Raw genomic sequence first — 144,179 nt, 5'->3', positions numbered from 1 at the left:
TCATGGCAGCAGAGATTCACAGTTCCCTGCAGAGACCCCCATACCCTCTCCCTCATGCAGAATGCGCGGCGCTGGTGCATTCGGCTCTGTGAATACGGCCCCTGCCTAAGGACACTGCAGTGCTCACTGGGTGTGCGGGAACCGACCTGCTCTTACCTGCTGTCATGGGCAGCAGGAGAAGCTACCACTTGGGGAGGCTAGCTCCCCAGCCCACCTCTTCTGCCTGTGGCCCCGCCCAAACTCCACCCCTGCTCCGCTCCACGTCCCGCCCCTACTCTGCCCAGGCCCCGCCCTCTCCCCACTGTCTCCCTCCTCTCTTCTCTCCCCCTCCCTGATCACCCCCTACCAGCCAAATCCCTGAACTCAAACAAAGCAAATGACATTTGAAAAAAACACTCTTCTGCAATTTCTTTCTAAAGAAAATGGAGCATGTTTTCCACTGCCTGCCAGAAGGTGAAGACTGGACATGCAGAAGGTACCTAATTAAAAGCACTAAGCTTGGGAATAAAAAATGTCAGGCATGGGTTTTTTGATATGCCCTGAAGTTTGTCAGAGATTTATTTGCAAAAACTTTGTAGTAAGGGCAAGTCAGCTGCCCTGCTGACTACAACATTAAATGTTATGGAATACATGATGCAGCTCTTCTCTGTTTTACATTTTTTTAATCAGAATTCCTGAGCTGATTTTATATTTTAAATGTACTCTTAAGCCTTCATAAAGTAATCATTCCAGATTACTACATATTTAACTCACTGAAACAAAGACATTATTTTAAATTAATCAGTCACAGCGATTTAGTGTGTTCATAACAATGTTCGCCGCTTTTAGAAACAGGGAACACTAAGATTACTTTGTGTGATCTCCATAACAATAGACATGTTCATGAAACTTCACCAACTTCAAAAAATATGTTTCCAAAGATTTTAGGCATAACAAAGGATGTTATATCTTACTAAGGTACTGATTTTGCTATAGGGTTCTCTTAAAACTCGTTCATCAAATAGTCAGAAGTAAAGAAAGGGAAACTCGTTTGTCCAGCTATCTGGCAGGAAAGGATGTTGTCTCTTTAAGGGCTCTCTTCAACAGGGGTGCGAAGGGAGAAAGGGATGGACAGAAAGGACAGGAAGATTTTGGAAGCAAGTTTTTTGTACTACAGTTATTAAAATTAAAATGTGTATTTTAGATAAGGGTGGTCCTTTGAATGATTTATTTAAAAAACTATATGTCTGAAGATCCAAGCATTTAAGGCTAAAGATCAATACTCAAGACTGTGCATCTAAAAATCTATGCAAGGATTTTTTAGAGATGTGATTTTATCACCTTCAGCAACACACTAGTGAAATATATTTAAAGCAAATTTTAAATTAAGGTCCTGTAGACTAACATGTTCTGAGTAAATATTACAGTAATGCACAACTGTTTTTATCAGTAAATTCAGAAACTGACAGTATATACCTGGGGGTTGGCAAATGCCTGTTAAATGGCTTCATTACCACTTAAATGGCTCTTTAACAGTTTCAGTGTAGTGCTAATAGGTCTGGCAGGCTGGAAGGCTTTTCCGCTTTTAAGATACTAGATCCCCTCCAGAGTAAGAGTCACCAGGCTGCAGCAGCCAGCTGTGGGAGCCTGCAGGAAGGGTCAGAACAGGGATAGGAAGAGGCGGAAGGGTGGACACTAAGACCCAGGGGTGCCCCAAATTTTCGGGTGCCCTTCGCAGCCGCTATGCTGCCTATGCCTAAGGACGGCCCTGATCATAATGTTGCCTTATATAACTATATATGGTGACCAGATGTCCCATTTTTAAAGGGACAGTCCCATTTTGGGGGACTTTTTCTTATATAGGTGCCTATTACCCCCCACCCCCTGTCCCGTTTTTTCACAGTTGCTGTCTCCTCACCCTATAACTATATGTGCTGGAGGCAGGCTGTGAGAGCACATATGTCCCTGTCCTGCATCCATTCTATCTGTGCAGCTGGCAATAGAACAGCTCAGACAAATGTAGCTTTGGCTGGTGAGAAAAGCTGGGCATTCCTTTATTTAAAGGGCCAGGCTAGGGACTCTGCTACTTACATCATATTTAATGTTGAGCGTTATGGGCACCCTGGGAAACTGAGCCACCTCATTCATTGCTGTATCTGCCAAGTGGAAGGCGATGTAGTCCGTTGCTATGATCACCGCTGTCAGCATCAGGACCAAAGTGAGGAGCATCATGCGCACCAGGCACACCATCTTTTCCTCCCGGGACAGCTTCAAGCCTGTGGATCTGATCAGTTTTTTGGGTGAGCATGTCAGCAGATGGGCTGCTTTCTTGTCCACAGCCAAGTCCTCCAGCTTTTTGGTGATGTAAATATTGTCAAATTGGAGGTTGGTGAGATAGCTTTTCAAATACCAAGCGGACTCAAAAAGGAGATAGAACAGGAAGAAGCCAGCAGCCACCCTGTTGGCTACCAGCAATGCCTGTTTGACCAGCAATTCGACAGCAGAGAAATCATCCTTGATCTTCTGACTAGCAATTAGCACTTGGTCCCTCACCAAGGAACTACTGTGATTCACAGCATACTGAAAATGTCCATTCCTGGGCTTCAGAGAGTTATCTGCCATTTTGTCAGTGACTTCTTTGATCTGGTGACCAAACTGCATGGAAGCTTTTCCCAGCAGGGTTGTTGAGTTCAAAAGGCTGTCTGAGGAATCCTTGCAAATGCATTTAATAACCTGCAGTATGGTTTTAATGTTGTCCATGATGTTTGGTAAGATATTAACTGCCACGATCATGAAACAGGTGGACAAGAGCAGCCTCCGGCCTTGTTTAGTGCCCAACGTAGGTATGATTATGGTGAACATGCAGCGGATAGGATGCACCAAGAAGAGGATCAGTAGAAGTAGCAGACTGAAGGAAACCGCAGTTGCAAAGGAGAGGTGAAATGGATACTCTAGTGAGGAGAACATCCAGTTGTAGAGGAGGCCACCTGTCAGCAAGGCAATGCAGCAGCACTGAAGAAACAAAGTCAGGAGCTCACTGCAGCTTGAAGGCACCGGCTTCGAGTAGGCAGACCATGCATCTAACACGACTTCTTGTATCTTTGGAAACAGATTTTCCTGGCAATAGATCTGGACTCTTAACCTATACCAAGAAAAAGCAATGCTGTGTTGAGCAGAGTCAATATAGAAATGCATTGATATGAGCCAAAAGTTTATGCCAAAACAGTGACTGTCAGATGAAGCAGAGTGACCTCCACCAAGCTGTGAAAGCTGCTTCTAATATACCATAAAGTTACTAATAGAAATGGGACATGAAGAAAGGACTGTCCGACTGGTGTAATGTCTTTTCGTTATTTTTCATGGGCATTATAATATATAAGGATGATCTCTGTTGGGGTGGCTACTAGCAGGTGGCTTCTTTCAGGGGTGATGCACTAACAGGTCTTTTTTATGTGCTTCCTTTCCTGAACACATCTTGTCTCTCACTTCTGTTCCTCTGTACTGGCTTTGCTGAACTACATATGTGGGACTGGGTAGAATTTCCTTCAAATAATGAAGAACAGGCAATTTCTAGGTATTTCTTGAAAGTTCTAAATTAATAATCGAAGGTCAGTTGCTCATCCTCAAATGTAATGTTGAATAACATTCAGCTCTTGTGGCATGGATAATCTTTTTGTTCTGAAAAAAGAAAAGGAGTACTCGTGGTACCTTAGAGACTAACCAATTTATTTGAGCATAAGCTTTCGTGAGCTACAGCTCATTTCATCGGATGCATACTGTGGAAAATACAGAAGATGTTCTCATACATACAAACCATGAAAAAATGGGTGTTTACCACTACAAAAGATTTTCTCTCCCTCCACCCCCACTCTCCTGCTGGTAATAGCTTATCTAAAGCGATCACTCTCCTTACAATGTGTATGATAATCAAGTTGGGCCATTTCCAGCACAAATCCAGGGTTTAACAAGAACGTCTGAGGAACGGGGGGGCGGGGGCAGCGGGTAGGAGGGGGTAGGAAAAAACAAGGGGAAATAGGTTACCTTGCATAATGACTTAGCCACTCCCAGTCTCTATTCAAGCCTAAGTTAATTGTATCCAATTTGCAAATGAATTCCAATTCAACAGTCTCTTGCTGGAGTCTGGTTTTGAAGTTTTTCTGTTGTAATATCGCAACTTTCATGTCTGTAATCGCGTGACCAGAAAGATTGAAGTGTTCTCCGACTGGTTTATGAATGTTATAATTCTTGACATCTGATTTGTGTCCATTTATTCTTTTACGTAGAGACTGTTCAGTTTGACCAATGTACATGGCAGAGGGGCATTGCTGGCACATGATGGCATATATCATATTGGTAGATGTGCAGGTGAATGAGCCTCTGATTGTGTGGCTGATGTTATTCAGCCCTGTGATGGTGTCCCCTGAATAGATATGTGGGCACAGTTGGCAACGGGCTTTGTTGCAAGGATAGGTTCCTGGGTTAGTGGTTCTGTTGTGTGGTATGTGGTTGCTGGTGAGTATTCGCTTCAGGTTGGGGGGCTGTCTGTAGGCAAGGACTGGCCTGTTTCCCAAGATTTGTGAGAGTGTTGGGTCATCCTTCAGGATAGGTTGTAGATCCTTAATAATGCATTGGAGGGGTTTTAGTTGGGGGCTGAAGGTGACGGCTAGTGGCGTTTGGTCACCACAAACATGATACAGTTCTGTGGTGACCTAGAATCTTATTTTCGACGTCTCCGACTCAAGGAATATTTCCAACGCACCTCTGAACAACATACTAATCCACAGAGACCTCCCTACCAACACTACAAAAAGAAGGATTCTAGGTGGACTCCTCCTGAAGGTTGAGACAGCAGACTGGATTTCTACATAGAGTGCTTCCACCGACGTTCACGGGCTGAAATTGTGGAAAAGCAGCATCACTTGCCCCACAACCTCAGCCGTGAAGAACACAATGCCATCCACAGTCTCAGAAACAACTCTGATATCATAATCAAAAAGGCTGACAAAGGAGGTGCTGTTGTCATCATGAATAGGTCGGAATATGAACAAGAGGCTGCTCGGCAGCTCTCCAACACCACTTTCTAGAAGCCATTACTCTCTGATCCCACTGAGAGTTACCAAAAGAAACTACAGCATTTGCTCAAGAAACTCCCTGAAAGAGCACAAGATCAAATCCGCACAGACACACCCCTGGAACCCCGACCTGGAATATTCTATCTACTACCCAAGATCCATAAACCTGGAAATCCTGGGCGCCCCATCATCTCAGGCATTGGCACCCTGACAGCAGGATTGTCTGGCTATGTAGACTCCCTCTTCAGGCCCTACGCTACCAGCACTCCCAGCTACCTTCAAAACACCACGGACTTCCTGAGGAAACTACAATCCATCGGTGATCTTCCTGATAACACCGTCCTGGCCACTATGGATGTAGAAGCCCTCTACACCAACATTCCACACAAAGATGGACTACAAGCCATCAAGAACACTATCCCCGATAATGTCACGGCTAACCTGGTGGCTGAACTTTGTGACTTTGTCCTTACCCATAACTATTTTACATTTGGGGACAATGTATACCTTCAAATCAGCGGCACTGCTATGGGTACCCGCATGGCCCCACAGTATGCCAACATTTTTATGGCTGACTTAGAACAATGCTTCCTCAGCTCTCGTCCCCTAACGCCCCTACTCTACTTGCACTATATTGATGACATCTTCATCATATGGACACATGGAAAAGAAGCCCTTGAGGAATTCCATCATGATTTCAACAATTTCCATCCCACCATCAACCTCAGCCTGGTCCATTCCACACAAGAGATCCACTTTCTGGACACTACAGTGCTAATAAACGATGGTCACATAAACACCACCCTATACCGGAAACCTACTGACCACTATTCCTACCTACATGCCTCCAGCTTTCACCCTGACCACACCACACGATCCATTGTCTACAGCCAAGCTCTGCGATACAACCGCATTTGCTCCAACCCCTCAAACAGAGACAAACACCTACAAGATCTCTATCAAGCATTCTTACAATTACAGTACCCACCTGCGGAAGTGAAGAAACAGATTGATAGAGCCAGGAAGAGTTCCCAGAAGTCACCTACTACAGGACAGGCCTAACAAAGAAAATAACAGAACGCCACTAGCCATCACCTTCAGCCCCCAACTAAAACCCCTCCTACGCATTATTAAGGCTCTACAACCTATCCTGAAGCGTTATACCAATACATTAGAAACCAGCAGGATCTTATTAAAGGGAAAAAGGCAAAATACCACATTTATTGTGAATACAGAAAGAATCATAGCAAGCAGTTAGTTACAGCTATAACATTCCATTCAATCTCATATATATTCACACATTCATTCATACAAACACACACACACAGGTTCTGCAAGGTTGTTATCATAGTTACCAGCCTTAGAGTTGCTCATGCCAAGCCACTGGCCAGGTGGCCTGGACATGAGGAGGGAGCAGGGCCTTGTCAGATGCTCATCTGATGCTCCTGGAAGTTGGTTTGCAGAATCAGACCCCAAAGTTTTCACTTTTTAGAGTCTATTTTTATAGGAATTTCTTCCTATGCCAGTCTATGGGAATTGCTTCATCATGCTGTTGCTGAATCAATCAGCAAATAGCACCTTCCTGACGGCTCTGTGCTGCTAGATGTTATCTTGTTCTTCGGTTCTCCCATTCTTGAGGCTGTTGGGTGGATTCCAGTCTGCCCTCCGGGGGTCCTCTGGTTATTTCCACTTGATGCCTTCTTCATCCGATGGGCACTGGATTCTTAGGCTGGCACCTCCCTGATCATTCAGTTATTATCCACACCAAGCATCCATCCACATACATCCTCTATCTCTATTTTAATCACAATTGTTAATACAACAAAAGGGCGGGTAGTCTCTGGGTGCTGTTTCTGTTGTTAGAGTATTGCTTTGAGTCTCTCTGTCTGTGAATTGCTTTGAGAACAGACTCTGTCTTAGAATGTACTAAGACAATTAGCAGCGTGAAAGTTTCACACATAGAGGGAGAGAAACAGTACCAAAAACCAAGAGACCAACTGTGCCCACATATCTATTCAGGGGACACCATCACAGGGCCAAATAACATCAGCCACACTATCAAAGGCTCGTTCACCTGCACATCTACCAATATGATATATGCCATCATGTGCCAGCAATGCCCCTCTGCCATGTACATTGGTCAAACTGGACAGTCTCTACATAAAAGAATAAATGGACACAAATCGGATGTCAAGAATTATAACATTCATAAACCAGTCGGAGAACACTTCAATCTCTCTGGTCACGCGATTACAGACATGAAAGTTGCGATATTACAACAGAAAAACTTCAAAACCAGACTCCAGCGAGAGACTGTTGAATTGGAATTCATTTGCAAATTGGATACAATTAACTTAGGCTTGAACAGAGACTGGGAGTGGCTAAGTCATTATGCAAGGTAACCTATTTCCCCTTGTTTTTTCCTATCCCCCCTCCATTCCTCAGACGTTCTTGTTAAACCCTGGATTTGTGCTGGAAATGGCCCACCTTGATTATCATACACATTGTAAGGAGAGTGATCACTTTAGATAAGCTATTATCAGCAGGAGAGTGGGGTGGTGGGAGAGAAAACCTTTTGTAGTGGTAAACACCCATTTTTTCATGGTTTGTATGTATAAGAACATCTTCTGTATTTTCCACAGTATGCATCCGATGAAGTGAGCTTTAGCTCATCAAAGCTTATGCTCAAATAAATTGGTTAGTCTCTAAGGTACCACGAGTACTCCTTTTCTTTTTGCGAATACAGACTAACACGGCTGTTACTCTGAAACCTGTCTTTTTGTTCTGAATATGTGCAGTACCTTGCACTGTGGGACCTAGGCAGTATGATAATACAAATAATAATAGCTATAATAATATCAACTCTACAGTTATTATGATTAATATAAATAGATTAATCTCCCCCAGTAGTAGATATTTGACCATGGTATAGAGAAGGCGGACTGGGAGCTTCTGTTTTCTCTGTCTCATAATACAAGAACAAGGGGACATTCAATGAAATTAAAAGGGGGGAAATTGCAAACTGATAAAAGGAAATACTGTTTCACACAACATGAACTCCTTGCCACAGGAAGCTATTAAGACTAAGAATTTTAAAAGATTCCTAAAAAGAATGATTGGACATTTCTATGCATACTACGACTATTTTGAGTTATAATAGTTAATGATGATAAACATTTGAGAAGGGATATTAAACCTTCATGCTTGAGGTTTTAAGTCAATCGCTAACCATTAGAAATCAGGATGAGACCTAGTGTCCCATTGTAGGATTCTTACACCTTCCCCTGAAGCATCTGGTGCTGACCACGACTGGAAACAGACATTGCCAGACTGGCTCAGACCCAAGGTCAACCTAGCCCAGTATCCTGTCTTCCCATGACTCAAACCAAACCAGAGCACCCACCATTATTCTTTGGGGAGACGATTGAAAAAAGCAATTCTGGAACAATTGTTCCTTGGATTTTCCACAGATAAAACGTCAATATCATAGGCACAAAGGCGGGGAGAGTGAGATGCAGAGGAAAGTGAATTCTACATACCCAGCTCTGCGAAGAGGCCTTGTGCTCTCTGGTAAATGCTCCATGCTTCAGGAAAGTTTCTTGCCACTTATTCCACTCAGAAAGAAACCTCAAGTATAGCTCCCAAAAGGCACAGACAGATGAACTAGGAGAAGTGACCAGCTGGGACTAGAGGGGTAGATTTCAATGAATGGACATTAAAATGGTTCAGACTAGTGAAGGCTGGTGATGCCAAATGTGGCAAGCCTGGCCCCAAAAAGGTGAGCTCCGTGTTACTAAGAGCCCCAGATAGCGATCACACTATCAGATGCAGAACAAGTTTAGTGCCTCTTTCTTGAGGAACCTCTGCTGGATTCTAGATTGCTTGTCTAAAAGGCACACAGGGGGTTGCACAATTTTGCCCACAGAAAGCAGAAGTGTCCGTTTTCTGAAAAGAACCAAGTAGGTGTCATCAATTACTAGTCTGTGGTAGAGCTGGTCACTCTGAATCATGTTTGTTGCTGAATGCAAACCCTTTGATTCTAGTTAGTGAATTGCTCGTCAGCTGATTGTCATTTCCTTCCAATGTACTTGATATTCAGAAAGGTTTGCAAGAGAGGTTGGGCAGATAATTTTCAGCCTCAGGGATTGCTTGCATTGACAATCTGCTATTTGCATTGTTTCTGTTGCTTGATTGGCTTAATTAAGCTTTTTAAAAAGGAGAACACTGAATAACATGATTTACTTATGGTGGGCATTTTCAGCCAAATAATAATTGATGCTAAAATTTACAACGTTTTCAGGATCTGTGAACATTTTTATAAAGTCCTAGTGACCAACCAAATAATGGCCCTGTGAATCATATGTAGCAAACCGAGCCTCAGTGCTTTTATTCTTGAAAATATTCCCCAGTCAGTATATTACTGTACTGCAACTCTGAAATACCCCCTTACAAGCCTAAAAGTACCATTCTGTTCCATGCCAATGTAACTGCTCTCTTTGGCTCCGTTTCCTCTTGCTAATTATGCTCTGTTCCTGACAACACCTGCTTTGGAGGGATCCCACCGTCTCACGGTAGGCTGTCAGGTGGTTTTGCCTTAGCTAGGATAGGCACTAGCATGCAGAATTCACCCCCTGCCACACAGAATGCTGCCTATCCGTCACTTTCCATCAGCCTCGAACACTTTACAAAGGTGGTTTCATTATGGCCACTGCTGACCTTCATGGCCACAGTATGTCCTTTTATTTCCCTGTACGGCCTTCTCCCTGTATATGTTGTCTTGTCTTGGGTAATTGTACTGTGTTGTTAATTTGGCTGTGTTTTTTAAAAGTTACTCTGCGTTTGTTAAGCAATGTAAAGCACACTCCGGGGGAGTGCAGGGCAGGATGGATCTGTACCACTACAGCAGCAAATGGTGCGGTCTGTTTCCTAATGCACCTCCTGTGCCTCATAACATAGCTGCTAATGCCAATAAGGGGTGTGAGAGGCTCTAAGAAATCAGCGCAGGAGAACAGAGCTTCCTCTGGGGCTGATCTGAGTCTGTGGAATTAACCCCCACAGGAACTGGGAAGCATCACAAATCTTCTCAAGCACAAAGTGCTCGTCTTTGACGTTCCTTCTCCATGAATGATAAACGTGGCGCAGCGTGACCATTTGAAAATGAAAACAAAACCACTCCATTGCACACACCAGTCCCACCCTGGGGAGAGGCTGAGAACCCAGGCACGGCAGATGTGAGCCACGTTGCTCAATGCACTGTTAGAAGGTGCTCACAGAGTGCAGTGATGAGGGCAGTATAAGAATCAGGCCAGAACAGAATAGAATTGAGCTGGTAAATAAAAAGCTACTTTTATTTCTGTGGAAAATGTCAAAAAGGGTTTTTCACTTGAATTTTTTCATGGAAATGGTTCTACATTTTTTTCAATGAAAAAATCCAAAGTGAAACAAAAATGAAAAAATGTCCAATTTTGGATGCTTGGTTTCCCCCCACCCACAACTTCTTTTTTTTTTCTGAGCAGCTCTATTGATGAGCAAAATAAAATCACATTGGTTACCGCTGTTCTCATAAAAGCCCAGAATTTGTCACTTACTGCCTGCTATAGGAAATATTTCAGGAGGACAGGAGGGCTAGCTGTTACAGCATGAGTCTGGGAGTCAACAAGTCCTGATTCTTAGTTCCAGTCATGCCAATGACACACTCTGTGGCCTTGGTTAACTCATTTCTCTGTGTGTCAGGTTCCTGCTCTGTGAAGTGGGGATACTAGTGCTACCCTCCCAAATTCAGAGGGCTGTTGTGAGACTCCACTCATGTTTGTCAGTAACACACACTACATGAGCACTGTGTATGTATTTATCTCTTGCTGTAGTTGCATTAACTTTAGTATAAAAGCTTGTTTTTGTCAGGCATTTTCGCAGATAAGAGACAAAGACAGATGACAAGTAAATACAACACTGAGTAAGATGGAAAATTAGTCACATGGTCATTTTTCCAACCATAATCACAATGTATTAGGAAATCATTAGTTCCCTTCCTAGCCCAGCTGATTTCCTCCTAGCTACACTCACACTCCAGGGAACATTGGTAGGAGGTCCCAGAGAGGTAAAGCTGAATGTTTACTTTATCGCCCCAGAAAGGATGAGACTTTAAGAGCATAGGAACAGCCATACTGGGTCAGACCAATGGTCCATCTAGCCCAGTATCCTGTCTTCCAACAGTGTCCAATGACAATGCTTCAGAGGGAAACTTTCCAGTTTCTTTATTACTTGTCACCTCGTTTCTTATCTTTCTGTTTTAGCTCTCATCAGAGTATGAGAGTAATACTCCAGCTGTGGGGAGAAGATGAAGCACTAGGTGGATTCTTCTGTTACTCGTGCTCTCAACTTCCACATCTAGTCACTCCCTGGAGCACACGGCTACTCCCTTGGAAATGACGCTGTTGAGTCTTTTGCTCTTTACACCATTGTATTATGAAGACGGTACGTGGAGTCCAAATAACTGTGTTTACTAATGATATACAACAGGGAAGACCTAGGTACATATATATGCTGCCGCTCTGGCAGGTTTCTGGGTGAAGAGCTTCTGAAATATGGAAGACAGCGTTCCACAAGGGGTCTTATAAGCTATTTAACAGGATATGACCCAATACATTACAGGTCCTTAATAGGCTGACCAATTCCTTAGTTGCAGTCTGATTAGCTGACTCCATCTAATTTGAAAAGAAGACACTCATAAAACCTGATTTGAACTTTCCTTGGGCAGCAATTCAGTGCTGAGATACTGCAGTGATTGCTGTCACTAAAAAACTGGCCAGAAATAAATAGCTCCCACACAACCTTCTGTATCTGCGCTCCTGCAGAAGTTTAAGGTATCAACAATTTTTAAGGAAATGGTTATAGCTAGATTCCACTGTCATCTGCTTCTTTAGAGCTGCAATCACCATCCATGCCAAAAAAAACAACCCAGAAAACCTACTGATGACTCCAAATAACAACAGGCCTTATGCATCCCCTTCCTCCAAACAGGTCTGGAGGAAAAGTGGAATGATGGGAGGCACAGCCTCACAGCCACGTTTGGGAAGAAGACATCTGCAAGAGGGTCCCACCTCTGCTGAACTCAAGCTTAGGCACAAAGTCCTTGCCCCAGCAGCACAGCTGTATTAGTAACTCATAATTCTGCAACTCCACGTTCTTACCCCTTCAAGGGGGGTTAGAATTTGCACAATAGAAGGAGCAGCATTCACTTCTACAGGGATTTCTGCCACACAGCAACATCATCCATCTCTCTCTGCCCTCGGCCTTGCTGGACACCCACACTGTACACCTAGCCCAAGGACGGCCTCCTAAAACCAGGGGAGGGTGAAGAGCAGTGATCCCTTGAAGTGCCATGGGATCTTACAGTGCAGATGTAATTTAGAATAGAATCATAGAATATCAGGGTTGGAAGGGACCTCAGGAGGTCATCTAGTCCAACCCCCTGCTCAAAGCAGGACCCATCCCCAACTAAATCATCCCAGCCAGGGCTTTGTCAAGCCTGACCTTAAAAACCTCTAAGGAAGGAGATTCCACCACCTCTCGAGGTAACCCATTCCAGTGCTTCACCACCCTCCGAGTGAAAAAGTTTTTCCTAATATCCAACCTAATACCTGTAAAGCATTTAGGTGAATAGATTTTAAGGCCAGGATGGCCCAGTGTGATCATCTAGTCCATTTTTCAAACCATGGGTCGTGATCCACTACTGGGTGGTGGCATGTAAGGCACTGGGTTGCCTTGCTCTGGTCAGCACCACTGACCGGGACGTTAAAAGTCCCGTCGGCAGTGCTGCCCAGCTAAGGCAGGCTAGTGCCCACTTTTTCTGACACCGTGCTGCACCCCAGAAGCGGCCAGCAGTGGGTCCAGCTTCTAGGCAGGGGGGCCATGGGGCTCTGTGCACTACCCCTTCCCCAAGCACCGGCTCCGCACTCCCAGTTCCTGACCAATGGGAACTGGTGGGGGAGCGATGCCTGCGGGTGAGAGTCGCGCAGAGCCACTTGCATGCCTCCACCTAGGAGCTAGACCTTCTGCTGGCCACTTCTGGGGCACAGCGCAGTCCACGGTGCACCCCCACTGTGCTGCTGACCGGGAGCCGCCAGAGGTAAGCCTGCACCCCAACCCCCTCTCCCAGCCCTGAGCCCCCCCCAAAACTGGAACCCCTTCCTGCACCCCAAACCCCTCATCCCTGGCCCCAGCCCAAAGTCCTGACCCCCTTCCCGCACCCCAATCCCCTGCCCCAGCCCAGAGCCCCTCCCACACCCAAAACCCCTCATCCCTAGCTCCATTGGGTTGCAGGCATCAACAATTTTCTTCAACTGGTTCCCCAGGAAAAAAAGTTTGAAAACCACTGATCTAGTCTGACCTCCCACAGAACACAGGTCATAGAATTTCACCCAGTGATTTCTACATCAAGTCCAATAATTTATGGTTGAGCTAAAGAGGACTTTTTAGAAAGACATCCAGGCTTGACTGAAAGATTTCAAGGGACAGAGAATTCCCACAGGTGCTACGGTGACGTTTCTATAGCAAACCCTAGTCAGTTGGTAGAGTAGATACAGGCCAATGCACAAACTCTGTGAAATTTCTCTGTGGTTCTTGACACACCTGAACTGATTGTCACCAGGCTTGATACAGCGCTTGTATGTTTGATGGAGCCATTTCTGTTTCCTGGCAAACATACATCACAGCTGGATAGTTTCACATTAAAATGCTGCTGCTGTGTGAAGTGATTTGGGCTAATTACAGATCGCTCACCGAACTGGTAAATCTCATTAAAAATGTTTTTAATAGTGAATTGCTGTTTAATTTGCACATGCTCTCTGCCCTGCTGCGCCAGGCTAAGTTAAACTCTTTCCGTTTGATGTGTGCTCTCCTGTACCACCTGCTCCCCGGCTGTTTTCAGAGGGCACTGGTGTAAACGGAATTCAGCCTCCTAGAGCCCGCAGCGGCCGATGCCATAGAGATATCAAGGAAAGCAAGATCTGGAATAAATTCACAGTGACTGCCAGGAGCTATTAACAGCTCCGATTCAGAGACTCCAATCTATCTGTGTTGTGCTTAGTGCCGAAATACAAGGAGGAGTGCAATGGTGGCTAAAATCACTCTTCATGCTTCCACGGTCAGAAGGGAACCAACCCAGTCCCCAGTATAATTTAGAGCAGCCTAAAGCTATTGTATTTTATAACAGCTGCCATCAGTTGTCTGGCAGCTGGAGATGAGCTAGTTGTAATGGCCTCCAGACCAAGCCTCCTTCTCTCTGGGCATGGCCCCCTGTGCTAGGACCCTGGGGTGTGGCAGGTGGAGTAGAGTTATTGAGGCTTTATGCCATTCAGAGGATTCTCCCATGCAGGGGGACTTGTCCATAGCCCACATCTTCCAGGTCTGCAGCCACTTGGGCCAGCAGACTAGCCCTAAGAAGCTCCGGTGTGGCTGTGATTATAGATTTGTGCAGAACTTGAGACAAAATCATCTTTACTGTCACCATGCAGAGAGAACTAAAGTAATGCTAGCTTCAAGTGGCTGCACATTAGACCTCTCTCAAGACAGGCCCACCCACAACCTCTATAAAGCACAAGCAAATGTTACAAAGCATAATGAAGCCAATGAGCCCTTGCTGGGGATCACAAATTGGGCGTTTTCGGCTTTAGTAGCTACACCCCAGCGGTTCTGCACTGTAGTTATAGTAATTATGCTCCCCAGTCGGCTGGTAACACAAAGGTTTCCTAGCAATGCTTCAGACATTATGTGAACAGCATAAACCAGCCAGCAAATGCAGCATACAGAATTAATACAGCTGTTCTGTCTGTGAAGGGAAGACCATCAGGGCAGAACAAAAGAAGCTGTTATTTATTTTGCGCTTCCTTCAGAATTGCTTGCATGAGGATCTGAATTCAATTTCCAGAACATAAAAGGATTGAACAAAGATCCAACAGTTGTCTCCTGTAGAATCAATTAAGGTCTCATTATGAACTATTTTAAAATTACCTACTTTCTCTCTTTATTTGAATACTAACTAATATTAGCATTAGGCCACTATACTGACCTGGGCTAAACCTGTCTTACAAGCTGGACAGGCAGTTTTCTGGAGCAGAAAATTATTCAGCAACTTTGTGTGTGGCAGATGCCTGTGGACCGGGGAAGGTGAATACTTGCTGGATTGTGGAAGGCAGCAGAAATTCTATAACCTGGTCCCAATGGTAACAAAGGAACTAATCCTGCAGCCTGCACTCACATGAGCAGTCCCAAAATAGGTAGATAGTTTCTGTGCACTTTCTGTATTTGTCTCCTGGAAAATTAAAGCACTAATGACAAATTTTACTCATTAGCTGCACAGAGTAACTGAGTAACAGAGGCAGGCTCAGGCCCAGAATAAACCAGGAGTTACATTACCGGACCCAAGAGATTCTGTCAAACAGGGACCATAAGCAAAATAAATTAATAGTCTGTGATACCAAATTGTGATAACTCCCTTCTGTAAATATGACGCTTCTCTCACTTAACTGATTCTTTGTGCTCCCAGTGTGTGTCTGATCTAAAGTTGGTATATGGATTGTCTCTTCTCCTACTGTTGTATAACTGGATCTCTTAATGCACATGCAAAAATTCATGGATAAATCTAGACATACATCTAAGTTCCAGCAGGGATAACTGTAGGAAGGCTAAGGGGCAGATTTTAAACCTGAGATTTCCTTCCTCTTCTATATACGCCTGTTCTATATTCTCTGAAAAATGAGCCTGAAACATGACTGTCAGACTTTTCCTAACCTTTCCCAATGCATAATTCAAGAGCTTCCTTCATGGCAATGAATTTTAGTACTAGTTGTGGGGTCTTTCTCATCTATCTGAAGCAACTGTGACCTCTTGTGGTCAGATGCTGCCATGTCACTTCAGGGTTCAAATGTGTTTGATCTCCCAGGCTAATCAGGTCTGTGTCTGGATGGAAGAGGAAAAGCTAAGTAGTGCAGGAAGTATCAAGCATGGTGATTCAGTAAATGTTGCTCTGCTCTCTGGGGGCTGGTCTACACTACGAGTTTATGTCGGACTTAGCAGCGTTAAATCCAAATTAACCCTGCACCCGTCCACACAACGAAGCCATTTTTTTGACATAAAGGGCTCTTAAAACCGATTTCTGTACTCCTCCCCAACAAGGGGATCAGCGCTGAAATCGACATCGCCATTTCGAATTAGGGTTAGTGTGGACGCCATTCGAAGGTATTGGCCTCTGGGAGCTATCCCACAGTGCACCATTGTGATCGCTCTGGACAGCACTCTGAACTTGGATGCACTGGCCAGGTGTATAGGAAAAGCCCTGGGAACTTTTGAATCTCATTTCCTGTTTGGCCAGGCGAGCTCATCAGCACAGGTGACCATGCAGAGCTCATCAGCACAGGTGACCATGCAGTCCCAGAGTCGAAAAAGAGCCCCAGCATGGACCGAACGGGAGGTACTGGATCTGATCGCTGTATGGGGAGAGGAATCCATGCTATCAGAACTACGTTCCAAAAGACTAAATGCCAAAACATTTCAAAAAATCTCAGAGGCCAAGAGGGACAGAGGCTACATCAGGGACTCAACACAGCACCGCGTGAAACTTAAGGAGCTCAGACAAGCGTACCAGAAAACCAAAGAATCAAACAAACACTCTGGGACAGAGCCCTAGACATGCAGCTTCTACGCTGAGCTGTATGCAATTCTAGGGAGGGCCTCCACCACTACCCACCCCTGTCCGTGGACTCCGATGATGGGGTACTCTCCGCCATGCCTGAGGATTTTGCAAATGGGGAAGATGAGGAGGAGGAGGAGGATGAGCTTGAGGAAAGCACACAGCACACCGGTCTCCCCGACAGCCAGGATCTTTTTATCACCCTGACTGAAATACCCTCCCAACCCAACGAAGCCGGAGAAGGGACCTCTGGTGAGTGTACCTTTTTAAATATAATACATGTTATAAAAGCAAGCATTTTTTAATGATTAAGTAGCCCTGAGGACTTGGGATGCATTCATGGCCAGTACTGCTACTGGAAAAGTCTGTTAACATGTCTGGGATGGAGCGGAAATCCTTCAGGGACATCTCCATGAAGCTCTCCTGGAGGTACTCTAAAAGCCTTTACAGAAGGTTTCTGGGGAGAGCAGCCTTATTCCATCCTCCATGGTGGGACACTTTATCACACCATGCTAGTAGCAAGTAATCTGGTATCATTGCATGACAAAGCCTGGCAGCGTATGGTCCCGGTGTTTGCTGGCATTCAAGCAACATCCATTCTTTATCTCCCTGTGTTATCCTCAGGAGAGTGATATTGTTCATGGTAACCTGCTTGAAATAGGGGAATTTGATTAAGGGGACATTCAGAGGTGCCTGTTCCTACTGGGCTGTTTGCCTGTGGCTGAAAAGAAATCCTCCCCACAGTTAGCCACGCGGTGGGAGGGGGGCCACTGGTGCTGAGCTGTTCGCGTTTGGCTAGCAGGGATCTTCCCTGATACCAGGCAGGTGGTGGGGGGAGGGGAAAAGCGACATCCCAGAGAATTGGATGGTGGGGAGGGGGTTAGTTTGGTTTCTGCAGCTGCACGTTAACGGGAAAACTGCAGCAGTAAATGGCCAACTCAACGGGCTTTGCTTGGTATGGGAAAGGAGGGGGCTGCTGTTATGAAGGTTGCAGAAGCCGAAAGACTATGGCTTACCATGGCAGCCTGCAAGCCGAATTCTGTTGCCCAGCCCTGCGCGTGTGATCTCTAACACTAACACAGGCACTCAATATAAGATGCAAAATGCGACCTTGCACCAAAATCACACGTGCCATGTAATGTGAATAGCGTTGTTCACCGTGAAAGAGTATAGCCATTGTTCTGTAAAATGTATCTTTTTAAAATACTTCACTCCCTTTTTTTCCTCCAACAACTGCAAATGTTTCAAGCCTCCCTCCTCCGTCCCAAAGGCTATCTCAGATAAGGCAGTGAAAAAAACACATGCGCGATGAAATGTTCTCTGAGCTCATGCAGTCGTCTGGCACTGACAGAGCTGTGTGGAGGGACACAATAGCAGAGTACAGGACCGTGGCCGATGAACGTGAGGAGAGGTGGTGGCAGGAAGATCAGAGGAGGCATGAGGACATGCTGGGGCTACTGTGGGATCAAACGGACATGCTCCGGCGTCTGGTGGAGGTTCATGGACGGCAGCAGGATCACAGACTGCCGCTGCAGCCCCTGCTTAACCGCCCTCCATCCTCCCCAAGTTCCATAGCCTCCCCACCCAGACGCCCCAAGAACGCGGGGTGGGAGGCTCCAGGCACCCAACCACTCCACCCCAGGGGACAGCCCAAGCAACAGAAGGTTGGCATTCAACAAGTTTTGAAGTGGCCTTTTCCTTCCCTCCTACCCTCCTCCCACACCTCACCCGGGCTACCTTGTGAGTTATCTCCCTATTTTTATAATCAATTAATAAAGAATACATGTTTTTTAAATGATGGTGACTTTATTTCCTTTGCAAGCAAGCTGTGAGTGAAGGTGGGAGGGCGGCTGGCTTACAGGGAATTTAGAGGCAACCAAGGGGGTGGATTTTCATCAAGGAGAAACAAACAGAAGTGTCACACAGTACCCTGGCCAGTCATGAAACTGGTTTTCAAAGCTTCTCTGATGCGCATCGCTTCCTGCTGTGCTCTTCTAACTGCCCTGGTGTCTGGCTGAGCGTATTCAGCAGCCAGGTGATTTGCATCAACCTCCCACCCCTCCATAAACGTCTCCCCCTTACTCTCACAGAGATTGTGGCGCACACAGCAAGCAGCAATAACAATGGGAATATTGGTTTCGCTGAGGTCTGAGCGAGTCAGTAAACTGCGCCAGCGACCCTTTAAACGTCCAAATGCACGCTCTACTGCCAGTCTGCACTTGCCCAGCCTATAGCTGAACAGCTCCTGACTACTGTCCAGGATGCCTGTATATGGGCATTAAGGGCATTAAGGGGTAGGCTGGTTCCCCAAGGATAACTATCGGCATTTCAACATCCCCAACAGTTATTTTCTGGTCTGGGAAGTAAATCCCTTCCTGCAGCCATTTAAACAGACCAGAGTTCGTGAAGAAGGGAGCATCATGAACCTTTCCCAGCCATCCCACGTTGGTGTTGGTGAAACGTCCCTTGTGATCCACCAGTGCTTGTAGCACCATTGAAAAGTACCCCTTGCGGTTTATATACTGGCTGCCCTGACGGTCTGGTCCCAAGATAGGGCTATGCGTTCCGTCTCTAGCCCCACCACAGTTAGGGAATCCCATTGCAGCAAAGCCATCTAGTATGACCTGCACATTTCTCAGAGTCACAACCTTTGATAGCAGCAGCTCAATGATTGCGCTGGCTACTTGCATCACAGCAACCCTCACAGTAGATTTGCCCACTCCAAATTGATTACTGACTGACCAGTAGCTGTCTGGAATTGCAAGCTTCCACAGGGCTATTGCCCTCGCTTGTGAACTGTGAGGGCTGCTCGCATCTTGGTATTCTTGCGCTTCAGGGCAGGGGAAAGCAAGTCACAAAGTTCCATGAAATGCATGCAAAAGTTTCGGAGCCACTGGGAATCATCCCAGACCTGCAACACTATGCGGTCCCACCACTCTATGCTTGTTTCCTGGGCCCAGAATTGGCGTTCCACAGCATGAGCCTGCCCCATTAACACCATGAGTTCCAAATTGCGGGGGAAAGCGGTTTTAGAGAAAAGTGTGTTCATGTCCTCATCACCGCGCTGCTGTCGCCTCCTCACCTAGTTTTTCAGGTGTTTGTTCTGCATACACTGCACGATAATGCACGAAGTGTTTACAATGGTCATAACTACTGCGGTGAGCTCCATGCTCCATGCTTGCTGTGCTATGGCATCTGCTTCTGCTCAGGCAATCCAGGGAAAAGGGCACAAAACGATTGTTTGCTGTTGCTCTGATGGAGGGAGGGGCGACTGACAACATGCCTTACAGGGTTGGCTTACAGGGAATTAAAATCAACAAAGGGAGTGGCTTTGTGAGAAACAGAATGGTCCCCTCAAGGAGAGAACTCAAAACCTCAAGAATAGAACTCAAAACTGGGTTTAGCAGGCTGTTGATTTCACGGAGGGAGGGAGGAGAAAATGAATACAAAATAAATCTGGTCTATTTCTTGTTTTGATCCACTACATCTATCTTTATAAATCTTGCTGGAGGCAGACTGTGCAGTACAACCGCTGGCCATTGTCATCTCCTGGGTGCTCAGCAGAAGATGGTGCAGTATGACTGCTGGCCACCGTCTTCTCCTGGCTGCTGATTAAAAGACAGCGCACTGCTGATAGGACTGAATAGCCATGAGATGAAACTTAAAAGGGAAATGACCTGGCTGAGTCACTCCCATGTTTGCCCAGGCGCCCCTGACCTCATCGAGGTCAGTTAAAAGAGGACCCTGGACTATGTCAACCATGGCTACCAGTCATACTGCACTATCTGCTGCCAAAAGGCAATAAACTGCTGCTGTGTAGCAATATAGTACCGCGTCTGCCAGCACCCAGGAGAGATACGGTGACGGTTAGCTGAGCGGGCTCCATGCTTGCCGTGGTATGGCGTCTGCACAGGTAACTCAGGAAAAAAGGCGCAAAACGATTGTCTGCCCTTACTTTCACGGAGGGAGGGAGGGAAAGGGGGGGGGCTGACGATATGTACCCAGAACCACCCGTGACAATGTTTTAACCCCATCAGGTACTGGGATTTCTACCCAGAATTCCAATGGGTGGCAGAGACTGCGGGAACTGTGGGCTAGCTACCCACAGTGCAACACTCCGGAAGTCAACAGTTGCCTCGGTACTGTGGACACACTCCGCCGACTATATGCACTTAGAGCATTTGTGTGGGGACAAACACAATCAACTGTATAAAAAGCTTTCTACAAAACCGACTTCTATAAATTCAACCTAATTTCATAGTGTAGACAAGGCCTGAGTCATTGCTGAACCAATGCTCCATGATGACATTAAGGAGCCACCATGCTGCCAAAGGTACTGTCTTTTGGCTGAGGCTTTTACCAGGTTGTGTACTTAAAGAGCCCATGGCATAGAATTGGAACATCTTAAACCTGCTGTCCTGACAAATTCCAGCTCAGGAATCTGTACACTGACTCCCCAAAATTTTCCCTGTTGTTTACAGGATTCTTCTTCAATTTCTGTTCTAAGCGCCATGTAGTGTTACTATGAGCTGGTAGACCAGTGGTTCCCAAATTGGGGTTCTTGAACCCTTGGGGGTTTGTGAAATGTATCAGGGGGTTCTCAGAAAAAATTCTGTAATGGCAGACAGAGCCATCCCTAAGGACCCCCGGTGTGGCGGGGGGGCAGCAGCGGAGACCCAGGAGTGCGGGGCTGCAGCCAGGAAGTTGGACGGCATGAGGGGCAGAGTGGGATGGGCAGCCACGCTGTACCTGGTGGGGCCGTCCAGGCTAATTTGTCCCTAGCCCTGCATCCCCCAGATGGTGAAAGAAAAAGTGTTTGCGCGTCAAATGGAACCAAGGTCATTGTAGCCAATTGGTGGTAACGACCCACAGTTAGTCCCTACTCAGTCATTCTCTGTAGCATGCCGTTTTGCTCCAATGAGAGATGAGTGAATCGTCTCATTTACTCATTGGTTCATTTGTTCCCGTTCTTAGTGTGTTATTTTTATTTGCACTGTTGTACACTCAATATGGACAAGTGGCTGAAAATTGAAAGTGTAAAGAACCGAGAAAACAAATGTTCGACACCCGCTAGTGTTTCATCAAGTCCAATATGTGGACCATCTACGTCAACTGATCATGATGGTCCTGGAAAATCGCTTACGAAGAAAAGAAAATATGATGACAATTCAGTCACATAACATAACAGGAGCCTTGAGAACTACAAGGGACTTAACTGCCAGTGGCCTGATCAGCCTTAGAAAGTGATGAACATGAAGGCTTAAGAGCTAAAATTCAGGATGGATGATATACAAATGTGATAAGGTAGGCCTCAGTCTTTTAGCAGCTAACAAGGCAGTGATGCAGCCTGCAGGGTTTGGGAAGAGGCAAGTTGGTGCATACAATTGTATAATGCAGTGTCATTGTGATTTTTGGTGCTAGCAACAAGTGTAAGTAAGAGAGGGTTGCATGGTAAGTGATACTCTTAAAACCATGAAATAAGACTTTAGGAGAGAGCAATTACTCTAGGATCAGTGCACACATGGATACAAAGGAGCAGAGTTATCTAATCCTATATTCCCAAGAGTGCTTTGAACCAGGATGCACGCATTTTGGGGCTCTGAAAGCAGTATCCTGATTATAGCGATACAGAGAGAAGGGAGCATGGTCTGTGGCTAAAGTACAGGACTCGGAGGCAGGACATCTACTTTTGGTTTCCAGTTCTGCCACAAACCCACTGAGTGACCTTGGATACGTCACTTAGCCTGTCTGTGCTTCAGTTTCCCCATCTGTAACATGGGGTTAATAATACTTCCCAACCACCCCAGGTGGGATGCATTTGTGAAGCACTTTGAGATCCTCAAATGGAAAGCGCTATAAAAGTGCCCAAATTCTGTGAGTTGCTCTCATGAGATGTTTAGCAGCTTGCGCTACCTCCAAGTTAAGTCTAGAAACAAGGCCTCATCCAATTTTGAAGACAACTAGAACCAAAGGGGGAGAGTTTGGATCCAGGAATCTAAATCTGAACACCCTTCCTCAATCCCCAAATTCATGGTGGCGCTAGGTTTTTTTGCTCCAGTTTCAGCCCAGCAAGAGATTTGCTAACTGATTTGATTCCCCCGGGTTGCAGGCTATAGAGAGAGAGACCGGAATTGTGCCCCTGTGATCAGCCTTGCCATTCTGCATTGATGGGATGTTAATGCCATTTCTGAATATTGCAGCTACTATTGTGGCAGTCAGTACTGTCTGTGCCATGCAGGCTGGGCTCCTGCCGTAGGGATAAACTACATTCACTGTAATCACTTCCTCTACTGTGGGATCAACACTCCATAGGATGATGGGCAGAACTGTAAGAAGGGAGCTATTTTCACTTTGCAGTTCATCCCACATACTTACAGGCCCCAGGATGACCATATCAGCAGCATAACGGCTCCAAAGCCAGAGCCCTTGGATTAATTTTTGAAGCCTAGTTGCTGAGCTCAGAGACGCTGAGTCACCAGCTCAGCCAGCATCAGGCCTCTTAAACTTGGTCAGGAACACGGTACAGTATAAGTGTTGAGCCATAGGCCAAGCGACGCAGACAATCCAGACCTGTACGAAGCAGTTTGCTAGGACTCTAGGCTCCTGCTGAGGTGAATGTGGCCAAGCCTACAGGAAGTGACACTTTAGTGACTAGTGGCTGCATTGGGCTTCCTCCAGGGCGGGTGCAATGGCAGCTGGGAGGCAGCCACAGTGCGGTTGACAGCTCTCCCTGAACACAAGCAAGGCCCAGCTAGCACCGTATGCCCCCAAAAGGCCAGGGCCAGGCAACCTGGAAGCGTGGCACCTGCCGCCAGCCCTGAGGGCAGCATATGGGGCACCCCGTTACGTGCCCAGGTGGTGTCGTGCCTGCGACACAAAAGGCATCGCCCCACCGCTGCCCAGGCAGACTGGCTCCCGCCTCTGCTGCTCTGGGCCCCCACTGCCACCATCGACCTCAGGCTGGGAGAGCCAGGAACTGGCCCAACAAGCTCATGCCTCACTTTAATCACACTCTTAAATGGATGACATTGCCGTTGAGGCTGCAGGGTCCCTGGCCTGACTAGAATGAAGGCAACACAGGCAGAGCATCAGCGAACCAGACTCTTTTCTCACTCACCCCAGCGTACGTGAGGAGCAGCTCCATTGAAGCCAATGGAGTGAGACTGGTGCAAGCGAGAAGAGCCTCAGACCCTACCTTTCTCCCCTGGCTTCACAGATAAAACATAACACAGTGGCATGCTAATGAATGCATTTTATTGTACAAGTTCCCTAATCGCGAGGATTTTGTCTCAACATCAGCTGACTTCCACAGTCGGGCAGTTTGGTTTCAGCTTGACCTCTTTGGAAACGTTCATACTGTGATGTAATCAATATAGGGTTCACAGCAGCAGCAGCAGCAGCAGCTGAGATTACAGAGAGAATTGGGTCTGATGGATAAATTACCCTGTCTGCTCTCGAAGCTGACACTGAATCTTTTGAGTAACTCAAGGGAAAACTGAGCCAGACCATCAGCTGGTGTAAATCAGTTTACTTCCGTCGACACCACTGGCATTATGCCACCTTACACCAGCTGGGAATCTGGTCCAGTTGAGTCCAACATCTGTATCAGTGCAAGGATTCCCTCGCTAACCCTCCCCAAAGCACTGTATCAGACGCCTCATCTTTCAACTTGTCTGTTTCAAACACTGATCTTTAATTAAATAGTCAGAGTCTTACACAAACAAAATGCATGTGTTTAGATAAAATGGTGATGAAAATCATGCTCAATTTGCAAATCCTTTCATTGCAAGGACCCAAGCAATCAGATAAAAGACTCAAACTCTGTTTCGAAAAAAAGGTCAACATTCCTCTGCGAACAGTCTACTGACTTGTGACTGAGCTGCACTGTCATGAGTAGGTCAACCTCAAACCTCAGTTAAAGGACGTTCACCAACTTAAGACTAGCCACATAAACCACTGGTGTCATGCCCCTGATAGACACAGAGTTACACCAGGAGTGAATATGGCCACAAATCTCTACCTTTCCAGTCAGTACAAAAATGTGGGTGAAAATTATTGTCTTGAGTTTTAAAATAATTCCCAAGCTAATGAATGTGTTTGGAAACCTACTGTTACCAAACTCCCACTGTGGAGCAATACGTCAAATTCTGGCTAGACTCAGTCATAGTCTCCTGAATTATCCTTTCATAAGAAGCTAAAGAAATAGTCTTCATACTACATGACACAATTACTTGTGAAATCTTGACCCCCCTAACAAGTGTTCTAGAATCACAGGGCTCAAGCATGGCCCCCACACTGGGCCTGGTTCTGATACCCTGACTCAAGTTGAGTAGCACCTGAAATGGTCCCATTGACTTCACTCATGGGAATAAGGATACCAGCCAGCATGAGTTAGGGTATCCGAAATTAGCACATTGAAGTTAACAGGAAAACTCCCATAGATTTCACCAGGAGTGGCATTTACCCTGGAAATGTTAGAGACTTACTTGGTCACCATTTAATACCCTCTACTAATGAAGAACAAAGTTTTCTAAAACTGTTTGATAGGTATCTGTGGGGGGGCGGAGATAAATCTTCCAAGATCCCCACCCCAAAAATTATGTAGTGACAATGAATAATATTTATAAAAATAAAATAAAATGAATGGAAAGTCCTGTGCAACATGAGCAGCAATCCAGCCTTTGTCCTGTGAGTACACTCTGGCGATTCCTCTGCCCCAGTCCTAAGCGAGTGAGTCCCACCTATGACCTGGCTTTGTTCATATTTTATTTAGCGAGCTTAAAGTAACATTCTTCACATCCGGCAAGAGGGATGTGATGTTCTCTCCATGGATGTTGGCCCACTCAGGGAAGGTGCCCAGCTGGAAGATGCTCTTGGCCCATGTGTTTATAGCCAAGCTAAGGAGCAGAACACCCATAAGATTCATGAGCAGCCCAGTTCTTGCCTGTGAAAGAAATGCAGATACATTATACTAGGGTTTAGCCTGGAAATCCTGGGCATGTGACACAAGGAACCAAGCTGGCCAGCCCTGAGGACTGACTGCACATGAACGAACATTACAACAAAGAGGGGTTTAATTAACATTTCAGCAGGATTTTCTCAAGTCAGGGACCCCCCCACTCCCAAATGCTGAGTTAGGTCCTCAGCCAGGATCAGACTTTAGAAAAGCATCTCTAACATCCCAGTGAATGGAGTATGTATGTGTTTGTTTTAAGATTCATTTCTGCAGAAGGAAAGGATTCTCTTACAAGTCAGCTGAGCATCAGGGAACTGAGAATCCAACTTAAAGAGTCTGTGGATTAAAAAGCACTTTCTGTCTTTAAGCTCCTGTTTTATTTTCCTCCTAGAAAAACACCCCTCTCTGTAATACAATCAGTGTCCATGTTCAGGGAATGAATGAAACCACAGACATTTTTAACCAATTAATATGAACAAGCAGTTCTGTAAAGCTACAGCAATATGGAGGCAAAGAGTAAAAGCTGAGTAAAATTAATAATCAAAGGCTAGGTGTGCGATTCTTACCTAATGTAACAGAAAGAAAACCACCAGAGCCCCTTACCAATATGTAAAGCCAACAGGAATTTGAGCTGATAAACAGCTGAATTTCAAAAGGAGTTGTGCTTTCTCCCAAAGCCTTTGCTCAGTTTTCACTCAGGCAAAAGTCCCATTGGCTTGAGCCTGAGTAAAACTGAAAAGGAATATCAGGACTTGGCTCACTGTTTCCAAAGCAACTGACTCTCACTTCCCTCAATGCAAAGGCACAAATTCATACAACCATGGCAACTGGTAAACTTCAGTCTAAACCAGGACAACCGGTGGGTGTACAAAGGGAGAGAGAGAACAGGCTTGAATGGCTGAATGCTATTGTAGCAGCTCCAGAAGAAGGCATGTCATCACACTTTTAACTGTAAGGTGTCTGGGGTAGAGTGGGGGTGAAAGGAAATTAGAGGATGTGAAGGAATGCTGAACTCCATTGGGCTAAGCACGTTGAAGTTATGGGGTAAGCCTGTGCCACTGAAAGGGACTTTCACAAATTACACTTTCATTCCATAGTCACAGAACATCACAGCAAAGTCATGAAACTTGCTTCTTCCTGGGGCCAGCCAAGGGCAGAACACAAGCTTGGGAAACAAGCTGACATCCAGGCCAGCTGACCTGTCAACAAGAATGGAACCAAACTGGGTTTTCTATCATTTCACATTAAGTTAAAGGGGATGTGATTAAGGGTGACAGTCTCTAAACTGAGCCAACCCTAAAAATAACTATCAGCCCCTCCCATAGATAAAATCCCAGCTTCTCAGCTGAGCCATAGACCTGGGTGCATGCACATAACCTTGGCTTCCTCTTATTCCAACTGCCCGCTGTTTGGTGTGTAAGCAGCATATTTAAACATAGTGTGAGATCAGATCCCTGCTCATCAACATGAATCTTTTGATCTCTGAAGTTCCTCTTCTTTAACCACTTTGGCACTAGCCCTTCACCCTCTGGCTCCCTTGCGAAAGGCTAATCCAGGCGGCTAGATTCCCATGGTTTCCAATAGAAAAAATGAACCTTATCTCATTGCATGCAGCAGCCACTGTTGCAGAGCCTTAAAGATTGATCCTTTACAGAACAGAGTGTGGCACATATAACCACAAGGTAAAATTTGCTGACCAAGATGTGGGGGACACAGAGGACCCAACCCTGTATTAATGAGTGCTGCTGTCTGAGCACCAAGGCCAGAGAAGAGACTGAGTTGCTGAAGTACTAAACCCCATAGTGTCTGGATTTCACTCACTCAGGGCAGGATTCCTGGCAATGCTTGGGCTTCCAACTTGGCAAACTGGGTTCCGGTCCCAGTCTCCGATTCTCACTTCTCAGGCTGGCAAAGGCTGTAAAGCTCAGCCTGTAGGAGAGGGAATGCCTCGGGTCACTCTCCAGCAAGCCCCTCCGGCTGATGCACAAAATGCAGATGGGCTTTGGAAGTAGCTGTGTCTAGCCCTCTTCCTGGAGGGGAGTAACTGCAACTCTGGGGTAAGATGTAAGGAGAGGAAAATTGGGAGGAATCTTGAGAGAAGCCTACCCAATTCCTCATCACCTCCTTGCTTTTCACTGAGTGTTCTCCTTGCCCTTCCGCACACCAAGGTGTTTTGTAATATTCAATCCCCTTCCTATGCGTTTCCAGGCACCCTTCTCTTCTAAAGGAAACTGAAAACAGGCCTGCTCTTTTCTCCCCAGTTCTCACTTCCTCATTTACTGGGTGTTTGTGCAAATGCTGAGAAGCACCGGGTTGTGGGCTGAGGCACTAGGTAACCAAACCAACTTAGCAGCTAGTACCAGCGATCTCCTAACCAACCTACTATACTATGGAACCACATAAGACTAGGTTCCTACCGAACAGATCTAGTGATTTCTGCTCATGTTCACCGGCCTTGAGGATAAGAGTGTGAGAACAGTATGAAAATGGTCTGAAAGTCACTTTCACAACGTAAACGCTACAGCCTGGGGGAGAACATCTGAGCCATCTTCATGTGAATTCTAACCAGCTCTGAATGGTTGCACTTATAAGAAGGAGATCCTTTCCCCTATGTGACCATCTCCACTCCTCAGCCATTGCTTCTAAAAATGTTTTATTCTGCAAGTCACCAAAAAGGGCTTGGTTCACCATTAGGGGGCCACAGACACAGGTGAGGTGTTATATAAGGGGACAAATACTCTGTCTGGAGTACAGAGATGTACTAAGTTGACCGCCATGGACATTCATAGGAGTTTTGTGATCAATCTCTTCTGCCCAGTGAATTGAAAATGTTGCTTTTGTGCTCTTTAATGTAAGGATCTACATTAAAAAACTAATAGTAATGTATAGTGTCGAATGTAAACACTTTATTATAACTTTGCCTTAATAAGAAGTCTTTTTTTAAAAAATGCTGACAAGAATATATCAGACAGGAAAACAAAACAAACTTAATAGTAAAATCAAAAGGAGAAGTAGCTCTTCTTTTCTTAGTGACTCTTTGTTTAGGAAATAGCATGTCTGTTCATTAGCGAGGGTAATTGTTACACAGACTGTAAATGTAATCTCTACAGAGAACTTGACAGCACATTTGAGAATTCATATATGTGTTTCCTGTTGAGTTTTGAGAGACGTTAATTTTGCTGCTCACTTAGAGAGCTTCATATTGTAGCATTCTGGCTTTCCTAAACTAGTCTGTCTTTCCTTTCTCTGTTTCCCTTTATCATCTTCCTGAATGGGAATTGCCTGGGTGATTGCTCCAAGCATATTATGTCAAATAATTCCTTCCAGAGCAGAAAAGACTGAAATATTCTAGTGCAGCTGATTCAGACAGCATCTACATCAGATACCACTGGCAGTATATCCACTTAACCAATCCAAAGGAAAGTAGTAACATGCACTTCACATAGAGATGGTGACTTGACCAAGGTCTACTGGGAAATTTAGTTGGGATGCTCAGTAACTTCATGGCTTGATATTTTATTCATGATCTAAAAGATAAATCAGTGCAAAGAACCCTAGGTCACAAACAACTGCAGAACTAGTTATGACCAAGAGATGCCAAAGGTTATTTTTCACTGGAACCTGTGAATGCCATGTAAACTTAGTTAGCAAAGGGGAAGCACAGTAATAGAATGTGAAGAAGAAAAGGTCAAAGACACTTCCGCAAGAGTCATTTAAAGGACTCGTGTTCACTCTCCCAAAGTGGAGAGCAGAGATCCTTGTGACAGGTCTGAGCTCAAACTCAGCAAAATGGACAGCAGGGAGATAAGCATCCCCTTGTTACAATATATTAGTTTAATATCTAAAGGGGGAGACAGAAAATGGATTATTTTTCTAGTTCCTGGATCCACTTTTCAATTAGTTAAAGGTCAGACTCAGCTCTCAGAAGAAATTTGGGAGTAACTCCACTGAAGGCAGTTGAATTACTATGGATTTACATGGGTTTAATCAGGGGCAGAATCTGGCCCATTTTTACCTAAATAACACTTTCTAAGGCAGCTAGATATGACCAATCATGAATGAAGTACTTTGCATTCAAACACTGCTCATAACAGAAACTGACCTTTGTGATTTTATTTTACAAAACGCTGATTTGGTAGCATATCTCAAAATGATTGTCTTAAAAACTCTTCATCTAGATGATTGTGTCTTCAGTGATTTTTGTACATAAAACAACTTACCATATCCTTGACCATCAAGTGTCCAGAAGAAAACGCAATTGAGTTAGGGGGCGTGGAGACTGGCAGCATGAAAGCATATGAGCATCCTATAGTTCCTGGTATCATTAAATACAGGGGATTTACTTTCAGACGAATTGCCTTGAAAGAACAAAATTTAAAAAAAAAACACTATACATTAGGGGTTCTGAGCTACAATGGAAATACATCCAAGAATGCAAATAATTACAGCACTGTGCCTAGCAGAACTCAGTGATCTATGATTTATAATAGCATATCCTGCTGTTCTATTGCTAATAACATTTTTAAAAATTATTATTATGCATGTTGTGCAGCATGTACTTATGCTCCTTAGCATCTTGTTTCCAAACACTCCAATATATTAAGCAGGCCATATAAGCTCCCTTTGAAATGCGCAGGTGTTGTTATCCCCATTTCATAGATAGGGAAACTGAGGCACAGAGAGGGGAAGTGACTTGCCCAGGGTCATACAGCAGGTCAGTGGCAGAGCTAGAAATGGACACCAAGAATTCTGGCTCCTGGTTGCCTGTTCTAACCACTTAAATACACCATACCCAGTCCTGCCATCACACCATCAGCAAAACTACTGGTTGACTAAATCCTGAGGTCTCTTTACATGGCCTCAGGGGGAATGTAGACCCCTGTGAGGCTGAGCCAGTGAGGGTTAAGCAACCAGCAGGCAGAGTGACCCAAAACCAACCCTTAAGGACATATTAGAAGAGTATTGAAATTGTATACAGGTCCATTCCTTACAGATTGTTAGCACAGGCATGTTAAATAGACTACAGTCCTTGAAATGGAGGCCTGTATTGTTAGAGAATCAAGAATAGATCCCAGTTGTATTTTTCTGTGTTTACCTTGTTAGAAGTTTAACAACGTGATCTAATTAGCTTGTAGATGCCAAAATTCTGTTCCTCTCTTTAATGATTCATTATGGTATTCTATTGATTCAGAGGTCAAAAGGGGATATTCCCATTTACATGGGACTTGCGGTGCAATAATATTATTGTTTCATTTATCTTTGAAATTTGTAGTAAACTACCTGTAAGCTCTTTGATGGTTAATTTCCCTATACTAATGAATGCAACTAGCTACCAGGGTATGCCTAGGAATGAGGGATTAGCTTCGAAGCAACAATATACATTACCTATTCTTCAACCAAGCAAGCCCTGCTGTGAACACAGCTTGCTTCAAGCTATAAAGGAAGTTTCACGTCTGATGCTTGCTATCTCAGATCTGCTTAAACTTTGACAGGGAAAGTCTAAGCTTGTGAAACTGAGGTCTCCAGGTCTACTCTGGATTAACCTTGTACTTTTCATGGAAGAACTTGAACAAACTCTGCACAAGAACTGCCTATTGGACTATAGCCTTTTAAATTGATTACAGAAGGCTTTTTACAAAGCAAGCTCACCATCTCTGCTATTAAAAGTGACCTAAGAACTTTATTCATATCTGTACATCAAATGATCTTTTAACCACGGCAACTCTCTGTCTTTTCTTTTTATTGATAAATCTTAATTAATAAGGATTGGCCATAAGTATGTATTTGGGTGAGATCTGAAATATTCATTGACCTGGTGGTTAATGTGTCTGATTTCTTGGTAGAACTTTATATACGGTGAATAAGATTTTTAGTAACCCTCACTATATTAGAGTAGGCTGTCTGCGTGGGAGCCAAAGGCTGGAGTGCTTAAAGGGAAATGTATTTTGGCTTCTTGGTAATCAGTAAGGTATTACAGGAGCTGTTTGGTTACTGGCTTGGTGAAATCTAATTATAGAATAAACCACCAGTTTGGGGGATCGTCTGACCTATTCTTTGCGATTTGCCTTGAATGAGCAATCTCAGTATAGCCCCTCCAGTGACCATGGTCACAACCCCATACAGCTGGATGGGCCAGCTGAGATCCTGGAGACTATTGGGCCTCGTATGCAGAAGAGTGAGGTGACCCATGGCTGCCCAGATGATTAGTGCGTCTTCTGCAGCTGATGGAGGCCAGGCTGCTCCAATAGAGAGAAATGTTTTCACAGGGTACCTAAACTGTGAAGGACATGGGGCTGACTGTAATAATTTGTAAATACTGTATGTGATGTGGTTATTGGGATAGTTACAGCATGGCTGTATTGGGTTATTGGTTAATAGCAGGGTTGTTAGGAAACTAATAGGAAGACAACACTATGGCTCTAGATACATAACACAGAGGGATCATTAAGAGACGATGCCTGGGGCTATTTAACTGTGAAGATGCTACATCCACGCTCCAGACAAATTCAGCCCAAATAAATGTGTTAGTCTCTCAGGAGCCACAAGTACTCCTCGTTTTTTTTTTTTTTGCTCCAATCAAAGTTACCAGACTTGTTTTGCCAAGGCTGGGCACCTAAACACTAAAAGGACACTAAGCAGTTAAAAAGTCACTCTCTGGAGAGAGGGGATAGGCAACTGGAGGGAGCTGTTGGTGGGGAACAGAGTGACACAGAGAGAGACTCCAGCTAGGGGGTCAGATGAAGCAAAACCTGCCTGGCCCACACCCACAGGCTGGTAGGGCTTAGGGTAAGATAGACATGCAGAAGATCTTTTGTCATGTTCAAATCCTTGTTCTCTTATGTTATGCTTTGTTCCTACTATTCAGACAAGGCTGTCTGTCACTGTGGCCACCACAGGGCACAAGCCCCCACAAGGAAGAACTGCAGGGGCTGAACCTAGTCAGGCCTGCTGAGCCATCACACGGGTACACAGGGTTCTGTAGTGCAGGGCCTGGTCTGATAATGGGAGAATTCTGGGATTCTATCCCAGACAAGGTAAAGACACGAGGCGTAACACCTAAGGGGGTGCACTGAGAGAGACCACAGAGGGGTCAGAGCTGGCCCCGTCATGGTAACGTATCTTACCAGTTCTGCCAGGATAGGCAGGAAGATTATAATTGTGGCAGTGTTGCTGGCAAACTCTGTGAATAAGGCGATCACTATTGTGATAAGCACGACAGCCACTGCCGGTGGCACGCTCTCCAGGGGATGCAGGTGGCCTCCGATCCAGACAGACAAGCCTGACTCCTGCAGCAGGAGAGAAAATGCAGCAGGTTTTATATTTGAGTTCCTGCATTTCCACGCAAGACTCAGATCATTTCACAGAATTGCAAACTACATATAAATAGGGATCACTTCGCCCACCCACTTCTGAAACGCAGCCACCTTGGGGCAGGGGTGCATGTTATAGCCCTTAGATGTCAGATCCAGTCACTCAATGTCTTAACTGCCATACACTGCAGGTGCAAAATCGCAGGAGCAAAATCGCAGGAGCAAACCAAACTGATACCCTTTTAAAAACCAGGGGCATAGGGCTGAATGACAGTAAGGTAACATCAATGATGGGCAGCACTCCAAATACTACCTCACATCCTTTTGCCATGGCAAATCCGCCACCGAGCAGCAAGATAATGTTCCAGGGTACAGTCTCTTGGGCCCTTCTCCAAGACAGCAAAGGCACATTCTCAGTGTTTGATGCTAGACAAAGAGATCCCCACCAAACACACACACACAGATTAACAAATAACTTGTTATCTGATAAAATATCTACATTACTCACTTGTGTCAAAGTTAGCTGATAATCACTTAATAACAAACACATGGATATTTCAATTTCAATTAAACAGGCAGCAAAAAGTTCTAGCAGTCACGGTTTTCTTGGGCTTTTTCTCAGCTTGTTTTTTTATTAACATAAAGGACAATTTCCTTGGTGTAATAGACTTAGATATTCTTCTCTCTGACATCTGGCAGATTCTGGCAGGAGGAAGTTTTCTGACATTTGTAATTTTTGTGGGCAAGTTCATCACCGTATTAATTTTCTACTTGCAGCTCAAAGTGGTAGGAGCTTTCTAGCAAGGAAATTGCTGTGTCTCCCCCCAGAAGGTCACTTCTGAATGAGAACTCAATTGTTGTGTCATATGGAAAGGTAAACTAGTAGGGCTTTCATGTTCTGTGAACTAAGGACACCCACATTACATCCAGTGGGGGTCATAGGAGCAACCTCCGGGAGCCTGAAAGCAACCCCTAATCTGCATGAAATGACGTCATGGCAGTGGCTTTCGTTTGGTGACATTAGGCCAGAGCAAGTGCTGCTTTGCTGTGAGCTGAGCCCATGGGCTGCACAGGCTGCATCTCCAATTAAAGATGAAGGTGGCCAGAGCCATATGGGTAAAATTTTCATAAGTGACTCAGGCACTTAGGTGCTGAAGTCTCATTGAAAGTCAATGGGACATAGGTGCTTTTCAAAATGTTACCCCAGACCTGCTGACCGAGTACCCTGCCTTACTATTATGTGCTGAGCTCCTGCAGTGTGCTCACCCTATAGAGAACACAGAAGAAGGGGACAGAGTCCCTACCCCGAGGGCTTACAACCTACCTTTTAAGTCAAACCACCATTTACAGGATGGTCTTTGTGAAGGGAAGAAGAACAGTATGGTCACTATGGCGACTCCAGTAACCGCATCTGAGACAAACCTGACCAGAGGAGCAGAAACACTTGTAAGCAGCAAAAGTCTTGAGATTTGTAAAGTTTATAAAACTTGGGATTTACCAAAGAGGATTAGGATTTTACATCAACAACACTCATTGGTCATGATTCTTTTTTTTTTTTTTTTAATTCCCCTCTGAGCTACATTTCTAAGATTGGCTGTGACTCCTTTAGAAAACTGATCAGAGACACTGAAAACACAAAAACCTAGTTTTAAAAAGAATAGGGAGGGGTTGGCAGTGCTGGCTGCTCGAATGACTGAATCACTTTCAGTCTGTTAGAGAGTGTAAGAAGAATACTGATTATGGAGGTCTGGGGAGATTGCCTAAGCTGGTTGCAGGGAAGTAGGAAAATCAGACCACTGGCCTGTTTTGGTTATGATCTCTGTAAAATGCTCAGCTTCTAAAGTGAAGAGCATGATATAAAAACTCTAGGCCCCAATTCAGCAAAGCATTTAAACTTTAACTTTAAGTAACTGTTAACTATTGAGAACAAAATTAATCTGTGAAGCATGTACTTGATTCCCATTAAAGCCAAGCATGTAGTGAACTCCTTTTCTGAATATGAATAGTCTGTTGAACTGTGTCCCTAGAGAAATAGAGCGGGTCTCTTTTCTGTGCAGAAACAACTTGCTCTCACTCTGTGAGCATTATTATTATTGCCTTCATTGTTCTTAATCTTTGTCTTCACATAAGAAAGGTCTGGATGTCACAACAGAGAAAAGGTTGCAAACCAAAGAGAAAAAGCACTAAGGGGTGAACTCCTGCAGCTTTGATTCAGTCCAAACCCACACTGAAATCAATGGCCTGCTCAAAGGGTTCAGGACTTGGCCCTAAATGTATCAATAGACAACATTCCCAGAGCTCAGGCCGTAGGGCTGTCAGGAAATAGGTGTGAGCATTTTCAATACTAACATCCCACAAGGCTTCCACTACCTCCTCTTAGAAACATAAACAATTAAAATGGTTCTAGAGAGATACATAAGGCTCAGTTCCATTTATTCCATGAAACCTGGACAACAGTATAAACAAGGACAATAGAAAACACAGGGATCTCAAAAGCCTGGAAATACTATTGAAAAATGTTACAACAGATTGAAAATAGAATCTTACCCAGGAGTGAAGAAACTTGCCCAACCTGGGATGAATTTTGGGTCCCTGGAGAACAGCAGGATTGCAAACAAGCAGAAGAGGAAGAGAACTGCCTGTTCTGCAAACCTAAGGTTTAAGGAGATGCAATTAAAAACCAGTCATGCTAATGAAGTGAACACAAGTTACCTTTCCCAGGTCACCTTTAACTGCTAGTGATGATTTCACTGCATTTCAAGCCTTAGTTTAGAAAGGTGAATAACACTAAACTTCACACATGACACATGGGGACTTTCCATCTCTGAGAGCAGAATGTAGACTGCATTCCCTACTGACGGTGTGAATAACTGAGAGCTGATAAGGGAGGAGATTCATAGATACTAAGGTCAGAAGGGACCATTATGATCATCTAGTCTGACCTCCTGCACAACGCAGGCCACAGAATCTCACCCATCCACTCCTGAGAAAAACCTCTCACCTATGTCTGAGCTATTGAAGTCCTCAAATCGTGGTTTAAAGACTTCAAGGAGCAGAGAATCCTCCAGCAAGTGACCCGTGCCCCATGCTACAGAGGAAGGTGAAAAACCTCCAGGGCCTCTTCCAATCTGCCCTGGAAGAAAATTCCTTCCTGACCCCAAATATGGCGATCAGCTAAACCTTGAGCATATGGGTAAGATTCACCAGCCAGATACTACAGAAAATTCTTTCCGGGGTAACTCAGATCCCACTCCATCTAACATCCCATCACAGGCCATTAGGCCTATTTACCATGAATATTTACAGATCAATTCATTACCAAAATCATGTTATCCCATCATACCATCTCCTCCATAAACTTATCGAGTTTAATCTTAAAGCTAGATAGATCTTTTTCCCCCCACTGCTTCCCTTAGAAGGCTATTCCAAAACTTCACTCCTCTGATGGTTAGAAACCTTCGTCTAATTTCAAGTCTAAACTTCTCGGTGGCCAGTTTATATCCATTTGTTCTTGTGTCCACATTGGTACTGAGCTTAAATAATTCCTCTCCCTCTCCGGTATTTATCTCTCTGATATATTTATAGAGAGCAATCATATCTCCCCTCAACCTTCTTTTAGTTAGGCTAAACAAGCCAAGCTCCTTGAGTCTCCTTTCATAAGACAAGTTTTCCATTCCTCGGATCATCCTAGTAGCCCTTCTCTGTACCTGTTCCAGTTTGAATTCATCCTTCTTAAACATGGGAGACCAGAACTGCACACAGTATTCCAGGTGAGGTCTTACAATTGCAGTAACATCTGCTAGTGTTAATATTTCTAGTAAGGACCAGGGGGTAAAATCCTGACCTGAATGAAGTCAGTGACATAACTCCCATTGACGTCAGTGGAGCTAGGATTTGACCAAGACACATCCAAAATATTGCCTTAAAACCTCTCAAAGACACAAGGAAGGAGGGATACTTAAACCACTGAAAAGAAATCACTTGGGTTGAATTTAAGCTAATCAAATTTGTAGCACATGGCTTAATGGGCTTTCTCTGCTCCTAAAACTCAAAGTGGGACTTTGATTCTTACAATGACATTTTGCAGGCTGGTCCATAATGTACTGAAGGGAAAAAAATAAACCAATTTCTTTCATTTAGAGCACACAAGAATAATAATTAGAATGTTTGTTTGTACTGCGCTACCTACATCAGTGAACCCTTGCAATATCTCTGTGAGTAAAGCTGGGCGATTTATTTATTTTTGGCAAACAGTAAATTCATTTTTAAAAATGCATTTTGGGGGACACTGAAACTATTAGTTAATTCAGGTCAAATTCAGCCCATACTTTTGGCAGAAAAAATGGATTTTCCCCCCATCCCACCCCTCCAAGAGTCAAAATGGTTCTTTTTGACTATTTTGAAACAAATCATTGAGGGCTTGTCTAGACCAAGAGTTACTGTGCAGCAAGCTGGTGTGGAAATCTACAGTGCGCTGGCCTGCCACACTGGAACTATCCACACGCACTCTGCTGCCACTCACTAAAAGTGCCGTAGTTTGCTTGCATCTACACCTGCGTCAAGGTGGTGTAGGTAAAAGAGCGCTAGCGAACCTTTAGTGAGCTGCAGCAGGGTCAACACAGAAAGTGCATTTATACCCCAGCTGGCTGCTTGCCAGCTGTTTGTCTAGACAAGCCCTTAGACTTTTTGTTTCAAAATATAGCTATATTTATCTTCTTTTATAAGGGTGAGAACCACCAAAAATTCAACAACAAAACCAAAAATAATCCATTTCAGGTCAAAAAGCAACTCGAACGCATCTTGTTTTCTCTTCACATGACTGATTAATAGATCTCAGAGAATAATTCACAATCAATAATATATTCCACAAAAATTCATCTGATTTTCTGTTCACAAATTGCCCACAAACAGATCATAAAATAATTGAATTATATTCTTTATATTCATCATGAATCTCTTCAGCAAATAATACGTGCTCTGCAGACCATTCATAAACAGCTTTCTGTGAATATTAAAAATTCACACTGTATTGGCTAGTTACATAAGTCACATGATATTGTTTCTGTTTCCTGATTAAAAGACTTACAATGTGTAATTAACACAGCATGAATTGTCATCTACAATTGAAAATTGGCATTTGTGGAATATTGGAGCTACATGTTTGTTATCTGCAATTATCTGCATTAGCAAAGACAGAGCAACTGAATGTTTGAGGAAAACAAACTCAAAATGGTCACAAATACTAACAAATGGAAATTCACTGACAAATTCTGACAAATATCCTCAGTTTCCCTCCCCAGAAATGTTGTTTCCAGCCTGGTTGATTTCTGTGTCATTTTTGTTCTCTTTTCGCGACTCACTTCATTGGCCCCAGTTTCTGATAATCTTCCTTTATGACTGCTCGGGCTCGGTCTTCTGCATCCACTCTTATTTCTGACTTTTTCTTTCTGCAATGCCTACCAACACAGAAATAACAAACACCACTCATTTTTGCAGGTTCATAATGGAACTCAAACACTGATGTTCATGTTTACTATTCCTGCACACACCCATACAGGGCATGCACAGGGTGGCTACAGGGAAGGTTTAGGAGAATAAAGGGTACAGCATGGACCAGTGATTTCAGAAAACCAGTATCATATGGATCCATTTCATAGTATAGTAAATACTTCCAATCTCTTAAATAGACTTCCCATCTCTCAGACAAGTTATGCATAATGCCACAAATAATGTTCATGGCACCCTTACTCATACTGAGTCGTACCTCACCTGGCCTATAGTCTTGTAAACATCAGTGGGACTACTCATGTAGTAATATGGCACTCAGTGTGAGTAAAGGGGGCAAAATCTAGCCATTAATGTGTTGGACAGTGGATATTATAGCTCGATAGTCCCACCCGCTCATGACAAGACACAAATGTGCTTGCAGAATCTATGAGCACATTCATTTATGTGCACAAACAGACATTAATGCATCCAATTGTCCATGTGGCAAGCACAGATGGGCTGAGGCACATGCAAAGAGACAAGCACTTGCAAGTTCTGAGCAGGCGCTTTTTGATGCCTGCCAGAAACGTGGCTCTAGTTACCAACAGAAAAGCTCTGGTGCTGCCTAGAAACCCTTGGGCTGAATTCTCCCTGGGTTATGAGTATGTAAATTTCATTAGTACTCAGGGTGGGGAGCAAGATGTGTCCCTTGAGGTAGACTAGACAGGTCCTGCTCAGGGCAGGTTTCATTGATGCAGTGGTAAAAACAGAGGAAGCCACAGGAGCCTTATCTACACTACGGCTCTCACTGGTGGTAATATTCTCTACTGTAAACAAGACCAATATTTATCCTACTTTGTGTTGCCTTTCTCCCCAGGATTATGCAAAGGAGACTTTGGCCCCTGCATTAAAGAAGCTTATTTGTGGTAATCACAGCCTGTGTTCACAGAGACTGTTCAGAATGTAAATGAGAGTGAAGTTGTCAGATTTGCAGATTTCATCACTTTTAGCAGATGACTGCATCAGCCACTTGATCGAAAAGAAAGCAAGGTGGGAAATAAGGATCTCCCCTCCCCTCCCCCACCTTCTCAAGTCACCAACAACTTTCTGGGCAATCTCTAATTTATGCAAAGCACTCGCTGATGATGAACAAATATGTGAGGAATTTTTAACAACAGGGACTGGCATTTTAATATGCTTCTCTTCATTAGCCAGGCTAAGCCTTTTAAGCAGGGAACCCTGGACTAGTACACAGCCTACTCTTAGACAGTACGTGTGCATATGAATGATATATTCATCACCAGCTGCTTCGTGTCCCATCAGCGTCATGTGGTTAAAATACATTTCTAATACTTCCTGGGACCTTGATTACATTTGAAAAGCCAGACTTACACCATTAGATATCCGATTCTGTGATACTAAGACTGATTAATTCATTTGTTGTTTTAAATGGATGTCCAATGGTTAGATCCTTTATAAAGATGCATGTTTGACCATCCAAAAATTCCTGATTCTCAAATAGATATTGGGGATGTCCATAAATTGCATAACACATTTATTGGTGATGTTAAAGACCCACCCACCCTTTGTAACACTAACACTGAAACAAACACAAGATTAAGAACCCACTTACCCCCTAATGCATTACGTAATTTATGGACAGCCCCTTACACAGTACTCTGATTCTTTTAGTAGCTGCAGTTTTACCCAAGGACATCAAGACAACCCCTTGTTATCTAAAATGCTTTTGAATAAATGCTTTTGCTGCACCTCCCTGAGTGATGGTACTAGGTCAACAGAAACATTCTTCTGGCGACCTATAAAAAACAGGGCTTTGGAGCTGTGCTCCGGCTCCGCTCCAGCTCCAAACAAAAACCTGCAGCTCCATTGCTCCGGAGCTGCTCCGCGCTCCAGCTCCGGGCTCCGCTCCAAAGCCGTGATAAAAACTGTGTCTACACTGGAGATTTAGGTTCGCATAGCTGCAGCATTCAGGAGTTAGATTTTTCAAATCCTTGCATGCCATACCTATGTTGGCCTAAGTTTTAAGTGTAGACCAGGTCAAAATCTGGATTCTTTAATAGGCTGCACAATTTCTGTTTGTGTTTCTTTAGCTTGATTTTTCTAGGCCCTGACCCTGCCAACACTTAAGACTTGTCTACACTAGAAAGTTTAATTGTACTGGTATAGTTAGAGCAGCAAAATAATCCTAGTGTTGACACAAACAAGTGTCTATACTGGTATAATTTATTCCAGTTCCAGGTGGTGTGTAAGGCATTGTTATACTGGTATAACTACCTCCGCACTAGGGTTTAGATCAGTATAATTATATAGGTTAAAAAAAACACCACACCCCTAACCAACATAGTTACACTAGTATAACTTTTTTAGTACAGAGAATCCTTAAATACATGACTTCAGTGGGATTACTTAAAGCCCCAGTTCAGCAAGGCAATTATTAACTCTTATTGAAATCAATGGGATTTGAACACAGACTCAAAATTAAGCACATGCTTAAGTGCATTGCTGAATCAGACGAACAATGCTTTCATGTTTGAAGGATCAGGGACTTACACTGGTTATTTCCTATTGCATTGAAAAAGTTCCCTAGTAATTTCTGTTTTCTGTGTCACTGGTATAATTATATACTTGGGTAACGTGCACCTGGTTTTTTTTTTCCTTTTCTTTTTTTCTCCTGAAGTTAAAAACCAATAAACATTTTAACAAAAAACAAATTCAAAAGCATCTCTTAGAAACTGTATATGCTTCTGCACTGAAGTAAATAGGAGCTTTGCCACTAACTTCCCTGGGCACAGGATCAGGCAGTAAATAGAGCCTGCAAACTCTATGTTCACTGACTGCACATGCAGATCACATTACTGTGCATGTCAGTTGGATGGCCAACTACCTAACTGCCAGATCTGTGCACACAAATGCCCATGTGCACCTCCAAACGACTGTGTGCCCAACATTTGCAGGATCAGATGTGCAGGCTAGTTAAAGCGAGCTGTAAACTGAGAGCCTTGGGTGAGATTTTCAAAAGTGCATAAAGTTTTTCTCCAAAAATGTGCTTCATCAATTTTTTCTGACCAGGTCTACCCTTCGAAATCTCTCCCATGAACTTTCTGATCAGAATACAAAATAATATTATAATTATGGGCTCTGCATTCATCACTTATAGGACACTTTCATTATTCATCACACTGAATTTACTCAAATAGGAGCTTTTAGCTGAACATGAATGATATACATCTAACTTCGTGCAGAACAAATTTGGACTGAGTTATTACAACATGTACAGATGAAATGTTTAAGGGCCTGAACCAAGATTCCCATTGATTTCACTGGGCTTTGGAACAGGACCAGATAAACTGCTTATTTACACTGTAGTCATAATGAGATTAAAGCATACAAATAGATTAGATATAAAAGTACCTTAGGTTAATTCCCCCATACAGGAAACTGATCCATAGCCATCCCAGGAAAAGGAAAAGCAGCATTAAAGGAAATGCAAATACAAACCAGGATCCAAAGTTCACCACATCACACTCTGGAAAAAAACTTCAAAAATGGGGAAAGCTAATTAATCTGAGGAGTGGAACACCCCTTTCACATGAAATGAAGGGGAACAAACATCTGAAATCAAGATCAAAATGTCATGCAAACTTTCCAGCTGCACAGGTTTTAAAAAGGTGATTATTTATATCTCAATAGTGCCAACCAGCACCAACTGAGATTGGGACCCTATTGTGCTAGGAGTTGTACAAGTATGTAGTAAGAAAGAGTCCCTGCTTCAAAGAATTTAAATGGACAATTTGAAATGGCATTTTGGAACAGACATCTTGAAAATGTAGCTCTCTAAATTTGCAGGAATTCCCAAATAACAACACCACGCAATATTTAGCACTTTATAGAAATTAACTAACTAATCCTAATTCATGGTAGAACCCACCGTAAGAGTGCCTGAACGTGAACCTTACAGAAGAGCTCTACACAAACAGAACCACTTTCATCCATGTCTAGGAAGAACCTTCTATGTAGATCACTGCATGGTTGAGACATAACTGCAGGTTTACATTGGCAACACTATGTCTACTTTTTCAGATAGGGGAGCCTCTTAGTGTTTAATAATAATCAAAGCACTTTACAAAAGATGTCAGTATCATCTGTATTTGATAGATGGAGAAACTGAGGCACAAAGAACTTGTCCACATTCACCCAGCGGCAGAGTCTACTGGGTTCCAGTCTAGTGATCTAGCCACTAGGCAACACTGCCATCCAGGACAGAAATAGTGTGTGCCTTGTTTTCCTTTTTCACCACATAATGGACAACTTATAAAGTGCTCACTGTTGCCCTGGTTCACCAAAACATTTAACCATGGGAAGCAAGTCTAAAGGGAAAAACAGTTCAAAAGAGCGGGCAGTTTTTCAAAGAGGCATTATTAAGGGCACACGAGCAAACTATCCCACTGCATAGGAAAAACAGGAAGTATGGCAAGAGACCACCCTGGCTTACCCAGGAGATCTTCAGTGATCTGAAACTCAAAAAAAAGAGTCCTAACAAAAGTAGAAACTTGGTCACATTATGACGCATGAATATAAATAAAACAACATAAGCATGTAGGGACAAAATTAGAAAGGCCAAGGCACAAAATGAGATTAACTAGCTAGAGACATAAAGGGTACCAAGAAAAAATACCTTAGAAGCAAGGGGAAGACCAAGGAGAGGGTGTGCTCATTACTCAATGAGGGGGGAAAAGACAATCACAGAACTTGTGGAAATAGCAGAAGTGTTAAATGCCTTTTTTGTTTCAGTTTTCACCCAAAAGGTTATTAGTGATTGGACGTCTAACATAGTGAACGTCAGTGAAAATGACATAGGATCTGGGGCTAAAATGGGGAAAGAACAAGTTAAAAATTACTTAGACAAGCTAGATGTTTTCACGTCCCCTGGGGGAGGGATAGCTTAGTGGTTTGAGCATTGGCCTGCTAAACCCAGGGTTATAAATTTAATCCTTGAGGGAGCCATTTCGGGCAAAAATTGGGGATTGGTCCTGCTTTGAGCAGGGGGTTGGACTAGATGACCTCCTGAGGTCCCTTCCAACCATGGTATTCTATGATTCTAAGTCATTAAGGCCTGATGCAATATATTCAAGGAGCTGACTGAGGAAATATCTGAGCCACTAGCGATTATCTTTGAAAACTCATAGAAGACAGGAGAGATTCCAGAGGACTGGAAGAGGGCAAATATAGTGCCAATCTATAAAAAGGGGAATAAGGAGAATCCGGGAAATTACAGACCAGTCTGCCAGCTTGTCATATGCTTCAGTACCCGGAAAGATAATGGAGCAAATAATCAAGCAATCAATTTGCAAACACAGAGAAGATAACATCATCAGTAACAGTCAACATGGCAGGTTTCAGAGTAACAGCCGTGTTAGTCTGTATTCGCAAAAAGAAAAGGAGTACTTGTGGCACCTTAGAGACTAACCAATTTATTTGAGCATAAGCTTTCATGAGCTACAGCTCACTTCGGATTGGTTAAGAACAAATCATGTCAAACCAACCTAATAGCTTTCTTTGACGTGGTAACAAGCCTTGTGGATGGGGGGAAGTGGTAGATATGGTATATCTGACTTTAGTAAGGCTTTTGATACTGTCTCACATGACCTGTTCATAAACTAACTAGAGAAATATAGCCTAGATGGAGCTATTATAAGGTGGTTGCATAACTTCCGGGAAAACCATTCCCGGAGAGTAGTTATCCATGGTTCACAGTGAAGCTGGAAGGGCACATCAAGAGGGGTCCTGCAGGAACTGGTTCTGGATCCAGTTCTGTTCAATAGCTTCATAAATTACTTAGATAATGGCATAGAGAGTACACTTATAAAGTTTGTGGATGATACCAAGTTGGAAGAGGTTGCAAGTGCTTTGGAGGATAGGATTGAAATTCAAAATGATCCGAATAAACTGGAGAAATGGTCTGAAATAAATAGGATGAAATTCAGTAAGGACAAATGCAAAGTACTCCACTTAGGAAGGAACAATTAGTGAACACATACAAAATGGGAAATGACTGCCTAGGAAGGAGTAATGTGGAAAGAGATTTAGGGATAATAATGGATCACAAGCTAAATATGAGTCAACAGTGTAACACTGTTGCCAAAAAAGCAAACATCATGCTGAGATGTATCAACATGAGTATTATAAGCAGGACATGAGAAGTAATTCTTCCCCTGTAGTCAGCACTGATAAAGCCTCAACTGGAGTATTGTGTCTAGTTCTTGTTGCCACATTTCAGAAAAGATGTGGATAAATTATAGAAAGTACAGAGGAGAGCAACAAAAATTATTAAAGGTGTAGAAAACATGACCTATGAGGAAAGATTGAAGAAACTGGGTTTGTTTAGTCTGAAAAAGAGAAGACTGAGAGTGGACATGATAACCGTTTTCAAGTACATAAAAGGCTTTTAAAAGGAGAAGAAAAATTCTTCTTCTTAACCTCTAAGGATAGGACAAGAAGCAATGGGCTTAAATTGCTGGAAGGGAGGTTTAGGTTGGACATTAAGGACAACATCCTAACTGTCAGGGTGGGTAAGAACTGGAACAAATTGCCTAGAGAGGTTGTGTCATTGGAGGTTTTTAAGAACAGGTGAGATAAATACCAGTCAGGAATGGTCTAGTTATTACATAGTCCTGCCTTGAATGCAAGGGACTGGATTATGGGTCCATAAGACTGAGGTGCCTTCCAGTCCTACACTTCTGTGATTCTAAGTGCTTGATTTTAAGCATATGGTTAAGTCCCAAGAACATATGTATAGTGTTTTGCAGATCAGGACCAATAGCATTAGGGTGACAACCCACGTATTGTAACTAAGATTGAAGGAGCCATTTCCTTTTGAATCCCTACTGCCACTTGCTTTTTCCAAAACTTGCTTCTGAGGGCAGGAACTTCACATACCTGGCCTCTGCCCAAAGGTGAATTTCCTATAGCAAACATGTGATGTCTTAATTTTGTAGAATTCCCCCTAATAGAAAGTGCAGATCAGCAGAAATTTCATAAACCGATTGTACTCCTAGGGACCTGGCTTCCTAAGGATTTCCTCCCATACCTCTTTAGCTGTCCTAGAAGGATGAGATTTGGTGCCGTTCCTGTCAGCGTTGCTGTACCTCCAATGCTGGCTGCATAAGGGATTGAAATGAGGAAACCTTTCCATACGTTTGCCCTGTATTCGTCCTCTTTCTTTAAATCCATGGGAACTTCAATGGCAACTTCCTTCTCCTCCATCAGATCTTTGCTTTAAAACATTCCAAAAGAGACTCCATTGAAAGCCCTGGTTTAAATACAGGTGTAACCAATTCAGAACCTAGACAAAAGGAAAACTCTCATCTTTTAGCAACGAGATTAGCAATATCCCAAGGGACGTCTATGCAGAATATTGCAACACATGGGGCCTGCTTAACATCCTCATTATTCAGCTGATGATTGAGAATCACTCTGTACTGGACTGGTCCCACGAAACTCTGAGCACCCTTGACTGCCCTCAAGAGGAGTTAAAGGTGCTCACACCTCCCAGGAGCCACTCAGCACTTTGTAAGATCAGGCCGTCAAAAAAAACTTAACAAAAAGTCAATACTCTTCATGTTAAAATGTGAAAAGGCCTTTGATGATCTCAAGCTACGGAGTGGCAAGAAGAGTCTATTCCTGGGGAAGATATTTATTTCTACATCATTTACATATCAAACCTGGACCATCAGAGAGATGTAAATCTTGGTGATTTAAACCTGCCGCCTGACACATTAATTGTTCTCAAAAAAGCAATGCAGACACTTCCCCAGCAGCAGACACCTCCCATCACATTTTCAAAATGGCCTGAAAATTTGGCCCTGTGCTGTCTTGTTGAATATACTGGAGAGGGATTTCTCTGGTCAGGCTGTTGGTAGTTGGGAAATGGAGTAACAGGTAGAATCAAAAGAGTTTCATTGATTGAATTTCACACTCCTAAGGCTGTTTCTATCTGAGGGGATAATTTCCTCACTCAACTCTCCAATACATACTTTATAGTTAACTTACTCCTCCGTACTTGCCAGAAACTGCAGCTCAGTTGATACAGTGTAAAGTTTATTCTGCTGTAAAGAGGCTGAAAAAGAAAGATTAGGACTTTAAAACAGTTTAAATCATCTAGAAAAACTCTCCCTGACCCAGACAATGGAACGGAAAGGGCAGCCATTTTCAGAGCGGAAAATTCCCTCCACACACAGAGAGTTCTCTGCGGATGAAGCGCAAGGAGGCGGAAGAAGTAAAATACATTCCTGCTGATCTGAGGCCAGGGCACAGGCAGCAGTACGGCCCACTCCCCACGGCCACCACGGTGCACTGTAGGACACTGTGTATAGCATTGCTCCAACAATCTCTGGAAGCCTCTCCCGCACCTTGACAAACTCAGCTCCTCCTGTGCGACCAGGCCAGGCTACATCTGATCCAGAGTTTTTTTACATCTCTAGTGACATGGATATTCTAATGCAGACTGTATTTCCACTTCGTAATTTAACCTCTTGGGTATTTGGTGTTTATTTTTCGGTAAACTGTGGTTTGTTTTTAGGACTCCAAATAATTTTATCGGAATTTTTAAAAATTGTTCGGCCTTGAATGACATCAAGATTGTCCCTGTCCCAAAATCACTTTCCCCCAAAGGATAAGCTCTAAGAGGGTGAAATTTCAGCCCCATGCAGAAAACCAGTCCAAAGCCCACGCACCACTTCGCTCCCACCTCCAATCCCATTTTGAAGGCTAGAGTAGGACATAGTGGTGATGAGGCATTATCCCAGGTCATCTTCACATGGGTTAATTTCACCCAGAGAGCACAGGCAATTTTCAGAGCCTATCAGCCCTCTGAAAGCCACACATTCCAAAGGCTGAACACTCCCAAAGTAGAGCATAATCCTCTGAAGGCCAACCCCAGGGCATAAGTCCTAAGAAAGCATGGGGGGACTTTGGATCTGACAAGCCGCTTCTGCATGCAGTTCTGAGCAAAATGGCACATTTGGGCAATACATTTTTATAAAACCCCATTCCCCAGATTTTTACCTTGGTCTTAGGGAGTTAGTGAATTTTATTAGATTTAAGCCAGAAGCACAGTCCTTCATTACACTTGATGTTTGCTGTGTTGCTGAACCTTGCTACCCTTGCCATGTTGTTGTACGTTTTAGGATTCAGAGGCCTAGGGTTAGGGTTACTAACAATCAAAATGCCCTGCTGATCATCATGGGCATGGACTCAGTGCTATTTTCCTCCCAGCTTTCCCTGCACATACTTCATCCACAAACATTGCCTTCTCTTACCTTCAAGAAAATGTAGTGAACTATGGGGAGAGGACACAATGGTCAAAGTCTTTGGACCTGTTTACTCGTACACTGAAGAGATCAAGCTCAGTGAACCAGGGAACTTTGCAATGTCATGTTTTACACATTGCTAATGTGTGGAATCAGAGTTAATTCTCTTGGAAAGCTGAGCTTTGATTCCAAGGAAGCTATAATAAAGGGATGTAATTGGAAGGAAGAAAATTAACCCATTGGTGAATGAGAACTTTCTCTCTCTCTAGGGGTAAATGTCAACTTTGGAATAGAGGGCCAAACCAAAGCCTATGCACCATTTAAATCCCACTTAAGCCTTGTGCTGGCCTTTTAAACTAGAGTGTAAATTTCATTTTGTCTATTTTAGATGTTCTCAATGTCTTTCATACTGGGCCCAAACCCTCTCCCATATAGCAATATGGGAAGGATCCACCCCTTGACACCTGTTCACAGGCCTCCTGGGGCATTGCACTCCCAAGGCTGAGAACTCTTTTTTTTTTTTTTTTAAGCAGAGAGAGAGAAAAAAAGACACTGCATGATGGCCACATTCCCAGTGCGGCAAAGCGTCCTGTGGCACCTTATACACTAACAGACGTATTGGAGCATGAGCTTTCGTGGGTGAATACCCACTTCGTCGGATGTATGTAGTGGAAGTTTCCAGAGGCAGGTATAAATATGCAAGCAAGAATCAGGCTCGGGATAACGAGGTTAGTTCAATCAGGGAGGATGAGGCCCTCGTCGAGCAGTTGAGGTGTGGACACCAAGGGAGGAGAAACTGCTTTTGTAGCTGGCGAGCCAGTCACAGTCTTTGTTTAATCCTGAGCTGATAGTGTCAAATTTGCAAAAAACTGATGCTCAGCAGTGTCTCTTTGAAGTCTGGTCCTGAATTTTTTTTGCTGCAGGATGGCTACCTTTAAATCTGCTAGTGTGTGTCCAGCGAGATTGAAGTGTTCTCCTACATAAATGGACACAAATCAGACATTAGGAATGGCAATATACAAAAACCTACAGGAGAACACTTCAATCTCGCTGGACTAACCTCATTATCCCTTGCCTGATTCTTGCTTGCATATTTATACCTGCCTCTGGAAACTTCCACTACATACATCCGACGAAGTGGGTATTCACCCATGAAAGCTCATGCTCCAATACATCTGTTAGTCTATAAGGTGCCACAGGACTCTTTGCCGCTTTTACAGATCCAGACTAACACGGCTACACCTCTGAAGCTTGACATTCCCAGTGATTGATGAAGTCGTGAGTTATGCAGGTTATCCCAAACGTGTGCCAATAAACCCATCATCCAGTGCTGTATTATCATACAATCTGTAGGCTACATACTTTACAGGAAGACTGCTTTAGATAAAGTTTAGGTTTAACACTATTGTACTCTTATTAGACTCCCTTGGCCAGTAAAGACAAGGTGACTTAATAACATGAACCCAACTCTTCAGGCATGGTGGAAGAAGATCATCACTATGAACTTTTAGAGGTTTCTAAAATATATTAAAAATAACTTTTCCATCCCTAAAAATGTAACATGCTGAGAGCTGATATCTCGCAACCTGCCAAGAAGATTACAAAAGGAGGGGCGGAGCTATGAATTCATAACTTTCTAACGATATGAAGCTTCTGTTCCTAGCCTTGTTGGACTGCAGGACATGCCCCATGTGATTCTGCAGAAGAAAATCTACATTCAGGAGGAAAAATTTTTAAATAGCTGTTTAAAGCTGCTCAGAGGAATGAAATATTGGCAGAGATGGATTAGCGGGCAGAGAGATGAGGTGGTCAAAGGTGCAGGATACATTTGTTATCACTTGGCTCTGCAGTTGATCATGTGGATGTCATGGGGTATATATGTGGAAGTGTCAGAATATAAGGCAAATTAATTAAGGTTGTGCCTAAGGAATTTATAGCCAGCCTCAAAATAGAAAATTCCGGAAGTCACATGAAACCCTGTTCTCAGCGGGTTTCTATCCCAACTCTGAAAATCAAGGACAGTTGGATATTTCATGGAAGGACAATTATCCAAACACTGTTAAACCCAAGTGAGTCATTCAAACTTCAACTATCATTTACGATTTACCTAGTTTCTTATAAAGGTACCCATAAATGTGGTATCTTCTGTGGGTGAACACTAGTCAATGCCCTCAGCAATCTATGACCTCGATTCCACAAACACTTACTTACATATCTGTATTAGTTCATTCACATGAGCAAAGATTAAGTGTTTCCAGGCTCAAGGCTTTTCTCATCAATTTTTGCAGACCATTATATATATACATATATATATGATCAGTTTGTCAGTGATATACAGTAATTTAAATTATTTAGCTAATTATTCAGGTAATTTCTTAGCCTTTGAGGTTCATTCTGAAAGACAAATGCACTCGAACGGTACAAATTCTTTAATATATTTTCCCAGCTAAAATGTTTTTTCCAACAACTAGACTAATTTTCTAGCCTCCTAATTGTTTTTAAATGTACCCATGCAGATTTGCACATGCACATCATCAGATGTCATTCTTAAAAGCAGCTCAAAATGGAGCCCATTTTGCAATATTCTTGCTCATCTAATTTTTTGTAATGTATATGATTATATCTTGGACGTTTAAAATGAATGTAGCTCTTTCCAAAGGTAGCAAGTAAATTGTTCGTTTCATGCAAGCTGTGCAAAAGTTGGGCAACAAAACCTAAACCTAGTTGTGACACCAATCCTGGTGTTAAGCCAAGTTTTGATAACAGATAAAACCTTAAGGAAAAACCTGGTTCACAGTTCTCATCATCTTTCTAGACACAAACCAAATTCATTGTTCTTGACTGAGAAATTGCTTCAAGATTTGGGGTTCATTCAAGAAATTCAGCTTGCATTGTCCAGATCACAGCTGAAGCTCCCATTCTAATTTCTAAATACAATGAGGATAAGAGAAAAGGGCAAGTGTGTCTTGGCATTCATATTAGAGCCAAAGTAGGCTCCACTGTTACTGATGTCAACCTTTCTCCCAGACAAAGAGATACTAGGATATCTGCATTTTGACACCCTATATTTCAGTTGTGAATTTCTCTTTCACTTCTACTTACTGTACTGGCAAATCTCAACTTCCAAATAAATAACAAAAATGACAATGATGCAGCTAACATATCTGCACACCATCACTCTGTTGATTCTGTTTGTATGTTATAGCCCTTTCCACTGACCTGACTGTCTTGCTTGTTTAGATTGTAAGTTCCTTGGGACAGGGACAGTATGTACAGTACCTAGCACAATGGGCTACCATCGGGCCCCAGTATTAGTTGTTCCTCAGGCACTAACATAATAAACATTGTAAATAAATAATAAAATCAGCTCATAGGACAGGGTTAAAGAAAGTTAAAGATCAAATTCACTAAATGCTCTAATTCTGAAAGATCACAAAAAAGAGTGACCATTTGTAGTAGACTAAAAATGTGCATGATTAAAAATTCGTAGAAAGAAAGCAACAAAATGGCTTGGATCAAAAGTATCTCATGATTGTCCTGCACTGATTGTGACTGATTAATTACAACTCTGTAAGAACATGTGTATGCTTGAATTCAGTTTTCTACATTTCAGGAATCAGCAGCAACCAAAAAGCCATTACTTAGTAAGTGCTACTTCCATTTCTGCAGTTCACAAAGGCAATTAGGAGACGTAAGAGAGAGAAACTACTACTACCCTAACCATCATTAATAGCTTCAGCGGGGATTTCATTTCTATTTTGCTGTTTTTCATCACTGTCTGCCAGAAAAGCAACCTCCCTGGAAATTATTTTGTGAACAATCAAGCTACTGGGGAAGATTTTTTTCCCAATTACTAAGCTCCCTGATTGAACCTTGTGCAATAGCTGTTTATTAATAATCCTTAGCATTTCTACAGCACTACTCCTGAAGATATCTCAATGGTTTATAAGCCTCATTTAACCCTCTAACCCCCCTCCCCCACCTTGTTATCTCCATTTTACAGTTGGGAAAAGAGAGGAACAGAGAGGAGAAATGACTTTCCCAGGATCACACAGCAAGTCAGTGACAGCAAATCCTGACTCCAATCCCTTGCTCCAATCACACCCCCACTGAAAAAGGTTGTGTGCTGTAAAGGCTTGATCCTAAACCCACGGTAGACAATGGCATAGCTCTCATCCACTTTAGTGGTGCAGGATCAGGGCCTAAAGAGCAGTGACTGTCTTACCCGGAGCCTGCAGATAGGGCCACTAACTGCAAAAAGTTATTGTTTAAAAGAGGTATTGGCTGTGTCTCTCTACCTGTCTAGGTATCAATATGAGTCTACAGCTACAGACTAGGGACCGAATGGCTAGGCAGCAGTTCTGCAGAAAAGGACCTAGGGGTGACAGTGGACGAGAAGCTGGATATGAGTCAGCAGTGTGCCCTTGTTGCCAAGAAGGCCAATGGCATTTTGGGATGTATAAGTAGGGGCATAGCGAGCAGATCGAGGGACGTGATCGTTCCCCTCTATTCGACATTGGTGAGGCCTCATCTGGAGTACTGTGTCCAGTTTTGGGCCCCACACTACAAGAAGGATGTGGATAAATTGGAGAGAGTCCAGCGAAGGACAACAAAAATGATTAGGGGTCTGGAACACATGACTTATGAGGAGAGGCTGAGGGAGCTGGGATTGTTTAGCCTGCAGAAGAGAAGAATGAGGGGGGATTTGATAGCTGCTTTCAACTACCTGAAAGGGGGTTCCAAAGAGGATGGCTCTAGACTGTTCTCAATGGTAGCAGATGACAGAACGAGGAGTAATGGTCTCAAGTTGCAGTGGGGGAGGTTTAGATTGGATATTAGGAAAAACTTTTTCACTAAGAGGGTGGTGAAACACTGGAATGCGTTACCTAGGGAGGTGGTAGAATCTCCTTCCTTAGAGGTTTTTAAGGTCAGGCTTGACAAAGCCCTGGCTGGGATGATTTAACTGGGAATTGGTCCTGCTTTGAGCAGGGGGTTGGACTAGATGACCTTCTGGGGTCCCTTCCAACCCTGATATTCTATGATTCTATGAGTCTCATCACCATTGCATCTGGATGTGTTTTATTTGCGCCATTACTTTGCTATGTATCACCCACCCTTTCCCTTTTTGCCCCAGGACATATTTGCAAATCAAATGCTCCACCTCACCAGGTTTGTCCGGTGAAATGTCTTATTCAATAGCTCACGGCTCCCAACCGGTATCGAGGTTAACCGTGGCTCACAGGAATCTATTCTGATCCGCATGGCAGGCGGAGGAGCCAGGATGAAGGGGAGTGTTGAGAGAGGGTAACATTCCAATGCCCTTTCACCTCCATAATGAAACATATTCTATTAAAAAGGGCATTCCAATATATATTAAACTCCAGCTAACAGGCCTGCTTTTGTCCCCATCGAAGTCAATGGAAATTTAGTCACAGAGCTCACTGGGAACAGGACTGTCCCCAGATTGTGCAATCTATTGCACTATGTGAGCTACCTGGATTTTCTTCATTTTCTCTGTTGAGAGCTTTAGATGCTTCTTTCTCTCCAAAGAGGCTCTTCAGAATCGCATTTGCGATTGGAAGCATCATAGCGGTGGAGGCTGTATTGCTTAACCACATGGACAGGAAAGAAGTTGTCAACATCATTCCTAAGATCAGCCTGGAAGGCAGAAAAATTAAGTTTAACAATCTGTGTTTTGCAAGGTCAATTTTAGATTCCAGCAGAGAAAATCCCATGCCACAGTCTCATAACATTAACAAGAACAAAGCTGGCTATGGTTATCCTATAATATGCCAGAGCATGTATTACAGGGTTAAGTGCTAATAGGACAAGGCTGAAGTAGTTACAGTTCTCCTCTGCTTCATTACAAGCCAACAAAGGAATGAAAACAACCTGAGCTTAATGAAATCAGCAAGCTCTGAAAAAGGTGTGTGTGTGTGTGTGAAGACAACAGGGGTGTGTGCAATGCTCTTACTAGTGTGCACTATTCACTATTTGTGGTACTGTTTTCTTGGCCAATCTGCAGCTCAGCTCACGTGTTGAAATCACCAGAGCGTGAGCCTGGGGAATTAGGGCACGAAGCAATCACCATTGGTCTGTAGGTTACCTTGCAGGCTTGACTCCCACTAGCATGAGAACCTTCAGGGCAATCCTGCGGTGCAGGTTCCACTCTTCGATGGCCGACGCCATGATTAAACCACTGAGAAAGAGGAAGTTGGTGTCTAAAAAATACTGTGGGCAAACTTTGTTCGAAGGGAGAATCCCCAGAAATGGAAACAAGGTGATTGGCAGCAGAGCAGTCACAGCCAGAGGCAGGGCTTCTGTGCACCAGTACACGGCCATCACGAGGATCACATAGAGGCATTTTCCCTCCTGAAAAGGCAAAAGGAAATGGAGAGAGAGAAGCTGACGGCTCTGGAGTTACAAACAAGCCTTCGCACATTGGTACACTTACCATGAACAAGTAAAATGCAGCCACTTACCACCAGTGTGCAGGGGTAGGGAGAGCATAGGAGGGTCTCACCCCTCATCTATGTAGAATTTTCCCCAGATCATTCCATTGGGGCAGGATTAAAATCATAGAAATGCAGGGCTGGAAGGGACCTCAAAATGTCATCTAGTCCAGGGCTGATCATACCTAAAACATCCCTGACACATGCTGCTTCAACCTGTTCTTAAAACTTTCAATAACAGGGATTCCACAACCACCCTTGGAAGTCTAGTCCAGTATGTCACTATCCTTATAATTAGAGAGTTTTTCCTAATGTCTACCCTAAATCTCCCTTGCTGCAGATTAAGCCCATTACTTCCTGTCCTACCTCCAGTGGAGAGCAATTGCTCTCCATCCTCATTATAACAGCCATTAATATATCTGAAGACTATTATCAGGTCCACCTCAGTCTTCTGTTCTCAAGACTAAGCAAGCCCAGTGTTTTTTTTAACCTTTTCTCATAAGTCAAGTTTTCTAAACCTTTTAGCATTTTTGTTGCTCTTCTCTGGACTCTGTCCAAATTGTCTAGATCTTTCTTAAAATGCAGCACCCAAAAACGGACACAGTACTCCAGCTGAGGCCTCACCAGTGCCAAGCGAGCAAAACAATTACCTCCTTTGCCTGGCATACAACATTTCTACACATACATGCAGGAATATTTGCCTTTTCACAACTACATCACATTGTTGGCTCATGTTCAATTTGTGATCCACTGTATCCCCCAAATCCTTTTCTAAAGTACTACGACGTAGCCAGTTATTTCCCATTTTGTAGTTGTGCTTTGATTTTTCCTTCCCAAGTGCACTTTGCACATCTTTACTGAATTTCATTTTGTAGATTTCAGACCAATTCTCCAATTTATCAAGGTAATTTTTAATTCTAATTCTGTCCTCCAAAAGTGTGCAACCCCTCCCAGTTTGGTGTCATCTGCAAATTTTATAAGCATGCCCTCCACTTCATTATCCAAGTCATTAATGAAAATATTGAACAACACTTGATCCAGCACTGACCCTTGTATAACCCCACTAGATAAATCCTCCAAGTTTGACAGTGAATCCTTGATACCTGCTTTTTGAGTATGGTCTTTCAACAAGTTGTGCACACACCTTACAGTAATTTCATCTAGATCACATTTCCCTAGTTTTCCTTCTGTGGAATGAAGGGAGGGTTCAGGACCTAGAACCTAAGGACTCCTTAATATCCATGCACATCTCAGGGGCTTTGCCATGGGCATTGGGATATGTGTATGGAGGCTCTGTGCCTCCACATTAGGGGTGGGTACATCTCCCTTGTCACCGAGAGGAAAGTCAGTTGTCTTCATGCACTATTTTTTCCTCCCATTCCTTACGCCTACGGATCTGCACAGGGATGGGAGCAGGAGGAGCAAAACCTGGCTGGAATGGGAAGGGAAATGTGCATTGATCCTTCCAGACACCAGCAACAATAAATCCTCCAGGGACTGCATTAACTTTTGCACTGAGACCCCTCTATGCCCTTGAGAGTGATTGTGGGGAGAGCCGGCAATAAAGGAAACAGAGAAATGATCCACTTGACTAATTATGTTGTTAATCTTCTGCCTACAATGCTGCTCAGATGAGATGAAGGTTGCTAACACCCTGGGTTTTCCAACAGAGTTTACAGACTGTAATGCAAATATTTTTTTGCCCTCAGTCCAAGTTCCAGAAACTTTGCAAGATCAAATGACCTTTTTTCCCTATTGCCCAATCCTCTTCAGCTTCCAGAAAGGAAAGTTTCACCAAAATGAATTTCAACTCAGGTGTCATGTTCTGTCTCTTGTACCAGTGATTTAAGCTGTTTGTCAGCATCCCAGTGCAAGAGCTCCATCAACGAAGCTCTCAACTGATCAGGTTAGATAAAAGCACAATTCAGAGGGCTAGTTGTAAAGACAAGAGTTTTTATTTTCCAAAAAGAACACTGACAATTTCTACATATGAATTAAGCAATTCAACTCAATGGGATACAACTTGTAGTCTAATAATTTACTTGCAGTGCAGAATCAAAAGCCAAGGTTTACAGACACAACCAGGCGTGAAGAATTGTACCATCATTCTGAAGTGTCTCGTTGCAATTTTGTGGTGTCATCTATTAATCAATAACAAAAATAGCCAATGTGGTATTTTTGACAGAACTGTCATTTTCTTGATGTAACTTAGTTCAGAACAAAAAGTGGTTGGACCCCAACCAAAGAAAAGTTTTCATTTAAAACAAGGAGTGTATCTTCAACAGCACCCACCCAAATTTTGATTAGGAGTAAGGATCCCCAAGAACAACACCCACAGCCTCTAAAAGTCCTTAATGAAACTGAACATTTTGAATGATCAAAGCACTCTGCAAATGTTAATGAACTAGTGCTCCCAGCCCCTGGGAGGTTGGTTAGTAAGCATTAAGGGAGTTAGGTGTCTACATTCAACTGATGTTTGCCTGCCATCGTAGCCAGTGTTCTTTGGCCAGGGTAACTGCTTTGCTAGTTGGTGGGGTGGTCAGGTCCCCCACATCCAATGCATATACTGTCTGTGCAGCATGCATCACCCAGGGAATATGTAGCAATGTGTTCCTTCTGCCCATCATACTATATCCCACTCTGCAGAGCCGTTGCATACCAGCACCACTCTGCTTCCCCCCGCCCTCCCATGCAGCGTAGGGATTTGGGGAATAAATAAGTCTCTAGCTCAATTAAAGTTCAGATAATTTTTGGTAGCAAATGCAAACTTTCAAGTGGGTCTTGTGATTGGGTTAATTTTTAACCATTTAATGATTGCTAGGGAAGTCTTGGGCAACCCTGCACTGCCCCGGAGCTGCTTCCAGTTTTACCAGAGACAAAACTGGCTCGTTAGAGAATGGCCTCTGCTCCACTGTGCCCAAGAAATACCTTTGTTCCACTGACGAATCCGGGATTTTTCATACTATGGTACCTACTGCGAACTCTGCAATGGCAGAGGAAGCCAAGCCTCACCTAGCAAGTGTTACTGCAGAAGACAGACTTCCACTGCCTGGCAGCTTGAAGGAGGGGACAGGAACAACCCATCAGAAGGCATGAGCTGACATCTTGGAGGGACTTCAGGGACTTGGAGGGACAGTGTTATGGGAGCTATTGGAAGACTTTCTTGGTCAGACAAAATTTGCTGGGCAATGCACATTCATCAGCCCATTGGCTGCTTAAGCCCTCCCTGCCATTTGTCACAGGCTAGGGAGAAGAATCAGTAAGGCTAACAGTTTGCAACCACTTCTATACACACATATTGATACCTTAAGCTCTTGTACCTGCTACTGGTACTCAGAACTCCCTTTCTCTGCCTCCACAATGAGGAACCATGCTGCGGCTTGGTGATAGTCACAGTCCCCTGGCAGAATTTGGATAGCATCAAAGGGCCTCTCCAAATTACAACAGCCTCCTTGGGCTGCCATGCTGTGTACTACAGCCCCACAACCAATACACCCCTGAGGCCCTCAGCCACACACACCTATGCCAGGAAAGCCAAGGTGGGAGAGGACCTTACTCAGTTCTTGTGACAGGGGATTCCTCCCCGGGCCAGAACCTTTAGATCGCCATTCAACACTCTGGCCCTTCTGCCCAGTGTAAAGGGGTCATAGCAGAGGTGAGGATTTCACCTTTGATCACCATTATCTGGCACACAAATACCTATCAACCTCCAGGTTGCTTGCAAACTGTTCACAATTTGACATTCATATTGTTTTGATTGGTCACATGGTCTAATCACGGAGTGGGTGACCACAAGCAGGTTTCCACTCAGAATACTCGCTTCTTGCAATTATTCTGTAAATCATCATGTAAAACATGCCTTGTCTGCAAACATTCTGGCTAGCAAACAGAGGTTAAATGACTTACCCAAGGTCACGCTGCAAATCAATGGCAGAGCTTGGATCCCAATTCTGTGTTCTCACCGGCTAGACTACACTCCCTTCCCAGAAGCAGAGATAGAACCCAGAAGCCCTAACTCCCAGGCCCCCACTCTAAGCAATAGATATCACTGCTTTTCATTCTGCACATGCCTTCTCACCAGTGCACCATACCCCATTCTTGCAATCACTTCCTCTCGCAACCTTGATGCTGCTAGCCCACTGGGCTCTATGGACACCACCCATCATCTCCAGTCAGCCTCAGACACCCACTATTACTACATAGTTTGAAAGTAGTTCCTGCTCATTGCTTTTAAATGTGAGAGCTGTAACCTTTTCCTGGGAGCCGTTAAGTTTCCTTACTCCAGGCAGGAGATATCCATTGCTTCCAAGCCTGCCAGCTCCTATATCTTGCTTCTGAGTTAGTTCTAAGTTGACCTGTGTTCATTAAGGGATTGAACCTGTGTTTTTAGACAGCATTGGGCATTAAACACTTGATTAGAGCCCCTGGTAGCAGGCCTGGCTACAGCAGATGCTGCCAAGCCAGGGGACTGTAGACCCTGAGTTCATTAGAAGCAGTTGTAACAAGCACTTTGCACAGCTCATTAAAAGTGCCCCCTATGCCCAAAGTTCACAACTCCCCCTCCAGTTCTTGGGTTAGATATTCAAGAATTTCAGCAGCAGCCAGAGAGGTGGGGGTGACCCGAGGGGCCTTGGTGCAAAGTGTGGTAAGGGAGATGCAGTTCCTCAGGAAACCTTGCATTGTGGCTGACAAGGTTCCTTCCCCACTCTGAACTCTAGGATACAGATGTGGGGACCCACATGAAAGACCTCCTAAGCTTATTCTTACCAGCTTAGGTTAAAAACTTCCCCAAGGTACAAACTTTGCCTTGTCCTTGAACAGTATGCTGCCACCAAGAAGCGTTTTAAACAAAGAACAGGGAAAGAGACCACTTGGAGAAGACTTCCCCCAAAATATCTCCCTCACCCCTACACACCCCCTTTCTGGAGGAGGCTTGAGAATAATATCCTAACCAATTTGTTACAAAATCATCAAAGACCCAAACCCCTGGATCTTGGAACAATGGAAAAAATCAGTCAGGTTCTTAAAAGAAGGATTTTATTAAAAAAAAGAAAGGTAAAAATCATCTCTGTAAAATCAGGACGGAAAATACTTTACAGGGTATTCAGACTTAAAACACAGAGGATCCCACTCTGGGCAAAACCTTAAAGTTACAGAAAACAGGAATAAACCTCCCTCTTAACACAGGGAAAATTCAGATAAAACAAAAGATAAACTAATCTGCCTTGCCTGGCTTACCTATACTGGTTGCAATATTGACTTGGATTAGGATGGGTTGGAGGAGATGGATTTCTGTCTGGCCTCTCTCAGTCCCAAGAGAGAACCACCACATAAACAAAGAGCACAACAAAAGCCTCCCCCAAGACTTGAAAGTATGTTGTCCCCTTATTGGTCCTTTGGGTCAGGTGCCAGCTGGGTTAGCTGAGCTTCTTAACTCTTTACAGGTAACAGGATGTTGCCTCTGGCCAGGAGAGATTTTATAGCACTGTATACAGAAAGGTGGTCGCTCTTCCCTTTATATTTATGACAGTGGCACTTAATGCATAGTCTGACACATTGCCCTTTCATTGTTTCAGCTCCCACTGAGGGAGCACGTGCTGGAATCCAGCCAAACCTGCCTCTGAGGTAGGACTTTCTCTGTCCCACCTGTGAGAGAGGCAGGTGGAAGTACAGATGATGCCAGTTTCCCCAGGGACTCCTCCGTCAAGGATGTGACTCCCTCAGAGAGCATTGACAAATGCAGGAGGTGCCATTCAAATGTCAGCATGCCAGGATCCTGCAGTCTGTCTGCCAATGTATGTACTCGCACAGCCCTCTTTATGTGGTATCTCTGCTTACAACCGGAGCTGTCGCTGCACTGCAGGGGGCTAATGGTGAAGTTTTCTTAACAGCGTCCCCTCAGTATGGATGGAGGGGTGGGAGATGAGCAGCAATGGAAGGGCCCCAACTTGACTGGTGGACTTTCAATCCTCTGACACCCAAAGCTATCAAAAATCGGAGAAACACCCTGTGCCACTGTTCATAAGGAAACTCCTAGCCAGGTGAATGTCACCTGGGTGCACACTCGGATCATGTCCACTGAAAGGTTCACTGAGGAGTTCAAATCTTTTCAGGGAGCCTTGGCCCACTTAGGATTTTCCTCGTGTTAAGTTTGTGGTTTCTTGCAGTTCCAGTGCAAGTCCGGATGAATCTTTGCCCTTTGACCCACAATGCAGAGGGGGTCATCCATCCCTTGTGAATGGAAATTGGGTCAGCTGGTTTGGCTTTCCAGGGGATCTGTCATTTACATTAATTGGCCTTCACAATTCCAGTGGAGCTTTTACGGAGTAGAGTTAAAAAACCCTGAAGACCTTGAATAACTCAACCCCACCTCCCACACCCAGCCCCCATAGTGCTCATAGTGCTCAGTGCTTAGGCCAAACTGAGACCTAAGATAACGGTTCTGTTTAAATGCTGTACATTAGGCCCCACATCTCCAGTCCCCTTTAAAAGATATTAAGAAGTGTATTGTGTTATGGCCAAAATCCAGCCTCTCCTTCATGGCTGTGGAGGGCCCTTTGGCAGCAGAACTGGTGTGGTTCCAGTACATAAGGTAGGGGTGGATGTGGGGGCCACCTGTGACATTAGGATCTGGGCCTTTAAGGGCTGAGCTTCCAAGGCAGAGAGTCTGTGAGGGGTGCTGTGAAGCTGCTTAGCTAGTTGGAACAGGACACAGAATAAAGCACATTAAGCACCGAGTGATCACTGAACACTACAATGCACAGCTGGACCAATACCCACCAGATCTAACTTCCACTGACTGTTAATACCCCCCTCGAGGCAATTACACTGGCATAGCTCACCAGAGCACAGTGAACTCTGCCCTCCACCCAACTCTGTCGTGCTCCCTCCTGCCTAAGGGTGTGGGGAATGGGCTGCATAGAGCTAGCTACTGTGGCTTCTTATTACCAAGGGATTCCTCTACAATCAGGGCTTGCCTTAGGGCAACTTTCCAACTGCTTTATGCTGCTCAAAGCTTCCAGGACGGGGGGCTGAGGTACTGGCCCAGGGTGTTCATCATATATATTTATCAGGGTTTAGCTACTATGCCAACAGATAGATTATATATTAAATCAATGCATGGACTTGCACCTGATCTAGCTTTATTACCTTCACTGAGGGCCTGGATCATAAGAAGCTGGTTTGAGAGACCCCCAAATCAATGAGGTTTCTAGCAGCTGTCCGTTCTAAGTCAGCCATTTAACTTCAGCCAGGCAGTTAATGGCATATGTTCCACAGCCATCACACGTTCCTTTTACAAGCCACTATGCCATCTGCTACGCCACCACATGGGCTCCCCTCACCTGCTGAGACTGCCTGTTCAAGCCTCTTGGTGAACATTGTTATATATGTAACCGGTGTCCTTCATTTCCCAGCCTGCTGCTGAGGCTGTGCAGGACAGGTTAAACACAGTTCCAGACCTCAGAATTTAATCCCACGTGGATACCTAAGTAAGGTTCTTTGCTTGCTCAAGAAAAAGGAGTCAATTTATATTTTGACACCCGAGGTTTTACCTCGAATGTGAACAAATGACACTCTGCAAGAGTGACTTCCAGCTGTAGACTCATCCATACTCTAAACTTAAGGAGGACGGCATGGTTCAGATAGTGAAATTGCCGCTCAGATTTGTTTTAAACATGCAGGGCCAAATTCTGCCCTGATTTATAGTCACTACACCAGGAATTTGGCTTTAAAGTAATACAGATAGTAATGGCAGTGAAGCAGCAATTTTTAAAATTGAGACTGAATTTAGAGCTCATGAAAATTAAAGATTAATTGCTAACATAGCTCAGTCAGACACGGTGAAAGTTTGCCACATGCAACTCTGCCAACGCCTCTGTAACCTGACCTGCAGCCGCTACTGCTATTCCAGTCCTTGGCTCTCCGCACTGTACCCCACAATGTGCCGAAACACTGATCTGCAGCACCCCCCGCACACAATGCCCAGTTCTGAGCTGCAATCCCCTCCACTCTTCTAAATATTGGGTCTTTCTAGAGCAAAAAAGTGCAAATCATGCTGAACTGTGTGGACGTGCACATGAGGAGTGAGCTACCAGTATATTAGAACTGCTGAGTCTGGGCTTCCAAGGGCTGGTCTATACTACAAAGTTAGGTCGACATAAGGCAGCTTATGACAAGAAAGCCCTGCTCCCTCAGAGAGCTGGGCAGGTGGACCCTGCTCCCAGCTGGGAACCAGGGTGAGAAGCCCAGGGGACTTTGGACTCGGATCCCAGCTGGGAGCCAGGACAAGAAGCTGGGGTGACTTCCTCCCCACACCTGGCAGGGAAGGGGCAGGCAGGAAGCCCTGGGCAACTTCCCCTCTCCCGGTGGGGAACAGGGAGCAGAATGGGAGGTAGCCCACCAGGACCCCAGGAGCCTGTGGGGCAGCCAGGGTCCTGGCAGGGAGCTGCCAGTAGAGCTGAGAGACCAGGCTCTCAGCTCCCCACACTGTCCCTCTTAGGTCAATGGAAGTGCTCCTGGTGAGGACATGCACTACCGACTCAAGGAGAGTAGTGTAGACAGGCACTACTGCAGTAATTACTGTGGTGGCTGCAAGGTGACCTAAGTTTGTAGTGTAGACATACCCCAAGACAAGAGTCTGCATTTAACACACAGCATGCTTCTTCTACCACAGATTGTATGCCTGGACCTACATCAGTGTCAGCTTCAAAAGGGAAACCATTAAAAGTTTTAGTCACTTGTTCAGCCACAGAAAATGAATGCACAAGCTAATATAATGAGCTATTTACAAGTCTGCAGAAGGAATTAGATACCTGTTATGTAATCTTATTTCTGCCCTTTGAAACAATCAAAAGATTTCATGTGCACTTAGTAAGACATCATCCAAAACAACAGTTATGCAAAATGGAAACTATGGATTTTAATTCCATAAAGGAATTCTCACTGCTACTGTGTGGTGACATCAACTAAAACAATGTTCCTGCCTCTTCTTCTTCTTTCTTTTTTATTTCAGGGATTCATGTTGTGACTTTGGATGTGTAGGTTTTATCTGACTAGAGCCATGCACAAAGTCAGTAGACTACACAGGTGTCCCCAACACAGCTCTGCGAATGCACGTGAATCATGACCTGCTATAGCCATGGTTGTTCCAGTCCAGAGCTTCTCTTGAGAAGAGACTGCCAAACATACTGAACTGTGCCCAATTTTTGCTGACAGGAACAAATTCATTTTCAAGTGGATCTGAGTCATGATGTGAATTCAAGGGTGAAATCCTGGCCCCATTTAAGTCAGTGGCAAAAAACTTCCCAATCATTGGGGTGAAATACCCCAAGTCTCCTGAGAGGAAATACAAGTCATTCTAGACATCTAGCCAAACTCTGTGTGATTTGTAAAAATCCTGTATTTCCCCAAGAAGGTTTTCAGCATTCACTGTAAAGACATGTCACTTGCTCTGCTGTCTAACACACAGTCCCCAAGCCCAAATCCTAAACTAAAAACAGCTTGTACAAAATAATCCAAATATTCACTCAAGAAGCTTCGTCAGTCATGATAACAAAGGTTGCCTGTTTACAAGCACATCCCACACCTGCAAAATGCCATATTTCGCAACACTGCTTGTAAGAGGGAATGATAACAAGCCATTGAAACCATGTAATACTCACTGGGCATATTGTGGTCCATGCATCACTTTATTGAGAATCCAGCCACAATGCTAACACCAAACCTGCAACTTTTGGCTCTCCTGAGAAAGCTGTTCTTGGGTGTAGATCTTGGGATTGCCTTACAGTTGGGGAGGCAGTGTACCTAGTAGATAGAACACTATGCTGGGACTCTGGAATCCTGGGTTAGTAGCTCTACTGGCCTGCTGGGTAACCTTGGCCATGTCACTTCATCTCTCTGTACCTAAGTTTCCCTTTGAGATCTACTGATGAAAAACATTCTAAGTACTCAGTATCCTAGGAAGGTTGAAAGAGTAGAATCCCATACTAGTTAGTGCCAGATCTTAGCATATTCCACTTAATTGTAGCCAGTTCTGAGACCCTTCTTGCTTAGTTCTGCATTAGTCAATATTCCCACCACCCTGGGTTGGATTGGTTTGTTTGGAGCTATCGCTGCCCTCTCCCCGCCCCACCAAATCTCTAGGCACTTTCACAAATATATAAATACACATCACAGTTAACATCACTGTATCTGCATCCTACAACAAAGCAGCTTTTCACCAAGACATCAAAAGAGTTAAACTAAGCACAGGCCCTGCCCCTGAACTCACTTCCACCCCAAGTCCCCCAGAGTAAAAAATGATGGACTTCCAGTGTCCCGACAGGGACCGCTCCTCAGAAAACGCCTTCCTGGCAGTTAAACCAAGCAGGAATCTAGCTCAAGAAACTACGCTATCCACAGCTGTGGTAGCACAACAGGGGAAGAGAGCCAGAGTAGCCACGGCCCAAACCAGTTAGGGATAAAACCACGCAGGGTAATGGCTAAGCAGCCAGCGCAGCTCACAGTCATAGGCTCACAGTCATCCGGCCTTATTTTCACCCTCAGGCCAGACTCTGCTCACCGTGCCAGGGGCTTAATGCCATGCTGTAGAGTCTGACCCGTAGTGTACTCTGGCGGGTATGGACCATAGATCTAATTCCCTCTGCCTTCTCTCTTTCCCCCTGTGAGATGTGTGGCCCCATCTGTGCAGGGGGCCCTGTGCAGTGCAGTTTTCCCAGGCTCAGGAATCCAATGCCATTCTACCCTCTATGGAGCTGGAGGCACCGTTTCCATCAGGTATTTATCATTTATCAAGCAAACACTGAGGATCGGGTGGGGAAAGCTGGGGTGGGAAGGTTCATGAGGTCTCCTGACTTGAAATGCTCCTTCAGGGCATAGTGTGGCTGGTTCCCTTGTCTTCTTCTGGTGGGTGAGGGAAAGCTCTCCCCAGGCAGTCAGCAGGGAGGGCAGGCTGTCCGGGGAGGGGATTCAGACCCGCATGGAAGCCAGCCCCAGTGTCGCCAATGACTTGACTGGAAAGGGTCTGGAAAACACGCTCATGTACCAGGTGCGGCGAGTGCCGACGGGCTGGAGGGGGGCACTTGGAGCCGGGCACGGGCGCAGCCTTTCCGCAGTGCCCTGGCCGGGCGCAGAGCGGGGAAGGGAGCGCAGGAGCGGGGCACACATCGCACGTGGAGCCGGGGCTGGCTGTGGGTCCCCGCTGCCGGGCGCCCCGTGCCAGCGAAACGCGGCTCTGAGAAGCCGGCGCTTGGCGCCGAGAGACCCGGCGGAAAGTTCTAAGAGTTGGACACCAGCTCGCTGGCTGCGGTCCCTGCTGCATCCAAAGGCGCCAAGGCCGGGCTCCGCCGGGACCGCGAGACAGCCCCGGCCCGAGGGAGGCCCCAGGGGCAGACGAGGCGCTGGGCCGGTGGCGGATCGGTTCCAGCTGGGGCGCTCCAGGGCGGGAGCACCTGGCCCAGAGCAGGCAGGGCAGCGGGGAGTGGCTAGGGGGCAGGTAGGTGACTTGCCCTGCGAAAGGGGACAGAAGAGATGTGGGGAGGGAGCATGGCAGGCAGGGCAGGGGCTCCCCTCGGGGCAGCGAGCACGGCGGGCGGGGCTCCCTGGGATGGAGGGAGGGGGGTTGCTAGGGGGCCAGGTCTGGAGGTGTCTCTTGGAGACAAGCAGGGGAATCGGGATTCCCTGGGGGCAGGCGGGAGGGATCCCCTGTGGGGCTCCAAGGGCGGGGGGGCAAGAGAAGGGGTTACCTTGGGGGGCAGGCTGATGATGATGGGCAGCAGCACCAGCGGGGTGCAGAGTAACACCAGGAACCGGCGGATACTCCACACTTTCTTCACTAGGGCTCCGATCGCTGCCATAGCCCGACAGACACCCAGCTGGACCCGAGTGCGCCCGGGCGCAGGGGCCGCCGCTTTATCCCGGGGGGAGGAGAGTTACTCCGGGGGGAGGAAGGGAGGGCTCTTACCTGGGGGCGGCACAGAGCACGGGGCCACTGCTGCTGGCCTTCAGCCCCCTCCCTCGGACACCCCGCCCCTCTACCCGGGGCACACACACACCCCGGCTCCGGACACCCCTCCCCTGCCCCCCACGTCCGGACATACACACACACACACGCACCCGCATGACAACCCCATTCCTTCCACCCCCGGTCCCGCATCCAGCCCCATCCCGCCTTGTCCAGGCTCCGGCCACCCCACCCGCAGGCCCCCCGCACGCTGCCCCGGGAGCTGGAGTCCAGAGGCCGGCGCGGGTCCCCGGCAGAGGACACCTGTCTGTTGCCTGGAGGAGAGGGAGCTGTTTGATACAGAGAACAGCTTCCCCTCCCCAAGCTGAAGGGCGCATGAAGTGCAAAGCAACCCCACGGAGCTGGTGAGCGGTGAACTCCGGCGAACTAGGCTGCGCGATCTTGTCCAGTCTGGCTAGATACCACCGTGATGGGCGCCTTAGAAATCCCTAACCGCCCCAAGGCTGGGGACAGGGCGGGGGCAAGGAAGAGGGGTTTTGCACCCAGGTCTCTCAGAAGCCATCGCTCAGTATCCTGGGGGCACGACCCATCCCTTGTGGGTCCCACAGCCAGCTCCCACGGGTTGCTGGCACGCCAGTCTTGGAGCGCTCCCTAAGCTGGCCAGCCAGAGTTGGCGGAAGAAGAGCTGGCCTGCTAGCGGAGGGTGCAGAAATAGGGTCCCTACCAGCTCTCCCTAGCCTCCACCCTTCTGCAGGAAGCGCGGTCCTTGCTGCTGCCCATGCCTCATGGGACTCGCTGCTGCTCATCATTCCCCCCCCCCCCCCCTTTGGCTTGAATGTCAGGGAAGTGCAACCCCCTCTCTTGAGCCTGCTCGGATGATGCTGCTTCCTGCCGTCATGGCGGCTTCCCCCCTTCATGGGTCTCCGCCCAGCAGATGGTAGGTCATGCGGGAATGTGCTGCCTGGAGTCAGAAGCACGAGGGGCCATTGGCTGCATGTGTTCTGGGTATGAATTAGGCTCCCTGAGTGCCATAGGGGTGGAGACAGCTCCGCATTAATCACTGGTGCCACCAACTCCTTTCTACAGCCAACAGGGAGCTATCCTGAAGTGTTTTCTCAGTTATCAAACACCAGATCCCTCTCTTCAAAGCCTCATCACTGAAAAGCGCCTGATTGCATCTATGACAGGGCTACTCAGAGTGAATCCAGCTGTAAACTAATCACACTTGCTTCACAAGTAGTACACTAGCCATGATGATGTAGGGCCTGGGCCTGCCTTTCTGCAGCCACTTCCCTCGTTTTACAACGTGGAGCTGGCAGTCCCAAGTTATTCTGCCAGTTGGCATTGCTGTAAGTGAGGAGAAATAGGGACAGTTGCTGTATTGGGGGGCTTATATGCAACATCCAAGTTAAACAGTTCAGAGTTTAATAATAATAAATAATATAGTAATATGAGCTCAAGGCCAAGTCATTTAAACATTACAGAGAAGCTGGCAGCCCCTGCCATAGTGTTTCCTTTCAGTCATTTTAGAAGTGTGTTGTCCTTGGAGCAAATTTACTCCTGGTTCAACAGGACTGAAACCAGTAGTTACACCAGGGATGATTCTGGGCTGGCCCTAGTGTTTAGTGAGCACAAGCAGTGTATGTTTTGTTATCCTTGGGTATCTAATATGAAGAAACACTGTGTTTGTGATGCTGCAGTTGGTCGCCTTTAGAAGGACGGTAATGGCAGATTCTCCCCTAAATGTAATGTAAGCCTTTTACAGGGAATACCAAGGCCCAGTATGAGAATGAGTTTCAACAAATGGTCCAGAGACCATGAAGTACAGGGCCAAATTAACCTTTTGTGGTCCTGGCCCCAAACATATTTGTGGGCCCCCATGGGGACAATGGGGCATGGCATGGCAGGGGCGGCCCCGCTTCACCCAGCCCACGGCGAGGGCACTATTTACAAACCAGCAGTTGCCCCACGCATAATGGCCCGCCCAGCTCTGTGCTGCCTGCCTGCCAGCCAGCCAGCCCCTTCCCTCGGGGGTGGACCCATGCCATGTCACACAGCCCCCCTGCCCAACACCAGAACACCCCCACGATTCCCTATGGCCAGAGCCCGCTCCCTCCCCTCCCCTGACCCACTATGCCCAGCACCTCCCCAGACCCTGCCACAAATGCACAACACAACACCACCCCTGCCCAGCACCCCACACAGAACCCCGTTCCCTAGTGCCCCAACACACAGAGATCTACCCTGCCCCCTCACAGCCCAGCACCCCCCACTGGCCCTCCAGAGACCCACTGCCCCACACCCTGCCACCCAGCCCACTCACCGGCCCTGCTGGGATATGACTGTGTCTGCCAGGATGAGCTACCAGGGCAGGTACCAGGGTGGGGAATCGCTCCAGCCCTTTGAGAGTGGTGAGATCAGCCAGGCCAGGGCCTGCCCCACCCAGGCTCCGTCAGGACCCACTTGCCTGGAGGGACCCAGCCAAGCACCCCACACTGTCTTCCACCACAACTGGCCAGGCTTCTGCATCAGTCCCAGGTGGATCAGCTCTAGGAAGACAGGCAGGGCCCCACAGGTGGTGGGAAGGAGAGACTGCCTGGAGCCGGAGGTGCACTGGGGTCTGGCCAGGGGGCAGAGAGAAGCAGGCGGGTTGAGGCCACGGGGTGGAGAGGAGCCATCGGCTGACCGGCAGGTTAGCTGAGAGAGCAAGTGGTGGGTGGGGTTGGGGGAAGCCAGCGGGCTGGCGGGGTCTCAGGGCATAATGCAAGCAGAGCAGGCCAGGGCCCCTTCTGAGCATGGGCCCGGCTCCATGGCACCACTGTAAACCTAGCACAAATGAAGTAGTGGGATACACAGTGCACCCGAGACTCCAAGGCTCTCATTTTCATTTTGTGATAGTTTAGTCTAGTCTCGATTCTCAATTGCCTTGCACCTTATATCATCATTGACGCTTGTGCAAAAATGATAAGCATTCCCATAGGTGTGTGTGGAGTAATCTGATTTGGGAGATCTCACCTGCTTACATAGTTGCAAGGGAGAAGGCATTGGAAAATAAGGCCCTTATTTTTAAAAGATAGAGGTTTTGCCAGACTAAGAAATCTAAAGCAAAGCTTCAGTATAGAAATCAATTCAAAAAATGTCATGTAACTTTAAATTTTGCACAGTTAAGCTACAAAAGGCAGGAAATGTAAAGTTAAGATTCCATCAGAAACATTAACTGTGTAACCTTCATTATTATTTAACATTTATATTACAGTAACACCCAGAGAGGCTTCAGCTGGGATCAAGGCCTAATTGCACAAGCAAATGCATTCTCTGCCGTGAAGTCTTAGAATTAGGTTTTTGCAGTTAATGTCTAGAGCTTTTTAAAGAAAAAGTGGGAGAGGAAGGGGAAGGGTAGAGGGAAATAAAAAATCCAGGGCTCCTCAGTTTGCGATGTTTACAAGATGTGGGAGGGCTGCATTTCAAAGGGCATCTGCAAAAGCTCTCGTTGGCCGCAGGTGTGGTAGGTATGATTGTATAGTTATAGGTGTAGCCATTGCACTATGCTTTGAAAATCTGGCCCCATGAATGAAATTTACATTTCAATCCAGATATCTATGGAATAAAATTCCAGACCTAGGGTCATAACCACCTCATCTTTCCCACACTGCTAAATAGGAGGAGATCCCCAGCTAGATGGAATAGGAGACCCCGTGTGAAAAGGGTTGAGACCCACTGGTCTATAGGATTACAATCCAGAAGTGAATATATAGGCAAAGTTCTCACTGAGATCAGTGGAGTTTTGCCTGAGAAAGGATGTCAGGATATGGTCCAATAGCGGAAGGTAATGCTGCAGATCTGCTTAGCTTAGATTCTTGCTTTCTTTGTGCTCCCCATTCCCCGTTACATCTTCCTCCATAATTTAGAGCATATTTTATTTAGATATTGTTCAGACACATACATGGGACAAAAGTGAAAAATTCTACGTTCTGGATTGCAGAATCACAGAATACAACTCAGCGTAATGACAGCCAACAGCTCCAAATCTATTGTCCCCAGAACTCAGACACCAGCCAGCACAGCTGTGAAATAGCTGTCAGTGGAAGGAGCATGTTTCCAGAGATGACTTCTCCAGTAACAAGGTAACTAAAAGGTTCTTATAAATAACTAGAAGTTATTCCTTCTCACAGTAGAATGCAGGTCAAACCTGACTCAGATAAAACAAATGGAATGGGCAGACTGGGCTGGTTGAGAGAGGTAAGGCTTTTCCCACTACATGTTCCCGTCTCCACTAGAAGGGCACTGAGATTAGGAAGAGCCCAGACAAAGGAAAGAAGATGGAAGAGAGCCACACACATCATGTTGATTGATCTCCTTTCACAGTAACTAAGAATTAAAGAAACCAATTGACGACTTTGTTAGCGAGTTACACTTAATCAGCTGATTAAGGGATACAGAGTGACCTGCAAACAAATCAACCCAATCTATGGGGTTGAACAGACATTGTTCATATGAGCAGTGTCACTGTCTCGTTAAGATTACTTGGTTAATTAACATTTATTTACTTTTGTCTATTTATTTAAAGTGTAAAATGTGCTTAACGCTCCAGGTGCTAGTACAAGGCAGTTTAAAAATACACACACACAAAGTAAAAACTTATTTTCCACTGAACGCATCCAATGAAGTGAGCTGTAGCTCACGAAAGCTTATGCTCAAATAAATTGGTTAGTCTCTAAGGTGCCACAAGTACTCCTTTTCTTTTTACAAATACAGACTAACACAGCTGCTACTCTGAAACCTGTCAAAGTAAAAACTGACTCGCTGTCAACATATAACAATCACTGAACTCCCTTCCCCAGCAACACAAGCCCATCTTCCTGCCATCGCCACTCAGCCCTAGTCACTCCCCCCTCAGAAAAAGCCTAGGAGAATAGAGATTTCTTGCAACATGCTTTAAAGACCAGCACATCTGGGTTTCTTCAGACCACAGGGGCCAATTTATTCCAGAGCTGAATGGCCTCCGCTGAAAAAACCCTATCCCAAGCCCCATACAAACATATCTGGTGACGATAGGCTTCTGAATCCTAATTGGTATCAAGTGTAGAGCTGTCTCCAAAGTAAGGAAAAGACCAAAATCATACCAATACCCTACAGCATCTTCAGCTGCAACAGACTCCAAAGCAATTTGCAGATGGGGAGCCCACCTTTCAAACTTGGGCACCCAGTTGTCAATCTGAGCACCCGAATGCACAGTTAGTGCCCTCACTTAGGTGACAAGTATGAAAACTGGACCCTGTGTGTATGGGGATCATTTAGCCCACCACTGAAAAGCAGCTGCCTCTGGGATGGAAATGCAGCACTCATGCTGCACCAGTAACACACTGCCATCATATTTATAGAAGTTGAAGAGTAACTAATGCAATTGAAAGTCCAGGGGCAAGTGTAGTAAAGAAGGTAAAGCTGGAATTTGGTCAGGATACCCCAGTTAATACCCCTACTCTTGTGGGAACCTTTCATGACTACAGTTGGCACATCTTATCCAAAAGACGGTGTATCCAGCAAAAGAGCAAGCACCTTGCTGAGGCATTGGTTCAGTAATGACAGAGGAAAGAGTAACTATTGAATCACCAGCACTCTCTGCAGTACAGCACCTCCTAGCACCATGCTGAGGCAGCGGCAGAGTATTAAGTAATAAGGGTGCCAACCAGGCCTGAGTTAACTAACATGCACTCAGGGCGTTTGCACAGGGCGCCCATCTCACGAGCAAGCTCGACCACCAGATTTGGGTGGGTAGCATTGTGACGACGGGCCAAACCTGAGAGGTGCGGCGACCAGACACATGAGATGACAACGCCACTCACTCTAATTTAGCCTGGCTGTCCCCACCACGGGCCAAATTTGAATGAGTGGCGTTGTGACCTGGCAATACCACCCACGCAAATTTGGTCCTTGCAGTGAGAGTGCAGGGCAGGTGAGGGGAGCAACAAGAGCCACAGCCGGGATCGTGAGGAGCTGCCCTTGCCCCGAACTGGAGCAAGCACGGAGCCAGGTGGTGCGGTGGGCAGGAAGGTTCATGGGGTGGTGGTGGATGAGGGGCGGGGACCTCAGTTGTTGGTGGACTAAGGGTTGGTGGGGAGTGTTGCAGGGTGAGGGGTTGGGGGCACTGGGGGATGTTAGGAGGTGGTGGGGTGAGTTGTGGGGGGAATGGAGGATTTTGGACGGTGGTGCGGCTGGGGGCTGGGATGTTGAGGTGAGTGGGGCATGTTGGGGGCTCTGCCAGTGGGGCTGAGATGCCGGGGGCTGAGGTGAGCAGGATGTATGTCAGGGCTTCTGGGATGTGTAGGGGATGTCAGGATAAGTGGGGGCAGGCAGAGGGCTGTGGGGGTATATGTGGGAGGGGCATTCAGGGGTCTGTGGGGGGGGGGTGGGCTGGGGTGCTGTGCAGCTCCTGTTCATGCTCTGCAGGGCTGGTAGCAGCTGGAGTGCAGCGAGAGTGGGGTTGTAATGCCACTCAGGTTTGGCCCAGCTGCCCTGCCGTGGTAACGAGGAAGGTGGGGGCAGCCCAATTTGCACAGGACACCAACGTTCTTTCACCCAGCGCTAGTATCAGTCGGTTCGCCATTATCACTTCCTGGGATTTCCTAGCAGAACTAACCCAACTCTTTTTAACTTGAGGGCCAGCAGTATCATATCTAACAAGACGTGTATTAGTTGTATACAACTCTATTGCAAATCTAGCAACAACAAAAAACAGTGGTTGCCCATATCTTTTTAAATGCAGCCAAATCTAAAGTGTCCTTTTTCACAGCATACCAGCTTTAGTGGTCTTTTTAAAATCACAGGACTACGCTGCTATTTGCCTGAAGTGGGTATGTGCTTGTTTGTGTTGGTTTCTGTTTTGTTTTCCAGGGGACCACTGTGTTATTCTAATTTTACACTAGTGCAGCTCTGCTGCTAATGGCATTACACCAAGACAGTAAAATGGGTGTAAGGCGGGGTGACCCTACTTCTTTTCCATCTCTATTCTCAGAAAAGGGACACAGGCATCTTCTCTCTCCTCAAGATCTTCCACACTGCAGAGTACCTTGCTTCATGCCATTTGTTATCAGAGGGAGTTAGCAGGTCATGCATTTCAAAATAAAATCTTAAATGTTAAGGCCAGAAGGGACAACTAGATTATCTTGTCTGGCCTCCTGCATAACACAGAGAATTTCAGCCTGTTACCCCTGTACTGAGTCCAACAACTACATTAAATACATCTCAAATACAAAGGGGGAAAAGGTGCTTACATCTGACGTGCTAAAAAACACTGAAAATCCACATGCTTAAATATTTGTTCAAATGCTCAGTCTGGAATCCAGTATCATATTTCTTCCCCGTACACAGAAATCAAACACAAACACACATTATGGAGAAGCCAAAAATGACAACGCAGGGAGTTGCTTTTCCAACTCCACTTGACAACAACACAGGGTTTTTTAAAAGAATTTTGACAAGTTCTCTACACTGCTAGGAGGAAACCAATGTAAAGGTAAGAGCTAATCACAGCAGACCCAAGACAAAGGACAACCGTCAGTTCCAGACTTTCTCAAAGTTTGCAGGTGCTCAGCTCAAGAGTTTTGGTCCAGGCCCTCTGCAATATTCTGCTTTGTATCATTCTAATTTTAGCAAGACTAAAGACATTTCCCCACTTTGCACACAGATGCTGAGCAAGCAAAAACTAACACGTGAATGTGGCCCAGATACATTAATCCAAGCAAAGGCTAAGCCTGTTAGGAAAAGATGCTTTATAAACAGGTCATAGAGGAAGTACAGAAAATGCCCACACCAGAATTATAACTCCAAATGACTGGCTTTTCACACCTGACCTCAAAAACCCCTGCAAAATAAATTCCCGATCAGCACAGGCAGGATAGCTCTTTTCCTCTTTATCAAACAGCAAAAAAAGACAGGATAAAGGGCAAGGAGAGGATTATTTTATTGAACGAACAAAGTAAAATCCAACATGGACATTCAAAAAATTGATGATAAACTACAGTCCTTCAAATTTTAATGTAGGGTGACCAGACAGCAAATGTGAAAAATTGGGACGGGGGTAGGGGGGACGGTAATAGGAGCCTATATAAGAAAAAGACCCAAAAATTGGGACTGTCCTTATAAAATCAGGACATCTGGTCACCCTATTATAATGTTACAGAAGAATTCTGAAAATATCCTGGATAGACCGCATAACCAACCAAAAAAGTATTAGAGATGATTGGAACTCAGCCACTGGAACTGGGGGGAGGGCCAAGGAACCATGCCTCCCCACTTTTTAACAAAAGAAATGTATACACTGTGCAAAAAAAAAATGACTGTACTCCTAGAGACCAAGAAGCACTAGGAGATCAGATGCATTCCTAGATATCCACTGCAATCCTAGATAATCGTGTGAGCAACACTGCATTAAGTATACAGTTTTTGCTTAATAGATCCTGTATTGCTTCTATCTGCTACAACCTGTTCATGGTGCTTGTTAGGTTTTCTAAAAATATAAAAGATATTTTTATTTTATTTTATTTTTTATAAAACATAGAAAAAAATCATGTTATATGGTACCTCTTCTATGGGGACATGTTCACCTTCCTTCAAAGTTGTTTGTTGTTATTATTATTAATTTTGCTGATGCCTTATTCTAAGGAGATTTACAATGGAGTGTTATAATTGTTAAAATATACATTATATATAAAGAAGGACAATTTGATTGTCATGTTACAGAATTGCAAGTTACAGTTCAATAGTAAAAAAACAATAATAATGAAGTATTAACAGTGGAGTATATGCAATAAAATGATAAATGCAAGTGAAGTACAATACACGAAGTGCAAAAATAAAATGCAATCCTGATGTTTAGAATTAAAGTTGTCTTATTTTTGTTTGTTTGTTCATACTATAATTATGCCTTAAACATTATAATCTGGCTACATTTTGTATTCTGGGTATTTCTATTACCGTTGTACTCTGTGGGATATTTAAGCAGCACTTTAATTCCCCCGCCACTCTGGCCTTGTCCTCCCCGCAACCTTCTACAAAGGTTCCGATGCCCTTGAACTCAGTCAATGCAGTGTAGTATCCTGGGTGGACCAAAAGGACTGTTCATCCACAAAGAGATAAGCAGAGGATCGTACAGAATGGGCTACCATAAGTGCAAACCTTCAGGAATGGAAATGCCACATAAGAAGAAAAAAGTAAAATCGGCCACAGCCTCAGAGAATCCCAGGGGCAGAAGATACAGACGACAGTTCAAACTTTATAATCAAATTGAGGAACAGATCAAAGGGGGAAAAGATGGGAGGATAAAGTCAAGTGCGGGCTGGACTTTCTCTCTGTTTTGTTGCTGTGTCTGGAGTACAGCGAATGGAACAACCAGTCTGAATAAAACCAGAGAGTGAGCAGAAAAGACAAGCAGCATAATAACCTGATCTCACTTTGCACTTCTACAGCACCTCTGACTGACTAGCTCAAAGTGCATTATGGATGTTGATGAATTCAGCCCCACAATGTACTAGGAGATATAGAATTATTATTAGGCAAACAAGCCCTTTCCCCTTCACAGCCAATTAGCCATCAGGGGAATTAGCGATACTAGATAGGTCATTCCCAATGTGTCAGGAAAGTCATAGTTTCTAACAGAGTCAAATGAGTAGCAAGAAAGTACAAAACAGATTCCAAAGAAGAAAACCATCCCCTGGCTAATAAGAACCATAAATCACTGGCCTGGTGGAAAAGAGGTGGAGTATATAGCGACAGAGCTTGTTGGTACAGTACGTTTTAGAGACTGGTTTGCATCTTTTCTGAGCAGATCCTGGTCCATGTGATATAGTTTCTCCCTCCTCTCCAATAGCACTTTATAGCTTCAGAATACTATGCAAATAATAACAAATCAATTAATCACCCTATCAACCCTTTGAGGTGGATAAATGGATATTATTATTATCATCATCATCCCCAGTTTTCAAATGGGGAAACTGATATAAGTTAAATGACTTGCTCAAGGCCACCCAAAGAACCAGTGGCAGAGCTAGAATTCAGGATGTTCCTAGCTCCCAGCCCCCTGCTCAGTCCATGCTGGCATACATAACTCCTTTCCTGCTTATTTCCTCCTAGTGATACTGTGTGGTTCTCCATTTAAGTAAAGAATTGGTTGGAAGAGAAAAAGGCATGTGTATGTTTCAGCCCTTTCTGCAAGTTTCATATTTTGCCATTGAGAGACATGAATAAAAAGTTATCGCATGAAAAAAGATGCGGAATAACTCTCGAGCACTGCATAAGCTTTAATCCTTTACAAACAAAGCAGCCACCGAGACCTTATTCAATCAGACTAATTGCATTTCTCTCTCCACACACAACCTGCAGATCCAAACCCAGAAGGGGCAAAGTCAAACTTCAAAACCAACGACAGGCAACTGTGCAGCCTTCCAATGCCTTCTTATGCCAGCCTGATACACTGAAAAGAATCTGTTTTCAGTGAGCGTAAACAGCATTTAAGATGTTAATTACAGAGCAACTGCGGAGCTAAAGGAAAATGAGCGCTTCATGCCTACACCAAAAATGACCAAATAAGACAGAAACTAAATGATCTGTGGCAATTAGGGAATGAAGCTCTAGCCAGAACAAACAAACAAACCCCAATGAAAAGATGAAACATCCTGGAAGCAAAGGACTGAAACACAACCAAGACCATAATATTGTTGGGTGAGCCCCACCAAACCCAGTGCTATTCATTGTTCCAGGATTTTCCAATACCAGAGTTCTCTAAAGCAGCAGAGACGCACATGGCTAAAGCAGGTTGCATTTTAGTTGGGCTCCTTTTGTTAGCCTGATCCTGTTTCAATTTCCCATCCTTTGATAGGGCAGCTTTGATTTGAACTGATTTTCTAGGCTCCAGGGTTACCAGGGATCATTTTGACACAGGTAGAAATCAGGAAACAATGGGGTGGATTTCACATTTTCAGACCACGAATACAAGGCCTGAATCTGCTGCCCTTACTCCTGTGACTAGTCCCAGGAGAACTGTCCTGGGTCTGCTCCTGCTCCCATTGAAGCCAATGGCTACACACGTACGTGAGTTAGCCATAAGGGTAAGGATTGCAGTATCAGGCCCATAATTAACAGCAAGAAGGAAAGAGAAAGAAAAGGGAGCTTGCGCATCACCCGTGAACATGACTCAAATGGTGGGGGGTTTGTAACCCCCACAACCTGATCACTTAGGTAACATTCCATGTGTGATGACAAAGGATGAGCAGATAAAGAAGCTGAGGACCCAACAGTAAACTTCTCAAGTCATAAAACACTACAATTACTTAAAAGGAGCCCAAGTCACCAGACAATATACTCTGCTTCTATGCTGTAGCCACAGAAGCCCCACAAACCCCTCTCTTAAAAATCAACTATACAAGAACACCACGAGATCTTAGAAGAGAAAGAGTGTTTATCTGGTGGCCAGTGCAGAAATCTGCCATTTCTCTTATAGTGATACAGGTTTCTAACATGACTGAATGCATCCGATGAAGTGAGCTGTAGCTCACGAAAGCTTATGCTCAAATAAATTTGTTAGTCTCTTAGGTGCCACAAGTCCTCCTTTTCTTTTAGGTTTCTAACAGTGAGAAACAAAGGGAAGGCATTTCCTTACTCGATTCACATTTGTGCCTGTTTAATTCTATTCAATTCTCTTAATGCAGCCCCTATCAGTTCAGTATCATAAACATACTGCTCAGCACTCATAGGACAGGGGCCTGTCTCTTACTGAGGTTTACTGTGCTAGTGGTGACATACTGATTTGCTTAGAGTTCCAGTATTTTGAATGTGATTAAGATTTAAACCCTAACCTCTTTGCATCTTCTTAATTATGTAAATGCCCATAAACACTGGAACTAGAGGTGCTGGCTTGAAGTGGTTTCAATTACATATAGGGTTCAGTTTGGTTCAATGGCTCTCAGCACCCCCACTATACAAATTGTTCCAGCACCCCTGTAAACACCTACAATCAACACTTCCTGCACCAGCATTAGCAAAGGACCATATGCTTCTTTCCTTCATTTTTTCCCCATATTAATTATTTCCTGCTGTAACTAGATTTTTATCTCTCTGTTAATGGGCATGGAAGGAAGGATGGTTGATGCCAACCCAACACTTTCTGTATCACCGGTTCCACTACATTTAAATCCACTCACTGTTCATGCAAAAGGGAGAGCTGGTAGATATGGCACTAAGGGACAGCCTGAGACTCTGGGCTTGTGTTCTGACTGGGGAGAGGCTGTATTTATCATTAGTGACCCTCACATACTGACCTTTGTTTTACCAATGAGCTTTTATTGTACTGTTTGACTTATTTTCCTATCAGCACCCATACGGTGTTTGCAGGAGGTTAGTAATGCTCTGCATTTTGCAAAGCAGGCAGATTCCAAATTCCTGCAGCTACTGAGGCCTAGAGTTTCAAAAATTCCCACTCAAAAGTGCACATGCACAATTTGTACACACAGTTTTCATGCAGAATCACAGTAACTGAACATGCAAAGGGACAGTGAGACTCTGGTCCTTTTCACATGCAGTCATGGTAACTGAGCACAAGCTACAGATTATACATGTGTATTCTTGCTCACACACTTGTACCAGCAGCCATGTTTATTGGTTTTTAAACATATATATTAGATTTCACATTTATTTGTATCTTTGTGTTCCTTGTTGGCCAAGCAACCACACTTTCCTCCTTCATTTCCTCTTACAGAGGGGCTGGATTCTACTCCCAATCAACTCAATGGCCAAAGCGGTCCTTAATATTATTACTTCTAGTAATCTACACCTAGGCACTTGCTGCTCTTTGCCCCCTGCTTATGATAGAAGTCCCTTACAACAGTGGTTCATGTACCCTTGGGGGTACGCAGAGGTCTTCCAGGAGTTACATCAACTCATCTAGATATTTGCCTAGTTTTATAACAGGTTACATAAAAACCACTAGCGAAGTCAGTGCAAACTAAAATATCATACGGACAATGACTTATTTATACTGCTCTATATATTGAAATGTTAACATATTAATATTAATAATTCCATATTAATATTATTTCAATATTAATATTCCAATTGATTTATTTAATTATATGATAAAAAGGAGAAAGTCAGCAATTTTTCAGTAATAGTGTGCTATGACCCTTTTGTATTTTTATCTCTGATTTGTAAGCAAGTAGTTTTTAAGTGAGGTGAAACTTGGAGGTATGCAAGACAAATCAGATTCCTGAAAGGGAAGTCTGGAAAGCTTGAGAGCCACTGAGTTACAACAATAAAAAAAAGAATGTAACAAATTAAGACAATTCAGTTGATAACCAACATCCCTCTCCAAAAGAAGCTATCCCAAAGCTATCCTAAAATAACTTCTCTCTCTCCCCTTGTTTTATCATTCCCTAATTCCTTATATCCCCTTTCCCCATGGTTTGATGTCATTGCACACTGAACTTAATTCAAACCTGTTGTAAGCAGGTACATCGCCACTGAAATCACTGGAATGGCATCCATTTACAGCAGATCTAAGTTGGCCCGCTGAGAAAGGGAATTTATTCCTCAAAGCAGCTGGAGTCAATCCATTGTGTAAAAAGTGTAGGAGGAGTGTCAATTTTCTGTTTAATAAATGAATTTGCAAATACTTGATTGTGAAAAGAATTAAGAAAAGAAAGGCAAAGCTTTCTCTCCATTCACACTGGGCTAGGTAACACACTCTGGTCACCACAGGCCAGACTGCAGAGTTGTCTTTACATTTTTCATTTCTACCTCCAGTGATGAGGTAAAGAGAGACACCCAGTGGTAAAATACAGGATAGGTCCTCTCTTTTCTTCGTGACCTTGCCCATTTCTATGTAGGAGTCAGGTAGGATCATTTCAATGTACCTGAAAGCCAATGAACCCCTTAGTAGCTGTGAAAATAATTCCACAGCTCCCTACGTAACCTTGGGTAAATAATTTTCACTACTTTGTGTCTCCGTTTCTCCCTCTGTTAAACAAGTTAATAACTATGCCCTAGCTACCCTAGCCCCAGTACTTAGTTAATGCCCTTGGGAGATAAATCCTAGGTGTTAATAATACTAAGAAAAAGTATTTTATTAATAATACTGATTCTATAGTGTTGCTCACGTGACATTTAGCAATTCTGTACAACCCAACAAATGCAGGAAGCTAGACCATCCTTTAACCAAAGGTGAAGCTAAAGAACAAAAAATTCTCTCTGCTCTACAAACCAGCTGATGAACTGGTGCTTCTCATTCAGAAAGGCAGCGAGCAGCTGCCACGAGTGTGGCGTATAACCAGACACAGTCCTTACACTGTAGGATGGGAAGGAACAGTTAGGATCCCTTTACAAGGAGAATGTGAAAGCCAGGAGATGAAGTGGGAGAGATGTAGAATCAACTCTTCAGTGTTTAGTAAGTTTCATTTCCAGAGAACTTTCACGGTGCTGGAAGTGTACCTTCTGCTCTTTCTTTCCCACCCTGGACAGTCTGTTAAGCCTTCACCAAGTCAATCTATAAAGAAAAAGTCAGAATTGTCAGCTCAGCCAGCAGTAACTGCTGATGTGTGCTTTGTTACACCGACATAAACAAAAAAAAAAAAAAAAAATCACGTGCCAAATGGTGGGGGGGGAAGTTAATCAGTTTGCAACAGAGTAAAACATTTTGGGTTCTCACTACCCATAGTCTGCAGGGTTTTGTTTGTTTTTTTTTAATGTCTCAATAAAAATGACATATTTCCATATGGAGCAAATTCATAAACAAAATTCACCTTATTTATCCTGGGTGAAATGTTGCCATTTGTGATGCAGAAAGTTGCATTCTCTGACCACAGCGAGGTCTTTGGGCAGGGCTTGGAAAAATGTAATAGACATCGACTAGCCAAAGGACTAAATCTGGTAGCCAGAGACCAATACAAAAGAGGAGGCGGGATGGGGGGGGGCACCCCTGGTGCAGTGCTCACCTCTAGCTGTTGGGATGCAGGAGGGGCTAGGATGACTTTAGAGCCTACTCAGAGGCTCTGTGTTTCATAACATTTCACCAGCCCTAAAAACCCGCAGTTGATCAGCTTTGTTCCTGTCCTACGATGACATGCAGAGAGCAGCCACAGGCTGCATTTTAATAACATAACAATCATTAGAAATGAGGCGCTTTACAAACACAGCCATCCTCGCTCCACCCTTACGTAAGTGAGTGTTTGTACAGATGGGGGCTCTTAGGCGGAGAGATTAAGCATGCTGGGAGTCCATGTCAGAGCTGAGACCAGGTCTCATTAAGTTCCTAGCTCACAGCCATCGGCTCACAACATCACTTTAGGCCTCCCTCTGGCACTCTACAGGCCTCATTTGGCCCCTTGACCACACTTTGCTTTCAGCTAATCTCCATTGCTCAGGCAGTGTATTAACTATGCAATCAAACACACAGTACAGGACGTACCAGGCAGCTGCAGAGTGTATGATCTTTCTACAGAGTCCCTTAAAGCAGCATGTGTCACCCGACATGTAAACACTGCTCCTTCCTCTTCCCTTCCAGGCGTGACTCTCAAAACACTCCAGATGGAGTGCAAACCATTGGCTCCCATTATGGAGACTGAATGGCAGACTCCCGCTTGCAGGAGGTGCCCATCTCGGAACCAGTTCACAGTGATCACGTTAGGGGAGAAGTTATTGATCCTGCAGTTCAGCCTCAGCTCCTCTCCCAGCACAGGAACAGAAGGGTCTGTGGTGATCCAGAGAACTTCAGGGGGTGTCCCTGTTCAAACGGAAAGAACACACAGCAGGACAGATGGTCAGATGAGTCGCCTCCAATGTCAAGAAGAGAGCAAATGGCCAAGACGCATAACAGTACCAATGGGAGTGGTGAATTATTTATGACAGTCATGAGAATGTGGGAGCTTACAGCTCGCACAGTGAGAGAGCTGCTGCAAATTGTTCCTGGTTTGATTGTATATGGCATGTTGTGGGTCTGGCAATAGGAATTTTTGGGTGTGACTATAGCTTTGACCTTGGCCCAACATTATGTGTGCCACATTCTTTCCCCTGTACTGATAGCTCATGGCCCCCATCGCATCCCCAGGCTCTCCCAGTGCACTGTGCTGAATAAGGTCTCTCTCTACTCAGCCACAGCTACCACAGCTCTTCTTCCTCATCCCAGACCTTGGGCATTACCTGGGCCGGTTCCACTTAGCGCCATCGCTAAAGATCGGTGAGTGAAATGGGGCTAAGACAAGAAAACAGAAGGCCCATTCAGCAATCACTCTACTAGGCTGGGTTAGGAGGAACTCAGCTGCTCCTTAGCTTCCTCCACACTCTTTAACCCAAAGGCCTCATTCAGATTCCAGGTGATCAAACCGGTCTCACCTAGAAATACTTAATACTTCCATAGCACTTTATATTAACGAATTGATGTTCACTATACCCCTATACTCTACATTTTATAGATGAAAAACAGGGGCTGACTCGCCCCAAGCCACATACCAAGTCAGCAGTAGAGCCAGGATTAGATCTCAGGACTTCCTAGCACTATACCCTGTGCACAGGCCAATAGACCACCCTGCCTTTCAAGCTCTGAAACTCAACCCCACAAATCTTTTGCACCTCTTGGTGTAAATCCGCTGAACCTCTCAAAGGCAGCTTCACTGCTAGCATCATTTGCAGCTGTTGACTCACAGCATGCATCTTACCTTGCAAGTTAACTTCATAGAAGAGTTCTTCTATATTTCCAAAGCTGCTGTGTTTTATCTGACAGATATAAACTGCCCCTTCCTCCTCATTGGTCAGCATAAACTCTGTCTGGCTCCAGACACTGAAATAGTCAATTTCACAAGGGAAAGGTCCAAACTGAGTCACATCGCTAACAAGTTGTCCATTTCGAAACCAAGTCAAAGTGATATTCTTCGGGTAAAATTTCTCTACTACGCAACTCAGAATGAGCTTCTCTCCTACCGTGGGAGCCTGAGGCCAGCTAGTGATGTAGAGACTTGCCGGCCGAGCTGAAAGGGAGACAGAGACAGAGAGAGTGTGTTTAGGGAAATCTTGTAAAAAGTTACTGTTCAGGGCAACGAGTTAGTAAGAAAAGAAGATCTGCTGGGGTCGGGTGGAGGGGGAGAAAGGGGCTTTTACCGGTGACACTCAGCGTGGTGCTCATCCATATGGCACTTTTCAGTGCACTGTGCTCAATGCTGCATTCAAACACTGCCCCATCATCCCAGATGGTGGGTATGTAGGTCAGACAGGATGGAACACTGAAGAACTTGCCATTGGTTTCCAAAGGCTGCCTTGCCTTGTCTGTAATATCTTCTCTTGGACCCAGAAGAAAAGAGGCTTCTCCAGGAGCTTCACTTGATGCCATTTGGGGGGTTCTCCGGTACCATTTCACACTAATTACTTTTGGTCTAAACCCATTTATGTTGCACATCAGCTTCAGCTTCTCATTAATCGGGATCACATCTGGTTTGTTAATCAAGGAAACCTGAGGTGGCACTGAAAAGAAGATAAATTTGGGATGTAGAAGTCTCTGTGAGATGCTGGCATAGCAGAACCGGGGGTTCCTGGGTATATAAAGTAGTGACATTCACAGTAGGAGTGAAATACTGGCCCCAGTGAAATCAACACATTGGGTCTTTTCTAGGCATGTACCCAAAGTGTAGCTGCAGAGAGCCCTGGACCTTTGACGGGAGCCCTGCTTTGTCATCACTCTTGCTCAGACACAACCAGGACCTCCTCCACCCCATGGCCTTTTGCAATACGATGAGTTGAGGGGGCCCACCCCTCTTTCAGTTGCTGAAACCCACCCTTTCTAGCTGATTAAACCCTTCTGATCCCTCCAGTACTGACAAGTGCTATGACTGCTAAAATCTAGTGCCCCTATCTCTACTGTTGGTCTCCCATAGTTGCTAAAACCCTCTTGCATCCCTGTAATGACTGGATTAGATTAGACTAAATTAATCCATGACAGATGATTTAGGGACATGAAATCAATCCTGCCACGATGCAGGCAAATAAACCAGATTACCTACTATTGGTGCCTCCCAAGGGTCTGTGCATGGGCCGTACAGCTGATTGAGGTGCCCTAACATACAAAATATCCTGAAGGAAATCAGATAGAAGTACAGAAGCTAGCAACTCCCTTCTATGGGGCTCAGAATCAAATACGATATTTGTTAACACTCTGGGTTAGAGAAAGCTGTAGCTCTGATTTTTAGGCCAACTTTCCTTTAACATGAACTAAGAAGCACATTGTTTTGCAGAGCGTACCCTTAGCTAAGTTATTATTAGTTATTAATTATTATTATCATCATTAGTACATAAATGGGAGGCCTACCACAGCTAGAAGGATGCTGAAGGGTAGGAATGTTTAAAAAAAAATAATTACCTTTCATAAATTGTTCCCGATAGAATATGGTCAAAAATATACTACACACTCCAGTTATCACAATACAAGCAGCAGCCACTCCAACAATGACCCCCATGTCCCGCTGATACTGCCTTGGGGCTGAAAACAAATGTATTCATTAGAAACAATTTAAAATAATCCAATTCCACCCAAGGATCTCAAAGCATTTTACAAACAACTAATGAAGCTTCCCATCAGCCCTGGAAAGTGAAGCACTTCTGTATTATTGTTATTATCCCCCTTTTACATGATGGTAAACTGAGTCATGAAGAGGTCAAGCTACGATCAGTTCTCTGTAGGCAAGACAAGGGATTATAGGCCTTTTGGACAGCATGTGCACGAAGAACACACTTGAAAGAGGAGCGGATTGAGCCATGGAGTAACTTTGTTATTTTGGGTACAGGGTTATGTTCATGAGGGTATTGAAGCAGGGATAGGGCTAACAGGAGTTTGCTAGAGAAGGCTGATACACAGTATATTTGAGTATTTTTTGATTTCCTGCCTTCAGCTACAACCTGAGAAAATGGGGTTGTGAGCTGGGAAGATTTGTGGGAACTGCAAGGGTGAAAAAACAGATCTCCCATACAGGCTGCCGAGCTCAGGAGCAGCTATTGAAGCCTCTAGGCTGCAAAAGTCTCTGGGAATGCTGCATTCCTCTTCTGTGAATGGTGGCTCTGCAACAGCCCCGCCCTACTTGCAATCTCTTCCGCGTGCTGTTGCACTGAGCCAACACAGAGCACAGCCTGAAGAGAATGCAGAACCCCTGTGCAGCCTCCTGGAGTCCTGAGCCCCTGGGCACTGGTTTTACTGCACTCAGGACTTTCTGGAGTTAAGGCAGGATTTTGCCTCTATTAAAATCATTCCTCCCATCAATCACTTCTTAGGATTTCCCGAATGCCTAAAGTAAAATTTCCATTTGCTGGGAAATCCCAACATTTTAAAATTTGTTTTTGTTCCAGATCAACCTGAAAAGCTGAAAGTCTGAAATTTTCTGCAAAATGAAAATTTGGAAGAAGTTTGATATGGAACAATTGAAACATTTAATTTCAGTAATGTCAAAACATTGTTCTATAAAATATTAACTGTGGCATATATTCTATCATGTTAAATCTATACATACAATATATTAAAACTAATATTTTAGTATAATATAAAAGTTTAAACAAAAATTAATCAACATGATAAGGTAAAAATGATTGATTTTGACTTTATCAAAATTAAAAAGAAAGTAAAAAATGATTCATTTAAACTTTCCTGTTGAAAACGTCATCAAACCAACATGTTTCCATGAAACAGTTTGATTTCAGCAAAATTCCATTTTCGGAAAGAAAATTGAGCCATTACAAAATTTTCAACCAGATCTATTCAGAGTCTGTTCTTGGGCCACTTACTCGTGACAAATATGGTTGTATTTCCTCTCAGCGGCTTTTCCAAGGATTCATGTCGGACTTCACAGATGTACAAGGATCCATCATCCTCTTCAGACACCTCTCGGGTCACCCGGCTCAGCACAGTGAACATGCCCTTTTTATCGTGAGCCAATGGGACTCCCGTGCAGATATCCTGCGTTAAAGGCCTCTCGTGTTTACTGCCATACTTCCTAACCAGCCACGAGATGTCAATTTCTTGAGGGTAAAATTGATGAACATCACAGGAAAAGGTTTTCTCTCCCCCTGCTGTAATTTCGGGGTTTTGGGGTGACAGCAACACTGTAGGCTGAGCTGGGAAGACAAATCACAGTCATGCACAGACAAGATCCTATTGCTCATGATTCCCCATAAAAGATTCCTAATTAGCACCAGACACTAATTTTGCTTCTGGGTAGATAGTTAAAATTGGGAATAGAGAGTTACATGGCAGTAAGTGAATAAGACTAGATCCAAAATACTGACTGAGCGCTAATGGACACTAGCAAAAATTTAGTTCAAAATAAAAAGGAGACTGTAAATACACAAATGAGTGATAGATACACACCAGTGAAGCATAGCAAGAATTGCTCGGGAGAGTTTCTTTTCTACAAAAGTTTTACTTTTATAACGTTAACATGTAAACAAGCCAGACCGTGGCTAAATCATTGCATCAAAGATAAAGTAAAGGAGCTAACTTTAAACTGACCACAAGGACCTGGCAAGCACCTGATGATCCTCTAAGAAACATTTGCTACAGTTATCCTCAAACAAGTACCTAAAAATAATTCAAAACAGTCACTGGAGAATGATCAGCTGGCTGTAGGCAGTGGCAAGAGAAATTATAGGGGTTTGCTTAATATTCAGTGCTCCTATTCCAAAAAAGTCACTTCCTATCCATATGTGGTTTAGTGGTTACTGCAGTCCAGGGATAGGGAATCAGACCTCTTGGTTCTAGGCCCAGTTCTATCATGAACTCACTGTGTGATTCTGGGCAGGTCAGTTATTCTCTAAACCTCAATTTCCCCCATCTGTAAAATGAGTTTATTAATACAGGATACTCCCATTTATCTGACACCCTATTGGCCCAATTCTGTAGTTTATGAAGCAATTAGGCATTCCTGAAAATGAAAATCTCTAAGGCTAAAATAAGGCTACCGTTACATCACATCACAGCATCATGTCTTAACTCAACCCTTGGAGTGGCCTCAAAGTTACACATTGGTCGCAAGTTGTTTCTGTTTTATAGCGAATAGTGCTGAGTACCTCTGACTTGGAGGCGGATTGTCCCACTTCCATATTGCGGGGTTATTAAAACAGTGCATGTGTAGATCCCTTCGTCATCTAATGTCACATTATGCAGGTTCAGTGATGCGCTGCCCTGGGTTAGTAATTCAGGATTCACCAAGGCCCCATTCCGGTGATATAATGTATGCTTTCCATCAAACTGGTATACTGTCTTCTCTCCAAATTCATTGTTTATGGTCCATTTCACGGCCACATCCTCCAATTTAACACTCTTCCAGATTGTAAAATTACAATGCAACTCAATATGTGTGTCCACCAGACAGAATACTGGGGAAGGGCTTGTCTTGATTTCCAATGTAGCTAAAAATAAAACAAATGAACATGCAATTGGCACTATCACTATCAGTCTCAGCAACAGGAAAAGGAGTGAAAGGGCTATAGAGACTGAATTCTCCCTCTCAGCACTAATTAGGGGCCTGTCTAGGATCAGGATGGAGTCACATTACTGTGCTGGGGTGGGGATATTTGTGCTTCTGTGGTTGTACCGGTCCTGTGGATAAATCAAAGCCATCAGACACATATCCGAGGGGATTAATATTTTTAGGAACTGAGCCCTTCAAGAACATAGAACATAAGAACAGCCATACTGAGTCAGACCAGTGGTTCATCTAGCCCAGTAGCCTCTTTTTTGACAGAGGCCAGAGCCAGATGTTTCAGAGGGAATGAACAGAACAGGGCAATTTCAAGTGATCCATCCCTTGTCATCCAGTTCCAGCTTCTAGCGGTTGGAGGTTTAGGTACACTTGGAGCATGGGCTTGCATCCCTGAGCATCTCAGCTAATAGCCATCTTGGCTAATCACTATAGTTCATAAACATGAACTTATGTAATTCTTTTTCCAACCCAGTTATTTTTTTGGCCTTCACAACATCCCCTGCGACGAGTTCCATACGTTTTCTGTGCATTGTGTGAAGTACTTCCTTTTTTTGTTTCAAACCTGCTGCCTATCAATTTCACCGGGTGACCCCTGGTTCTTGTGCTATGTGAAGGGGTAAATAACACTTCCCCGTTCACTTTCTCCGCACCAGTCACGATTTTACAGACTGCTTTATATCTCACACACACACACACACACACCCATGCTGAACTGTCCCAGTCTTTTTAATCTCTCCCAGTACGGAAGCTGTTCCAGACCCCCAGTAATTCTTGTTGCCCTTCTCTGGACCTTTTCCAATTCTAATATATCTTTTTTGAGATGGGGCGACCAATATATTGATGGTTTTGAGCACCAAACATTTAATCATTTACTCAATGGGACACAGTCAACATAAAAATCACACATCTGTCTCAAATTTATTTCCTTACCCTTGTTACAAGTAACACCTGAAAAGGCTTAGAGGGGGGAATTGGATTCATTTTTTGTTTGTTTATTGCATGCCTTTTACAGCACACTATGCCAAACACAGGTCCCAAACCTGCAATCAGATCTGCTAGCAAGGATGTCTGGACGCTTGCACAGCCCCATTGAAGCCAGTGGGGTCCTGCACAGGTGTAGGATTCACACCAACTGAAACAAATGGTGGATCGTGATCTTATTCAGTTTCCTCTTTCGATTGTGTGAGTCCAGAAAACGTAATTGTAAAAATCACAATCAAGACTCAAGAGATCAAGATAAGACCTGAAACAACTTTTCATTCATTTTTTTTTTAATTGACTAGATTTCAAGCTGATGGTCCTGTTTGCTTTTCTAAGTCATTGTCATACATTTCTGCCTGTGGAACATCTCTTCCCAATTTGTAAAAGGTCTGCTATGGAAATTGTTCCACGTGTTCGTTCCAGATTCCTGTCTGAAATAAACCTAGCCACGTTAGGGAGACAACGGCACTCTTTGGTGTCAGAGATTTCAGAAATTAATCAGACTTCTTTTTTTGTAACTATACCACTGTATTCAAACATATCTTTAATAAAACTATCCTTATTTATTACTGAACAAGTCAGGAGAGGACTTGTGGAATTTGGACAGTCCCTTAATGGACATAATGTTTCCTTTTCTTCCCCCCACCCCAGCTCCACTTCAACCCTCCCAAATGGCAAATGTTCAGAATAGTTTTCATGTTATCTCCTTTGAATTCAGATTTATTTTATTTAATTTATTTATTTATTGTTACAACGCAGCTCTTCGGGCCACATTCTGTTCTTGATGCACTTGAAAACGGGAATCTCCAGTGAAATTAACAGGAGCCGTGTAGGTGCATCCAAGAGCAGAATTTGGCCCTTAAAACTGAAACCCTCAAACTTGGACACTGAAGACACTTTGGGCCAAATTTGCCTTCATTTTAGATGTAAGTTGTTACACATTCCAAACAATTAGTGTAAAATACTATACTTTTCTAGCCCTGTTCTGTGAAGCATTCCAAATATTAGTTACCCTGATACTCTATGTTTGCTCTGTATTGTATTGCAACATAGCCACTCATATCTCTGCAAGGTAAACTCTTTTGAGGAGGGACCTATTATTTAGCTGGCATACATTTATCTAGCATATAACGCCATGTGTTACAGATATGGCAATGTCGCAATATCCCTGAAAGACCTTATTGTATTAAGTTCATGTAATCTCTCTAGGGGCAAGATATGACCAATATAGGATCTGGGAGGTCAAAAGACTGTATTGAAAATGCCAGACAGGTATAGACTTTTGGGACAATAAGCATTAACTGCAGTTCCTGGGGATACCTAGGGTTAACGCACATTAACCAACTCTGGTTATGCAAAAACCCAGCCTTTTGAAGCTACATTCAGAGGAGAGGGTCTTTGCTGATTACCCATTGTAGAAGATCAAAGGCCTAAGATGTATAAAGAAACTAATGCTCTTCCCAGCCTTTGTTCTGGTTCTGGAGCTAAGATGGATATGAACTTTCAACCACAGGGAAAATCCAATGGTGGGTTTTGAAAGACTGAAAGCTACCAGTGCGCTAGGTTGGTGTTTGGGGTGACCTGTAGTAACCATTCTAGCATGTGTGTAGATTCTCTTATTGTTTTCTCTGTCCTGCTTTTACCTTAAGAATAAATGTATTTGCTTAGAAGGAGCTATGTGGTAACTTCTAACTGTGGGCAATACATGGGCTATAGCCTTCAGGGAGAAAACAGCATGCAGATGCTGGCCTGTTTAGGCAGTCTGGCTTGCTGAGGATATCACAGTGTTATCCAAGTAGCTGTGCAGTCTTAAAATCCCCTGTGAGGAGGGTGAGAGAGATGCAGGTCTCTGCTCAAGTGGGTGTGCTAGAGGAACCATGGAGGGGGAATACAGGTGTAGTTACCAGAAACTATTATATATATATATATATATATATATATATATATAAACCAATTTCTGTCAAGCCTAACTCATAGTTTCCGGTAACTGCACCTGTATTCCCCCTCCATGGTTCCTCTAGCATGCCCACTTAAAGTTTCTGGTAACTGTGTGTGTGTATATATATATATATATATACACACACACACACACAGCATGGAACAAATTGATAAAAATATTTTAAAATTCTTAAAAATAAAACCGATATTTAAATTTGAACAGCTGCAGGAGAAAATGGGGCTTAAAGCTTTTTTCTATTTTTATCTATTTAAATTTTTACAGTTGTAGGAAATTAGGGGGGGCAGACAATTATTGAATGGCAATAGATATTGAAATTCAAACAGTTAAAGCTTTATAACCATTCAAACACAAACTGTCAATATCACATGTCAAAATATCCAAAGTAAATATCCTCATATCAACCAATCCGACCTGTTCTTACCACTCAGTCACTTAAGTCCACTTCTGACAACCCTGATTCAAAGTCTAAATCACTGGATTTAGACTCTAAGCCCTGGTCTACACTAGGACTTTAGGTCGAATTTAGCAGCGTTAAATCGATGTAAACCTGCACCCGTCCACACAATGAAGCCCTTTATTTCGACTTAAAGGGCTCTTAAAATCGATTTCCTTACTCCACCCCTGACAAGTGGATTAGCGCTTAAATCGACGTTGCCGGCTCGAATTTGGGGTACTGTGGACACAATTCGATGGTATTGGCCTCCGGGAGCTATCCCAGAGTGCTCCATTATGACCGCTCTGGACAGCACTCTCAACTCAGATGCACTGGCCAGGTAGACAGGAAAAGAACCGCGAACTTTTGAATCTCATTTCCTGTTTGGCCAGCGTGGCAAGCTGCAGGTGACCATGCAAAGCTCATCAGCACAGGTGACCATGATGGAGTCCCAGAATCGCAAAAGAGCTCCAGCATGGACCGAACGGGAGGTACGGGATCTGATCGCTGTTTGGGGAGAGGAATCCGTGCTATCAGAACTCCGTTCCAGTTTTCGAAATGCCAAAACCTTTGTCAAAATCTCCCAGGGCATGAAGGACAGAGGCCATAACAGGGACCCGAAGCAGTGCCGCGTGAAACTGAAGGAGCTGAGGCAAGCCTACCAGAAAACCAGAGAGGCGAACAGCCGCTCTGGGTCAGAGCCCCAAACATGCCGCTTCTATGATGAGCTGCATGCCATTTTAGGGGGTTCAGCCACCACTACCCAGCCGTGTTGTTTGACTCCTTCAATGGAGATGGAGGCAATATGGAAGCAGGTTTTGGGGACGAAGAAGATGATGATGAGGAGGAGGTTGTAGATAGCTCACAGCAAGCAAGCGGAGAAACCGGTTTTCCCGACAGCCAGGAACTGTTTCTCACCCTAGACCTGAAGCCAGTACCCCCCGAACCCACCCAAGGCTGCCTCCTGGACCCAGCAGGCGGAGAAGGGACCTCTGGTGAGTGTACCTTTTAAAATACTATACAGGGTTTAAAAGCAAGCATGTGAAAGGATTACTTTGCCCTGGCATTTGCGGTTCTCCTAGATGTAGTCCTAAAGCCTTTGCAAAAGGTTTCTGGGGAGGGCAGCCTTATTGCGTCCTTCATGGTAGGACACTTTACCACTCCAGGCCAGTAACACGTACTCGGGAATCATTGTAGAACAAAGCATTGCAGTGTATGTTTGCTGGCATTCAAACAACATCCGTTCTTTATCTCTCTGTGTTATCCTCAGGAGAGTGAGATCTAATTCATGGTCACCTGGTTGAAATAGAGTGCTTTTCTTCAGGGGACACTCAGAGGAGCCCATTCCTGCTGGGCTGTTTGCCTGTGGCTAAACAGAAATGTTCCCCGCTGTTAGCCACAGGGAGGGGGGAAGGTTGAGGGGGTAGTCACGCGGTGGGAGGAGGCAAAATGCGACCTTGTAACGAAAGCACATGTGCTATGTATGTAATGTTAACAGCAAGGTTTACCCTGAAAGAGTGTAGCCACTGTTTTATAAAATGTGTCTTTTTAAATACCGCTGTCCCTTTTTTTTTCTCCACCAGCTGCATGTGTTTCAATGATCACAGGATCTTCTCCTTCCCAGAGGCTAGTGAAGCTTAGAAAGAAAAAAAAACGCACTCGCGATGAAATGTTCTCTGAGCTCATGCTGTCCTCCCACACTGACAGAGCACAGACGAATGCGTGGAGGCAAATAATGTCAGAGTGCAGGAAAGCACAAAATGACCGGGAGGAGAGGTGGCGGGCTGAAGAGAGTAAGTGGCGGGCTGAAGAGAGTAAATGGCGGGCTGAAGACAGGGCTGAAGCTCAAATGTGGCGGCAGCGTGATGAGAGGAGGCAGGATTCAATGCTGAGGCTGCTGGAGGACCAAACCAGTATGCTCCAGTGTATGGTTGAGCTGCAGCAAAGGCAGCTGGAGCACAGACTGCCACTGCAGCCCCTTTGTAACCAACCGTCCTCCTCCCCAAGTTCCATAGCCTCCACACTCAGACGCCCAAGAACGCGGTGGGGGGACCTCCGGCCAACCAGCCACTCCACCACAGAGGATTGCCCAAAAAAAAGAAGGCTGTCATTCAATAAATTTTAAAGTTGTAAACTTTTAAAGTGCTGTGCTTAAAGTGCTGTGTGGCATTTTCCTTCCCTCCTCCACCACCCTTCCTGGGCTACCTTGGTAGTCATCCCCCTATTTGTGTGATGAATGAATAAAGAATGCATGAATGTGAAGCAACAATGACTTTATTGCCTCTGCAAGCGGTGATTGAAGGGAGGAGGGGCGGGTGGTTAGCTTACAGGGAAGTAGAGTGAACCAAGGGGCGGGGGGCTTCATCAAGGAGAAACAAACAGAACTTTCACACCGTAGCCTGGCCAGTCATGAAACTGGTTTTCAAAGCTTCTCTGATGTGTACCGCGCCCTCCTGTGCTCTTCTAACCGCCCTGGTGTCTGGCTGCACGTAACCAGCAGCCAGGCGATTTGCCTCAACCTCCCACCCCGCCATAAACGTCCCCCCCTTACTCTCACAGATATTGTGGAGCACACAGCAAGCAGTAATAACAGTGGGAATATTGGTTTCGCTGAGGTCTAAGCGAGTCAATAAACTGCGCCAGCACGCCTTTGACCGGTCTGCCAGCACCCAGGGGACATAGGGTGACGGTTACCTGAGCGGGCTCCATGCTTGCCGTGGTATGGCGTCTGCACAGGTAACTCAGGAAAAAAGGCGCAAAATGATTGTCTGCCCTTGCTTTCACGGAGGGAGGGAGGGAGGGAATGGGGGCCTGACGATACGTACCCAGAACCACCCGCGACAATGTTTTAGCCCCATCAGGCATTGGGATCTCAACCCAGAATTCCAATGGGCAGCGGAGACTGCGGGAACTGTGGGATAGCTACCCACAGTGCAACGCTCCGGAAGTCGACGCTAGCCTCGGTACTGTGGAAGCGCTCCGCCGAGTTAATGCACTTAATGCACTTAGAGCATTTTCTGTGGGGACACGCACACTCGAATATATAAAACCGATTTCTAAAAAACCGACTTCTATAAATTCGACCTTATTCCGTAGTGTAGACATACCCTAAGAAGTTATCAGGCAGCCTTTCTCTCACTTTGCCGAGCTGTAACTTTCGGTGACTATTGATGGAAATGTTTTGCCAGATCCTGTGTGTACCATGAAACTGACATTTACTGGGGGGAAAAAAATCTAATCCTTCCAAGCCTACTTCGCCTGCTGCTTCAATAAACCACAAGACCACCACCAACTTCGGTACTTGCCTCCTTCTCCTTGCGGTGACACGCGGGGTTTGTGTCCACCCTCAAGGCCAACTGCTTTAATTTAGAAGAAACCCCCCGCCCCATCCCCCATCCCCCAAGGCCCAACACTGCCGCCTTCGCTGCCGGTGACCAGGATCTTCCTTCGGGAATAATCCCAGCTGGACAGCCCCACTCCAGGAGCAAGGTCCTGTGCAGAGGCTGGCAGCGACGGGCCGCGGATTGGCAACACACCGGGCGGCGAAGGCGGCGGGCGAGGCGGGACGGGCAGCAAGGGGGAGCCGCCTGTGTCACGCGCCGCCTCCCACCAGGCACAGCCCGCGGGGAGCGTCCATACCTGCAGCCACAAGGAGCGCCAGCGCCGTGAGCAGCGCTTCCATCGTCCGGCGTGGCCAGGGCAGGGCGCCGGGAAGCAGCCGCGGCCGCAGCAGGTGCGCTTTGAACTGCCGTCAGGAGTAGCCTCGGCCGCGCCCCCCCCAGGCGCGCCGGGAAAGCTAGGACCGGTGCCCCCGTGCAGCCAAGCGCTGGGCCCAGGCACCCGGCACCTCCTTCCCTGTAGGGCGCCTGGCGCTGCGGGGCAAAGGGGCGGCTGGCGTTAGGGACATGGGGCGGCTGGCGTCGCTCTCCTCGCCGGCAGCGCCGGGGCTCCTCAGAGCAGAGGAGGCCGCCCGGTAAAATTGTCCCCTGGCCGGTGGAACCCGGCTCCCACGGCGGGGGGAACCGGGCACTTGACCCGGGCAAACTTTTCTGGCAAGGAAGTGAATACGCGCCGGGCACGGGCAGCCCGAAGCGCTAGGACGCTTGCACGGGGCGGGGAGTAGCAGCCCCGAACTCGGCTCCTCCCCGTTCTCAAGCTGCGGCGCTAAAGCTGAGCCACCGAGCTGCTTGGTACGCGCCTTGTTCCGATTGCCGGCATAGCAGTGGCTTCTATAGAGCCAGACGGGAGTTCCGTCTCCTTCACCACCGCGCGAGGCGGGCTCTTGTGCGCCCTTTCTCTCCCCCGGGACAAAGACACTCACCATGCTCCCTCCCACTAGCCCTGGGGGCTGCCAGAGACCAAGGCGCCTGCCTCCAATCTCAGGGCTGGCTCCCTAAGATATAATACAACCACCCATCTTCCCCAAAGCGTGCAGGTGAGACATGGTTACAAAACGGTCACAGGAAAAATAAAACGACAGTAGTTATTAGTTCACAGCAGTGGTTATTACAAAATAAGGAGAGATTCAGAGAAGGGTGACAAGAATGATTAGGGCTTGTCGACACTACTTGTCCATGGAAAAAATTCATAGGAAGAGACATTGAAAAGATGCAGATTCTACAAGGAATAAAAGTATAAAATAATGTCTGGTATAGAGATGGTAGATCAGGAGTTTCTTTTCTCCCCATTTCATATCACAGGACAAGGGAACAAAGGTGGCAGGTTCCAAACTGATAACAGGAAATAAATACATAATTAGACTGTAGAACTGATTGCCACCAAAAGTCAGAGGCTAAGAACTTAACAACATTCAAGAAGGAATTGGACATTTATACAGACAACAAGAATATCCAGATTTCAGAGTAGCAGCCGTGTTAGTCTGTATCTGCAGAAAGAAAAGGAGTACTGGTGGCACCTTAGAGACTAACAAATTTATTTGAGCATAAGCTTTCGTGAGCTACAGCTTATGCTCAAATAAATTTGTTAGTCTCTAAGGTGCCACCAGTACTCCTTTTCTTTTTAAGAATATCCAGAGTTATAGTAGTTAGTGCTAAGAACATATTCCCAATTAATGTTCAAATGTGTGCTTCAGGGCTTAGATGTGAGTGATCACGATGCGGGGGGCTGATTAGCCCACATCTGCCTACTGCAGAATTCTTACATTTTGGCTCTTGGGGGAATTCTGCACCATTGCACAACACAGAGTTTGCACAGAATTAATGTTCTGCACAGAATTTAATTCGCCCCCGCAGAATTGGCACTGCCAAACTGCTGCCCACTGCTAAGGTCTGGCAGAGCCCAGCTCCCCAAGAGGCTTGAGCAGGCCACAGTTCCAAGGTTTGCTGGCCCCGCCCAGTCACATGCTGCTGCCAGGCCCCAGCCCAGTACAGCAGCTGCCAGAAGAGGCAGAAGCAATAGCTGGGAGCTGCAGGAAGGGGCTGCTGCTTTCCGGGAGGGGAGACTTTGGTAAGGAGGAGGTGAGACCAGCCAGGGGGGAACATGACTCAAGCTGTACCAGGGGCAGCCAAACCTTTAAATTGTGTCCCCCTGCACCTCTTCCCCACCCCACTATCAGCACATATGAGTCATCTCTGCCTGGCAGATAGTAATGAAACTTCGGAGCAGAGCCTGCGGCTGGACTCTGGGGATGTGGACATATGTGACACACCAAGAGTGAGGCACCCAACAAAAGCATAACAGAGAGACAGGAACTGGGTTGTCCTAGGGGTTTCTTTAACTCCCTACTACTGAGGGGAATCCTTTTTGTCATCTGTATCATTACAGACATACTTGATGACAGGTATTTTGAAATCAATTGCCAACATAATTGAAAATTACATGATTATATTGTGTTTTGACAAATAAAATATGCAGAATTTTAATTTTTTGGTGCAAAATTCCCCCAGGAATACATTTTTCTCTGAAGTATCTGATATTGACCAGAGTTGGAAACAGGATATCAGAGTACATGGACCTCACCTCTGATCCACTATGGCATTCTGCTGTTGCTATACTCTGATAAAAAATTGATTAATTTTAGAGCGCCTAAACAGTCAGAGTGGAAGCACTCCTTCTTACAGAAATTCTGCATGGAAAGTTGCAACATTTTCAGCAAAGGAACTGGTCATTTTCATTACAGGTGTAACTGACTATTGGCTTAAGGAAACAAAGTTGATTTGAAAACTGAGAGCCAGCCAAAATTTACACTTTCCCAAATTTACTGCAATAAGCATATAACATTTTTAATGATCAAACAATACAAGCTCTATGTTTGCACAGCAAAAACACACTACAAATATTGGATTTTGTTTTAAAAAAGGGATATCTGATAGTTAGGAGACAAGAAAAGCAACTGTTCCCCCCTCAGCTGTTACTTTCCCACCTGCACTCCCATCACCTGTCTTTAACTTGGTTACTCTGAACCACTTGTCAGATGGTTGTACAAGGATGACCACCATGCTGGATTAAACTGATTTACTGTACACTTGTAAGACAATGAAAGCTACCAATATGGTGAATTATTAAATAAGACCAAACAATTAATAAACATAAGCACATTTGCACATCATAGGAAGATCATAGGTCTGATTTCATGGGTGGTTTGTTTGGTTCCCTCTCAGGTTTTATTTTGTCATGGATACTTGTAGGTAAGACTGGAAGGAAGCAGCACCTCTGCTGAGCACAGAATCAATGCAGAGGTCGGGACACCCCTATAAATGCTTTTGTTTGTTTTTTCATTTTAATGCCAAGGGTGATCCCAACCACTTCCAGGCAAGGAACTTATTACACAAGAGCAGCTACCTGGAGGTAACAGCATCCGGATCCAGTTATATAAATAATAATGTTTCTGTAACATCTGCTCTCTCCTTCCTTTCTTCAAAAAGGAATGTACCCATCTCTTAATTTTCTAAGATATTTTACACTTTATCACTGCAATGCAGCCACCTCTGGGGTAGAGTGATAAGCAAGTAGTAAATAGAAACAGCGTGGGAAGAGAGAATTTTGAACACCACTAGCCAAACCCCCATCCTGACAGTGGCAGGGGACCTTTACTGGTCCACAGATCAGAGAAGACTTAAAACCCACACCACAAAGCAACTCAAGTTTGTTTGAAAGACAGTCAAGTATACATTTCCAGGTTTTAGACCAGAGATGGGCAAACTACAGCCCACAGGCCACATCCGGCCCACATGACCATCCTACCCAACCCTTGAGCTCCCGGCCGGGAAGACTAGCCCCCGGCCCCTCCCCTGCTCTGGGCGGCAGGGCAGGCTCCGGCCAGGTGGCTGCAAGCTCCTGCCGCTCTGACTAGCATGGTAAGGGGGTGGGGGTGGTTGGATAAGGGGCAGGGGGTCCGGGGGGGGCAGTCAGGGGGGTTGGATAGGCATGGGAGTCCCAGGGGGCCTGTCAGGGGCAGGGGTGTGGATAGGGGCCGGGGCAGTCAGGGAACAGGGAGCAGGTGGGGTCCGGGGGGGAGGTTAGGGGCAGGGGGTCCCAGGAGGGGGCAGGCAGGGGACAAGGGGTGGGGTTGGATGGTTCAGTGGTTCTGCAGGGGGCAGTCAGGGGACAGGAAGTAGGAGTGGGCAGATAGGGGGCAGCAGCCTTCCCTACCCGACCCTCCATAGAGTTTTGCAACCCCAATATGGCCCTCGGGACAAAAAGTGTGCCCACCCCTGCTTTAGATCGATCTTGAGCTGATCCAGAGGTTTCAACATAATATGGAATTGGATCATTCAGCTATCTCTCCAAAATTCTTCCTGCTGTCCCTTATGATCAAGAGCGTGCACCAGTACTGTCAGGTATTTAAAAGTCAACAGAATGAGAACACCAAAGAACATTCTCTTGCTATTATATGCAAAGGACCACTTAACTATTGGAGAGGTGGCTTCACCTATGCTCATATTTTTCTTCACATTTCCTACCACTGCACATGTAACTTCTGTCTTCATCCTCAGTAATGATGGGAGTACTGTAGGATACAGTGGCTGCCGGCATTTCTAGGTGACAGAACGGTTAAAAGAACATTGGTTTGTCTATGCCAGTGGTTCTCAACCAGGGTTACGTGTACCCCGGTGGTACACAGAGGTCTTCCAGGGGGTACATCAACTCATCTAGATATTTACCTAGTTTTACAACAGGCTACATAAAAAGCACTAGCGAAATCAGCACAAACTAATATTTTATACAATGACTTATTTATACTGCTCTTATTTATACTGTATTTATAAATACTTATTTATATTGCAATTTTTCAGTAATAGTCTGCTGTGACACTTGTGCATTTTTAAGTCTGATTTTGTAAGCATGTAGTTTTTGAGTGAAGTGAAACTAGGGGTATGCAAGGCAGACCCCTAAAAGGAGTACAGTAGTCTGAAAAGGTTGAGAGCCACAGTCTATGCTACCTACACACCCCACTGTTGCTAGCACTGATGATAGGGTAACCATAGGATACTTGAAGGGAAAAAAGCTAATAGAAAAGTCTCTCTCTTGATCTAAGTGTCCTGCCCAGGAGGCTTGGGTAGGCTGCAGTTCCCAGGTTTGCTGGCCCCGCTTAGTCACATGGCGCAGCCAAACCTCCTCCCTGCACAGCAGCTGCCAGAAGAGGCAGAAGCAAAAGCTGGGAGCTGCAGGGAGGAGCTGCTGCTTTGCAGGAAGGGAGACTTAAGTAAGGAGGGGGTGAGGCCTGCTAGGGTGGAGTACGACTCCAGTTGTTCTGGGACAGCCAAACTTTTAAATTGTGCCCCCCCACACACACACACACTATCAGCAGGTATAAGTCATCTCTGCCTGGCAGGATAGTAATGAAACTGCAGAGTAGAGCCTGCAGCTGGACTCCGGGGATGTGGACATTTGGGCCGGGAGGTGCCCCACGGTTGGACTCAGTAGGGGAGGGGATGTGGGAGTCTGGCTCCACGGCTCCCTCTTCCTGCCAGCATCCTCTACTTAGGAACTTGAAATATGGTAACTATATGGGGGGAGGGCAAAAAAACAAGAATCAACTAAAAGACTGGAGGGGCTGAGTTTTCCCCTGGCATGTGTGAGGCACCCAACAAAAGCATCACAGAGAAACTGGAACTAGGTTGTCCTAGGGTTTCTTTAACTCCCTACTACTGAGGGGAATCCTTTTTGTCATCTGTATCATTACAGACATACGTGATGACAGGTATTTTGAAATCAATTATCAAAATAACTGAAAATGGCATGATATTGTGTTTTGACAAATAAAATATGCAGAATTTTAATTTTTTGGTGCAAAATTCCCCCAGGAATACATTTTCCTCTGAAGTGTCTGATATTGACCAGAGTTAGAAACAGGATACCAGAGTACATGGACCTCACCTCTGATCCACTATGGCATTCTGCTGTTGCTATACTCTGATAAAAAACTGATTAATTTTAGAGGGCTTAAACAGTCAGAATGGAAGCACTCCTTCTAACAGAAACCCTACATGGAAAGTTGCAACGTTTTTGTTTAACCGAAAGATCGTCAGCAGAGGAACTGGTCATTTTTATTACGGATGTAACTGACTATTGGCTTAAGGAAACAAAGTTGATTTGAAAACTGAGAGCCAGCCAAAATTTACACTTTCCCAAATTTACTGCAATAAGCATATAACGTTTTTAATGATCAAACAATACAAGCTCTATGTTTGCACAGCAAAAACACACTACAAATATTGGATTTTTCTTTTTAAAAAGCGATATCTAATAGTTAGGAGACAAGAAAAGCAACTGTTCCCACCTCAGCTGTTACTTTCCCTCCTGCACTCTCATCACCTATCTTTAACTTGGTTACTCTGAGCCACTTGTCAGATGGCTGTACAAGGATGACCACCATGTTGGATTAAACTGGTTTATTGTACACTTGTAAGACAATGAAGGCTACCAAAATGGTGAATTATTAAATAAGACCAAACAATTAATAAACATAAGCACACTTGCACACCATAGGAAGTTACATTTCCCCTACCCTCCCACAAACTCTGCTTTCTTCTATCCAACCATGGATCTCTTTCTTCCTCTTAGTCGTACTTCATCCAGCTTTTTGATCACAGGGCTTGATTTTTTAGATGTAGTCGAGTACTTCTTCAGCAGGACTTCAAACAGAGTGTCTGTGTTTGGATGAGTACTCAGAAAAGCTTTCTCCAAAACATACAAATCGACTCCTTTATCCTCAGGAAGACCAGAAATAAAACTCAGTCCAAAATCTATCAGCACCAGGTCCAGCTCTTCTACTGGTGGTCGCAAAAGCATGTTGGAAGTTGTAAGATCTCCATGGATAAGATCATCATCATGCATTCGTGCCAAAACCTCACCTATCTTTTCTGCTAAGAGAAAGAGGTTGCTGGTATCATTTCCACTTTGCTGTACAGAAGTTATATAATCCCGAACTGTAGTTGATCCTGCGATATCTTCAAGATATATACAGTTGGAGACATAATCCACAAAGTAAACCACTGGTGCAGAAATCCCTATTAAAAAAGAGTTGATGAAATGCTAGCCTTTAGCTTATAAGAATGTTCAGCTTGCTTTATGATATTCAAAATTTATAATTACATAAATCAAATGCACCCTTAAAAGTTTACAACACTATCCTGGAATTGGGACAGAACCTCAAAATCCTGACCCCTAGTGGGCACTGACAAGCCCAAGTTTAGCCGTGTTGAGCTTTACTGCCCTGCCTAGCGCCTGGTTTACATTTAGGGCTTGTCTACATTACCCGCTGGATCGACCGGCAGCGACCGTCAATTTATTTCAGTGGTTCAGTGGTTATATTCAGGGGTCAATTTATTGCATCTAGTCTAGACACAATAAATCAACTGCCGAGCGCTCTCCCTTCAACTCTGGTATTCCACCAGGGCGAGAGGTGCAGGCAGAGCCGATGGGAGAGCGTCAGCTGTCGATTTACCGCAGTGAAGACACCACAGTAAGTAGATCTAAGTACATCAACTTCAGCTACATTATTCACATAGCTGAAGTTGTGTACCTTAGATAAATCCCTCCCCCCAGTGTAGACCAGGCTTTAGAATATAACTCTGTCGACCTATGATGCTCAGATGTGTGAAAAATCCACACCTGACAACCATAGCTATGCCAGCCTAACCCACTGCATAAAACACAGCTAGGTTGACAGAAAAATGCTTCCATCCACCTACCTACCACCACTCAGGGAGGTGGTTTTCCAATAGCCACACACACAAAAAAACCCACACAACCCTTCCATCACTTTAGAATGGGATTGCACCACAGGATTATGGCAACATGGCTACGGCACTGTAGCTATGCCATTGGATCCCCCATAATGTAGACAAACTCTAAATTTCAACTGCTGAAATTTCATTATCTATCCTTAAATCCCCCCTGCACTTCCAGTGGAATACAGAATTAAGCACTCTTCCTCTCCTACCAAAACACATTTGTCTGGCAGATGCAAAATATATGCTAGGATTTTGTCCTAGGCATGGCAGCATTTTGAGCAGATCCTGAGCAAGTACAATAAATCAGAAAGATGACAAAGACACACACACCAGTTATTTGCTCTTTGTGAGAAGAAAAAATTACCACACAAGCATCTTGAAATTGCAGATGAAGATAAATATCACACTGTTTTAATGGGGTCACCAGAGCTATCTTAGACTTGCTGGGGCCCGGGGCCAAAGCTGAAAGCTCAAGCCAGAGGGCTTCAGCCCTGGGCAGTGAGGGTCAGGCTTTAGCTTCACCCCTGTGCAGCAGGGCTCAGGTTACAGGCACCCTGCCTGGGGCTGAAGCCCTCAGGCTTCGGCTTTATGTCCCCTGTCTGGGGTGGTGGGGCTCGGGCTCTGGCCCCTCCAGCCCGGGCAGTGGGCTCGAGCAGGCTCAGGCTTCAGCCCCGCATCCTGGGGTTGTGTAGTAATTTTTGTTGTCAGAAGGGCTGTTGGATCATATTAAAGAAGTTCTGTATTAAAATCACAAATGAGTTTGATTCCCCATAGCTTAAATTCCAGGGTATTACTAATTAAGAGGTCTCTTGGTTTTTGGTACTGTTTCTCTCCCTCTACGTGTGAAACTTCCAAGCTGCTAATTGTCTTAGTACATTCTAAGACAGAGTCTGTTCTCAAAGCAATTCACACAGAGAGAGACTCAAAGCAATACTCTAACAACAAAAACAGCACCCAGAGACTCCCCGCCCTTTTGTTGTATTAACAATTGTGATTAAAATAGAGATAGAGGATGTATGTGGATGGATGCTTGGTGTGGATAATAACTGAATGATCAGGGAGGTGCCAGCCTTAGAATCCAGTGTCCATCGGCTGAAGAAGACGTCAAGTGGAAATAACCAGAGGACCCCCGGAGGGCAGACTGGAATCCACCCAACAGCCTCAAGAATGGGAGAACCAAAGAACAAGATAACATCTAGCAGCCCGGAGCAGTCAGGAATGTGCTATCTGCTGATTGATTCAGCAGCAGCATGATGAAGCAATTCCCATAGACTGGCATAGGAAGAAATTCCTATAAAAATAGACTCTTAAAAAGTGAGAACTTTGGGGTCTGATTCTGCAAACCAACTTCCAGGAGCATCAGATGAGCATCTGACAAGGCCCTGCTCCCTCCTCGTGTCCAGGCCACCTGGCCAGTGGCTTGGCATGAGCAACTCTAAGGCTAGTAACTATGATAACAACCTTGCAGAACCTGTGTGTGTGTGTGTTTATATGAATGAATGTATGAATAAATATGAGATTGAATGGAATGTTATAGCTATAACTAACTACTTACTATGATTCTTTCTGTATTCACAATAAATGTGGTATTTTGCCTTTTTCCCTTTAATAAGATCCTGCTGGTTTTTATTTTATTGGTATAACACGGGGTGGTAGTGCAATGAAGTTTGAGAACCCCTGCATTAGTGAATGGTGCTCTGAAGGTCAAGGGTTTATCTCCCTGCTTCACTTTTGCCCCACTATAATTTAGGCTGTCCCTATTATCTATCCAAGAGCTTGTCTACACTTAAAGTTATTTCAGAGTAAGATAAAGTGTGAATTTAGGGCACAATAGCTTCCAGAATAGCTTCTTGTGTTGACACTACTTCAGAATATGGGCATGTTTACACTACAGCAACACAACTACAGTGCTGTAGCGCTATACACTAGAGGCTTCCAACGGTAACAGAAGGGATTTTTCTATCACTGTAGGTAAGCCACCTCCCAGCCCAGGTAGCTAGGTCAAGGGAAGCATTCTTCTGTCAGCCTAGCCACATTTACACTGGAGGTCAGGTTGGAATAGCTACTACACTCAGAGGTGTGAACTTCTTCCTACTTCTGGGCAACAAAGATATGTCACTCTACATTTTAACTGGTTTCAGAGAAGCAGCCGTGTTAGTCTTTAAGGTGCCAGACGTACTTCTTTTCTTTTTGCGGATACAGACTAACAAATTTATTTGACATTAAGCTTTCGTGAGCTACAGCTTCATCCGATGAAGTGAGCTGTAGTTCACGAAAGCTTATGCTCAAATAAATTTGTTAGTCTCTAAGGTGCCACAAGTACTCCTTTTCTTTTTACACTCTAACTGTAGACCAGATCGCAGAATAATCATGCAGGGACCTACTGGAAAACACCTATTTCCATTACTTCCCCAACACAGAAAAAGCTCAAAGCCTCTTTCTAAATACTATCAAGTCCTTGACCTCCGTGAATACATTAATATTGTGAAATGTTCGGATACTACAGTAAAGACCACAGAAATGCCTACAACAGGGAAAACAATATCCTGTGGCAGCCCGTCACTCAGGACAATTGTGTGCTGGGTTTTAAACAGGTCCTTTTGTGTAGGTTTTTGTTGTCTTTCAATTTCATTAAAAGCCCTATTACCTGGGGTTATGAAAAAGGGTAAAAAGGCGCTGACGGCTCCATTCATGGTACAAACCCCTCCCCAAACAGTGCCAAGACCCTGCCATACAAGCAGCTCCTATCTCTCCCTAGACTCAGTCCTCTACCCCCCCTCAGCTCAGCCCCACCACAGAGCCCCCACCTCCTCCTAGGCTCCCCCACCCCGCCCTACAAGCAACCCCCATCTCACCATAGACTCACACCCACCCCAGAGCCCCCCTCCACCCCTGAGCTAAGACCCCCCCGACCCACCCCTAGAGCCCCCCTCTGCCCCTAGGCTGAGCCCGCCCTCCCGTCCATTTTCAGAGAGTCCCCCAGACCCACCCTGCAGAGCCCCCTTCTAGCCCCCCATCTCTCAGCCCCACCTGCCCGGCGGCAGCGCAGCAAGGAGCGGGCCTCCTGCGCCGTCCGCCGCCGGCTCAGCCGCTCCTCCAGCGCCGGGTGCCGGTAGCGCTTGGGGAAGCGGAGCTTGACCACAGCCGGCCGGCCCAGGAACTGTCCCCGGTAGAGCCGCGCCTCGGCCCCCTGCTGCACCAGCTGCAGCCCCTGCAGCGGCGGGGGGGACACCGCGCTCGCTCCCGCCTCTCCTCCCCCGTCGGCCATGATGGATGGAGCCCGTACGCTACCGGCGTACGTCAGCTGCGCGGCCGGCGTCACCTGCGTGAGAGGGAAGGAGCACGACACCGCCCCCTCCGTAACACGTGACTTACCGCGGCCCTCGGGAAGCTTCGGGTTCGGCTCCCGGAAACAGCCGAACCGCCCAGGAGAGCGTTCAAGGGCGGAGACTGTAGCCCCGCCAGTCAGCCCGCGGCTCCTGCGCGTTACACCGGCCTACGGGGCACCCCGCAAACCCAGACCGGCACCGCCCCGCCCCTGTACCCCCCACCCCGTGTATCGCCTTCGTCGCATATCGCCCTGCCCCTCTATAACGCCCTCACTGTGTATCGCCCCGCCCCTCTACCGCTCTTCCCGTGTATTGCCCCGCCCCTCTACCCCGCCCTCCCCGTGTATCTCGCCACCCCCATACCTCCCTCCTCGTGTATCGCCCTTGCCGTGTATTGACCCGCCCCCTACCTCCCTCCTCATGTTCACCCCACCCCGCGATAACGCCCTCACTGTGTATCACCCCGCCCCTCTATGCCACCCCTCCCCTCTACAGGCCCTCCAGGCAGCACTCTCCAATCCTGTCACTCCACCCCCTCTATACTGCCCTCCCTCTATGAATCACCCCGCCCCTCTATATTACTGCTTCTCCCGTCTATAGGTCCCTCCTGCCCTCTCAGATCTAGGCATGCCAGGCGTATAGTTTTTGACTGGAACGCCCAGTTGAAAACGGACCCTGGCGGCTCCGGTCGGCGGCTCAGCGGGGGCCCAGGGCTAACGCAGGCTCCCTGCTTGCCCTAGTTCCGTGCAGCTCCTGGAAGCGGCTGCCAGGTCCTTGCGGCCCCTCGCATGTGGGTGGCCACAGAGGCTCCGCACGCTGCCCCCACCTCACTGCCAGCTCCGCAGATCCCATTGGCCGGAAACCGCAACCATTGGGAGCTGCGGGCATGAGGGCAGCACGCCGAGCCTCCCTAGCTGCCCGTGTGTCTAGGGGCTGCACAGACCTGGCGGTCACTTCTGAGAGCCATGGTAAGCACCACTGGGACCCCGCATCCCAAATTCCTCCTGGCCCCCAACCTCCTGCCTCCTGAGGGTGGGGGAGAGCAAGCAACAGAGGGAGCAGGGATGGAGCGAGCAGGGTGGGGCCTCAGAGAAGGGGCAGGGCAGGGATTGTTTGGTTTTGTGTGATTAGAAAGTTGGCAACCCTACTCAGGTCTATCACTCCACCCCTCTATACCACCCTCTCACCACAGATCACACCATCCCCTGTATAATGCCCTCCGGCTATGTATCACTCAGCCCCTCTATACTACCCTCCTAGCATGTATTACTCTATCCTGTCTATACCACCTTCTCACACTCTGTACTGCCTTCTGTCTGTGTGCCCTCTCTATATTTCCTCCTTCCACTATATACCTCCTCGTTCCCCACTACACCCTGCTTCCCCCCTCTCTATGCTGCACTCAGTAAATAGTATATAACTAATATGTGATAGATCATCACTCCGGTTGCCTCCCCTTGTAAGAAGCTCCCCTTTGGCCTTATCCCCCTGAGAACGAAACTTCCTTTAACTTCTGCTGCTGCCACTGCAGGAATGGGATTCAGGAACTCAGAGCACTCTGCAGCTGCTGAGGTGCCTGCAAAGCTGGGGCACTGCCTGCATCTCTGCTGTCCCATCCCATCAGGGATAAAAGCGTGGTGCCCACACCTTCCCCCATGCTCCCTGCCAGGACCCTGACCCCCAGCACCTCACTGAAGTCACCATGAGCAGGAGAGCTCTTGGATGCGATATGCAGAAGAGCACGCCAGGAAGTGTGTGCACAAAGGAATGAATTATTCTGTACAGAACGGAGAGCCTTGCTACGAGGTGCTGATTGGGACCCGCAATAGAGGGTAAATGGGCGCTAGGATTAGTCATTCCAAGTGCTGGCAGCATGCTCCATGCTTCACAAGGCACAGACAAGAAGCCGGTTCCTACCCCTAGAGCTTACAGTTCTTCAAGGCACAGTCCTGCTGCACTACCCCAGCAGGGAACTCCAGGAGGCAGAATGCCACCCAGAGGTCTCCAACCTGTAGTAGGGGAAGTAGCCCTGCTGCTATACTGTTTTCTGAGGTGCACAAATTCCTGTGTGTGCAGAGTTATTGCCCTGGCTCCTTCCCACACACTTGGAGCTCTTCTGTGCCCACAGGAGAGCACGGTGGTCCCTGCACTCCCCAGAGCACAGGGAAAACAGCTGTGCTAGGCTCTCCTATGGGCTATGCAAAGAGGAAGGAAGGCTCCTGCTCACCCTGAGCCTTCCAACTGCTCACCAGCATGAAGGCCAGGCTCTATCCAGCCTTACATTAATAGAATGTGACCGGGGCGGCAGGTTTGGAGAATTTTTGGTGGTGCCCAGAATGGTTCCAAGTCATCTCCCTCACCCCCCATGCACACACACACACACCTGCCTAAGGCTCTGGGAGGGAGGTTGGGTGCAGGAGGGTGCGGGCTCTGGGAAGGAGTTTGTATGCTAGGTGCAGACTCTGAGCTGGGGTAGGGGCTTGGGGTCCAGGAGGGGGTGCAGACTCTGGGAGGGTGTTTGGGTTCAGGAGGGGGTTTGGGGTGCAGGCTCTAGGAGAGAGTTTGGGTGCTGGGTGCAGGCTCTGAGCTGAGACAGGGTGGTGGGGTGCAGGAGGTGGTTTGGGTGCTGGGTATGGGCTCTGGGCTGGGACAGAGGGTGCACGGTGTGGGGCTGGGCTAGGGATGAGGAGTTTGGGGTGCAGCAGGCAGGCTACCCTGGGGCTGGGGCAGCGGGCCAGAGAGGACAACTCCCCCCAGCCCTCTCCCCACCAGCAGCAGTGAGCTCCAGGGGAGGGGAGCCCCTCCCTCCCTGGCCTGACACTCACCCAAGCCACCCCAGCTGCTGCTGCTCAGGAGGTCCAGCCAGGATAAGCCCCTGCTCCCACAGAGTTGACTTGGAGTCAGCTGCCAAGGTGTGGGGGCTGCCTTGCGCTCCTCCCCTCCTCCAGTGCAGCAGCTGCCTCAGCCTGCTCCCAGCGCTGCTACCGTGGAGCTGGACGTAGCAGTGGCCAGTGAGAGAAGCAGTGTGGAGCTGCGGGGGCCAGCCACCCGCTGCCCAGGGCAGGCAGGGACACTTGGGTGTGGTGTGTGGAGGCAGCAGGTGGGGCCAGAGGATGCATGTGACGGTGGCAGAGCTGGGGGAGAGACCCAGCCCTGAACATCGGTGGAGCCTGGCCCCCTGGGCCCTGAATTTGCTGGAGCCCAGGTACCACAGGCCCATATAACGTATAATTCACTGCCCTTGAATGTGACATTTGCGTATAGTACCATAGGCATCCCCGGAGAATGAAGGCACAGCGTCTGTCACAAGGAGCTTACAATCTGGGACCCTGATCCTGCAATCCATATTGCAGAGGCATTCTGCTGTGCGCACACAGAGCTTCACTGAAGTCAATGGAGATCTCAGCAGGCCGATCAGTGTGCCTGTGCTTTATCCTTCACAGGATCAGGGCCTCAGTTAGCTAGGACCACACTTGATGCTGGGAGGTATGACACAGAGGAAGTGGATGGGGAGAGATGTCAGCTAAGGTTAAGTAAGGTGCTTGTTTTCCACCCTATCAGCTTAGTTCCAGCTCCCCCTCCCCAATAAGTAAGAGTCAATCATTCACGGTGCTGACAGTTAATGGTTACTTTACAGAAAAGTTAATCATCAATAGTGAAGTGCCATCAATTCTCTGGAATCCTGCCATCCTTGTAAGCTGATTCAGCTCAACAGTGCTCACATGACATCTTCAGTTGGCCACCCCCACATAGCTCCTGGCTGAGGAGGGCCTTGTGTGTTAGTAGAAGAAAGAGAGAGAGAGCGTAGAACAGGGGTTCTCAGACTTCATTGTGCCATGACTCCCTTCCAACAACAAACATTACTACATGACCTCAGAAGGAGGGAGAGAGATCTGAGACCGCCAGTGCCTGCCGCCCCAGGCGGGGGGGGGGGGGGGGGGGGAATGCCAAAGCCTGAGCCCCACTACCCCAAGTAGGTTGTGGGCTCAGGCTTCAGCCCCAGTTGCTGAGGCTCAGGCTTCAGCTGTGGCCCTGAGCAGTGGGGCTTGGGTTTTGGCTTCAGTCCCAGGCCCCGGGGTGCAAATCTGAAATTGTATTGTCTTGTGCTGCACAGAAAACAGTATAGCGTAAGCTCATGAAATTCGCTCCCTCCTTCAATGTGTTGCCAGTACCCAGTGCTGAGAGGCAAAACAACAGCAGGGGTTCGTTACCCTGTGTGTTTCACTCAATAATCACAACGGGGTGGAGAAGCAGAAAAGTTTATTTGCAGCTGCAAACAAGATACAGGGAGTATAGAATCTCAAATCCTGCACCCCAGAGCAGGTCATTACACACACTTTTATATTCCTTAATGCTACTGCACTACACATCAGCCAATTAAAACTTTGCACAAATACTCTGCCTTCCTTTTATGGGTTACAACAATGTTTATTTCCTGCAACCTCTAACAAGCATTCCTAGCAACTTAAACAACCAGCACATCCTGCCTGGCCTTGTAACTATCTCCTATTATTTTTAACTTGGCGTCAGCAAACCTTACACTAAAGCATTATCTGCGGCTGCAACATTGTTTTAAGAGCAAAAGAGCTTACTCAAACCAGCCAGGCCTGAATTCTATTAAGGGGGGTTAAGAAGAAGCCCTTAGGCTTTCAGCAGGGTGACTTCCTCAACCCTTATGGCCTTCCATCCCCTTGACTTAACTAGTGGCCATGCCCTGGGGTCTCCAACAAATGTGGCAGAAGATATGCACAGCTTTTTGCCTGCCTTCCCCCCCCCCCCCGTTATGAATTCCACAAGCTATGTTTTAGAAAAAACAAAAACAAGTTTATTGACTACAAAAAGGTAGGTTAAGTGTTTATAAGAGATAGCAAACAGACTAAAGCAGATTACTGAGCAAATAAAAACATGCAAAGTAAGTTTAATACATTAAAGAAACTGGTTACAAGTAGTAATTTCCTCACCCTAAATGTTGTTTAGGCATTTCTTTCACAGGCCAGACACCTTTTCTGGCCCAGGCTCAGCTCTTCTTCTCCCCCCTCCTCCCCCACCGCCCTTGTTTCTTAGATGTTCTCAGCAGTCATCCTGGGCCAAGATGGGGTCCAGTACCCAGTGACATGATAACATGACTCTGCAGTGTCAAAGCAGCATCCCAGGAAGCTTCTCAGGAAAGTGGGAGATTAGCATCTTCAGAGTCCTATTGTTCTTCATAATGGCCTATCCAGGCTGATTGCCTACTGTCTGGTGGGTGTTCCCCAGGTGTAAACACAGTAATTGTTACATAGTCAATATTCCTAACATCAGATACAGAAATGATACATGCATACAAATAGATAATCATATTCAGCAAATCATAACCTTTCCTATGATACCTGACATGACCCATCTTGCATAGAACACATTATTTATGCCATATTCATATCATAGCAATATCTATGAAGAATATGAGGTGTTGGGTCACAGAGGCATGAACAAGACTCATTAATCTTTCACAGATGTTTTAAATACATTGGAGGCATCTAGCCAACTACTTAGTTTGTAACAGCTCCTGGTCTCAACACCACAACTGAATTTTAATGGCACACAATGCAACCCACTACTCCCTTGGGCTATTCGCCCATACTGGGGTATTCTTTAGGTTCTTCAGGAAATACAGGCTGTACAAGAGATTTTTCCAGTCCATATAAATAGTTATTAGATTGTTACATTTGGAAATGTTTCAAGTCCATTTTGTCCTTGTTTTCCCTACCACATTATTTGTTTGTTTCAGATGTTTATTTTATTAACACATTCCACATAGCTTACTTCAGCTTCATGTGGTGGGGTCATGCTGGGGAAATATTTACATTTACAAATATTTACAAGCTTTCAGTAACAGCTTTGGATGATAAAAGAAATCTACCCCATGGTACTTCCCTCTCTTATTATGTCCCAAGTCCATTGGTCTTAGGCCGTTTATACAGGATGCTCTAGCATTTAGCCAGGAAATATCTGCATTCCTGTTTTGCATGGTCCCAATTTGCAAATACTATTTTAAAAAGCTCTGATATTTCATAGTGCTCTGGGCAGAGTTTACACACACATAAGCCCATGCATGTGTTGGGATTCCCTCCAAGATCTCTTCCAATTGACTAATCCAGACCCCCTCATCCAGTTCTGGGAGAACACTTCATCCAGTTCCTTGGGATCCAAAAGCTCAGTTCAGCTCCACCTCATCACTCAGGTTACTTTGTTAGGCATATAATAGTGCTGTGCCCGTGCAAACCAGGGGCTCAGACTCAAGGGGTTTAGGTACAGGGTGATACCATAATTTTAAATAATTTGTATCAAACTATACAGTTTATATACTTTTTCCAGGCTACTAAAACATCTATTCTTGAATCTAATTGGTTTGGACAAGGTACAGATCATATAAGGACCAATTGCTTTGCAGATCGTGTAAGGACCAATTGCTTGTATCCTCACCTTATGTACATTTCAAGCCGATCAGCTCAGGGTGTTCAGTTATCTCAACTAGCCCCAAAACAGTCTCACACTTTTTTTTTTTAAACCACACACACACACTTTAACTTTGCACTCAAATCAAGCTCTATGCACATTTATTCATGTCCAGCAAGATCTATGCCTACAGTGAGCACTCTAACACACATAGCCCTGCATGCCCATATGCATGCAGGGCTAGTTTACAGTTAGTACACTATATATAGCTCTGCTGCTATCGCACCTCAACACAGATAGTGTTTACACTGAAAGGAGGGATTCACCTGCTGACGTAAGTACCCACCTCCACAAGAGACGCTAGCTAGTTCAATGGACGAATTCTTCATCCACCCAGCACAGTCCACACAAGGACTTGGTCATGTTAACCATGACGCTTCAGGTGTAGATTTTTTTTTACATCCCAGAGCAACGTAGTTATTCTGTCCTAATTCTATAGCCTAGGCCAGGCCATACCCACACACAAACAGCATGTAACCCTTTCATTAAATCATTATAGTAAACTAAGCCATTTATCCCATGCTGACCAACATCATCCTCTGGAGTTTCCAAAATGTTCAAGAGGAAACATTTTCTCCATTTTATTTTACTCTTCTCATTAACAAAATAAACGGTTGTGCAGCCTTTGGAAATAATCTGGAGCCGTTTATAGTATCACCCAATATTTTATTGGAACAAAACACACTTTGTATCACTCTGGAGAATTGCACTGAGGCATGGACTTTGTGATGTCTTACTTGTGTAACTTTGTTCCCCTTGACATAGTTATGTGCAACCCTCCTTTTATAAATGATCAAATTGAATTAAGAATTACTGGAGGCCAAGCTAATAGAAATAGAGCCTGATCTTGTAAGGGGCTGAAACCTCTTAATTCCCATTGACTTTGAGAGCACTCGGCATCTAGCAGGATGGAGTTCATACAGACAACTCTTTTTCCAGGATTTATTTAGAAGAATGGGGTGAGGTCTACACTACAGACCTCTGCTAGCACAATTATGTTGGTCAGGGGTGTAATGAGGTGTGATTTATGACTGACATCTGTGCCAGCAAAAGCCTCTACTGTAGACTTAGTTATACTGGCAAAACTGTGCTTTTACTGATTTTATTTGTAGGGCTGTCGATTAATTGCAGTTAACTCAAAATTAATAGTGATTGTAATTCATTTTTTAATTAATTGCAGATTTAATCACACTGTTAAACAATAGAATACTAATTGAAATTTATTTCCATATATATTGTATTCTGTGTTGTAATTGAAATTAAAATGTATTTATTACAAATATTTTTACTGTAAAAAGGATAAACCAAAGAAATTGGAAAATATTATTCACCTCATACAAGTACTGTAGTACAATCTTTGTCAAAGTGCACTCAAAAACAAAACAATGTAAAACTTCAGAGCCTGCAAGTCCATTCAGTCCTACTTCTTGTTCAGCCAATCGCTAAGACAAACAAGTTGGTTTACATTTACAGGAAATAATGCTGCCCTCTTCTTATTTACAAGATCACCAAAAAGTGAGAACAGGCATTTGCATGGCACTTTTGTAGCTGGCATTGCAAGGTATTTATGTGCCAGATATGTTAAACATTCATATGCCCCTTCATGCTTCAGCCACCATTCCAGGGGACACGCTAATTTAAAAAAAAGCATTAATTACATTTGTGCCTGAACTCCTTGGGGGAGAATTGTAGGTCTCCTGCTCTGTTTTACCTGCATTCTGCCCTATATATTTATGTTATAGCAGTCTTTGATGATGACCCAGCACATGTTCATTTTAAGAACACTTTCACTGCAGATTTGACAAAACGCAAAGATGATATCTGTCAAGGTTCCTTCCCCACTCTGAACTCTAGGGTACAGATGTGGGGACCTGCATGAAAGACCCCCTAAGCTTATTCTTGCCAGCTTAGGTTAAAAGCTGCCACCACCAAAATGTTACACAAAGAACAGGGGAAGTGCCCACTTGGAAACGTTTCCCCCCCAAGCACTACACCCCCTTTCCTGGGGAAGGCTTTATAAAAATCCTCACCAATTTGCATAGGTGACCACAGACCCAAATCCTTGGATCTTAAGAACAATGAAAAAACAACCAGGTTCTTAAAAGAGAATTTTAATTAAGTAAAAGAATGACCTCTAAAATCTGGATGGTAAATACCTTACAGGGTAATCAGATTCAAAACAGAGAATCCCTCTAGGCAAAACCTTAAGTTACAAAAAGATACAAAAACAGGAATATCCATTCCATTCAGCACAACTTATTTTATCAGCCGTTTAAACAAAACAGAATCTAACACATAACTAGATTGCTTACTGACTTTTTACAGGAGTTCTGACCTGCATTCCTCTCTGATCCCAGCAAAAGCATCACACAGACAGAGAGAACCCTTTGTGTCCCGTCCCCCCCGCTCCAGCTTTGAAAGTATCTTGTCTCTTCATTGGTCATTTTGGTCAGGTACCAGCAAGGTTATCTTAGCTTCTTAACCCTTTACAGGTAAAAGGGTTTTTCCTCTGGCCAGGAGGGATTTAAAGGTGTTTACCCTTCCCTTTATAGTTATGACAGTATCAATGTGAGATTTCTAAAGATATCTACAGCACTCAACCCAAGGTTTCAGAATCTGAAGTGCCTTCCAAAATCTGAGAGGGATGAGGTATGGAGCATGCTTGCAGAGGTCTTAAGACCAACACTCCGATGCAGAAACTACAGAACCCGAACCACCAAAAAAGAAAATCAACCTTCTGCTGGTGGCATCTGACTCAGAAAGTGAAAATGTGTCGTCTGCACTGGTTTGGATTGTTATTGAGCAGAACCTATCATCAGCATGGACGCAAGTCCTCTGGAATGGTGGTTGAAGATGGAGACAAATGAATCTTTAGTGCATCTGGCACACATATATCTTGCAACGCTGGCTACAACAGTGCCATGAGAACGCCTGTTCTCACTTTCTGGTGACGTAATTAAGAAGAGGGCAGCATTATCTCCTGCAAATGTAAACTAACTTGTTTGTCTGAGCGATTGGCTAAAGAAGTAGGACTGAATGGACTTGCAGGCTCTAAAATTTTAGATTGTTTTATTTTTGAATGCAGTTTTTTTAACATAAAATTCAACTTGCATGATAAAGAGATTGCACTACAATACTTGTATTAGGTGAATTAAAAATACTAATTCTTTTGTTTTTTTTACAGTGCAAGTACTTGTAATCAAAAAATATAAAGTGAGTACTGTACACTTTGTATTCCATGTTGTAATTTAAATCAATATATTTGAAAATGTAGAAAACACCCAAAAATATTTAAATAAATGGTATTCTATTATTGTTTAATAGTGCAATTAATGGCAATTCATTTTTTTTTAATTGCTTGACAGACCTGTTTGTTTTCCCACTTGCAGGGGCTGGAATAAGTCTACCGAGGCCCTGGTCTACACTTAACATTTAGATCGCTCTAGCTACATTGCTCAGGGCATGTGAAAAATTCACACCTCTAAGCACTGTAGTTAAGCCGACCTGACCCCCGATGTAGACCCAGCTACACTGGCAGAAGAATTCTTCCATCAACCCAGCTACTGCCTCTTGGAGAGGTGGATTACCTACAGCAACAGAAAACCCCCTCCGTCAACATAGGACCCATCTACACTCTCGTACTGTGGCATTGCTGCAGCTGTGCTGCTGTAGCCTCCATAGTGTAGACACACCCGAGAAGTACACCAGTATTCCTATACAGGCAAAGCATTCCCAGTGGACCTGGCCTAAGACCGAGATTCTCAAAGCTGGTCAAATGGGAATTAGGCAAACTGAGGCAACTGTGAGTTTATACAGAGTCAGCTACCCCAAGCCTCAGCATGGCCCTTCTCTGAGTATCCGTATAACTAAGTTGGCTTGGGGGGTAATTTTTTCTGAAGTAGTTATCCTGGTACAACCCCTTGTGTGGCTGCAGTTATACTACTGTAATGGTGGCTTACACTAGTATAGCGCATTCCTCTTCTCGTATGGGAATAGCTATGCTGCTGTAAAGCACACTTATGCCAATATGAAAAGGAGGACTTGTGGCACCTTAGAGACTAACCAATTTATTTGAGCATGAGCTTTCGTGAGCTACAGCTCACTTCATCGGATGCATACCGTGGAAACTGCAGCAGACTTTATATACACACAGAGAATATGAAACAATACCTCCTCCCAGCCCACTGTCCTGCTGGTAATAGCTTATCTAAAGTGATCATCAGGTTGGGCCATTTCCAGTACAAATCCAGGTTCTCACCCCCTCCACCCCCCCCACACAAATTCACTCTCCTGCTGGTGATAGCCCATCCAAAGTGAGAGAACCTGGATTTGTGCAGGAAATGGCCCAACTTGATTATCATGCACATTGTGTAAAGAGTTGTCACTTTGGATGGGCTATCACCAGCAGGAGAGTGAATTTGTGTGGGGGGGTGGAGGGTGAGAAAACCTGGATTTGTACTGGAAATGGCCCAACCTGATGATCACTTTAGATAAGCTATTACCAGCAGGACAGTGGGCTGGGAGGAGGTATTGTTTCATATTCTCTGAGTGTATATAAAGTCTGCTGCAGTTTCCACGGTATGCATCCGATGAAGTGAGCTGTAGCTCACGAAAGCTCATGCTCAAATAAATTGGTTAGTCTCTAAGGTGCCACAAGTACTCCTTTTCTTTTTGCGAATACAGACTAACACGGCTGTTACTCTGAAACCTGTCATTATGCCAATATAACTGTCTCCATGCTAGGGGGATTGTAGTGCTTTAACGCTTCCCATATAGTTAGAATGGTACAACTGTTGTGAGTAAACAAACCCTGACTCACTTTGCACTATTGTCATCTCTAAAACAAAGAATGACCTGAACTTGCTGAGTTTGGTTATAAGAACAAATATTTCGTCTAATAAACTTCCCATCGCTGACTACAAAACAAGGTAGCTTAACTTCTGTTCTGCCCTTATTTTAAACCATTTTACTTATTACAATGACAGTGAAAAAAAGAACAAATTACAGATTTGGGGCTAAATTATCCACCTTGTTGGAGAGAACCTGCTAGATCACTGGGGATTCCTTCTTTGCTAAATGGATTCCCACTCCTTGTTTTCATTTGTGATTGTAATGTCTGTTTCTAGCGGCTACTGCCTTGAAGCACAGTGCAACTGTTCATGAATAAAGAAAAGGAGGACTTGTGGCACCTTAGAGACTAACAAATTTGAGCATAAGCTTTCGTGAGCTACAGCTCACAGACTAACACGGCTGCTACTCTGAAACCTGTTCATGAATAGTTCAGCAATGTAGAGCACATTCAAGCTGGGTTATTGTTACCAACTGCAGTTTAAATTTTAAATGATAAACATCTCAAGAAATACATATTTGTGGTTTATGCCTGGTGTTTTTATTATTTGGTTCTATAGCTAGAGTGCAGCCTCGTTCACTTGAAATCCACAGGCCAAAAGAGAGATAAGAATCAAACAGAGAAGTGGATTGGCCAAGACATACAGCCTGATGATCACAAAAGAAACACCTCAGGGGAAGATCATGGCAAGGAGGACAAGAAATATGCTAAAGAACAGGAGGCATGAGCCTCTCTTCCTTTGCAGGATCCTTTGGAACCAATGCTGTGTCTGCAAGTGGCCACAGACTTGTCACTATAGATATGATCCTTCCAGGTCCCCAAAGACCCATTCCATGAAAGACCACACAAAACCTTTAATTCATGGAGTTATGTGCTACAGCAGCTGCACAAAGAGGGTATGATTTAAAGCCCACAGGAGTGTTTCCAATGACTTCAGTGGGCTTTGAGTCAGGCTCAGAATATACAGGTTTTACAAGTATAAGACAAAAGTTTGTTATTTACATAACTTCAGACTGCAAAGAAACATTTCAGGTTGCTTTTCAAAGGATTGTTTGACACATTTTCAATTATTCCCACTGAATATTGTATCAGTTCCTCACGGTTTAGTTTGAAAGGGTTGTGACATACAGCTGACTGAAAAGCTGATGCACTAGCCAAACATATTGAAGTATTCTCACCTGCCTCTATGTAAGCAAACCATAAAGATATTTTTCCCCCCACAGAGCCATACCTTCTGGCTATCTTAGGTAGTTAATGTTTTTATTACCCTGCCAGAGAACAGGATCCTTCCAGGATATTTAAGAGCGGGTTTGTGTTGGCAGGTCAGATACCTGGGCAGGTCAGATACCTGGACAATAGTTTGCTGAAAAGACACAGAAAAGCCATTATTTCCATTTCGCACAATGAAATAATTTAAGAAAGTCTCAGAAGAAATTCAGGAATCCATCAGAAGAAATGCATGTGCTATAACTGCTCCCCAAAGAGAATCCAAACTCAAGGGAACCCTACCTCTATTCTAGCAGTGGCAGAGCCAGGTTTTGCAACCAAAGGGCCAATGGGTTGTTCGTGGTACTATTTTCAATTATACCTACTGGCTTTACATTTAGTTTTTTAAAACCATCCCCACTCAGAAGACTCTCCTGGTGGTTCTCCAGTACTCAAATTAATTGACCATTTGGTTTCATTCCCCACTCAGCTAAAGCTGCACAGCTAATATCTAGGTTAGCTTTCACCATTGAGATAGCCTAAGCCTACAAATCTCACAGAACTAACAAATGTGTAGCTAGCTATTTACAAGTAAACTGAAGAGATTTGTATGCACACAAGTAAAGTTTTAAATGCACTATAATCCACTGAACTCAGTGTTGATGTATTCTCCCTATTCAATGGGTGCACTTCTCTACCATGTTCTCCTCACCTCATTGATGGGGCACCAAACACCTACAGCAGCACCTTCTGTCCCAGCACCACAACCCTAATCCTGGCCTGGTGCACAAGGGAGGCCCTGGGATCAAGAGGGCTGGTGAGTGAACCCTATAATGCTGGCAGACCAGGTGCCAGCTCATGCCAAGGCCCCTAGGCCTCAATTGTACACTGTATAACTGTAATCATTCTGACTTACCTGTGTGTTAAAATAGGTATTAGCGTTATAAAAATGTGTTTTGTGTTTAGACTTTATGAAATGCTTGTAAATTACTGAATGTATGAATCTCACTTATAAAAAAGTGTTTTCTTTATAACTGTAAATTACCAGTCAGGAAAGTATTGCCAAGTGTGAAATACAATTTGCCACAGGAGGTATGTAACAGCATCAGCACCCACCTCTCCTGCATGTCCCCTTCTCTCTGGGGAAGAGTGCCTATAAACAGTTCTTTTCATGGGGGGACACCCCCCCTCTTGTGGATGGCTCCCTTTTCTTTTTTGTTCTTACATCAGGGTGGCACCTACCTTTTGCAAGCACTCCCCGGCCACTGGTCCTCTCGGCTGGTCTTCAGCAGCTCAGCCGTCCGGCTAAGCTGCACACGCTGTCCCTGCTTCCGGGGTATATGTTCCCAAGTTCTTATCACAGCCCTGGTATGGGGCCATAGCTTTTAGGCTTCTTCGCAGAAGCACTACCTTCTTCAGACACCCAGCCGGGGCCCATCTCAGTACCCCAGTCTGGTCAGGCCAGGTTTTGTGCTCAGTCCCTCAGGCTCAGCCTGCCCACACTGACCTTTTAACGGCTCTGCTGCTATTCTATCCAGCCAGCCATCCTCAAGGTCTTTGGCAGTGTTCGCTGGGCTCAGTTCTGCCTGGTGAGCTATACGCAGTCCTGCTGTTCGTCTAGCCAGCCAAGCATCCAGTCCTCCCCCAACAAGCCCGTGAGCTGTAGCTCGCGAAAGCTCATGCTCAAATAAATTGGTTAGTCTCTAAGGTGCCACAAGTCCTCCTTTTCATATAGCAACTGAAGGCTCTGGACTGCTACTTTCCCTTTATCCCGCCCTTCTGGCCCCTTATTGATCACTCCAGCAGCCCTTCTGATTGGCCACTCTTCTACAGCCACTCTAGGCTGCCTGGAGGACTTCTCGCTGCTCTATTCTGGGACAGGGTGATGCAGGGCCACGAGGCCTCCAGCAGGGGGCCTCCGGACTTAGTCCACTCTGCCATAAGGAGTTATCTCCTGCCCAACAAAAGAAGGCCCATAGACACCAGACAAACATCAGAGGACAAAAGACTTTGTTGATTGCCCCTCCACACACACACCCATGAAGAGGAGACATGCACGAGGACTTGTCCCATCAGCTTGAATTCTGGGGGAAGGGAATCAAAATTCCTGACAAGAAGAAACTGTATCTTTATGCTGCTATGACTTTGAGGGGCAAGGATTACTAAACATATGCAAAAGATCCCCATGCTTGTCTGGGTTAGCCCTACAGGACATATAGACCTTGCTTATTATAGAAGCTTCTACCACCTTTTGGAATCTAAGACTATAACTCAATGTATTTTTACCGGCTTTAACTTTGTAAATATCACTCCTATTTCTTTCTCTTGGTTAATAAATCTTTAGATAGTTTGTTATAGGGTGGGCTACAAGCATTGTCTTTGGTGAGAGATCTAAGGTACAATTGACCTGGAGTAAATGGCTGGTGCTTTGGGACTGGAAGTAACCTGAACATTGTTGTAATTTTTGGCATAAGAGACCATCTATCGCAAAGGCAAGCTTACCTAGGTGGCAAGCTAGATTGGCGTACCCAAGGGGACTGTCTGTGACTCTATGTTAAGGCTATTGTAGTGTTTGAGCAGTTCACACTTGATGCTTGGTTGGTAAAATCTCAGTATAGAGCTCACAACCAGTTTGGGGTTTGTGCTCTGGTTTGTAACAGTCTGCCCTGAGATTGGTGCTCATGCTCTTGAGCCACTCCAGACAGCTTGACAAGACCACCCCATGCTCACCCTGCAGTGGCGGCTCCTGGGCTTGGTTCCCTACTCCAGGCCATTCAGGTTTGGCCTGGCCACCCCTCCATCATGACAGATGGGTGCCAAAGCCAAATTTGAGAGTGGCATTGCAACATGGTGCACAGGGTCACAGCACCAAGCAACTGAGAGCACCATGTTACAATGCCGGAACAGGGCGCCAGCCCAACCCCACAGGACAGGAGCCATCAGTGCCAAGTGAGTGCGGGGCGGGCTCACTCTCCAGCCCTGTGTGAAAATCCATGTCATACACCTCCTTTTGTCAATTGCATAATATACTTGAAAAGGCACCGCACAGACAACTCAGGGCCACCTAGTGGGGGCACTCCCCCTATACCCCTGTTAGCTTCATGACTGCATTCTGGATGGCAGAGTATACAGAGAAAATCACAGGGCATCCACCAGCAGCACCCCAACTTTTTCAGTGTGTTCCCAGAGTTCAGAATAGACATCACAATGGTCAATCAGTCTCACACACAGCTCCAGGATAAGGAAATACTTAATTAGCAATTAGAACAAAACATTTTGGCTCTGAGTGCTATAAGAGCAATCAGAATTTTACATCAGCCCCTTAACATACAGTACTTCAACATTAATTAGAAAACCATGGATCTCCTGCATTGTCATAGCATCATTGACCCTAGCCCCATTTTACTCCCCTGATTACTTTCACACAGGATAACCCATTCTCAAGAGAATCCTAATTTCAAGAAAAAAATCTCCCAGTGACTTGGGCTAAGTTTATGCTGTGTGTACATTTCATATTGTAAAACTGTATGATTTTCTGTCCTACAGTGATTAAAGCTGATTTAAAATGCTCACAACTTATGGTCTGGCTTTTAAAGTATATTACTTAATTGCATGATTATTAGCATCACTGAAACAGTTGCTATGGTTACCAAATCCTTCAACTCTCATTCCTTAATCCCTTTGAAAAGCTGCTTCCTTGAATGTTGTTGATCTTATTGGTCATTTTCAGTGTTTGAAGCCATTCTTTACATTTCATAAGGTCCCTGTGCAGTTGTCAGTTTATTCTGGATACAAAAATTTTAAAGTGGTAGTTTTAAATACTTAATTTGCAATTGAAACTAGAGACGATGAATGGGAAGTGTATATTTAATCTGTAAAATGTGTGGATGACTTGAAACACTTTTAAAAATAGACTAGATCTGTGTCTTTGAGAGGGAACAAAAACAAGTCTTTGATCAAGTTCAAGTTTCAAACCAGATGGCCTACAACCTACTTTCCAAAATGTTGTCATATCCAGTGCTGAAAAGATGTAGAATTTCCTATATTGCCAGTCTCAAGTGTACAAAAATGCTAAATCTGGCCCCCAAAAGCCATGAGACTGGATTAAAAATCATTAGATATTTTAAAATAGTAAATCTGAAATTCTTTTTAGTTTCCTGCTGTTTTTTGAGCCTTTAGCATTCATGATATCAATGTTTACTCCACAACCACAAAAGTTAAAAACTTCCTTTTAAGAAAGAGAAAGCTGATATTCTGTCTAGTCACATGAGTCCAGGAACCTATGACTTTAAGGAGGGGGAAATTGTGAACCCCACAGTTAAATCATGAGATTTGGCAGTACTGGATTCCTCGGGAGCAGAGATTTAACACATTTTTTCCAGAAAAAGAGCTGGGTACCATCATGGTTATCTGAATAAAAAGGTTGCTTTTTAAATATTTATCTAGAATTCCCTGTTAAGGTAAATAACGCCTGAGATTATTAACATTGAAATCATCTTTACAATCAAATGTATTTTTCATTAGTTATCCAACTTGTAGTCCTCTCGGTTTTGAGGGGATGAAATTTGGCTAGTTAGTTTCACTTTTTATAGTTACTTTCATGTTCTGACTCTCATGCACAAGCCTAATACTCTATGGTTTGAGCTTATAGCATTGAGGGGAAATGTTTTCATTGGATTAAAATAATCATGAAAACACATATTCGATTTTGTAAAACCCTGTGTTTAAAGATTGGGTTTATTTGTTTTGGTTTTGGATATGTGAGTTTAAGCCCTGATTCAAGGAACCGGCGGCTTATGTCCCATTGTCTTCACTACATTCACTTTATGTATGTGCTTAGGTGCTTTGCTGAGCAGAGATGAATTTAAGCTTATGCTTAAAGCTAAGCACCACTGAAGTACTTTGCCTAATGGGGCCTAAGTGCTGGCAAATGGTGACAGCCCTTGACATTGAAATCTTCCTTATATCTGTCCTGCTGGATTGTTTTTTGTAATATACACCCCTTTCCAACCCAAAGCAGAACCAAAGAACCATCACTTGCCAATCTCTTCTGGTTATTCCACTTGATCTGGTTACTTGCACTGGTTTTGAAGCAGTCCTCTAGAAGCAAAGGCTTCCTGTCAGAGCTACCAGACCCCCTGCAATGAGCAGCTAAGCATTTCACAGGCACCAAGCTAAAATGATTTATAGCATATACTATATTTAGGGCTGAGGTTTGATGTAGATCTGTAATTCCAGCAGAAAGTCTTACTCTGCCCTGGATCCATGCATTTAGGACAATTAGAAATGCACCAATAAAAGCTTAGCTTCAGAACTTGAGCATTTAAGTACAAGTCAGGGGTCCTGATACATTCAGCAGGAGCACTAGAAAACGTGCATGGTCAGGTGTTCCGCTCAACTGTTATGGTTTACTTTATTTCTCATCTACCAGTTCTAGAACATCACCAATGTATTTGGGCCTTTACAGAGGGCTGTGAAGAAAAGATCCAGGTCCCAAGGACCTTACAACCACAATCCCAGCAGTAGAGGAACAGTGAGGATGTGCCATGCGGCTTTGCAAGGGTTTGTGTTTTTGTTTTTGATGAGACAGCTTACATCTCCTTCATAATATTCATAATTATCACAGCCTGATTACACTGCGCCCCACACCCCCAGAGACACCCCCACCCCCGCCCCATTATTAGGGAACAAGAGAGGGCCGGGATCATGCATGAGATTTAAGCTGCCTCCTTGGAACTCACTTTGCAAAAATCCTTCATCGCAAAAGGAAGAGGATCAACAATGATTCCCTGCGACTGAGAGTGTGTTCAGTGTTGGAGGAGAGAGGGCATATCCCATTACAGGGGAGGGGGCGGTACGGAGCGAGCTCTTGGGAGCTCTGCCGGCTGCTGCTCGCCCCGGGCTCTGCACAGCCACCAAGCCCTTGGCGAGGCAGCTGTCCCCGGGCCGGGGAACCAGGACTACAACGCCCAGGCTCCGCCATCCCAGCGGCAGTAGGCAGGGCTGTAGCAACGTGGCGCTGTGCGGCACTACCCCCTGGCTCAGCGCTGCCGGGCGCTGAGTGGGGCTGGCGGAGCAGGGAAAGTTTCTGGGGCGGGAGTTTCTGGAGGGTTTCGAGCCGGATCGTGGGGGGGCACCCCTCCCCAGGCGAGAAGAGTGCAGGACTTTAGTGGCTGGCTGCTTGGGGATCCTGGCTGTGGATCCCCGGTTCAGGGACGGGGAGCCCCGCTCCTCTCCGGGTCTGGGTCAGAGCCCCCCTGCTCGGGGCTGGTGCTGCAGCGGGGGCGGATCCCCCCCAGGCACAGATGATCGGAGGGACCTGAATCAGTCGGTTTGGGTTTTACTGCCCACTCCCTGCTGGATTGTCCCTGGCTGTTTGGAAACAAACTTGAGCCGAACTCCCCGGCCTCTCGCATCGCCATGGGTAAGTGCCATGTCCGCCCGGCGATGGGCTGGGGGCGCAGCGGGGCGTGCAGGGCTGGCTGGCTCGGGGCGGAATGCAGGGGGCCGGGCTGGGGATTGCTTTGTCACTCGCCTGCGCTGGGGATCCCGCTTTGCTGCTGCTTCTCTCCCAGCCCCAGTGACCTCCTCCCCCCAGCCCGGATTTCGCAGCCCGCCTGCGGGAGGGGAATGGTTTAAGGAATGATGCTTCCTGGCCGGATTTGTGGGGGTGGAGGAGAGCTGGATCTGGGGGTGATGTCCCCCCTGGAGTTTTGGTGCTGTGAAGGGGGCTGGGTTGAATTCACACATACACAGCCCGGAGGAGGGATCACTCCGTTACCTAATCAATGACAGGGCCAGAGAGGGCAGCTTCCCCCCTTCCGAGCCGGAGGGTTCAGATTCCGTGGCCCTCTCAGTCCTTGGGCTCTCTGCTGAGGGTGCCACCGGTTGGAGCTGGTGGCTTTTGTAACAGGGATTCTTGTACTCTAGGAAGGGGCCTGAGACCCATCAACCCATGTCCCAGATTTCATGGGATATCAGGCTTGATGTTAAGAGAACTGTTACTGATTACTCCAGATACTACCTTCCTTACAACACTGCCACGGATTTCCTAAAATCCTCTCCTCTCCCTCTTCTGTAGTAGCGGAAAACCACTGTCATTCATTCTCAGCTGGCTAATTAGATTAACTTAATCCTCATATCACCCTCACAGTCAACTCTAGCACACCAGTCTGGTCTCCATTTTCAATAGAGGCTAGTTTTGGGTGCCAACTTCACACACCTTAAAAGGGCTTGATTTTTTTCAGAGGGTGGGTGCTCAGCACTTTTTGAAAATCAAGCACAGAATCTAGGCACAGAAACAGAGACATCCAAAATCATTAACCCCCTTTGAACATAGAAATCACATTTTGTTTTGTATTGGTAAGTTTCAGACCATTTTTAAGGCTTTGTAGAACCAGAACCCTATAGTCAGGCATGAGCATGCAGGGTGCTGTACCTCAGGGGGCTGAATTGTAGCTGTGTCTTTTTTTTTTTTTATTGCTAACTGCTTGTGGACAGGAAGCACCAGACCAGAAGTCTTATGAAAACGTAGCTAACAGAAAGGATCCGAAAAACAGGATGAAATTTTCACACACACAAAAATTGTTGAACATTTCAAACTGATTTTTGGCAAAATTTTGAATTTAGAAATCTTTTTACCAAATCTCGTAGCAAACTTATTAGGCCAAATTCTCCCCTGTGCCCTAGCCCCTTAATGCCACTCTGGTTATATGAATGGGAGGAAACAACTCCTGGGGAACTCCCAGTGAAAGAGAGTTCCCCAGCCACTGAACCAAGCTGCTGGAACACTCTCTGCCAGCCCCCCCATGTATGGAGCATGGCCAAGGTCTGGGGCACTGGCAACTCACACCTAGCACACCCAGAAGGGGGCTTTGCAGTCAGAGCATCAGTTAAAGCTGCTCAGAGGCAATGATTTTCTCCAGAAGCCACTGCTTGCCCTTAGAATACAAGGAGCACACAAGGTGGCTTAAAACCAACTTTGCCCCCAGCCCCACTTCCTGGGCTGAGTGCAGGACTGGAACAACTGAGAATTAAGACTAGTTATTAAATTTTTTGTTAAAGGAAGTTGCACTGATTGAGAGTGTTGGCACTGGTCTTATGCAAATAATGTCTTTAGCGGTACAAAAGTCAGTTTACCTGAATCCTGATCGGCACCACCAATTACTATTCTAGACCTGAGTGAGTGCACACTTGACAGAGAGGCATCGGTGAGACTCACTAAACTTTCCCCCCTTGTGAAATTAAATAAAGAATCAAGAGAAGAGTGCAAATGTGAAAGCCAAGTGCAGGGACACATGTCGCTAAGCCCCCCTGACAGCATTGCAAATGACTGAATAGCAAGCTGGATTTAAATCAAAGGTCATAAATCGTTAGTGCCCACAAAGATAATGAGAAGTACAGTAGAATGGCCCTGTCCCCTTTCTGTTCTTATTGAGCAAATATTGTTTCTAATTATCTATATTACATGTGTGCAAGAAGTGTTTAAGTGTAGGTAACTGCATGGAGGGTGGTTTTTGGCATGTATCAGGAGTGACATAATGAATACAAATGGCATGACAAAATGCTACAGAATAAATATAAATGTAAATATAGCCTTTACTGAGAAATAACCTTTACTGCGTACTGTAATTAGAAGCTAAATATAGACACTTCCTGTAAAGCACAGACTGCAAAACATCTTATAAAGCTCTAGTTGAGGAAACTTTTCCATATTTCAGTGGGTGTTTCCATAACTTGTTTCCCATAGTCTATTTAAATTAAAGTATTTTAAATTAAAGCAAAACCAGTAACAAAGCATCAGTGTCACATGCTGGAAAACAGCATATCACAGAACAAACTCCTGACTGCATCTCAACATTTAGGAGAAATAGGTCATTTGGAGTGATGAACATTATCTGTGCTGTTATTATTGGTGTTGCCCAAATACCCCAATCAGGTTTGGGGCCCCATTGTGCTAGGTGCTGTACAAACACAGATGAAGTGACAGTCCCTAGCCCAGAGAACTTAAGGCTTTTGTCACAAAGAAATATGCAGAGCCCAAGACTGGCCAGGAGAACTAATTCTCTATTACAAGCCAATACCTTTTAATACCACTGCCCAAATTCATCCTTATTTTCCACTTGTCAGGTTCTCCCACAATAGTTTTTTCCTTATATAGTGCCTCTCATCAAGGCTCTCAAAGCACTTTATAAATACTAATTAAGTCCCACAAACACCTCTTCCAAGAAGGTAGCTCTGTATCATTATCCCTATTGTACAGAAATGGAAAAATGAGGTGCAGAAAAGTTAAGAGACTTGACCAAGGTCATGTGTCACATCAGTGATACAGGCAGAAATAGAATGAAGGGGTTCTAATTTCTGCAACCATTGGAGAACACTCCTGCCCTAATTTTACTCTCATAGGCTATATATAAAGGCCTGGTATCTTGTGTGGGGCATTAGACCTAAATGATGAGACTGAGGCCCCAGGATTTTGTGGCAGGGACCGAGGGATTATATAGCATGGCCAAGCACTCTACTCCTAACTGCCCTCCACTAGTCTAGTCCAAACCATTTAGTATTCTTTGTGTATCTGATTTATTCTGATATTAAATTCAGGGCTTGTCTAGATACAGAAGTTGAACTGAAATCTGGTTAGTTAAACCAGTGCAAATTTTGTGTATGATCTCTCTTATATTGTCTTCATGCTCGTTTTATTGGTTTAACTTGCTCCTGTACATTTACCCACACAAGTGAAACTGATATAAACCCAGTTTAAACTGACATAAGAGAGTACACGTATAGAGTCATATCAATCAGTGTAAAATCATGCCATTAATTAAAATGGTGCAACTCTGTGGATAGACCACACAAGAAAGTCTGCTTTCACTGAAGTCAGTGGGAAAGCTCCCAGTCAGGCCAGGATTTTATCCCAGGCCTCAGTTTATTTTGTGCTGCCCCACTGTTTTATTTTCAGTATGGTTCAACTGCCTGTACTGACCATACCTACCGGCCTCGTAGAGATTGTCATGGCAAAGCTGGAGCTTTTCAGCATCCAGGAAAGTGTGGGCAGTGGCTTCGGTTTTTGGTACCAGGGGACAGCTGAGGCCTTTGGTAGGGGGATAGGCTGCACTTCCTCTTAGCCTCCCCCTTTTGGACAGAGGTAGAGGTGATTTTAAATCCGGGGGTAAGAGGGATTGAGCCAGTACTCCAGCAGCCTTTGATAGCAAGTAGCTGTGTGCCCCTATATGCACTCCCGAACATTTTCCATTGCATTCAGCAATGAAAAACAAGCTCTATGTTCCTTCTAAAATATTCAGCAGCGAAGAGTTAATGCTGAAGTTTAAATCAGCCTCAGACTTAAATTAAGGTGACTGGAGCATTTCACACCTCTCAGAGCACACACCACCAACCTGGTTTTGCATTCCCTTTGGCTTTCTTGTAGTGATAAGGGCTAGAGACTTCTTTTTAGTTAATGAGATTCTGGAGCATAACTGTGCTGCAATTTCAGAATAATCCACACTCCTGCAGCAATTTACCTGCACACACATAATCATGCAATGCACAGGGGCCTGGCTATATGATACCACTTATCTGATGAGGAGACATTAAAGGGAAGTCCTTGAGATCTCTGCCTCTGTTCTTAGCATTAGTAAAGGGACTTAAAAATGGAGATGATCAGAGGAAAGAAAGGGGACACAAAATCAGTTAGTTTAATATTGTGTTAGCATAACACTGTCTAGAACCTCAGTACCCTGACCTAGAATTTCTGATGGAAATAATTTACCACACTAGAAGTCAGATACAGTAAAGTCAGGTTTTGGAATGGGGAAGTTTGGGTCTAAAGTACTGGACGTCCCTTGTAATGAAAATATGATGGTTGGACAAGGAGCAAGGATCTTCTCAGGAAGTCAGAGTTTATGCTGGACTTTAGGGGAATGGAATACATTTTCCCCAGGAAGGCCTGACCGTTGCAGAGAATTAAGGAGGGATTAGGTAAGAAGTTAGAGGAAATGCGGTAACAAGCAGCAAAGGGCTCACAGGATGGCCCAAGCAGTCCTTTCTGGCTCTCTGGTGTGAGAGTTAACAGGCAGGGGTGTCAGTATTCAGCACATAGAAACAGTAACTTGCTCCTCTGATGATTTATTTGTGAAATTCCTAGGTGGTGACAAGAAGCCACACAGATGCTTCTAAGTTGCAAACTGAGGACTGAGCATCATAATGGTAACACAACCCACAGAAAAATACAGAAAGGAGAAAACTACATCCCCTGGCTGGGAAGTTGTTGAACATACAAAATAGTTTGGACAGTCTAAGGGGGAATTACCCTGGCTTCTCCACTATAAATCGGTGACTTCCAATTATAGCTAAGTCTTACCTGTGTTCACACAGGCCCACATTTTCAGAACCGTGAGCACAAATATGTGCACCCCTTTCCATGACTAAACTGCATGCACAGTTGTGATGCCTGAATGCACACTCATTGTAATTCCATAAATACATACCCAGACAAATGCTTGGTTGTTTATAGGTGTGATTATCACAATTGTACACCCAGTTGTTGTAACTCTTTGTGTAACTTAGGTGTGCGAATGTGCATGCTGAAAACCTGGGCCTCCTTTTATCAGAACAGCTTTCTCTATTTTGTGTAACTAGAGAGTTTTCATTATAAAGCCAGCAGAGTGAATCTTTGAAATCCCACTGTTGCTTGCTTGCTTTCCAGGTCGTACATTGCTGGTCCTCCTGTTGCCTGCAACAGTCTCTCTCCTGGGTGGGTTAATGTTTGGATATGAGCTGGGGATTATCTCTGGTGCCTTACTGCAACTGCAGATGGACTTCCACCTCAGCTGCTTTGAACAGGAAACCCTTGTGAGTTCCCTGCTCATTGGGGCTCTCCTTGCCTCTTTGGTTGGTGGGATCTTCATTGACCGTCACGGAAGGAGGAAGGCGATACTGGTCAGCAACCTAATCTTGTTGTGTGGCAGCCTCATTCTAACATTGGCAGGATCATTTATTTGGCTGGTATTTGGACGTATGACTGTAGGGTTTGCAATCTCTGTGTCGTCCATGGCATGCTGCATCTATGTCTCTGAAATGGTGGCTGCACATCAACGAGGGCTGCTGGTGTCTCTCTATGAAGCTGGCATCACCGTGGGCATCTTACTTTCATATGCGCTGAACTACATCTTCTCAGAGATGGCTGAGGGATGGAGATATATGTTTGGATTGGCTCTTGCACCGACTGCCATACAGTTTCTCAGTATCCTGCTCCTCCCGACTAAGCCTGTTGTATTAAACCTATGGGACTGTGACTCTCAGAAGGGCCTCATTCAACCGAAGAACAGTGAAGATGGAGAGGAAGCAAAGCTAGAGCCATGTAAGGAGAAGCATTATTCCTTTCTTGACCTTTTCAGGTCTAGAGACAACATGAAAAGCAGGACTCTGGTTGGCCTGGGATTGGTGCTCTTTCAGCAGTTCACCGGGCAACCTAATGTGCTGTGCTATGCTTCCAAAATCTTCCGCTCCGTGGGATTTCAGAATGATTCATCAGCTGTCCTGGCTTCTGTGGGGCTCGGGGTGATGAAGGTGATTGCAACATTAGTTGCAATGGTTTTTGCAGATAAGGCCGGCAGAAGGGTATTACTGATTGCTGGGTGTGTAGTGATGTCTGTCTCCGTCACTGCTATTGGCCTCACCAGCTGGACTGTTCCATTGGATAAGGCCAGAGACTGTAAGACTGCCACAGAGCCCAATGCTTCGTACACAATAGCACCACAGCCCATGCAGCCAGTATCCTCCCAACCAGCTATGTTGTACATCCCACGGACTTCAGCTGCTGGTGAAAGTCAAGTGAGTCCCGGTTTTGCTCTTACCAGACCAGAGGGCCTTACAAAAGCCTTTGCCCGTGCTAGAAACAGAGAGATCATTACAGAGACTTCCCGCACTCAGAAAATGGACCTGCCAAGTCAGTCCAATGAAGAGATGGTGCAAAGCACAAGCTCTCCTTTCAGTGATACTCCCAGTAGGGAACATATGGTTTTAAATTGGATTACTTTGCTGAGCATGATGGCCTTTGTGAGTGCATTCTCAATTGGATTTGGACCAAGTAAGTATGGCGTTTATACATGCTCTGTCTGCCATAACCCATAGTATAAAACCACGACTGATCTTCACAATACTCTGGAAACATTTGCTATGTACCTGCTTTACAAGGCAGCTGAGGGTCCTGCAACTGAAAAAATACCCCACACTCACGCCTACCTGAATGATTTCATGCTGCTCCAGCCCTGCATATTGGAGGTCCGGTACAGCATCAGTATAAGGTTCCCATACACATTACCTCTTCCCTGAGTTATTTTATTTATAGCTTTTTCTCTGGTGCTCATCGCTATAGAAACTGGGTACCTCACAAACATTGAGCTGATCTTCACAACACCCCTGGGAGGCAGGGAAAAATTATTAACCCCATTTTACAGATGGGAAACTGAGGCACAAAGTGACTTGCCAAAGGTCACACATGAGGTCAGTGGCAGAGCTGAGAGAAGAACCCATATATCCTGAGTTCCAGTCCAGTGCAGCATTCCCTTCTTCCTTACTCTAGCTGGCAGGTCCACTCTAGGCTTTAAAATATATTTGGAAATCTCACAGCGCATAATAAGAGAAGGAAACATTGGCTTGAAGCTACATCTGGAATTTCATGTGTTTTTTTAATAGTTACTGTTCACTGTCCAAAAGGCCAGTATACATCAGTGCCTCACAGCACGAAATTTGGTCCCTGGATCTGCATGGCCCTATCAACCCTCTGCGTCTTTTCTGAGAGAGTCAGCAAAGGTGACAAGTCATTACTGCCAACTGGGGTGTGGGTGCCCATCCACTAGGAACTGGAGTGAAATTATCAACTCATTTCACAGGTGTTACCAGACACTTGCCACCTGGCAATGGTTTTTAGTCATAACTCGCCTGGACCACATTAGATAGGTGATCCGCAGTTGAAAACCTAAGTATCGCACACCCAACCTATCCTCATCCCAGCTGCCTTTTATTTTAGGCAATGAAAGCTGTATTATACTTGCCTAAATTGATATTTTGAATAATTTTAAAATTGAATCATTTTTGCTTTTTATTTATTGTTATTTATAGTTACCCCTTTGAAAGTATCCCACTAACATCTGCTCTTTGACTGAATTCCTCGCATGAGCACCCAGATTTGTTACTGCGGGGCTGCTTGTGAGTGCTAGCGTGCTGGCATTTATTTATTCTGTTTTCAATAATATTGAAGTTTTTATTTGTGGGAAAAGGAAACAACATCTACTGAAGTTAAAAAGATCTAAGTAAAAAGACAGTAGGTCCACGGTAGGCCTCATAAACTAGACAGCATACCTTTAAGTTGTTTTATGCCATCACTTACGGTTTCACAAAACACTGAATTATTTCTGGGACATACCTAGATTATATACTGAAATGTCCTGCACTCTGTGACAGGTAGTGGGGTCCCTTGGAGCTTAGGAGAACTGAATTCTATTCCCAGCTCTGCCACATACTTCTGTGCAACCTTGGGTACGTCAGTTAACCTCTCAGTGCCTCAGTTTCCCCATCTGCAAAGCTGAGTTAATACCACTTATCCACCTGTGTAAAGCAATGAGCTCCATGACTGCAAAGCATGGTGTAGGGGCCCAGTACTCTTCTTATTATTTTTAAATGAAATGCATGTAATAGAAACAGCTGCCTAGAAGTAAAATAGACACACGACTGGGTAAGTGTTAGGTGTGATGCTCCAAGACTGAGTTGCATACGTCCCACCAAGTGTAAAGGGAGCAGCCATCCCTGCTCATCTTTCTGGAAATGGCCGCCCTGCGCATGAGAGATACCCTCTCTGTGTGTACTGTTCCCATCTCCACAAGTGGTGTCTCTGATTTTAGACAAAATGTAGCTCTGTCTCCTGCCTTTATCCTGCTGTTTAGAACTGAGCCTGTTTATGTCCCAAATGTAGCTTCATGTAACTGGGTTTTTAGGAGCTTTTCTGCAGGTTCCTCCTAAGTCGCTCTCCCTGGGCCTTTGCATGTAGTTTGTCTCTGTATTTGTATTTTGTTCCTCCACAAAATAGGAAAGATGGGATTTTAAAAAACTCTCAGCCTTAGCATCTCCTGTTGAAGTCAGTTGGAGCTTTAACATTGAATTAAATGGGAGCAGAGATAGGCCAGTGTTCATCCCTTGTAAAATCCAGCCCTAAAACTTTCCCACACTCTTTCACACTAAAGGTGCCTAAAGATGCTGTTGTCTTTCCCTCTTTCCTCTCTGCAGTGATATGGCTGGTCCTCAGTGAAATCTATCCTGCTGGAATAAGAGGAAGGGCCTTTTCCTTCTGCAACAGCTTTAACTGGGCTGCTAATTTACTGATCAGCCTCTCATTCCTTGATCTCATTGGTATGTATCGTCCTCATTTCCTGTTTGCCTTTCCAAATGCAGTCCAAGCACTCTTCTGTTCTCTGCTGTCAGGGTACTAGAATCAATCAGGCTGCCAATGTCACCACTGGCCACAGGATGCTGTGTGGGGATTGTGCATCATTTCAGGCTACTGGTGGTTAGGTACTAGACAAAAGGGCACTATTCCTTGGTCACTCTGATAGGAGCCAGGCTGATTTTATCTCTGCTATAAGTGGCTCCCTGTAGCGTCTGTGTCATCCATAGTGATAAAAACAACATAGCTTTTGCTTAATTCTTTCACATTGGGTTATTTTGTGATGTGAGCAATGGAAATGTACTGGCCGAGTGCAGCTAATCTGAATCAGTCTGGAAAGCACGAAGTTTGCAACTTTTGGAACCCTTTGCTCTTCAACTTTTCTTGCCAGCAGAGCTGTCTGATGAACTAGACTGAGAAAATCATCAGATACTGCCTGGCCTCTGGAGCTGAGGTTAATCCCTGCTCCTTACACAGCTCTGGCAGGCAGAGAGACTGGGATGTCAGTACTTCAGAGTTCTGGAGTTGTGAGCTGTCTTTCTCATTGGCTGATTCACAATCCAGGCCTTGTGTGTTTCTCTGCTATGTTTTACAGGCTTCTCTAAGTACAGTGGCCCCAAACAACACAACTGATGTTTGGTCAAGATACCAACTTGCATCATATGCCAAAGGACTTTAAGTGCAAATGGTGTGATCTCTTGTTAACCCTTCTCTCTTTTTAACCTGTTTTTGTAGATGCCATAGGCTTGTCATGGATGTTTCTTCTCTACGGAGTAGTGGGAGTGGCAGCTGTTATATTTATTTATCTTTTTGTTCCGGAAACAAAAGGACAATCTCTAGAGGAGATAGACCAGCAGTTCTCAAGGAAACGGTATGTACACTGTGGTGCTGGCTCTTTTCCAGGTCAAAGGGCCCTATCCTATTACTTTAGTAGGGGGTCTTTATAAAGTACATGAAGGATCAGGCCCCCAGTCATTCATCCGAAAAACAACTGATCTGTGTTATTAAGGGCATGTCTACACTACAGAACTATGTTGACCTAAGTTATGTCGGCATACAGCCGCCTCAATAATTAAATCACTTTTGCATGTCCACACGATGCTCCTTGTTTTGGTAGTGCATGTCCTCACTGGGAGCGCTTACGCCAATTTAACTGTCAGTGTGGGGTATTGCGGGATGGCTTCTGAAAGCCAGTAACAGTAGATGTAAGCAACACAGTGTCTACACTGATACTGCATCAACCTAACTACATCGACATTGACGCTATGTCTCCCGTGAAGGTAGAGTTATTAAGTCAGCGTAGTGGGGCAGTTACACCAGCAGGAGCAAACTTTTAGTGTTAGCAAACTTCCATAGTTAGGTCGACGCAAGGCAGCTTATGTAGACGAGGCCTCTATTCTGAATGAGATCATCCACACAGATGTTTAATGCAGTTTAACCAATCCAATTTAAATTCACACCTCTAATTAGTTTGGATTAATTTTCCTGAGCATTCCTGTATAGACAAGTCCTTAGATTGATAGCTAGTCAGCAAAATGTCTGTGAATGAATCACTAAAATCTGAATTGTCTCATCAGTGGTGAGGAAGATTGATTTGTGCTGTTTATTTATTTGTACTTGATTCATCCTGGAGAATGAGTCTAGACTGGACAGTTTCACATTCTTATTCTCAGACACTATTGCAGTAGCGACAGGTCAGGGCTGAGGTGCATTAACAGACCTGGGGGGAATTGGGGAGAAAATTGCAGGGGTTGCTGCAGGTCAGCATTGAGGTGTACTCTTAGCCAAGCTATGTGGGGAGTCAGGACTGGACTAGGGGGCATCACAGATCAGGATTGAAGGGCATTGCAGGAGATGCAGAGGAAGGACTTTAGTCTGCCATTTACACCCTCATAAATTAGTAGAGTCATGGATTTTTAAGCCACAAGGGACTATCTAGTCTGTCCTCCAATATAATACAGGCCATAGCTTTTTGCCCAGTACTTCCTGCATCAAGCCCATAACTTCTGGTTGAGATAGAGCATGTGTTTTAGGAAGATGCCAAGGATGGATTCTGTGCCCACCATGAGTTGAGAGGGGAAGAAAAGTAAACACTAAAACACTGATAACAGCAGCTGCTCCTGGCTGACCTTAGTCATTGTCCGGCAGGTTGTTGAAAGGAAACACATTCAGGCGAAGATTTGGAAGAAGGGGAAACTTTGCACATGCTCAGTACCAAAGGGTGGAGCACTCCAGCGCCTCCTGAAACAAGCCACCTGCAGCGAGTGTCAATGTCAGGAAACAAACAGGGTCTGTGACAACAAGAGATTTATTCTGGATAGCTTCAACATAAGGCAGTCACTGGCTTGAGGGAAAAGCCCTGGCACAATAAGCCAGCGGGCTGAACTCATTGCAGTGCCTTGAATCTTGAGACACAGATGTTAGCGATGCTGTAGATTGTATCCCTATATATATGTGCTGTATGAATAGACAGTAGCGTTCTGGACTCTGAAGAGGGACCCTCTCATTGCTTTGGTATCTTTTATTATTTCAGAGGTTGGAACCTCCCACTGTTTGTTGATGTTTTTTGTATTTGAGAAATAAAGCACAACTTTTGCCAAGAAGTCCGGATTCTGTCTCTCTGCACTATCTGTGCACAGAATATTTATTGTCCTAGTTAAGAGACCTGCTTGCTTCATTACTGATGCACTGGCTGTTCCATGAGCATGTCGAAGATTTAACAATTTGTATTATATATTCTTCGTTTTTTAACTTTTGAGCAGTGCCATGGAGTCTGCCAGGTAATAAACAATCTAAATAACTGCCCTGATTGAACAGAGAGAATTATGCAGCCAATGCTAGTCCACAGGGCTATGGGGCAATATGTTCCAAAATGTAGCGGCCAAATGTTCTATGTAGCCTCCTCCTAACTGATTCCACAAGATTTTTTCACCTACACAAACAGGTATTTGTTTCAGAGTAACAGCCGTGTTAGTCTGTATTCGCAAAAAGAAAAGGAGTACTTGTGGCACCTTAGAGACTAACCAATTTATTTGAGCATGAGCTTTCGTGAGCTACAGCTCACTTCATCAGGTATTTGTTTGCACACCTCCTGGGTGTGGTGTTCTGTCCCATCTAGTGGCACCGAGACCAGTTACAGAGAGAGAGAGAGAAAATGAGTCTGTTCTACAGCCTTAGCTAACGGCCAGCTGGCTTTTAGCTCATGCAGTAGAGGCTCATGCACTAAGCTCCTGAGGTCCCTGGGTTGATACCAAACGACAATGACCGGGATCTGTCAGCGTTACACACATTTCCCCATTTTGCACACACAGAGGTTCTTTTGCATGCATGGACACGGGTTTTGCTTGCACAAAAGGTTGTGGGTGTGCTGTTTTCAGGCACTTTTTTGAAAATTTGGCCCCAAATCCTGTTTTTGCTTGTTCATTTTATGCAAAATTTTCTAAAATGAGCCCCTCTCAAATAGTCTCCTAAGCACATGTATGTCATTCAAAATGACACCATTAATTGATACCACAATCACCTCCTCAGGCAAAAGCCAGTGTCTTGGGCTCTGTTGGAGCAGTGGAGGAAGCAAGTCCCAAGTTTCAGTGCTGAGAATGAAAACCACTAGGCAGCTCCATAGTGACTAATGTATTGTTACCATCTGCCAATTGTTTGACAGCCTATATGAAATGAGTCTGAGTGCAGCTGCCAGTGGAGAGGTGGCCACAACAGCAAAACTGCCCACACAGTTGCTGCTCCTCTTGAGTGTCTCTGCAGAGAGGGGAAGGGTCACATGGGCCATGGTTAATGACCTCCTTTCCTACCTCTAGCTGGAATTCCTTCATTGATTGTACCATTCCCCTTCCCCAAGTGACCTCCCTTATCAATAGGAATGCTTCATTATTTCAGACTTTCACATCCTCCTTTCATCTTGTGTTGATCAGACAGTAATTTCAACCCTGACACTGCCTGGGGGGGACGTAGTTCAGTGATGACACTTCAGTTCACTTTCCTTTGCTCTGTCCATCATCATTAACAGACAGCTAACAGGAAGCAAGTCCCAATGCCATCAGGATGACTGCAGAAGCAGAACAAGTGCAGAGAATTCTGAAATATGCCTTTGCTCCACAGCAGAGCTCCACCCCACGGAACTGGAGGCTCTGACTCCAGCCACAGTGTCTCTTTCTGATTAATCATTCATGCAGTCACTTTCTCCCCATTTGACGTAGTGGCCTTGTCATTCAAAGTCCCTCATTCAAATCCATCCTGAAAGCCCACTTCTCTCACCGTGCCTGCCAGAGACTAGCTGGCTGATACCATGATTGTGGAGTTACTGGGGATCATCCATCTGTCTCTTTGCTGACAAAACCTCACCCCCACTCTGGATTATAAATACTTTGTACTATCAAGACAAAGCCCATCACTCTCAGGGTTTCTGGCTCATTTGCATGCCATGCCTCTTCCCTAAACCTCCATCCCAGTGGCTGCCTGCTTCTATTCTAGGTTGTAAATTCTTTGGGGGCAGGGAAAGGGCCTTATGTTTGGGAAGCACCTAGCACGCTGAAGTGCTAATGAAGACAAACTAGTCATCCTCTATGAAAGCCACAGCAAAGTAGGACAGAAGCAGGGTCTCCCAGCAACCGAGATCCTCCTGAACTCAAAGGCTTTGGAGGATAGAGTCTTCCTAGCGAGAACATCTCCCCATATCCAGGCTTGGAACTAGGGACTTTATTTTCTAAAACTATTGAGTGCAGCTGGTCAGATAATGGTTATAGATGTCTGCTGCTCTTCCTTAGAGTCCCTCCTATACACACACCTGTGTCCTAGAGCCCCTATTACCAATGTGAGTTCCAGTTACCACACACAGCCCCTGATGAGTCATGGAAAGGGAAAGTCTTTCACTGAGTCTCTGGGCTGGGATTACAAGGGGTTTGTGGGGGAGGGTGACACACTGTTTTACTTGGTAAACCACCACCTTGATTTCATGCTGAATGTGATGTACCAAAATCACTGTAAAGACTTTGCAGTGCAGACAAAGGGGATGAGGAATCTTCCCTGCGTCAGAGAAAAAATGGGCATAAAGTAGTGAGATGTCAGGCCACTTGCTGAAACTCCCCCTTTTCAGTCACCATTCCCCATGGTACAAACACAGCCGCAGCTCCTGTGAGCTCATTAGGCTTTCATATTTTTTAAATGTTTATTCTGACACTATGAACAGGTTACACTGCCAGCCCTGCAGGGCACGTCTTGTCTTCTAAACTGACTGCATTTGCGTAGCCTAGATGGGAAGGCTAGCCCGGTGGTTAAGAAACTAGCCTGAGATTCAGGAGAGCTGGGTTCAAGTTTGTGGCTCTGGCACTGATTTCCTATATGACCGTTGTCCCTGTGCCTCATTTTCCACATGTGTAGAATGAGGATAATTCTTCCCTGTCTCTGCAGGGTGTTGTGAGGTTAAACTCATTTAACTCCAGCGTGGCTCATTTCCTTTTAGCTCTGAGATATGGCTATACTAGAGAGCTGACAGTGGTGCAGCTGTAAGCTCTCTAGTGTAGCTGCTCTAAACCGACGGAAGAGAGCTCTCCTGTCGACTTAATTAATCCACCCTCAATGAGTCGGCAGCAGCCGACGTAGTGCTGTCCACACTGGTGCTTAGGTCAGTGTAACTTATGTTGCTCACACTCCTGAGTGACATAAGTTATACCAACATAAATGGTAGTGTAGACAGCCTTATACACAACTGAGACATCACCCATCTCTTCTGCTCCACCAACACCACCAGACTGGGTTGTCTGTTTGTTCAATATTCCAACCAGCACCTGTCTGCCTTCTCCCATACCACCCTGTGTACATGGGAGGAGCTCACTATAAACATCAGGAAAGCCACCACACTGTGCTTCTTCCAAACGCCTTCCACCTCTGCCATGACACCTACAAAACACTTAACGATATTTTAGGCAGCTGGAGTGCACAGACTGCAGCTTATTGCTCTAGCCAAAACTGTCGACCTTGCACCGCCTCCACTCCATCTGTGTGTTGTATTCACCAATTGTCTCTCATTTTATACTCAGATAGGGGAAAGGACTATCCTTAAATGGGTGTACAACACAACACAGTGTGGCCCTGATTGGTGGCCCCTAGGAACTACCGTAATTAAATAATATTTGATAGGAATTTACTCAAAAGATGCCATAGATTGAGTCCCCCATAGGGAATAGGTAATATTGGATTGGCCCTGTCCCATGACATTATCTTCAGGATAACCTCTGAGGAAGGAATGCTAACGCCCATGAACTGGCCAAAGCTGGAAAAGGTGTCTCATACCTGCCCCCACACAGTAGCACATCACATTCTGACACTGCTGCTGGGTAGGCCTCAGCAATGTGCACCACAATGATTTATCCCAGGCAGTGATAAATCCTAAAGTGATTCGGAGCAGGGAACAGGAAAATGCCATGTGCCTCATGGTAACAAAGTGACTTATTGCCCTTCTCTGGAAGGTAAATGAGCCTGTGTTGTGATAGTTGGACCGTCACCACCTCGGAGCTGTGATTAGCACATATGGGTCTGGAAGTCTGAGAACTCTGACCCAGTCCAGTGCATGATGGGCAAGGAGCAAGGTTTGGGGTACAGAAGATGGGCTTTTCCCTGCTATAATTATAAATTCAAGAAACTTCACCACCCATGGTGGGAAGATGGGTGCTTAGTGAACATTATAAAGGGAAGAGGAGAAGGATCTGAGGTAAATCACAAAGGTTCATGGTTCATTTTGCATGGGGTAGCAAAGAATTCGGAGGCGAAGGGGTAAAGGTTGGAGTTAAACAGGAAAAATACCCCAAGGTCACAGAAGGGTAGTTTGTGATTTGCCAGTGGCACTTGTCTGCCTTTTCAGCAGGGTCTTGGGGCCTACAAGGATCTCATACCGCAGCTAGACACACATAACTATCTCTTTGCACCTCCAGAGCACTCAGCAACCCAGCCTCTCAACCCCAGCTAGGAACACAGCCCATAGCCCATTAGACCATCATCCCACCAAGCCTGGTATCTTGCTTCCCAGGTGGCAAGTACTTTATTTTTCAGAAGATGGGGGGAGGGGAGGAAGGAAAGTCTCCAGAGTGCAGCATCTAGGTAGTTGTGCAGTGCTGCACCTGCATGGGAAATGGCTCTGTGTAGCCCTGTTACCTCCTCCAATCTAATACTGATTGGGGAGCAGAGCTGCACCCACTTCAGCCATGCCATGCTTAGCCAAGCCCACAGTCTGGTCAACAGTTCCCCAAAGGAAGCAGCTCTCCTGCGTGTCTTACCTGAAGGGAATAAAGTGCATTATTTACTTTCTACCACTAGATAGAGCCCTGGGATTGGGATGAAGCCTTTCTGTTTGTCCTGGAAGCAACATTATACTCTGGTTTGCTTCGTCTGGCGCTAGGGGTTCTCAGGACACATTTTTGGTGGCCTCAGAGTATGGCCACCAACTCTTACTGGTGGCCACTCTCACACTTTTTCCTAAAATACTTACTTAGCTTTAGGAAAAACAAATAAATGTGCACATAGACACGTTCCAAATCATTGCAATTTATTTATTGCTAGCTAGTAAGTCTGTTGTGAAAAATTATATTAACAAACACACAAGTATCACTTTTCACAGCAGACTTAACGCAGACTTGGCAAGCCTGGGGACAAATTAAGCCCTGAATGGGGGGGTTAGGGGAGGGAGCGTGGGGCTGGAGCCTGAAGCCCCACTGCCAGGGCTGAAGCCCAAAGCCTGAGCCCCACCGCCCCTGGGAAGGTGGGGAACTCACTGGCTGCCTGCTCCTCCAGCGTTGTGCCCCTGGTGTCTCCAGATCGGGGCAGGGCCCAACCCCTGCTGGCGGCCCCAGCAACCAACACCAAGGTGGTGCATCCAGGAGCAACACGGAGGGGGAGAGGCCGCTACTTTGCCCTCCCCCCATCACAGCCCAGGGGGTTGCGGCCGCAAGAAAAGCCCCTGGTGGCCGCATGCGGCCATGGTGGCCACATTTGAGACACACTGTGCTAATTGCTTCATCTGTGTTTAGCTTTATTTCTCTTGCAGATAGGTTAAAATTGGACTGGTCCATCACACACTGTCAGGGCACCAGTGAAAAATGTCAACTAGCCCCAACCAGAAAGCCAGTGCTCTTCCCATTCTCTGACCAGAGATCGATTCTGTCTCAGGCAGATCCAGAATGGGTCAAGCCCTAAAACAAGGGAGGGGACACTTGTTCCTTGCTCCCCCTTTCTGTCTCCTCATTTGTTGTGCTCAGTGTAGCCTGGTGGGGAAAGTTGCCAGTTGTAAATTTCTATGAAAAATGAGGTGGGCGGCAGGGAATTGGCAATATTTTGACCAGCTCTAGCAATTAATGGCCATGAACCTGAACGCCATATTGTTGAGAAGAAGGAATTATTGTGAAAGTGAGAGTCTGCTGTAGAATAAGGGACAAGGACTTGGCTCCTGTCCCTGTGAACATTGTGCTCAGAACCAGCTCCTGCTCCCTCTGAGCTCTGTCCTGGGACTTCTAGTCCAACTCCTCCACGGGGTAGTGAAATTAGAGCGGATGCTGTGGTTTTATCCCTCAATTGATTAATAAGCAATAACTCAGCTCACTTCCCCTGCAGCTCCCTTATAGGAGGGAGCCAGGGCAGAAAATGATTTTCTGTATTAGCAGAAAGGAACTGAAGCGTTTCCAGGCCATGCCAAACTAGTTTCCTCCATAATCTTCTACCTAGACAAACGAGTCCCCTCTCTAAATTTGTGGCCTATTAGCACAGAGGCAGGCTGTTTTTCTTCCCCTTTCTGCTGAGGCAAAGACCTTGTAAGACTGGGGAATCCAGAAATGCTTGAGGTTGTGATAAATCTTCAGTGGGGTTTTGCTTCCTTTACTTTCACAATATTTTCTTTAGTATCCGAGCCAAATATTTCCTAAGGAAAGATTTCTGACTTCCTTTGCGCTGCAGCTCAACATCTGTCCACTTCAGGGGCTGAAGTAACACACTGTTAAGGGGTTTTGATGTCAAGCCAAATCCCCTTGTGGGAACGACTTGTGAGGTTTTAGTAGCCACCCTACTCCATCTTCACCCCCAAACAATCCCTCGTTTGCTCTCCTCACTTGCACTATCATTTCTTTTTTTCCATTGCATGGACAGGCTATAGCAGAGACAGGTTTAAGCCACGAATGCCTCTGCCATGAGCTTTCATAGCATAGTGTAAGCACCAGCTGTCTGGATGAGTGTGTATGATCCCAGTATAAGAAGCAGTGCTCAGATAATCAGGGTGCTCATCCAGCAGTGGGGCGTGGTGCGTAAATAGTCTCCCTGCCCCAGAGGTCACTGCTGGATAATATTTAGGTAGTGAGAATTCTGCCAGGCCACTTACAGCTAACACCTGCTCGTCCAAATTGGCAAGAGAGAATTTAAGAAAAGTCTGCCAAAGAGGAAGGGATGGAAGGGTCCTCCGGAATTAATTAAGCGGAGGACACTGCCATTGGACGGCATGGATGCCACCAGGAATATGGCTGTTTGAGGTCGTGTCTTGCTATGAAAAAGCCATGAGGGTGTGGGTTGTCATGGCGGATGATAGGAACACTGGTCAAATGGATACAAGCTCTGGAGATTCACACCTGAGCTTTATGGGCCACAGTTCCAAATGGGCAGGCTCTCTGCTGAGGACACAATCTGCATCTGCAAGATTTGCACTTGTCGTTTTATCCCCACACATCTGGCTACCTCTCACTATCGAGTGTGGGGGGAAATCAGCTGCATGGTACTCTGACGTGCTTCTCACAGTATGTGGATGTAAATTGCACCTGCTAGAGGAGAATCCAGGCCTCAGGCTGATTTCAGAGCTGAGGGCCAAAGTCATCCATGGTAAACCCGGTACAACTCCAGCAGAGCCTCTGGACTAGAACCCCATCCCCCCCGGCTCACGCTCTGGTGTACATTATGTGTGGGGTGCAAATGGGCCTAGAAGTGGGGAAATAGCATAACTTGTACTGATTTGGCATCGGTTGAGAGGGTGCAAGTTCTAGGGTGGAAGGGCCAAGTGGGGTGTAGCAAGAAAAGCAGTAAGTGGGGGGTGTAAATTAAAGTAGACTGGAAGTCAGTGGAGTAAATTTAAATCAGGGATTAATTTAACCTGTTCTCTCACTCGCTCGCGCTCTCTAGTCTGAAGAACAGGCTGCTGCTTGTGTCTATCATTTATGTCCAGGAAAGTGACATGCAGCCCTTGGCAGTTTCCCGAGTGATCTGGGCAGCCCATCTTGAAGCCATTGTGCTCCTTGTCTGACAAGGCTGGGCTATTGGAGTGGAGGAGAGGGTGACATGTGCCTGTCTCATGTGGAGGGATAAAGCTCGTAAGTGGCACTGGATCTTTCTGATGTTGCATTTTGTAGACATGGATCATGGGGCCAACTAAGAGTTGGGGGAAACATTGCTCAGGGTTGCAGGGATTTTGGTCCCATTTTTCTGAACACAGGATCCAGCAGCATATGCTTGCATTCAAACCCACAATAGCAGGAGACACAGAAAGGCGACTTCATGAAGGTTTCCAATTAAATCCCTCT

General features: G+C 45.2%; 4 protein-coding genes, 1 long non-coding RNA gene and 1 gene segment (V, D, J or C); 2 read left to right on the top strand and 4 right to left on the bottom strand.

The window, feature by feature from the left end:
* The window catches only part of OCSTAMP (osteoclast stimulatory transmembrane protein), a gene marked incomplete at both ends in the record, with an annotated part of 5,878 nt that extends 2,704 nt beyond the window's left edge, over positions 1-3,174 (bottom strand). The window contains one exon of the mRNA XM_084645399.1: positions 2,071-3,174. Within this exon, the coding sequence (XP_084501525.1) occupies positions 2,071-3,174 (1,104 nt within the window). The remainder of the gene's footprint in view (positions 1-2,070) is intronic.
* Positions 3,175-23,977: 20,803 nt separating this feature from the next.
* On the bottom strand, positions 23,978-66,182 carry SLC13A3 (solute carrier family 13 member 3). Of its 3 annotated transcripts, none has more exons than XM_084645902.1 (13): positions 66,019-66,182; positions 53,929-54,194; positions 53,317-53,480; positions 46,564-46,630; positions 45,602-45,787; positions 41,926-42,051; positions 38,367-38,462; positions 35,554-35,658; positions 34,331-34,428; positions 33,320-33,432; positions 32,821-32,982; positions 29,917-30,054; positions 23,978-25,684 (listed from the first exon to the last, which is right to left on the bottom strand). In XM_084645902.1, exons 1-13 carry the CDS (start codon positions 66,127-66,129, stop codon positions 25,499-25,501), a joined length of 1,818 nt encoding a protein of 605 aa, XP_084502028.1. In that variant the 5' UTR covers positions 66,130-66,182; the 3' UTR covers positions 23,978-25,498. The 3 variants fall into 3 exon arrangements, with proteins under 3 accessions (XP_084502028.1, XP_084502030.1, XP_084502029.1); XM_084645904.1 differs by lacking the exon at positions 66,019-66,182 and adding an exon at positions 59,513-59,608; XM_084645903.1 differs by lacking the exon at positions 41,926-42,051.
* On the top strand, positions 64,611-85,671 carry LOC311529724. Its single transcript, XR_014713867.1, has 3 exons — positions 64,611-65,050; positions 70,219-70,360; positions 85,605-85,671. It is a non-coding gene; the product is annotated as an uncharacterized lncRNA (long non-coding RNA).
* Positions 79,360-95,234, bottom strand: LOC311529722 (Ig mu chain C region-like). The segment is given in 8 exons: positions 94,747-95,234; positions 87,318-87,659; positions 86,037-86,366; positions 84,625-84,744; positions 83,373-83,732; positions 82,934-83,242; positions 81,688-82,002; positions 79,360-80,766 (listed from the first exon to the last, which is right to left on the bottom strand).
* Positions 95,235-100,946: 5,712 nt separating this feature from the next.
* On the bottom strand, positions 100,947-105,618 carry TP53RK (TP53 regulating kinase). Its single transcript, XM_084645335.1, has 2 exons — positions 105,336-105,618; positions 100,947-101,579 (listed from the first exon to the last, which is right to left on the bottom strand). The coding sequence occupies exons 1-2, from the start codon at positions 105,571-105,573 to the stop codon at positions 101,101-101,103; spliced, it is 717 nt and encodes a 238-aa protein (XP_084501461.1). The 5' UTR covers positions 105,574-105,618; the 3' UTR covers positions 100,947-101,100.
* An 18,416-nt stretch (positions 105,619-124,034) lies between these two features.
* On the top strand, positions 124,035-136,226 carry SLC2A10 (solute carrier family 2 member 10). The gene is made up of 5 exons (XM_084645848.1): positions 124,035-124,608; positions 129,889-131,271; positions 133,467-133,589; positions 134,359-134,494; positions 135,772-136,226. Exons 1-5 carry the CDS (start codon positions 124,605-124,607, stop codon positions 135,866-135,868), a joined length of 1,743 nt encoding a protein of 580 aa, XP_084501974.1. The 5' UTR covers positions 124,035-124,604; the 3' UTR covers positions 135,869-136,226.
* The last annotated feature ends 7,953 nt before the right edge of the window (positions 136,227-144,179 follow it).

The sequence above is a fragment of the Lepidochelys olivacea genome (assembly GCF_965140295.1).
Source record: "Lepidochelys olivacea isolate rLepOli2 genome assembly, chromosome: 13".
In the NCBI taxonomy this organism is placed as follows: Eukaryota; Metazoa; Chordata; order Testudines; family Cheloniidae; genus Lepidochelys; species Lepidochelys olivacea.
Note: the sequence above shows the minus strand (reverse complement) of the source record. Positions and strands in the feature narration are given on the sequence as shown.

Excerpts from the sequence above, each read along its gene's own strand:
- SLC13A3 (XM_084645902.1), bottom strand. The coding sequence starts at position 66,129 with ATGGCAGCGATCGGAGCCCTAGTGAAGAAAGTGTGGAGTATCCGCCGG. Across the intron at positions 38,463-41,925 it reads TATGGGGGAATTAACCTAAG|GCATTGCAGAAAGAAAAAGT; the intron begins GTACTTTTATAT and ends CTGTGTTGGTAG. Across the intron at positions 34,429-35,553 it reads GCAAGTTTCTTCACTCCTGG|GTTTGTCTCAGATGCGGTTA; the intron begins GTAAGATTCTAT and ends TCCTCTGGTCAG.
- TP53RK (XM_084645335.1), bottom strand. The coding sequence starts at position 105,573 with ATGGCCGACGGGGGAGGAGAGGCGGGAGCGAGCGCGGTGTCCCCCCCG. Across the intron at positions 101,580-105,335 it reads GCTGCGCTGCCGCCGGGCAG|GGATTTCTGCACCAGTGGTT; the intron begins GTGGGGCTGAGA and ends CTTTTTTAATAG.
- SLC2A10 (XM_084645848.1), top strand. Across the intron at positions 131,272-133,466 it reads CTCAATTGGATTTGGACCAA|TGATATGGCTGGTCCTCAGT; the intron begins GTAAGTATGGCG and ends TCCTCTCTGCAG. Across the intron at positions 134,495-135,771 it reads CAGCAGTTCTCAAGGAAACG|GTTGTTGAAAGGAAACACAT; the intron begins GTATGTACACTG and ends ATTGTCCGGCAG.